Source organism: Scomber scombrus, chromosome 2, assembly GCF_963691925.1.
Source record: "Scomber scombrus chromosome 2, fScoSco1.1, whole genome shotgun sequence".
Lineage (NCBI taxonomy): Eukaryota > Metazoa > Chordata > Actinopteri > Scombriformes > Scombridae > Scomber > Scomber scombrus.
The window spans coordinates 35,605,657-35,721,765 of record NC_084971.1 but is presented as its reverse complement, the minus strand read 5'-3'; the positions used below and the strand labels follow the sequence as shown (position 1 = coordinate 35,721,765).

General features: G+C 39.8%; 8 protein-coding genes across 8 annotated transcripts; 1 reads left to right on the top strand and 7 right to left on the bottom strand.

Moving 5' to 3' along the window:
• Positions 1–16,160: 16,160 nt before the first annotated feature.
• rrp36 (ribosomal RNA processing 36) lies at positions 16,161–21,919 on the bottom strand. Its single transcript, XM_062435191.1, has 8 exons — positions 21,820–21,919; positions 19,462–19,875; positions 18,817–18,952; positions 18,391–18,457; positions 18,203–18,307; positions 18,011–18,088; positions 17,141–17,258; positions 16,161–17,051 (listed from the first exon to the last, which is right to left on the bottom strand). Exons 2-8 carry the CDS (start codon positions 19,868–19,870, stop codon positions 16,894–16,896), a joined length of 1,071 nt encoding a protein of 356 aa, XP_062291175.1. The 5' UTR covers positions 19,871–19,875; positions 21,820–21,919; the 3' UTR covers positions 16,161–16,893.
• Positions 21,920–25,245: 3,326 nt separating this feature from the next.
• Positions 25,246–51,738, top strand: LOC133999214 (apoptosis-stimulating of p53 protein 2-like). Its single transcript, XM_062438406.1, is given in 19 exon segments — positions 25,246–25,340; positions 36,173–36,320; positions 36,425–36,538; positions 37,659–37,736; positions 37,997–38,097; positions 40,334–40,517; positions 42,147–42,349; positions 43,815–43,979; positions 44,144–44,363; positions 44,470–44,609; positions 45,249–45,332; positions 45,449–45,839; positions 45,992–46,647; positions 46,649–46,756; positions 46,870–47,007; positions 47,335–47,468; positions 48,286–48,452; positions 49,137–49,336; positions 51,210–51,738. Coding segments are annotated over 19 exon segments (3,282 nt in total). The 5' UTR covers positions 25,246–25,331; the 3' UTR covers positions 51,252–51,738.
• Positions 51,739–57,390: 5,652 nt separating this feature from the next.
• gtpbp2b (GTP binding protein 2b) lies at positions 57,391–68,807 on the bottom strand. The gene is made up of 12 exons (XM_062426795.1): positions 68,601–68,807; positions 65,839–65,865; positions 65,255–65,439; positions 62,626–62,737; positions 61,853–62,050; positions 61,504–61,678; positions 60,411–60,630; positions 59,498–59,633; positions 59,240–59,298; positions 58,816–58,987; positions 58,027–58,191; positions 57,391–57,591 (listed from the first exon to the last, which is right to left on the bottom strand). Exons 1-12 carry the CDS (start codon positions 68,805–68,807, stop codon positions 57,391–57,393), a joined length of 1,857 nt encoding a protein of 618 aa, XP_062282779.1.
• Positions 68,808–70,159: 1,352 nt separating this feature from the next.
• Positions 70,160–71,395, bottom strand: LOC133987415 (E3 ubiquitin-protein ligase TRIM39-like). Its single transcript, XM_062426783.1, has one exon. The coding sequence runs from the start codon at positions 71,393–71,395 to the stop codon at positions 70,160–70,162; it is 1,236 nt and encodes a 411-aa protein (XP_062282767.1).
• Positions 71,396–77,746: 6,351 nt separating this feature from the next.
• On the bottom strand, positions 77,747–87,794 carry LOC133987407 (pyrin-like). The gene is made up of 2 exons (XM_062426772.1): positions 87,520–87,794; positions 77,747–78,926 (listed from the first exon to the last, which is right to left on the bottom strand). Exons 1-2 carry the CDS (start codon positions 87,792–87,794, stop codon positions 77,747–77,749), a joined length of 1,455 nt encoding a protein of 484 aa, XP_062282756.1.
• A 4,756-nt stretch (positions 87,795–92,550) lies between these two features.
• LOC134000187 (E3 ubiquitin-protein ligase TRIM21-like) lies at positions 92,551–93,170 on the bottom strand. Its single transcript, XM_062439525.1, has one exon. The coding sequence runs from the start codon at positions 93,168–93,170 to the stop codon at positions 92,577–92,579; it is 594 nt and encodes a 197-aa protein (XP_062295509.1). The 3' UTR covers positions 92,551–92,576.
• A 9,364-nt stretch (positions 93,171–102,534) lies between these two features.
• On the bottom strand, positions 102,535–103,551 carry LOC133987400 (E3 ubiquitin-protein ligase TRIM21-like). Its single transcript, XM_062426759.1, has 2 exons — positions 103,497–103,551; positions 102,535–103,238 (listed from the first exon to the last, which is right to left on the bottom strand). Exons 1-2 carry the CDS (start codon positions 103,549–103,551, stop codon positions 102,535–102,537), a joined length of 759 nt encoding a protein of 252 aa, XP_062282743.1.
• A 9,110-nt stretch (positions 103,552–112,661) lies between these two features.
• Positions 112,662–113,879, bottom strand: LOC133987392 (E3 ubiquitin-protein ligase TRIM39-like). The gene has a single exon (XM_062426747.1). It carries the CDS (start codon positions 113,877–113,879, stop codon positions 112,662–112,664), a length of 1,218 nt encoding a protein of 405 aa, XP_062282731.1.
• Positions 113,880–116,109: the final 2,230 nt, after the last annotated feature.

Genomic DNA, 116,109 nt, shown 5'->3' with positions numbered 1-116,109 from the left:
CTTTCCTCCCTCCCTTCCTTCCTTGACTCGAGGACAACAGGAGGGTTAAACTCACTAAAACTAAACAGAAATAAACCATCAAATCAAGTGAACTGACGCATAAACAATGACCGGGTTGGCGGCGGGTCACACAGACCTCCATGTTATAACCAATGGTACCCAGACTGCTGTTAGGATGCTATGTATTATGCATCCGACCCTGCAGAGAAACAACCACAGACTGTCCAGGAGCTCAGCAGGGTTATAAAAAGAAAGAAAACTAAATAAATACTAGAATGAACAATGCAAAACTAAATAAAACTAAACTGAACTGCAGATAAAATCAGTTTAGTGTTAGTTTTCTTTTCGTTTGACTTCAATTCAATAAAATACAATAAACTTTATAATTAGTCTTGGACTCAGCAACTGCTCCATAAATACCTCGACAGCCACAATGACAACAAACATCACCATCCTTATCATCCCAACAACAGTTACATAACAGTACTGCTCATACATCCCATAATATTACACACAACACATACTGTATATCACCAATGGGAAAAACACACATGCTAAAAGATCACCATAATAAAAGCACTATAACATTATTGCGCAATCTTCGGCCTTAACCTTTGTGTCGTCCTCCCGGGTCAAATTGACCCCGTCTGTTTTGACTGTTCCTTCCTTCCTTCCTGACTGACTTCCTTCCTTCCTCCCTCCCTCTTTCCTTCCTCCATGCCCCTTTCTTCCTTCCTTCCTTCTGTCCTTCCTTCCTCCCTCCTTCTTTCCTTTTTTCCTCCTTCCTTCTTCCCTCCCTCCTTCCTTCTCTCTTTCTGTCCTCCCCCTACCTTCCTCCTTTCCTTCTTTCTCTTTTCTTCCTTCCTCCCTTCCTCTTTTCCTTCCTCCCTCCCTCCTACCTTCCTTCCTCCTTCCCTTCCTTCTTTCCTTTCCTTCCTTCCTTCCTTTTTTCTTCTGTCCTTCTTTGCTTCCTTCCTCCCTCCCTCCTTCTTTCCTTCCGTCTGTCCTTCCTCCCTCCTTCTCTCGTTCTTTCCTTCCTTCCTTCCTTCTTTCCTTCTTTCACTCCTTTTCTTCCCTCCTTTCCTTCCTCCAGTATAAGCCAAGTATACTTCACTTTACTATTCTTAAGTATATAAAAAGCTCAGTTTTAGTATAAAATAAGTAAACTCGTAGTACATTTGAATAAACTACCTTCAGCTCTAATCTCAGAGGTTAGCAGTTCGTCTCTTATCAACATCTCTCTCTCCTCCCTTTGATCTGTCTAACAGCGTTTCACACACACTGCTCAGTGGAAACAGGGAGTGTCCTTATTACATGTAAGTAAATGTTCTATTCTGGCAGCGCCGAGTGTAAAACACATTACTGGACCTTTACAGAGTCACGGGAAGCCCCTTGTCTCCTTCCAGTCCTCATAAATTCTGTCCTTTATATGCATCTGGAAAGCCGAGGCTCTGAGTGAGACTCTGCAGCTGATGAAGTTTCCCAGACAGTCGACCTTTATTTCATCTCTCTGCTGCTGCTGAGAGGAATAACTGAGAGTTCGCTTACATGCCCCAAAATATTTCCACGTTAATGCAATTAAGGCGAAACTCCAGCTCGTAAAGATGACATGTAAGCTAACGTTGTTGGTTGAAGGAGGCTAATAGGAAGAGTTATGAGCAGCTCTGCAGCTTCTTTGACTTCTTTTCACTCCTAGTTTAACAGAAAAGCAGCAGAGACACTAAGTTAGAGAGGAAGGAAAGGAGGGAAGGAAGGAGGGAGGGAGGGAGAAAGGAAAAGAGGTAGGGAGGAAGGAAGGAAAGAAGGACAGAGGAAAGAATGGAGGAAGGGAGGGAGGAAGGATGAAGGAAGGAAGGGAGGGAGGAAGGGAGGAAAAGGGAAGGAAGGAAGGAAGGGAGGAAGGAAGGAAGGATGGAAGGAAGGAAGGGAGGGAGGAAGGAGGAAGGGGAGAAGAGAGGGAGGGAAGGAAGGAAGGGAGGAAGGAAGAAGGGAAAGGAGAAAGGGAGGAAGGAAAGGAAGGAAGGAACGAAAGAGAGAAGGAGGGAGGAAGGAAGGACAGAAGGAAGGAAAAGAGGGAGGAAGGGAGGGAGGTCTCTCTCTCTCTGTCTCTCTCTCCATAGATCAGGAGGTTCAATCCCTCAGCGATCAATCAGACTAAAACTTTGCTCTGAGACACTTTAGAGGAAACTTCCAGCTAACCGATGTTTACGCCAGTTTGCATCAGAGAGAGAGTAACTGGTCCTCTGCTGAGACTCCCCCCTCCCTTCCTCCCTTCCTCCCTTCCTCCCTCCTCCCCCCGCTGCTGCTGCCCGCTGGACCGGACACATCTGCATCTGAAGGCTTTACAGTCTGTTTTATGAACTGAAGAAAGTCCAAAAAAACTCCCCAACAACTCTCTTAAGTTTTCCATGTTTCTCTCAGCCTGAAGAGAAGAGTCTCACTGTAGAGTTATTAGACTTTAACTCTGGCTTAGAGCTCATTAATAGTCGGCCTCACACAAAGCTGCTTTATTAATGGAGTCAGAAGCCCAAATACACGTTAAAGCAATTCCTCCTGTTCATACTGACCATTAGAAGATCCCTTCATCATGTTTACAATGGAAGTGATGGAGGACTAAACCCACAGTCCTCGAGTCAAGGAAGGAAGGGAGGAAAAAGGAAGGAAAGGAGGGAGGGAAGGAAAGGAGGGAGGAAGGAAGTAAGGAGGGAGGAAGAAAGGAAGGAAAGAAAGAGAGAAGGAAGGAAGGAAGGGAGGATAGAAGGGAGGAAGGAAATGAAAGAAGGAAAGATGGAGGGAGGGAGGGAGGGAGGGAGGAAGGAAGGAAAGGAGGAAGTAAGGAAGGAAGGGAGGAAGGAAGGAATTAAGGAGGGAGGAAGAAAGGAAGGAAAGAAAGAGAGAAGGAAGGAAGGGAGGATAGAAGGGAGGAAGGAAATGAAAGAAGGAAAGACGGAGGGAGGGAGGAAGGAAAAGACGAAGGGAAGAAGGAAGGAAAGAAGGACAGAGAAAAAAAAGAAAGGGAGGAAGGTAAGATAAAAGGAAGGAGGGAGGGAGGAAGGTAGGAAGGGAGGAAGGGAGGAAGGGAGGAAAGAAGCAACAGACAAAACATTCGGGGTCAGTGTGACGACAGGAAGGTGAATCTAAATCTACAGTTAGGTTATAACGCTGCAGCCGTCCTAATGAGTCCAATCATGTTGATATTTATCTTCCAGAGTTACAGTAATTTAATTTAGAGTCTGTAAATAGTGTTTCCCTTGTTGAGCAGCAGAGAAACCGTAGTAACACAAAGAAGAACATCTCTAATCAGAAAGCTGTAACTCTGATATGAGCCTCAAATGAACTTCAGAAAAATGTAGATTTAATTAACAGAGAGATAAACCTGTTTCAGTCTTTATACAGAAACATGGTGAATGTGCCCTTTAAACACATTAAATAGTTCATAAATGTATTTCTAAAAAAGGTGTAAAAAGCATTTCAACCATTTAGATTTGAATTGTGGAGCTAGGCTTAGCATAAATCCGCCCTGCTGCTGTAGAGGTATAAATACATTCAGCACACACTACTACTACTACAGTCTACAGTTAGCCAGTTAGCTGAGTTAGCCACCGAGCTCGCAGCTGAGTTAGCCACCGAGCTAGCAGCTGAGTTAGCCACTGAGCTAGCCGCCGAACTAGCCGCCGAGTTAGCCGCTGAGTTAGCAGCAGAAAGCTCTCAGACCTAGCGTCCATGTTTCTGGTAGAGATGGTGACTTTGATTGACAGGTGACACTTGGTAGGGGGCGGGGCTTCAGCAGACTCGGCGGGCACTCCCACAGCGACTTTTACACAACTTTGAAGCCTAATTTCATATATTTGGCGATTTTTTAAATCATTCAAATTTTGCAGGGTGGTTAACAACACACTTTTCTGTGGTATGTCAAAGTCAGAACACATATTTATTCTTACTTTTAAGACTTTTTCAACACTTAAAAGGAAAGTTTAATGACGGTTTAATGACGAGGGAAACAATACTAAAACTTTAAGTATTATAAAATCTGAAAGTATTACAGACTTTTAGCAGAGCTGAGTTTTATTAATGAAGAGAAAACGACTGATGATACTTACCGATGCTGTTGTGTCTCTAATCTCTTCTTCTGTTCTTGTGAGGTCATAAGTTCACACTGAGAAGTAGAGAAACATGCAGAAACCATCCAGGTTCTCATAGTGCAATTATTATGGCAATAATATATGGCAATAATTTTGTCCATAATTGAGTCTGACAGCCAACTGTGAGGTTACAGTTTTACATTTTCTGTACATTAAAGTTCCTGAAATAAATGATAATAGTTGATTACCTTCAAACTTCTGAAAAATGATGTGATGATGCGCTCAAATAACCCAAATAACCCCGAAAAGCCACAGAGTGATTCAAACCCTGAGTGGAAACAACTTCCTCCTCCACTCACACAGAGGACTTGCTGAGTGATTTTAACCAAAATAAACTGATAAAAAACACATTAAAATGTGCATTATTTAATAAAAAACGCAATCATTTCGTCCATAATTGAGTCTTTAAAGATCAAACTGATCATTTTTACTTGTTTCTAATTCAACTTTCTAAATGTTTCTAAAGATTAATGTCCAAATAAAAACAAATACAGAATATATGAACATAAAATATGGACAATAAATATTATATTATTATATTTAACTCTTACATGCTGCTCATATTCTTTATAATTTGGTGTCTCTACCAAATTCTGAACCATAAATGTATTCTGCCTTCATGTTTTCTTTACATGTGAATATGAGGCTTTATGATCACCTTTATAAGCAGCTGCATAACAATAAATAAATAATAAATAAGTAATGACGGACTTTAAGCCACTAAAGGAAAAGTCACAACATGTGAAGCTGAGAGAATTTAGTTTATTGAGTTTTTAATTGCTTTTAAATGTTAAAATGGGTCAAATTAACAAAATGTAAAAGTTAAAGGTTTGTTTTATAGTTGTTTCCAGTCAAAGTAGCAGAAAACTGAACCTCAAAAAACTGAACATTAGAAGTGACAACAAGCCGCTGAGAAACATTTAGTAGCAGCTCTGGAGCTTTCAGTCATATCACATGAGCTTCATCAGCTGAGAAACAAGTTATGATGATAAAAAATGATAAAATAAAGTGTATTTTTATCTGTTTGTACTTGTTTTTACACCATTTCGGTCTATATTTCCCTTTAAACGTTTTTAGAGGTAACATTTAAATCATGTTTGTTAATGAAGAAGAGGACATAACTTTACTTTTGTTACATAAATTAATGTGTAAAAGCTAAAAATGCAGATTGTGCATCAAAAATAGCAGCTGCAGTTCACACTGCAAGCCAAAATCCGATTCTTAGCCAAACCAGATGGAAACCAGCTTTGGGAGGTAGGTAGGAGATGTGTGTGAGTCTGAACAGCTCCAAACACTCACATCGGTTCTGACTGCTACGTGTCTCTACATCTCTACGCTACGTCACTCTATGCGACACCAGACCCGCTTATTCCAGTTGTTGTTGCTAGCTGATATCAATGGAAGCAATCATCAGTCCTTGGACAGAGGACCAAACCTAATTCTTAATTAACCCTCCTGTTGTCCTCGAGTCAAGGAAGGAAGGGAGGAAGAAGGAACGAGGGAAGGAAAAAGGAGGGAAGGAAGGAGGGAAGGAAAGGAGGGAGGAAAGGAAAGAAGGAAGGGAGGAAGGAAGGAAGGACAGAGCAAAGAAGGAAGGAAGGAAGGTAGGATGGAGGGAGAAAGGAAAAGAGGAAGGGAAGAAGGTAGGGGGAGGAAAGAAAGAGAGAAGGAGGGAGGGAAAGAAGGAAGGAAGAAAGGGGGATGGAGGAGGGAAAGAAGGAAGGGAGGAAAGAGAGAGGAAGTAAAGAAAGAGAGAAGGAGGGAGGGAGGAAGGACAGACGGAAGGAAGGAAGGAAGGAAGGAAGGAAGGAAGGAAGGAAGGAAGGAAGGAAGGAAGGAAGGAAGGAAGGAAGGACAGAAGGAACAATCAAAACAGACGGGGTCAATTTGACCTGGGAGGACGAACCCAAATTAATCTTTGGCTCAGTTCAAGCGAAGCTCGAGGGTTTGTTGTTGTTGTTGCTGTCACAATTATATGACATCACACAATACAAGCTAGAAGACGCCTCCCCTCCGACGACGTTGCCACAGCAACCTGTCAGATTGGTCATTAATGTGGCCCAGTCTGAACAGAGCCAAATCCCATTTGGACACTTGCTAAAAACAGTGTGGATTTGAGAAGGAATCAGATTTGCTGCAGTCTGAACGCAGCCTTAGTGACTTTACTGTCAGATTGTGTTTTAATGTGACTTTAAACCTCCAGAAACATCTAAATAAATATTAATATTCATGTGTTGAGCAGGTTTAACAGTCGAGGAGGCTGTTCTTCATGTGTTGAGGATCAGTGAATCCCTAAATATTGGGCTCCAGGGACTCCCAGGGGCCCCACTGAGAATAATCAGCACTGGTTTAATTTCACACCCTGCAGGTTTGCTCACATGTTGGTCAGTAGGACATTTTTTGAGGTAAATGTGCATAAAATGATGCACATGAGTAGAATAAATAAAACCCAGAGCCAGACGTCGTTTGGGTCGTGAGAGCGTGATGTCATCTTTCCGTCTCTAATGAAAATCTTTTTATTTTGAACTGTTTACTTTAGACAAAAGGCTGAAAACACAGTCACACACACTGGGCCGAGCCCTGGGAAAGACTTTAACACGTCGTATTAAAGCTCTATAAGCGTTTTATGGATTGCTGCTTGTAGCCATAATTGTTCACGACTCCATAAACTAGAGAGGAGCGGTCCAGACGCTTCGTTAGAGAAGAAGGCTCGTTAGAAAAGTGACACCACACGGTGAGAGAGAGAGAGAAAGAAGATGCTAAAGGAGAGAGAGAGAGAAGATGCTAAAAGAGAGAGAGAGAGAAGATGCTAAAAGAGAGAGAGAGACAGATGGAGAGCAAGTTTTGATATGTTTTTTTGGTGTTTTTATCAGTTTCTTTGGGTGAGGTGGAGGAAAACTCATTCTTTCTTTTCTTTCTGTTGTTTCCACTCTTCTTGTTTTTTAATATGAAAGTTGCAAACATGCATAAAAGCAGTCTGATGGAGGCTGATAGATGATGATGGATGTTTCTCTCCTCCAGTGTATTTATCTTCCTCTGATTATCAGTGGTGGTATCTGTCGCTGCGTCTCACATTACAACCCGTTACATTCCCATCAGCTGCGGCTCACGCGGCACTAATGAGGATTAAAACCATTGTGTTCAGGGTCCTGCATGTGTCTGACTGACTGGAACAACAATGGAGTCAACACGTCGTTCACACCGGCAGCTGCAGGGTGAAGTGGTGAAGGAGTCTGAGTGACATCCATCTGCTTTGTTCCACCTTCTTCTTCTTCTTCTTCCCTTAAAGAAGGAAGGGAGGAAAGAAGGAACAGTCAAAACAGACAGGGTCAATTTAACCCGGGAGGAGTTGTACACGCTTCTTTCTTTTAGCAAACATACAGTTAACGTTCTCTATATGTGGGGTCAGAGCTTTGTCACTGCGCCTGTAATGCAGCTGTAGAAAGTTATGTGAGGGGAATCGCTCCAGGCTCTGTTTGAGGAGATTGAACAAGGAAGGAAGGATGGAAGGGAGGAAGGAAGGAAAGGAGGGAGGGAGGAAAGAAGGAAGGAGGGAGGGAGGTAGAAAGGGAAAGAGGAAGGGAGGAAAGAAGGAAAGAAGGAAGGGAGGAAGGGAGGAAAGGAAAGGAGGGGAGGGAAGGAAAGAAGGAGGGAGGGAGGAAAGAAAGACACACGGAAGGAAGGAAGGAAGGAAGGGAGGAAGGATGGAACCGATGAAGAAGGAAGTAAAGGAGCGAGGGAGGAAGGAAGGGAGGAAAGGAAAGAAGGAAGGAAGGTAGAGACAGAGAGAGAGAGAGAAAGAGAGAGAGATGGAGAGAGAGGATTAAAACCTCATTGACACTGTTTGGCATTTAGTCCGTTGCCATCAATCTGCTTTGTTCCTCCTTCTTCTTCTTTTTCTTCTTCTTCTTCTTCTCCTCTAAAGAAAACAGTCACTAAAGTCTCATTTGTTGCCACTCCTGCATGGCGGGGGGCGTGGCGTTGTGACGGAGCTCTTGTGAGGATAAAGAGGATTATGAGGGCTTAATTGAGTGTGCTAATTGGAGGCAGAGTGAATGAGGCTGAATGGAGGTAAAGGGGCAGATGTGGTGTGAAACCCCTGGCTCCTTTCTAAAGAATACAAATCAGCTATTCTCCGCTCTCTATATAACACTCAATTATCCTTTTCACCAGGCGAGCAGGGGGCCGAGCGGGGCAGATGGTGTCCACGCTGAGAGCTGTATGGAAGCCATTTTTATTTTTATTGGCTATTCATGAGGAGGAAGGAACAATGGCCGACTGAGCGGTCATGAATCGGAATGAGAGCGGTAAGAAGGAGAAGGAGTCCGTTACGCTTTGAGAAAGAAGGAAGAAACAGAGGAGGGGCGTGTTCACCTGGAGGAGGAGGAGGAGGAGGAGGAGGAGGAGGAGGAGGAGGAGGAGGAGGAGGAGAAGCACCGTCTGTCGATGGCCATTTCAAGTCAAGAACAATAACAGCGTTCATCTATTAAATCCATCCTGTGTGAACTAGAAGCTCCAAAAGTCCTGAAAATGGTCTGTTTGTCGTCTGTTTTGACTGTTCCTTCTTCCCTTCCCTCATTCCTTCCTTCCTTCCCTCATTCCTTCCTTCCTTTCCTTCCTCTCTTCCGTCTTTCCTCTGCCCTTCTTTCCTTCCTCCCGTCCTCTTTTCCTCCCTCCCTCCTTCTGTTTCTTTCCTTCTTCTCTCTTTCCTCCGTCCTTCCTTCCTTCGTCCTTTCCTTCCTCTCTTCCGTCTTTCCTCTGCCCTTCTTTCCTTCCTCCCTTCCTCTTTTCCTCCCTCCCTCCTTCTGTTTCTTTCCTTCTTCTCTCTTTCCTCCCTTCTACCTCCTTTTCTTCCTTCCTCCATCCTTCCTTCCTTCGTCCTTCCCTCCCCTCATTCCTTCCTTCCCTCATTCCTTCCTTCCTTTCCTTCCTCTCTTCCGTCTTTCCTCTGCCCTTCTTTCCTTCCTCCCTTCCTCTTTTCCTCCCTCCCTCCTTCTGTTTCTTTCCTTCTTCTCTCTTTCCTCCGTCCTTCCTTCCTTCGTCCTTTCCTTCCTTCTTCCTTCCTTACTTCTGTCCTTCCTTCCTCCCTCCCTCCTTTCCTCTTTTCCTCCCTCCCTCCTTCTCTTCTTCTTTCCTCCCCCCTACCTTCCTCACTTCCTTCTTTCCTCTGTCCTTCTTTCCTCCGTCCTCCCTTCCACTTTTCCTTTCTCCTTCCCTCCTTCTTTCCTCCTTCCTCCCTTCCCTCCTTCCTTCCTCCCTCATTTCCTTCCTTCCTTGACTCGAGGACAACAGGAGGGTTAAATGAAAGTTTCAAAGTAACAGTAAGTGTGTTTACTGTAATGATTCCTCCTGTTCATACTGACCATTAGAAGATCCCTTCATCATGTTTACAATGGAAGTGATGGAGGACTTCTAACTCTACATAATGAACCAAATTAAAGTCTTATCCCAACATTAAGTGTCTCTTAGAGGTTTTCCTGCTGTGGATGCTGGTGGATCACCTTCACTCTTGAATCCTGCACATCCAAAAAAAGGATCAGTGGAGTATTTTGGGATGTTTTAGGGAAACATTTCTGCCCTAAAGCTGCACAGATAGTGTTCAGAGGAGAGGTTCACTATTACTCAATGATGGAGGATTAAGGAAGGAAGGGAAGGAGGAAGGAAGAAGGAAGGAAAGGAGGGAGGAAGGAAGAAGGAAGGAAAGGATGGAGGAAGGAAGGAAGGAAGGGAGGAAGCAAGAAGGAAGGAAAAGAGGGAGGGAGGAAGGAGGGAAGGAAAGGAAGGAAGGAAGGTAGGAGGGAGGCAAGAAGGAAGGAAGGAGGGAGGGAGAAAGGAAAAGAGGAAGGGAGGAAGGAAGGACAGAGGAAAGAAGGAAGGTAATGGGGAGGAAAGAAAGAGAGGAAGAATGGAGGAAAGAAGGAAGGGAGGAGGGAAGGAAGGAAGGAGGGAGGAAGGACAGACGGAAGGAAGGAAGGGAGGAAAAAAGGAACAGTCAAAACAGACGGGGTCAATTTGACCCCGGGAGGACGACACGAAGGTTAAAAAAAGATAAATTCAAATTTCAACATTATTATTATTATTATTATGTAATACAACGTAATAATTGTTGTAATAGATGTTTGAATACACTGAAAATTACTGTGATTCGTTTCTGTTTGTACTTATTTTTTTTTAAATGTTCTCTCATTTTATTTTAGACTGAATTGATTTTTATCAGTTTGTTTTTAATTTAAATGATTTTATGATTAGTCTGTTTTATTTTTTCCACCCTTGAGAATCACTAGTTACCTCGGTTGTCCAAGCCTAAACATTTAAGTTTGATATATTTTATTTTATTAACATTTGAAATTTGATTTTATTTCCATATTTGCAGCCCTGAACTTCCAGATTATATGTAATAAATGTTGATAAATGGAGTAATTTCCTCTTTTATCTGTAAAATATTTAAATTAACTTTATTTACACAAACTTTATCACCAGAAACATTTATAACTTTTTATTAAAATGCTTTTTTAAAGGAAAGTTCTGCAGTTTCTGTCACTTTAAATGTGAATAACAGCATGTTTGCATCATTTATTCTCATGCATATTAGAGTCAATCTAATTATAATAAACTAAAATAATATTAAGAGAACTTTTGTCTCCACACACGAACCGTTAAAATCTGAAACACTGAAAAGAGTCTTTTATAACTTTTATAACAGCAGCGACACAAAGGAGGAGGTGGAGGGTGACGGGAGGGGTTGGGGTGAATGGGGCGTATTAGCTCATGAATATAAGACCCTATATTACCCCCCCTCTATTACCCCCCTCTCTATTGTCTGATGGGGTGAATGCCACCTGTCAGCCTGCAGAGAAAACAGGATTGATCCAGCGTGGAGGAAAGTATTTATCTCTCGTTATTCACCGTTAATTGACTTTTAGAGGCAGAAACATGAGAGAGAGACACAGAAAGAACATTAGAAAGACCTGTTCTCTCCTTAAAGCTGAAAAAACCTGTGAAATCTACCAAAGTTTCTCAGCTTTTACATTTAAAATGAACAGTTTTTACTTTAATGTGTTTTCAGCTCAATTAAATGTATCTGCATGCAGCTCTGTGTCTGAGAAATGAACATTATATTAGAATAAAAAGCTGCAGACGAGATGCTGTTGAGGTGCTTTTACTGACTTTGTTATATAATGACAAAGTTTACATTTATATATTTTAATTTATGTATTTAAGGTGCAAACATGTGTTTTCATTCATTTAATTTTTTTGTGGTTTAAAGAAAAATAAAAATAAGGATGATAAAAATGTTTGGAAAGAATTTAAAGTAAAATAAAAAATAAATAAAAATGAGAAAACATTTTTTTAAAAGTTGAAACTAAAAACTGGTTTATCTAGATTAAAAAGACAAAAAAGAATAAAATAAAGAATATGAGTGGTTACACCAGACATTTAGAAAATATTGCAAATTATGCATAGATCATGTTTTCATGTATTTATCGTCATTACTGAAACTAATTTCTCTTCATATCAGAATTCTGAAGTGTTTCTTCATGTTTCATATTTCGAGAAAAAACTGTAAAAAGAAAATGTAAAGAGAAAAAAGTTTGATATTTTCCGACATTATAAAAATGTACGAGAAAAAAAAAGGTGTTCTGCCGAGCAGTCACATCGCCTCGTAATATTACGACTTTATTCTCGCAATATTACGACTTCATTCTCGCAATATTACAACTTCTTTCTCGTAATATTACGACTTTATTCTCACAATAATTATGACTTTTTTCTCACAATATTACGAGAATAAAGTCGTAATATTACGAGAATAAAGTTGTATTATTACGAGAAAAAAGTCGTAATTTTTCTCGTATATTACGACTTTATTCTCGCAATATTACGACTTTACTCTCATAATATTACGACTTTATTTTGGCAATATTACGACTTTATTCTCGCAATATTACGACTTTATTCTGGCAATATTACCACTTTATTCTCGTAATATTACGACTTTATTTTCGCAATATTACAACTTTATTCTCGTAATATTACGACTTTATTCTCAAAATATTACGGCTTTATTCTCGCAATATTACGACTTTATTTTCGCAATATTACAACTTTATTCTCGTAATATTACGACTTTATTCTCACAATATTACGACTTTATTCTCATAATATTACAACTTTATTCTCGCAATATTACGACTTTATTCTGACAATATAACGACTTTATTGTCATAATATGATGACTTTATTCTCGCAATATTACGACTTTATTCTCGCAATATTACGACTTTTTTCTCGTAATATTTCGAGAATAAAGTCGTAATTTCCACACAAAAAAAACTAAACAGAACGTTTGGCCTATTAATGAGTTTTATTATCTAATTCTTCTGCTGGATTCTTTGCATCTTAAATATTTACGAACTATTGCGATCGTTATTGTTAATAATAAAAAGGTAAAGTCGTCATTATGAATCTCATCATGTTTAATTAACATCACACAGCTCTGTTTCTGTCCATTACAGGCCACCGTACATTTACAACAGCTTAACTACTGAATGTCTTTGAGCTGAATATTTACATCGTATAATTGCGATGGTTTAGACCCGTACACGTAACATCTGTGACATCATGGAAATATGTTTTAAATGTAACACAGCTGCATAACAAAGAGAAAAATACTGTTTTTACCTTTTTCTGTTCTGCAGGATTTATGATTGGAGCCTCAGACGCAGCTTCTGATGATACAGTCCTGTGCAGAGAGACTATAATCACTGTTAAAGATGCTGCTTTTCCTCTTTTTAAAGAGCTGTAAATCAAACCTACAGCTGACAGCAGCTCAGGTAGCGTATTTAAGGGTTACACGCCACCGTATTAAAGCATGAATCATGTTTAAGATGAAATGATGTAAAGGAAAAGAAAGGAATGAGCAGTCTGGGGTTAAAGGAAGTTAAAGGATGAGTTCACCATCTTTATAAAGTATCTGATCAGCTTCTATTGAGCTTCATCAGTCTGAGTTAGTCATGTTGTTCTTCCTTTCTTTCTTTCTTTCTTTCTTGTCTTCCTTTCTTTCTTTCTGTCTTCCTTTCTTTCTTTCTTTCTTTCTTTCTTTCTTTATCGTCTTCCTTGTTCTTTCTTTCTTTCTTTCTTTCTTTCTTTCTGTCTCTGTTTCTTTCTTTCTTTCTTTCCATCTTTCCTTATTGTCTTCCTTGTTCCTTCTTTCCTTCTTTCTTTCTTTATCGTCTTCCTTTCTTCCTTTCTGTCTGTCTTCCTTCCTTTTTTCTTTCCACTCATTCAGACGTGATGGACACACAGTGATTATAAAGTATCTGATCAGCTTCTATTGAGCTTCATCAGTGTGAGTTAGTCATATCAAGTGATATCTGACACATTTACAGTGTTTTTATCATCAGATTCCCTCTTAGTGTTTCCCTGTTGAGCTGTGGTGTAACCATAGTAACACAAAGACTTTGCTACTAAAAACACTGTAACGTTCAAACATAGAAGATGAAGATTTTACTCATTCACTCTCCTCCTTTCTTTCTTTGTCTTCCTTCCTTCCTTTATCTGTCTTTCTTCCTTTCTTTCTTTCTTTCCTTATTGTCTTCCTTGTTCTTTCTTTCTGTCTTCCTTTCTTTCTTTATCGTCTTTCTTGTTCTTCCTGTCTTTCTTTCTGTCTCTTTCTTTCTTCCTTTCTTTCTTTCCTTATTGTCTTCCTTGTTCTTTCTTTCTTTCTTTATCATCTTCCTTTTTCTTTCTTCCTTCCTTCCTTTCTGACCATCACCCGACCTCCTGACCCCAGGCCCGGGATGTGGCCGTTGTTTAATAACAGTTTTTTGGCTAATGACATGCTCTCTTCAGCCACTAGAACTCGTTTCGTTGAGGCGGGGGTTGTCAAGTTGGGACAACCGAACTAATTAAAATCAGGTCGACCAGGTTGATGAGGAAACTTGTGGATGAGGTGAGGTTGTCTCTCTCTGGTCCACTGAGGGCCTTTGTTCGGGACCCGGAGTTGGGCGATCAGTGGAATGAGGGCCATGAATATGGTTTCCCCTCCCTCATCATTAGTCTTGCTGTGGGGGAGTGGAGAGAGACGAGTGGCATGCTTCTCTCCATGAAAGCTCTGGTAGAGTTTATCTCAGTTGGGAGTAAGCCGCTGTACCAGAGCTGCGTGAAGGTCCTGAACATCGCCTCGTTAACAGGACTCAAGGAATCCAAATGGACTGAGGTTTTTGATGCAGGCTCTTCCACTAAAGGCTGCTGGCAAGTATAAGCGTCCAGTTGAGAAACGGATGGCTGACCTCCAGTGGAGGATAATACATGGAGTATTAGCCATGAACAGATACAGGGCTCACCTGGACCCCAGCACTGAGGGGGGCTGTCGTTTTTGCAGAGTCAGAAACCGTGGAACCCCTGGTGGTTTCCTGTCCTCGGTTAGCCGGTTTATTTAGGATGGTACAGGGATGGGTGGAGGCTTTGGGGGAGGTGTTTTCTTTGTCACTTTTTGTTTTGGGGCCCAGATACACCATGAAAAAAAAGCAGACACTGGTTCTTATCATTTTTTTACAGGCTACTGCAAAGCTTGCTATTTGGAAGAGCCGAAAGAACCAGATGTCGAGTGATGGCTGGACGGAGCCGGTGCTGGTGCTGAAGGCTCTGGTCTCAGTCAGGCTTAAAATAGAGCACTCCTTCTACACGCTGACCTGTATCATGGAGGGGTCAGACAGGTCCTGTGTTCTGTTGGGGAGGACTGGTCGCTGCAGCTCAGTTTTTAGTTTGTTTTTAACTTGTTAGTATGAAAGTGAGAACAGGAAAAGTTTGTTTTTTCCCCTTTTTTCTTCTATTATAAGTTGTGAAGTGGAGATTTTAGTTTTATCATAACATGGTCTAAATAAGTCTTTCTTTCCTTCCTTTCTGTAAATGTGATGGAAGCTCAACTGTGTTTCTATCGTCTGTCCTGCAGCGCCCTCTGCTGTTTGATATGCAACACTACACGCTTTATAAAGCTTTAACAGATGCAGCTGGTTGGTTCAAACTGTTAAAGTGATGAATTAAAGTCCACTAAAAACAGTATTGAGTAGAGACTGTGATGTCTGAGTGCTGCTGAAGGTGTAAATCATGAACAGCTGCAGGAGCATGTTATTATATTACCACCAGCAGCATAACATCATGGACACTACGGTGCAATATTATTTGAACTGTATTCCTCCTGTCACAACTTTATCCTCAGGCTTACTCTCAGTCCATCATCTCAGTAACAGTTTGGTCTCATCTACAGAGGTTAATATAGATTATAGTAATAGGAAGGTTTGTTTCTATCTCTGCAGAGTTTTCCTAATTTATTATCTTTGTAAGCAACCTGTGGCGCCCCCTGCTGGTGTTTGCCAGTGAGGTCTGGAGTTGGTTGGGTTGGGCCTGGTGATCTGGTTTACTCTGTAAGGAGGGTTTTCACTCATTGTCTCTTTCCTCCCAGACAGACGCAGCAGCCTTAGTTTCTTTTCTTTTCCTTCATGCACCATACTCACCATGCATGCACATCCTGCACCACTGATCCTTCTGACTCTCACACCACATGTCATTGTATTGCCTGATTTATCCTTATTATTATTCTGTTAAATAAATATGTTTTGTTTTTCCTTTGAAACGGTGTCATGGCCTACAGCCGGCTGTGATAATCCTAATCTAAGTTTTCTTCATGCAGTTGTTCAACATATATTTAACCTTCCTTTTAATAATCTTAGTTTTTCTTTTCTTTTTTTCTGTGATTAATGTAACCGTCACACTTCTCCATCACATCTTACATTGTTTATATGTTTATAATCTGTATCATTTGTATGTGTGTAAACTAATAAAAACTCTTATTTTATCTTATCAGCACCATTATGCTATTTGTTCACTTATTTTGCACCATTTTTATTAAAACTCTCACTTTAACATATTGAAACCATCACTTTTGATTTTTTAATATTGTATTTTATTAAACCCGTCTATGTATTTATCTATAACAAAAAAAAAACTTCCCAATATTTAAAAGAACATTTTTTATTATTGTCTTTAATCCTGAAATCACAGTTTGCATCACTTCCTGCTCGTATATAAAACAGTAAAACAGTATAAACTGAATTATATTAGTATGTAGCATCAATTAAATATTATTAATGATGCCTTCAATGGACATCAGGAAAACTGTAAAAATTAATATTGAATCTTTAACATCCAGCAGACTCTTAAACACGTTTGGAGGATGTTTATAAAACACGACTGAATGTTACGAAGACGTTTAACAGATAAAATGAAGTGAAGAGTAAATGAAAAATATATAAAATCAAACATTTTATATACAAAGTAAGATCTGTACATCCAAAGAGACGTTAACGTCGATGCATTAAACGTCTCCTATCAGTGATGTTTGAGGACCAAGAAGATCGTAGGAAAACACAACGTCACCTGGATGCAAACTGTCCGCTGCTGAGCTCTGAGTTTCCCGTTTTTCTGCTCTGACCCTGAAGGCATCAGCTGGCCGACTGAAGTTTACAGACACAGTGTGAATCTGAGGCTGATGGTGCGTTCACTGACACCACAAAATAAAAATAAAAAGAGTTGTCCGGCAGAGAGAAAAAGTCAACATCGCTTCTCTCACAACGTTTTCTACAAATCTGACAGAGCGTCCCTGAACGCACCACAGAGATGTTTAAAGTCCTTCATCCTTCAGTCCGTCCACTCCTTACCTGCAGCTTCTTCTTCTTCACCTGTTCTTTTCTCACACCTTCATCTTCGTGTTCTGCAGCATCTGCTTCGGCAGCTTCCTGCGGTCTTTGCCGGCGTTCCTCTTCCTCTTCTTACTCAGGAAGTTCTCCAGTTTCCCGCTTTTCTTCAACTGCTCGTATCTCTCAGCCAGCTGCAGCTTCTTTTTCTCCGCTGGAAGAGACAGAAAAAGATGATTATTATTATTATTATTATTGTTGTTATTTTTTAAACAGTGTAAATATTAAAAACGTGTTTCTTACATTTCTTGAGGAAGAATGGTCGCTCGCCCTGATTGGCTCGTTCTCTCTGCAGCCTCTTGAACTGCAGCTCTCTCTCTCTCTGCTGCTCTCGGCTCTTCCTTGCTCGCTCTTGGTTCTCCTGCAGAGTTACGAAGAAAATACGTCAAAAGGTTAGCATGAAGTGTGTTTATGTGTCTGTAATGATTCCTCCTGTTCATACTGACCATTAGAAGATCCCTTCATAATGTTTACAATGGAAGTGATGGAGGACTAAATCCACAAAAAACGCATGTAATAACAGACATGATGTAAGAAAACGTAAAAAAAAAAAACAACATAAAAACATACAACATAAAAAATTCCGTAAAAACCCAAACAACGTAAAAAAAAATAACAATGTAAAGAAAACATGATGTAAAAACGTGACATAGAAAAAACAACGTTAAAAAACATTTAAAAACCCATAGCATAAAAACCACACAACGTTAATAAAACACGACGAAAAAAAGAAAACGTAAAAAATTCCAACATAAAAAACACACGATGAAAAAAACAACGCAAAAAATCCCAAACGACATAAATAAAACACGACATAAAACAAACACACGATGAAAAAAAATGTTTAAAAAAAACAACATAAAAAAACCTAACGACGTTAAAAAAACATGACGTTAAAAAACCTAATGACGTTAAAAGACCTAATGACGTAAAAAAAACCTAATGACGTAAAAAAAAAACCTAACCACGTTAAAAAAAACCTTAACACGTAAAAAACCCACAAAGCTACACAAACATTCGCAGTGAGAAATAGAATATTCCTCCTGATAGATTCCAGCTTTACGTTTCGAAGACTTTATCGTGATCTCCGATGTTCGGACGGCTCAGACTCACCATCCTCTTCAGCAGGAACTGCAGCTTCTCCGATCTCTCGCTGCTGTTCTTCTTCTTCTTCAGCTTCTTCTGGACGATCTGCAGACAAACAGGAAGTAAACTGAAGTTAGCTTTGTGTGTTTCTGACGGATCGAACGTCTACGACAGTTTAAAGCTTCTTCATCTTTTTATCGTTGGATTTTAAAGTCTCACCTCTTTCTCTTTGTCTTTGATGTCATTGATGAATTTATACGTCTTCTCAAATATCTCAGGTTTATATTCTCCCGACAGATCGTCGAATCGAGGATCTCTCAACGTCTAAAACACGAAAAAAAGAGAAACGTGTAAAAGACGCTTCAGCAGACTTTACGATTCTTCTTAGAAACACGAACTAAACTCACCGGTTTCCGAACGGAGACGACCTGACGCAGGAAGGGAGGCGGCCTCTTAGCCGAGATCTCCATCGGTCTGAAAAACAGACGCAAACACACGATGTAACAACATGACGTGAAAGCACGATGAAAACACAACATTTTAAAACACACGTAAGAAAAACAACGTAGAAATACACGATGTAAAAACAAATAACGTAAAAACACACCACATAAAAATAAACAACGTAACAACACTCATGCCGTAAAAACAAACACGATGTAAAATCACGTACAAAACAACATGATAAACACAAACGACTTAAAAAAACCCACAAAAATAAACGGACAACGTAAAAACACACATGATGTAAAATAACGTAAAAAATCAACATGAAAAACACAAAAAACGTAAAAACAAGCGTGATATAAACGTTAGCCCTCTGTTGTTCTCACCGGTTCTTGTTGAGTCGTTTCTTTTTGCCGATCTTTTTCTGATTCTCTCGGCTGCCGAACGCAACTTCGTTATAAACTTTAGTTCCGACTTTATTCTGAAGCTTCAAAACGTCCTCGAAAGACATTTTGGACAATTCTGAGAAAGACGAGAGAAAAGAGACTCAATTAATTAACTTTTATATTAAACACTTTATTACTATTATACATTATATTACACACTTTATTACTATTATACATTATATTACACACTTTATTACTATTATACATTATATTACACACTTTATTACTATTATACATTATATTACACACTTTATTACTATTATACATTATATTACACACTTTATTACTATTATACTATAAGTATATATATATGTATAATATCCATAAACAGAACTAAATACTCAATTAGACGACAAAATGAAGCTTTAAGAAATATAAAAGGTTCATTTTCACTTTTTTCTGACATTTACAGAAAAGATTAATACAGAAAATAAAGTGCAGATTAATTGATATTGACAGTAATTAATAGTTATTTATCATAATAATCTCATCAGAATCAATAAAATCTTAATAAATGTAACTTTTATATTTGTATGTTTTCATCTTTAGTTTCTTATTAAATGTTAATAAAAGCTGTAAATTCACCTTTTTTCATGTCTTCTCTGGTCTGGATCTCACCGCTGCCACCAGCTTCCTCTTGTTCTTCATCCTCCTCCTCGTCTTCATCATCGTCATCCTCTTCATCATCGTCACCCTCCTCTTCTTCATCATCATCATCATCATCGTCGTCATCCCCTTCAACCTCCTTCTCCTCCTCCTCTTCTTCTTCTTCTTCTTCTACACCATCATCAGACCCTTCCTCATCCTCCTCTTCTTCATCATCACTGAATTCCTCCTCTCCCTCTTCTTTACAGTACTGCTCTCCTTCCTCACTCCCTCCTCCTCCTCCTCCTCCTCCTCTCTTAGTGAGCAGTGCGAAGTTTCTCTCCACGTCAGAGTCTTCATCATCGCTGCTGCTCGCCATCTTTACCTTCTGCTGCTCTCTCTTCTTCATCACGGCTGAGAAGAAGAAGAAGAAGAAGAGATGAAATGTTAGTGATGAAGAAGAGAGGAGGAAGACCTTTATCTGCTGACCCTTTGGAGGGGCCCCACCCCTAGGTTGGGAACCACTGGACTAAACTAGCTAACTGTATATAAAGTAGTGTAAACTAGCTCCACCTCCAGCAGCTACAACAGTAACATGCTGCTCTAACACTGATGCTTCACTATTAATAATCTAATGATGTCATAATAATAATATATCAGTCAGAGGACCAAACCACTACTTTACTGTAATACTGCATACTACATCACTATAATACTGCAGTACTTTTACTGTAATACTGCATACTACATCACTATAATACTGCAGTACTTTTACTGTAATACTGCATACTACATCGCTCATAATACTGCAGTACTTTTACTGTAATACTGCATACTACATCACTCATAATACTGCAGTACTTTTACTGTAATACTGCATACTACATCACTATAATACTGCAGTACTTTTACTGTAATACTGCATACTACATCACTATAATACTGCAGTACTTTTACTGTAATACTGCATACTACATCACTATAATACTGCAGTACTTTTACTGTAATACTGCATACTACATCAGTCATAATACTGTAGTACTTTACTGTAATACTGCATACTACATCACTATAATACTGCAGTACTTTACTGTAATACTGCATACTACATCACTCATAATACTGCAGTACTTTAACTGTAATACTGCATACTACATCACTCATAATACTGCAGTACTTTACTGTAATACTGCATACTACATCACTATAATACTGCAGTACTTTACTGTAATACTGCATACTACATCGCTCATAATACTGCAGTACTTTTACTGTAATACTGCATACTACATCACTATAATACTGCAGTACTTTTACTGTAATACTGCATACTACATCACTCATAATACTGCAGTACTTTTACTGTAATACTGCATACTACATCACTCATAATACTGCAGTACTTTTACTGTAATACTGCATACTACATCACTATAATACTGCAGTACTTTTACTGTAATACTGCATACTACATCACTCATAATACTGCAGTACTTTTACTGTAATACTGCATACTACATCACTCATAATACTGCAGTACTTTTACTGTAATACTGCATACTACATCACTCATAATACTGCAGTACTTTTACTGTAATACTGCATACTACATCGCTCATAATACTGCAGTACTTTTACTGTAATACTGCATACTACATCACTATAATACTGCAGTACTTTTACTGTAATACTGCATACTACATCACTCATAATACTGCAGTACTTTTACTGTAATACTGCATACTACATCACTCATAATACTGCAGTACTTTTACTGTAATACTGCATACTACATCACTATAATACTGCAGTACTTTTACTGTAATACTGCATACTACATCACTCATAATACTGCAGTACTTTTACTGTAATACTGCATACTACATCACTCATAATACTGCAGTACTTTTACTGTAATACTGCATACTACATCACTCATAATACTGCAGTACTTTTACTGTAATACTGCATACTACATCACTCATAATACTGCAGTACTTTTACTGAAATACTGCATACTACATCACTATAATACTGCAGTACTTTTACTGTAATACTGCATACTACATCACTCATAATACTGCAGTACTTTTACTGTAATACTGCATACTACATCACTCATAATACTGCAGTACTTTTACTGTAATACTGCATACTACATCACTCATAATACTGCAGTACTTTTACTGTAATACTACATACTACATCACTATAATACTGCAGTATATATATTAATCTCTCCACTAAAGTCACATACTGTTTCTCATCTGGATGTAAACAAACGTCACCGATAGCTGATCGATATATTTATAATTAATAACATTTTTATATTCAACCTTCATATAAACACAAACTCACCTTCTCTCTGCTGTCAGGATGAGATATTAATGTTTATTTCTTTATTTAAAGTCAGACTTTAGTTCAGCTCCATTATCCACGTGTTTATATGCGTGAAGGCGGCACGTGTCACTCCGAACATACAGCTTCCGGTTTGGGCAGATTTCAAATTAAAGGTATAACTGGGTTGCGGTATTAACTTTATGTCAGTTTCTTTCATTTACTACATATTTATACTACAGCAAACTGTTACATTAATCACCAACTATACTTTATATTTTCACTATAATTGTTTTTGTACTTATTATTATTTATTATTCTTTATTCTTTTTCTTATTGCTGCTCTTATTTTATATTTTATTGTCCACTTGCTGCTGTAATAATGCAGATTTCCCCATAAAGGAATATCTGATCTTATCTTAACTATTCTAATAATAGATTAATAACTTTGAGTCATTTTTAAGAGGAAAACATGTCCAAATTCTCTGATTCAGCTTCTTAAATGTGAATATTTTCTGGTTTATTTTCGTTTTTTATGAGAATAAACTGAATATATTTGAGTTGTGAACAGAAACAATACATTAAAGGATCTCATATTGGACTTTTAGAAAACATTGATCCACGTTTTTCACAATTTTCTGACATTTTATGGATCAAACAACGAATCTATTAATCGAGAAAATTCATTGTTTATATTTTTATTATATTTTACCTGCACAAGACTTAAGTCAAATGTTGTTTTTAATGTGCTTTATAACATAAAATAATTAGTAGAGAATATTTGAGGACCACTATATATATATATTTATATTTTTCAACGCTGTAATTTGGTAGAAACCGTTAAAAACGACTCACTTCCGGTTTGACTGTTGTTAACTTTACATTTTCAGCTTTTTACTTCCGGTGGGAGACATCCTGTCATGCGCAGTGCTGCCACCTGCTGGCCAAAAACAGAAACTACAACTAAATAATTTTAAAATGAAACTAAAATTCAGGATCAGTTTCAGAATCTGTGATAAAATAAATATATAAATAATAATAATAATAATAATATAAATATGTTTACGGCTTCTTTAATGTTTATTTATAGTTATATTATATTTTTATGGTTTCTGCCTCAATGTGATGAAGTATTTTAACCCTTCTGTTGTCCTCGGGTCAAGGAAAGAAGGGAGGGAAGAAGGAAGGAAGGGAGGGAGGGAAGAAGGAAGGAAAGGAGGGAGGAAAGAAGGAAGGTAGGGAAGAAGGAAGGAAAGGAGGGAGGAACGAAGGAAGGTAGGAACGAAGGAAGGGAGGGAGGAAGGAAGGAAGGGAGGGAGGAAGGTAGAAGGAAGGAAAGGAGGGAGGGAGGGAAGAAGGAAGGAAAGAAGGGAGGAAGGAAGGGAAGGATGGAGGGAGAGAGAAAGGAAAAAAGGAAGGGAGGAAGGAAAGAAAGAAGGACAGAGGAAAGAAGGAAGGTAGGAGGGAAGAAAGAAAGAGCGAACGAGGGAGGGAGGGAGGAAAGGAAGGAAGGAGGGAAGGAAGGACGGACGGACAGAAGGATGGTAGAAATTGTATTTTATTCTATTTTATTCTATTTTATTATATTATATTATATTATATTATATTATATTATATTATATTATATTATATTATATTATATTATATTATATTTTATTATATTTTATTTTATTGTATTTTATACTATTTTATTATATTTTATTATATTTTATTTATTCTATGTAACAGATAATAATTACTAATGTTTCTGTTGCTTATTCAGCAGGTTAGTAAATAACATTAAGGACACGTCACTGATTAATTCCTTAATTCCTAAATGTAAACAGTGCAGGATGAAGAGGGGGGGGGGGGGTCGACACACACACACACACACACACACACACACACACACACACACACACACACACACACACACACACACAGCAGGGTAACAGCAGAGGAGGAGGAGTTTATTCTCGTTGCTAGGAGACCAGGTGAAGAGGAAACTCGCCAAGTTGATACATTTAAACCGGAAACTGGAAAAACTGTTCAGAGAATAAAAGCAGTGGTAAAATCAGATATTCATTTATTAACAGCAGCAAGTAGACAATAAAATATAAGAAGAGCAGCAATAAGAAAGAATATAGAACAATAGATAAGTACGAAAAACAATATAATATAATAATATAATAATAATTGTGACATTATTTACATTATAACAACAGTAATATTGGTATTAAGTGGTAATATACCAATATATATATATATAGGGTAGCAATGAAGATTCACAGAATAAAAGTCTTGATTTGGAAACAATAAGATAATATACCAACATGTTTATATCTGAGTACTGTAGCTGAATCATTTATTTATCACAGTTTAAGGTTGTAAACTGTTATTTGGGGGAATTCCTTCCTCTCTCTATTCTCCGTCCTTCCTTTCCTTCCCTCCTTCCTCCCTTCCTTCCTTCTTTCCTTCCTTCCTTCCTTCCTTCCTTCCTTCCTTCCTCCCTCCCTCCCTCCCTCCTTCTCTCTTTCTTTCCTTCCTCTCTCTTTCCTCCGTCCTTCCTTTCCTTCCCTCCTTCCTTCCTTCCTACCTTCATCCCTTCCTTCTTTACCTCTGTCCTTCTTTTCTTCCTTCCTCCCTCCTTTCCTTCCTTCTTCCTCCCTTCCATCCTTCCTTCCTTGACTCGAGGATAACAGGAGGGTTAGGGGTAATTCAGTTTAAATAGTTGTCGTCTTCTTTAAAGTTTATTATCTATGATATTATATGAAGCTTTTATTATAATCTTTATTTATTTATATACATATTTAAATACTGTATATGTGGTGATATGTGCAAATTTACTGTCATATATCTGCTGTTTTAAAATAACTCACAATTTTATTTACACTAAATAAACTTTATTGTTGTATTTTTATTATTTTCCAGGTTATAAAAAACAATAAATATGAATGTTTTATGTTACGTATTAATTTATTTATATACAGTTAATATCATTAATATAAACATTATTGAATAAATCTGATCTTTAAGAGGTTTTTCAATCAGCTTCTTTAGTCCTACAAATAACCCTCTTATTTTGAAAAGCCTTACCGGAAGTGCAGTTGATGTAATGCGCTTGCACTTGCCGGTTCCCGGTGCCGGTCTGAATAATCGTGATCCACACACCGGAGCAGTCAGTCAGAGGCTGGATGCTCAGCGGGAGGAGAGCTGCTGCTGATCCGCCTGCAGCGCCTCGTTTTCGGCTTCAACACACTCACCAACACCGCTGAGGGCCTTTATTCTGAAAAGCTTTAAATGTTTCCTGTCGGGAGGATTCATCATTTAAGAACAATTCTCTGCAGAAAAGGATCCGATTGAGAGGAAGAGGAGGAGGAGGAAGGCCTGCTGGTTCAACAGGTCAGGGAGGAGATCAGATATAAGGGTTAAAATCAGATGTGAGAGGAGGAAGAGGAGGAAGAGAGGAAGAGGAGGAGAGGAAGAGGAGCAGCGGGAGGAAGATGATGGTTTGATGCTTTCAGCTGCAGCCTGGATGCGACAGATCCTCCAACATGATGCCTGTGAGTAAAAAAAAAAAACACTTCATGAATGAAAACAGATGCTGATTTATCATCCAAGTCACTATCATCATCCTCCTCTTCCTCCTCCTCCGTCTCCATGGTAACCGGCTCCATCCTCAGCAGCTCTATTTATTATTAATTTATTATTAATTTAAAGCTTGTTCAACCTTCACATGTTGAGGTTAAGGTGAAATGTGTGAAAAGTTCATTTAATGAGTAAAATATGTGAATCTGATGATAAAAAGACGAGATTCTGATTTTTAAAAGATGATTTTACAGTTTTTATGATTTTAAAAGAGAAGTTTATATTATTATAAAGTGTGATTTAAAGCAGCAGATGTAGATAGAAGCTGGTTTTACTGGTAGTGATGGTTCCTCTTCTTCATACCAACCAGTTAAAGACGGAGAACAAACAGCATAAACTGCTTTATGTGTTTAACTGTTTTAATTATTCTCATTATCAATTCATCAATTAGCAGTTTGGTGTCGTCCTCCTCGTCTGTTTTGACTGTTTCTTTCCTTCCTTCCTTCCTTTCCTTCCTTCTTCCTCCCTCCCTTCCTTCTTTCCTCCATCCTTCTTTCCTTCCTTCCCTCCTTCCTTCCTTCCTTCCTTCCTTCCTTCCTTCCCTCCTTCCTTCCTTCCTTCTTCCTCCCTCCCTTCCTTCTTTCCTCCATCCTTCTTTCCTTCCTTCCCTCCTTCCTTCCTTCCTTCCTTCCTTCCTTCCTTCCTTCCCTCCTTCCTTCCTTCCTTCCTTCTTTCCATCCTTCCTTCCTTCCTTCCTTCCTCCCTCCCTCCCCCCTCCATTCCTTGCTTCCCTCCCTCCTTCCCTCCTTTCCTTCCATCTTCCTCCCTTCCTCCCTTCCTCCCTTCCTCCTTCCTTCTTTCCTTTCTTCCTCCCTTCCTCTTTTCCTTTCTCCCTCCCTCCCTCCTTCCTTCTTTCCTCCGTCCTTCCTTCCTTCTTCTTCTTCCCTCCCTTCCTTCCTCCTTTCCTTCCTTCAACCTCCCTCCTTTCCTTTCCTTCCTTCTTCTTCCCTCCATTCCTTTCCTTCCTTCCTTCCTCCCTTGACTCGAGGACAGGATACTATTAAACAACCACATTAACCAATCATGTATCAGTAGTTTTGTCTGTTAAAGATAAAATAAGATCCTCTACAGAGTTACAGCAGCAAACATAGAAAGAATAAACAACAGTAAAATAAATAGTAAATAACAGTTTGCAGAATTGTCCCTTCACGCTTCCCGTACTGAACCTTCTTTCACTTTTAAAAGCTTCAAAGGTTCAATTAATTCATCCGTGTAATGAATGAAAAGCTCCACACACAGCGGTTACCATGGAAACAGGGAGGGAAAACCCTGATCGGACCTGAGTTCATGATGATGATGATGATGTTTGTTATGATGAAGATCTTAAAGAAGCAACGAGGTCTCACTGCAGAGAATCATGGAGATCAGGAACCATTTACATGTTTTAAATGAAGTCATTATTAGTATAAGTCCACTTAAATACACTGTAGGTGATAAAATATGTAATATTTATCATTCTACTGTGGTTACACCATTTGACATTTTCAGTTGCATTGACGCCTATCTCATCACTAACGGAGCATTTTTTACTTTATAAAAGATGTTTTTTTAGCGTCTAACTTCACGTCAAAGCGTTTCCTCTTCTTTCCCGTCACACTGCAGCCGATCACTCACTCTGACAAACGTCTGCAGTCAACTCAAAGTCTTCCTCTTTACTCTTTGTGATTGAAACTGAAACAATCAGAGCAGAACAGGTCGACTAATGTGGAGATTTTAGGGGTGAAGTTTAGACTTTAGATGAAGAAGAAATATGTCATGTGGTCATTTATCTTTTGCTTTTTTCCATCATATGTTAACTGAGCAAGAGGAAGATGATTGGATGGAGGATGAGGAGGAGGAGGAAGGTTTTTATTGTGTTGAAACTGAACGTGCAGAAAGGAGGAAGTGAGCTTGAACTTCTCTCAGCAGTTTATTACAGCTGATTGTTATTCAGGTCCGTCTGCATAATGACTCCAATTCAGTGTGTGTGTGTGTGTGTGTGTGTGTGTGTGTCAGTGTGTGTGTGTGTGTGTGTGTGTGTGTGTGTGTGTGTCCTTCAGCTGAAAACACTGATAAAACTAAACACACCCTGATCCTCATCATCATCATCATCATCATCGTCGTCGTCGTCTTGCAGGCAGGGCTCAGTGGAGCTCGGCGTGGCTGCTTGGTTACTGTTGCCACAGTGACCAGAAACACACACACACACACACACACACACACACACACACTGTTGAAGGTCATGTGGGAACCGCTTTATTTCACTGGTTCTGAGACGATGAGGAACTAGAAGCGGAGGGAAGTTGTGACCTTCCTCTTCTTCTTCTTCTTCTTCTTCTTCTTCTTCTTCTGCAGTATCGGCCCTTCTACCAACATTTATCGTTGTTTTAATGTTTTAATTGAGTCGTTTTAACATCCAGCAGCACTGAGAAGCTGTAATGTTCCTTATAAAGAAGCAGGTGATTATATATTAATATTCTGAGTCTCTACTGGAATATATTTGCATGATTTCCAGTTAAATCCATAGACTGTATATAAAATGGACGTAACATCCGTGACGTCACCCATTGGTTTGTGGACTGCTGCTCGGAGGCCAATAGTTTCGGATCTGAGCAGCGCCATCTTGAACATTTCAGGTGCATGCTGGGAAAAATAAAAACAGGGATTCTACTTATATGGGCATCAGGAGGAGCATGAGGCGCCCTCCTGAACCTGTGAACCAATCAACCTGTCAATCACCACGTAGCCACGCCCTAATGCATACCCTGCTTTATCGTCACATATAAAATCAGGGAGGCCAAAATGTCCCAAATGAACATCATACTGCATTGAAGAAGGCTTTAAACTAGCGATTGAGACCATAAACACATTTTGAAAACGTTTACTGAGGTTAGAAATCAAGTGAGAAGTTGGTGAATTCTCCATTGACTTGTATAGAGACGGAAGTCCTTTTGACACCAAAACGGTCGCCCCCTGGTGGCCTTTTGATAGAATGCAGTTTTAAGTTACTTCCTCGTTGGCCTCATTTCAGAGGACCGGAGCTCCCCGCCTTGTTAAAAGCTCCTTATTTAGGTGGAAATAATGCTGTAGGTCGATGTTTACCTCATGATATGAAAGAGGCTTTGTTTGTGTTATAACAGCTTTTCCGTAATGAATTATAAACGTGTTCTTCACTCTAAAGTGTCCTCTGGAAACACTTTCATTGTAGTTTCTGTAATGTGTTGTGTTTTATAGGCAGGCTGCGAGCTATCCAATCGCTTTCAGCTCACTTTTTCATTTTATTTTTATCAGGAGGGTTAAATTTGGGGTAAATTTGCTTGAACTTCTTTGTGTTTTATTGGACATATCTGATATCTGCATGCTGAGTACACAACAGATAAATGAGTGACAGTAGTTTGTGCAGACTGTGAGTGAATTAGCGATGAATGCATGAATCATACATCAACAAAAGCCCAATTTTATACATTTCTGCGTCTTAGTTGAACATCGAGCTGATAACCGTAACATCAGATTATAGTCAGACTGGCTTTAATATAATAATATCGTTAATTGCGATAATTTCTGAGACAATGTATCCTGTAATAAAAGTAGTTATCATGACAGGACTAGACATCAGTTCAGCCTCTGCAGTGGTTGGAAAACTTTATAGAAAACTGAATGTAGGTCGATGTTTACCTCACTACGATAAGAAAGAGGCTTTGTTTGTGTTTTAACAGCTTTTCGGTAAAGAATTATCGATGTGTTCTTCACTCTAAAATGTCCTCTGGAAACATTTTCATTGTAGTTTCTGTTATGTGTTTAGTTTTGCTGCCAATTTGATAAAGATCTTGCTTGTGTTTTGTCGCTTTCAGCTCACTTGTTTACTTTATTGTTATCAGGATATATCTGATATCTGCATGCTGAGTACAAAACAGATAAATGAGTGACGGTAGTTTGTGCAGACTGTGAGTGAATTAGCGATGAAAACGCTTCATGCATGAATCATACATCAACAAAAGCCGAAATCTGATCCAAGATGGTGAAGATACAGAAAAACACAAATGCATGTCAGAAGTAGCATATTATCAATATTTTAGAGACAAATCATGTTTTCAGTGGAGCTCATATCTTATTAAGAGGAGCCAAACTCGCCTTTCTATCCCCCGTAGTTTACTTCCTGTTTATCGGCCGTCGTATGTGTGTGTCAGTCACTCTCCGTTCTGCTTCACTAACAGTCGAACTGCTGCTGGAAGTTTGTGTGAATCATCAGATTTAAAAAGCAGCTGGCAGCCAATCAGCTTCCGGCTTTTCAGCACTTGAGTTGATGTCGTTGATGGTGGTAAACTGAACAGCAGGCAGTGTTTAGAGTGTGTGTGTGTGTGTGTGTGTGTGTGTGTGTGTGTGTGTGTGTGTGTGTGTGTGTGTGTGTGTGGTCTGTCTTAGGCTACTTTTGGGGACAAAGGCTGCGTCCCTAAATGGGAAAAAGCAGATTTCTGGGTCAGTGTTAGAGGAAGTATGAATGTTAGTCTATGTAATGTCCTCAAAAGTGAGCATGGTCTGAAATGTGTGTGTGTGTGTGTGTGTGTGTGTGTGTGTGTGTGTGTGTGTGTGTGTGTGTGTGTGTGCGTGTGAGTGTCTTGTTAATCCAATATTGTTGCATCACGTGACGCTGTCGACCATATGGCTCCAGCCGACCACGCCACTTGCAAAACATTTGGGATGTGACCCGCAGCGTGCCAGCTGCCACCACGCTGCCCCCCCCCCCCCCCCCGACCGCCAACCCCCCCGAAACAGAAACAAACACTCACATCACGTCTCTCTGACACAGGAAGTCATGTGATGGAGAGAAAATCAGATTTAAATCAGAAAAATTTGATTTTCTTTCATGGTTTTCTGTCTCAGATCTGATTGGACAGCAGCTGGTAATTAACCTTCCTTCCTTCCTTCCTTCCTTCCTTCCTTCCTTCCTTCCTTCCTTCCTTCCTTCCTTCCTTCTTCCTCCCTTCCTTCATTCCTTCCTTCCTTCCTCCCTCCTTTCCTTCCTTCTTCCTCCCTTCCTTCCTTCCTTCCTTTCCTTCCTCTCTTCCTTCTTTTCTCCCTCCTCTCTTTCTTTCCTCCCCCCTAGCTTCCATCCTTCCTTCCTCCCTCCCTCCTTCTTTCCTTCCTTCCTTCCTTCCTTTCCTTCCTCTCTTCCTTCTTTCCTCCCTCCCTCCTCCTGTCTTTCTTTCCTTCCTCTCTCTTTCCTCCCTTCCTTCTGTCCTTCCTTCCTTCCTCCCTCCCTTCCTTCCTTCCTTCCTTCCTTCCTTCCTTCCTTCCTCCCTTCCTCCCTTCCTTCCTTGACTCGAGGACAACAGGAGGTTTAAACGATTATTTGATTGTTAAAATAGTCGATTAATTTTACTGTCAGTCAATTAATGAACATGAAGATCAGATTTACATCAACAAAATCAACTTTTTATTATATTTATTTGGTTATTAATGCAGGTTTGTTGCATTTAACCTCAGTTTGAACAACAAGGAGCTAATAACGTATTTTAGGAGTTTTTGTAGATAAAGTTCAACTCGTCTCAGGTTGGTCAGACGATGTGCTGATGAGTCTTTGTTGTTGTGGAGAAGTTGCTGACGTCTCTCAGACAGTCGATGGGTCATTAGTTTCCTCCTTCACAGCATTGGGGGGGGGGGGGGGGGGGTGATGGGGGTTTGTGGGCCAAGTCGGGGGTTTAAAGCTGCGTGATGCTGCGCTAATTCCTGACTGGATTAAAGAGCTGCAGCCTCATGAGTTTAATGAAGCCTCAGAAACACAGAAACACAGAGAGAGAGAGACAGACAGACAGACAGACAGACAGACAGACAGACAGACAGACAGGCAGACTGATAGACAGACAGATAGAAAGAGAGAGAGAGAGAGAGACAGACAGACAGACAGACAGATAGACAGACAGACAGACAGACTGAGAGAGAGAGAGAGAGACAGATAGAGAGACAGACTCAGAGACAGACAGACAGACAGACAGACAGACAGACAGACAGACAGACAGACAGACAGCTTCCTGTTAGCCTCTCTCATCTCTGCTGTTTATGGCCGTATGCAAACGTCTCAGCCCTGCAGCCGCTGCACATGTTGTAGATTAGATTATCATTAAAGTCCATTTAAAGGCTCCATGAAGTGTCTCTGTGGTAATAAGGCTCATTCCTCTCTGGTTCTGAGCTAAATATATTCCACACAATCAGTATCAGAGTATCTAAACATCACAATCTCTCTTTGCTCTTCCTGTAAACAGTTTAAAATGTTTGATGACTCATCCTGAGCTTCATAAAAGTTCAATCACATAGAGAGACTTCAGGAGAGTAGAAGCAGCATCGGGTCAGAGATGAATAAGTGTTGGTAAGATGATGAATTAATAAATAAACTAGTTTTAAAGCAGCATCAGGTTTGTTTAAATGTACATTTAGTATTTTTGTTGGTTTTATATCATTTGAAATGACATTTGCACCATTTTTTACCAAAAGTAAGACTGAATGCTCCTGAAAATGTCAAATGGTGTAACCACAAAAGAATGATAGATATTACATATTTTATCCTCCAAGAGAGAAAGATAAAGGGAGGAAGAGAAGATAGAAAGAAAGAAAGAAAGGAGGAAAGAAAGAAAGATAAATGAGTAAGAAGAGAAAGAAAGAAAGAAAGAAAGAAAGAAAGAAAGATTAACGGAGGAAGAAGAGAGGGAAAGAAAGAAAACTGCTTCTCCAGATGAAAGGTAATATTTAGAACAATTGTATTCCACTACTCAGCGGCTCCGTAGCAGCAAGACATCATGGAGGTCCGTAGCAGCAAGACATCATGGATATCCGAGTTATGCCCAGTTCAATATAATCAATATATTAAAAAAAGATCAATAAGAGAAAACTGGATCAATGTATAATTAAGGTTTTATTGTTTTAATAATTGTTTTATAAATGGATGAAAATAGAAAAACACCTTAAACATCTTTAAACGGCATCTTTTATAAGTCAGTATGAACAAGAGGAACGTGGGTCAGTAACTAATAAGTGTTGGTAAGATGATGAATTCATAAATCAGTTAAACTAGTTTTAAAAGCAGCATCAGGTTTGTTAAAATGTACATTTAGTATTTTTGTTGGTTTTATATCATTTGAAATGACATTTGCACCATTTTTTTTAACAAAAGTAAGACTGAATGCTCTTGAAAATGTCAAATGGTGTAACCACAAAAGAATGATGAATATTACATATTTTATCACCTACAGTGTATTTAAGTGGACTTATACTAATACTGCATACTACATCACTCATAATACTGCAGTAGTAGTAGTAGTTTTTTTCATGCAGTATTTGTACACTGAGACATGAGGTCAGCAGGTTTGTCTGATGCTCTGATTTAAAACTCATTTATCACCTTCAGCCTGTATTCGGGACGTTTTGAGGTTCGATATTTGCCCTTCTGACGACAGGAGGTGTCACTTCCTCCTCCCCGCTGTCGTCCGGAGGGACAGACGGCATCGCCTCCCTGGGCTCTGATTGGCTCTCCATGTTTCCTGGTCGACCCACTTCATGTGTGAACCTGAACGAAGCCGGCTCTGCTCCAGTTTCCTTCTGAGCTGAATGTAGGACAGCAGGCCGGCCAGACACTAACTCCTCTCTCAGTTCATTATCACACCTGAGAGATTTATCTTGATTTTCTGTTGAACTTCGGGGTCGTTTCTTCGGCTGACAGCAGCATGAGAAATGTCCCATGAGTCGCCTCTGCAGAGGAGCTGAATGACCCTTTTCAGACGAGACACTTCATTTCCATTTGCTGCAGTCGGACAGTCCGCCGAGTGTCTGCTAACCTTTCAGTCTGAATGTGAACCAGGACACAGCTGACACACAGTGAATGGAACTTTAAAAAAAAAAAAAAGCATTTTCAGACTAATTAGGACTTAAAAAGAGAAACATTAAAGTCTGTCCTGATGTTTGACCTGCTCTTTAAAAACTGGCAGCAGGAAGCTCAAAAAGCAAAATCTCTCTTCAGATTCAGACTTTATCTGATGCCAACAAGAGAGAGAGATGTTATAATACAACAGTTTCATACAACTGTCATGAATCTCACGTCTGTAGCAGGATTTAACCCTCCTGTTGTCCTCGAGTCAAGGAAAGGAGGGAGGAAGGAAGGATGGAAGGAAGGAAGGAGGGAAGGAAGGAAAGGAGTATAAAGTACAAGTACCTCAAACTGTCCTTAAGTGCAGTACTACAGTAAATGTGCTTTGATTTCTTTATTCTGTAAACACAAACCTCGACACACGTTTGTCTTGTTCTTCATCACATAACTTTTTATCTGTAGGTTTTTTTTAAGAACGAAGCCTCAGCTTTACGCTCTAATGATTCCCCCTTCTGAATCCACAGGACCACTTGGTGAATTTTAACAGTTTACTTTGAAATAACAACAAAAAAAAAGATACAGAGCATTTGTCCTTTTTCCAAAAGTTATTAGAGACACAAACTAACTTTATTTAAAAGGAGAAGAAATGGCTTAGTGGCTCCACTTAATAATCAAACCGCCTCCTCCCCCAATCCTCCCTAAAGGTGCACAGTACTCAACATTAATAATCATCTTAACTTTATTTGTATGGCAACTTTTATACAATAAATGCAGCTCAAAGTGCTTTATGACAAAATGAGTTACATACACCAAATGTTTCACAATAAAAAGACGTAAAATAAAGAGTCGCATAGAGCAAAGTCATAAGATGGAGAAATAAAAATAGCAATACATCAAATATACTTCCTGTCAGTTTCTTTTAAATCTGCTGTTTTAAATATGAACTTTAAATTATTGCACACTAATAAATCAAGCATGAATAATTTTTCCTACACTATCTATTTTCTGGCGCAAAGAAGATGTGATTTTATTTGATTTTGAGTCAAATTGTGTTTTTTCTGGTATTTTTTGAAACATCAGAGGAACTTGCTTTGGATTCTTTGAGCTTCATCTCAGCCTCGACAGCATCTGCATGTAAATGACGCTGCAGTCAGTCTCGCCCTGAAAAACACCAGAAAGGTCGAAGAAGGCAGCTCATTTTTCACATTCAGGCAGAGACAGAGAGCTGAAAAACAGAGCAGAGAAAGCAGCTGAGGAGGGTTCAGATCAGGCGGGGAGCTCCTGTCCTCTGAAATGATGCCAACGCGGAAGTAACTTAAAACTGCATTCTATCAAAAGGCCACCAGGGGCGACCGTTTTGGTGTCAAAAGGACTTCCGTCTCTATACAAGTCAATGGAGAATTCACCAACTTCTCACTTGATTTCTAACCTCAGTAAACGTTTTCAAAATGTGTTTATGGTCTCAATCGCTAGTTTAAAGCCTTCTTCAATGCAGTATGATGTTCATTTGGGACATTTTGGCCTCCTTGATTTTATATGTGACGATAAAGCAGGGTATGCATTAGGGCGTGGCTACGTCGTGATTGACAGGTTGATTGGTTCACAGGTTCAGGAGGGCGCCTCATGCTCCCAAGTAGAATCTGTGTTTTTATTTTTCCCAGCATGCACCTGAAATTTTCAAGATGGCGCTGCTCAGATCCGAAACTATTTGCTTCCAAGCAGCAATGGGTGTCATGGATGTTACGTCCATTTTATATACAGTCTATGGTTCAGATCCTGCAGAGCTGCTGAGGAGCCGCTGAGATTCGTCACAAACCTTCCCGATATAAATATAAAGAGGCTGAGCGCTGCTGCTGCTGCCTCCTGCAGGTTGGCGGGTTGTGGGAGGCGATCTGGCTTCAGGCCTGACGGCAGCAGATACCCTGCTGGAGGAACAGATGGACCAGTGCATCATGGGAGTTATGTCCACAAATATCTGTTATATGGTCTTAAATAGCTCAGAAAGCTGCCATAAAGGTGGACGAGGAGGGTTTGTTATAAACTGCTTCATCAGCACAATCTGTTAAAAGAGGAGATCAGTGATACTCAACATTAACTGAGGATTTCTACTCTAGTTTTTAAAAATCAGAATCAATAAATAAACATAACACTGAAACATCATCAGTTTCAAGTTGATATGCTGAACTTATTTCCACATCCAGGAGTTACTGATCATGTTTCTGTCCAATATTCACTCTGTTTTAGCTCTTTTTAGTCTCTACCAACTCCTGAGGGAAATATCCACCCTGTCCTCACAAGAAAAGCGACAGTATATTTGGGTCAATGACAGATGAGGGTTAGCAAGATGAACAATTCAATTCTCCTTAAAATTGTTTTATATCATTTGAAATGACATTTGTACCTTTTTTTTAAACCAAAAGTAAGACTGAATGCTCCTGAAAATGTCAAATGGTGTAACCACAAAAGAATGATAACTATTACATATTTTATCACCTACAGTGGATTTAAGTGGACTTATACTAATAAGCCAGGAAATGCTTTAAAAAAAAATCATTTGTGAGTCTATAAATGACCCACCATGTGTTTAAAAACAAATGTAACGTGATTTAACACCCAAATTCCCAGAAAACACACTAAGGACATGACTGGATGATATGTGTATCTGCTGTGTTCCTCCAGATGTTCCTCACTGTGTATCTGCTGTGTTCCTCCAGATGTTCCTCACTGTGTATCTGTTGTGTCCCTCTAGATGTTCCTCACTGTGTATCTGTTGTGTTCCTCCAGATGTTCCTCACTGTGTTCCTCCAGATGTTCCTCACTGTGTATCTGTTGTGTTCCTCCAGATGTTCCTCACTGTGTATCTGTTGTGTTCCTCCAGATGTTCCTCACTGTGTATCTGTTGTGTTCCTCCAGATGTTCCTCACTGTGTACCTCAGCAACAATGACCAGCACTTCAGCGAGGTCCCCATCATGCCGGAGACGCTGTGCAGAGATGTTGTGGAGCTTTGCAAGGAGCCAGGAGAAGCCGACTGCTACCTGGCCGAGACGTGGAGAGGCTCCGGTCAGTCTAAAAAAAACTAACAAAACAAAATCTCAACAGTTTTCTTGTGATCGGAGTTTATTGATCTGAAAATTGATTGACAATGTGCTTTTTGGACCAATCAGAGCGCGTTGTTGGGGAAGGGGAGCGGATGCTGGAGGTGCTGCAGAGATTGGGGCAGCAGAGAGGAGAGGTCCGTTACATCCTGAGACACCAGAGAGCTCCGGGGAGAGAGACAGGTAAGAAACACTGTGTGTGTGTGTGTGTGTGTGTGTGTGTGTTGGGAAGCCAGTGAGGGGTCATGTCCTCATTGCTGCAACAGTGACTTGGACTGATGTGAATCTGCAGAGAAGCAGCCTCTGAAAAAATGATGTATGTGACAAAAGATCAGATATGGGTCAGTGACATATTAGTGTTGGCAAGATGATGAATTCATAAATCAGTTAAACTAGTTTTAAAAGCAGCATCAGGTTTGTTAAAATGCACATTTAGTATTTTTGTTGGTTTTATATCATTTGAAATGACATTTGCACCATTTTTTACCAAAAGTAAGACTAAATGCTCCTGAAAATGTCAAATGGTGTAACCACAAAAGAATGATACATATTACATATTTTATCACCCACAGTGTATTTAAGTGGACTTATACTAATAATGACTAAGAACTATTCCCCAGATTAAATTTAATATTTACAACAATTGTATTCGATTACCCATTTTTCTGTACTTTTTTGTTGTTGTATGTTTTAATGTTTTAATCCAGTTTTATTAATATAGCACCACATCACAATAAAAGTTATCTTTATGCACTTTCAACATAAAACACTGTTTTATGTGTCATTTAAAGATGCCCAGGCTGAAATGATCAATTATGTATTAATCTGCTAATTTTTTTCCTCATTTATAATTAATCTATAAAACGTCAGAAAATAGTGATTTTTTTTTTTTTTTTTTTAAATACTTGAGTGAAACGTCTGCTGTCAGTAATCCAGTTGTTTTTGCCAGACAGCTTCAGTGTTTAACTACAGTCGATGAACTGATGACAAACTGTAATCAGCTTATGTGACTGAAGGGAGTCAAGCGTGCAGCTGCCAAGCTCAGCGGGGGGGGGGCGGAGGGTTCGGGGGCGGGGGGGGTTGGGATTGTCATTTGTTTTGGTTTTTTTCTATCCTAATAAAACCAGGAAATCCCCTCTGAGGATTTCCTGAGCTGATAAACAGTCCACGTCACACAGTTTAACTCTGTCGGATCATTTCTAGATTGAATGGAAAAACACGTGAACTTTAAAGCGTGAATCATGTGGTGCTGACCCACTTTAGCATTAAAACCCTAATGAACTGTGTTTTTTATCTTGTCCAGGTGGATCCAGAGCTGCAGATCACATGATGAAGAGGAACCAGGTGAAGACGTCAGTGGAGAGGTGTCTGGAGAACGGGGGTGAGAGGCTGCTGGAGGAGTCTGTTTATAGCTTAGCTTAGCACAAAGACTGGAAGCAGGGGGAAACTGCTAGCCTAGCTTCTGTCTGATTCATCCAAGTGTAGAAACAGACATGTAGAAAGAAGATGTGGTGACTTTAGCAGCAGTTATTCCTCTGAAGCATTAGATCCTCTGTCAGAGTCTATGAGGACAAAGTCAAGGCTTGAATCGTGTTGGTCGTGTCCATGTGAAGGTGAACTCTTGACTCTGTGTGTGGCAGCTCTCGGCTCCTCACCTGGACGTGACGCTGAGCGAGCTGCAGGATCTGGCAGCTCGACAGCAGCAGCAGATCAACACCCAGCAGCAGCTGCTCGCCTCCAAGGTACAAACACACTGATACAGTCAGCACTGATGATGTCTGGAGTCACAACTTCATCTTTATTTATATGGCACCAAATCACAGTGAAAGTCATCTCAAGGCACTTTACACATAGAGCAGGTCTAGATTGTTCTCTTTAATTTAATTTAAAGAAACCCAACATTCACACATGAGCAGCACTTGGTGACGGAAGCAAGGAAAAACTCTTTTAATGGGAAGAAACCTCAAATATAACCGGCTCTATATAAAAGACTAGTAAAAGCAGACGTCCTGATTCAACTCTTTACTCCAGTAAAAGTAAGACTTAGTTTAATGACTTAGAAGTCGCCAAATGACTTTAATGAATTTCGCACATGCGTGACCAAGTGTACCGTGCTCAAGCACCTCTTCCAACCGTACCGTACCAGGGAAGTGTACCGTACTCAAGCACGGTACACTTGCACTCACACTAGCCAAATAATCCGGAGTTTAGGGGGCAAACGTGCTCGGGCACGGTACGATTGCCTAGTGTGAGTACGCCCTTAGTGGGAGACCATCTACCCTTGACCGGTTGGGGTTGAGTGAGAGAGAGAGAGAGAGAGGGGACACCTGACGTTAATGCATTTTATGTCGCATGCTGTGACGTTCAGGAAACCTAAAACTCAAATCTCTACTGTGGCCGGAGTTTACAGAAATAATCGTTTTCAGAAGACCAAGTTCCAGGATGGGTTTTAATTGAAAAGGAACTTACAGAACCCCTTCCGGTACAGTCTTTTATATCACAAACAAGAGGAGAAATACCATTTGGGAACATCATTGCTTGAGTTTGCAATATCGCACCAAATTATTTTACCAAAACATCTCCTCTTTGGCACAACAAACTGTTAAAGGTGGGCAAGAAGACGCTTTATTGGAGAACTTGGGTCGAGGCAGGTATAATTTCTATTGAATTTCGAGGATGATAATTTTATGTCATTTGGACAAATAATGATTAAATATAGAAATAATTGCTTTCAGTGACCTGTTTTCCAGATACCGGCTACATGTATTCTTGCTCTCAGTTCAGCCATGACTGCAGAGACAAAGGAGAGTTTGATGGTTTGATGTGAGCTAATCAACTCAGCTGCCCCTCCCTCCCTCCCTCTCTCTCTCTCTCTCTCTCTCTCGTTCTCTCTCTCTCTCTCCGTCTATCTCTCTCTCTCGTTCTCTCTCTCTCTCCGTCTCTCTCTCTCTCTCTCTCTCTCTCTCTCTCGTTCTCTCTCTCTCTCTCTCTCTCTCTCTCTCTCTCTCTCTCTCTCTCCTACAGCTGACTACCCAAACCAAACCCATCTCCATAATCACTCTACATGGAGAAACAACTAAGAACAAAGAACAAATATCAGCTTTTACTTTCTTCATTTTCACACAGAAGTTAAACGTCACACTGAGCTGGAATAAAATAAAAGCAGAAGGAGAAGTAAACATTTAAATGTAGTCAAAGTAGAGTCTGGATCTGATCCTCCTGCTCTCTGTTCTGTTTCTCTCTGCAGATTATTAGTCAAATATATCCTTTATATCTTTTCATGAACACTGTACCAATTCAACCTTGCACCTGAAAGTCTTTATTGATGTTTTATTTATATATATTTATATATAAGACTGTTTTTATTGGACATTTACTGGCAGAGAAGCCGACAGGAAACAAGAGAAAACAGAGAAATATGAATGACCTGCAGCAAAGCCTTCTCTCTCTGGACTCCAAACAGGAACATTGCAGATATGCGGCTACTTATAGTAATAATAATAAACTTTATTTATAGAGGCAAAATCTAAGTGCTTCACAAGGCAGCAAAATACACAAATCAGTAACTAATTGTGTTATAAAAGAGAACAAATAAAAACTATTTGATGAGTAAAAAACATCTAAATGTCGAAAAAAAGCAAGAATAAAACATATTAAACTATATTTAAAGGATATAAAAGCGTTTCAAAGGTTCAGAGCACTCCAAACCCAACACTGAAAAGTATGAATATAACTGTGCTGAGACAGTAAAGGACCTTGAAGTTTCTCTTCCTGCGGAAAATACTCAGAGATCCACTTTAAAATAAAAAGACGTCACTCTGGACCGGATTTAAATGAGGAGCAGCTGTGGTTGTTACTGGGCCGGAAAATGACTCGCATACAGAGAGAATATGGATTAAAATGAGAAGAGCAGCAGGTGACGATCACCTGGTCGGCTGTGAGCAGCTGCTGAGCGAGTTGCTGTGTGTTTTATCACAGGAGCAGCGTCTGCGGTACCTGAAGCTGCAGGACCGGCAGCAGCAGCAGCAGCAGCAGGAAGCGTCCGAACAGGAGCGACTGCGGCAGCTCCGAGAGAACGCTCACAACCAGGAGGCCAAGCTGAGGCGAGTTCGGGCCCTCAGGAGCCAGGTGGAGCAGAAACGCCTCAGCAACAGCCAACTAGGTCAGTGTGGGGCTCTCATTATTTTATGCTGTCATTTCCTTTTGTTGCCACACGATGTTTGAAACCAACTCTTTGCACCAGAGAGACGCCGAAACCTCCAATTTAAACCAGAACACACAGAACTTCTCCTTTACAAACATGTCAAGTCAACTTAATTTTACATTTATAGCCTAATATCATAAATCACACCTCTATGCTTCGACCCTCGATTACAATAAGGAAACCAACACCCCAAAAAAAAACACAATTAATGATGAAAAAAATGAAGGAAACGTCAGGAAGCAGCAGAGAAGGAATCCTGTCCCAGGATGTGTAGACAGGAAACAGATGTTATTTGTATAGAAACAGAACAAGAGAGACAAATTACATAATACAGCAAACAGGATGTAAGACTAATAACAGATTTTATAACATATCTGATCATTATATCATTATACTCACATGCAAAATTATAACATGTCTGAATAGCCTAACTTGGCTCATAAGAATAAGGGTCAATCATGTTTTAGTGTCCATGTGGTTTAGTTTAAATTTAAAGGGTTAAAATGTGAAAATAAACGTATGAATAACTTGCGCACATTATTGTTTTGTGGACCCAGCATCAAATTTCTGCTTTTAATCCATTTAGAGAGAATATATTAGAGGATTATGGCAAAAATGTCTAAGTGGTGTAACCATAAAAACTTTGTACCAAATAATTCAACTTGCTTAAAAACAGTAAATAGTCAATAAAACACCATATCAACTAGTTTGGCATGATCTTACATTATAACTTTATATTAAATAAAGGTAATGGAATACAATTGTTCTAAATATTACATTTACTCTGGTTACCATGGAGATCAGGAAACATTTACATGTTTTAAATGAAGTCATTATTAGTATAAGTCCACTTAAATACACTGTAGGTGATAAAATATGTAATATGTATCATTCTTTTGTGGTTACACCATTTGACAAAAAGGACATTTTAACAAACCTGATGCTGCTTTTAAAACTATATTAACCTTTGTAGGCTATCGGCCTCCCGGGTCAAATTGACCCCGTCTGTTTTGACTGTTACTTCCTTCCTTCCTTCCCTCTGTCCTTCTTTCCTTCCTTCTTTCCTTTCCTTATTCTCTTCCTTATGTCCTTCTTTCCTTCCTTCCTTCCTTCATTCCTTCCTACCTTCCTTTCCTCCCTCCTTCCTTCCCTCCCTCTTTCCTTCTTTCCTCCCTCCCTCCCTCCTACCTACCTTCCTCTCTCCTTTCGTTCCTTCCTTCCTTCCTCCCTCCCTCCCTCCTTTCCTTCCTTCTTTCTCCCTTCCTTCCTCCTTTCCTTCCTTCCTTCTTTCTTTCTTCCTCCCTTACTCCTTTCCTTCCTTCCTTCCTTCCTTGACTCGAGGACAACAGGAGGGTTAAAGATAGTTTTGAATTGCTCATCTTGACTATTTGTTACTGACCCAAAAACAGAATAAACAGCAAAGGCTCAAATGGTTTAAACTGAATCATCATAAACATTAATGTTCAGTAAATATTCTACAGAAATGTGATTAAATTAAATAGATTTGACCTGATTCTGGGTCAATCATTAAGGGAATGACAGGATTACTGCTGGATGTAACCGTGTGTGTGATCTTCTGTGCGTCAGTGGAGGAGATCGAGCAGATGACCGGCCTCTTCCAGCAGAAGCAGAGGGAGCTGATGGTTGCCGTGACGAGAGTGGACGAGCTGAGCGACCAGCTGGAGGCGCTGAGGAGCAACAGACTGGAGCCTCCTCTTCCTCTACCTCACCTCCACAACACCTCCTCCTCCTCCTCAGCTGATCTGGAGCGCCTCTACAAAGAGCTGCAGGTGAGATTGTAGTCGAAGATACAGTGAGGACATCTAAAAATGGCCTCCAGAGCCTCAGGTCCTCTGTGGGCGGGGTTATTTTGGGTCAGATTAATGTATCCCTGAGATGATGTTAGAGTGCTTTTATGGACATGAAACTCTCCTGGTTGAAGCATCAGTTCAAATAACGAAACACAGCCTTTTTCTCTGCTCCCAAACGCTGTGGGAGTGCTCGCCGAGTCCGCTGAGGCCCCGCCCCCTACCAAGTGTCACCTGTCAATCAAAGTCACCACCTCTACCAGAAACATGGACGCTAGGTCTGAGAGCTTTCTGCTGCTAACTCAGCTGCTAGCTCGGTGGCTAACTCGGCAGCTAGCTCGGCGGCTAACTGGCTAACTGTAGACTGCAGTAATAGTGTGTGCTGAATGTATTTATACCTCTACAGCAGCAGGGCGGGTTTATGCTAAGCCTAGCTCCACAATTCAAATCTAAATGGTTGAAATGCTTTTTAACCTTTTTTAGAAATACATTCATGACTTATTTAATGTGTTTAGAAGAAAATGTCTGAATTCACTTTACACAGTCTTTAAAACAGCAAACTTCTCCAAATTATGGCTGGATGAATTCATACACAGCATGCTCTATAGCCAGAACATGCACACCGGAGACTTCCAAATGTCTTTCCAGTTAGCTCTCTTCTAACTTGAATGGGGATAAGACAATTTAACTGGCAGCTCCTCCAGTGTTATTAGACTAAATGGATCAAATTCTGACAGAGAAACGAGTCATTTCGCAGAAGTTGTGTGATGCTAAAAACATTTTATCCACCGTTACACAGCTGCAACAGTAGCAATGGAGAAGGCTACAGCAGGGCTTATGATATGAATATGCATTGACAGTGTTTTTGTAATTCCTCTCACTACCAAAAGGGGGAGATAAAAGTCCCGCACTGCATTTGCTGTTTGGATAACTTGCGTGGGTAGCAACTGAGCTATCACTTGCTAACTGGCTTAGAGAGCTTTTGTGGCGGTTGAGAATTTGTACCATGAATTTTTTGAGCTTCTGTCTTCTAATATTTTTTTGTCTTGCCTCGCTTTTTAGTCACTTCAGCCACTAAAGGTTGACGTTTTGGCTTCAACTCATTGAAATATGTTGGAAGTTATAATCTATTCACTTTCTAAATTGACTAATCAGTGCAGCAACTATTGTGCAGTGTCCGATTCCTAATTACAGCAACAAAACATATTTATTTGCTTCTGGTTGAAAATCCTCTTCATAGCTGCTGCTGCTGTATTTTGAACCAGACTGAGGTTAAGACATGATTTATGTGCAGTTAAATTACACAGAAAACTGGACTGTCAGACTTTACAGTTTTGTGGTTGATCACCAGAAAAATAGTCAGTCTAGATCCAAAAATCGGCCAGTTATGATATTATGCTGACGATGTTGTAATGTGAACTAGCTAACTTAGGTTTTGAACTTTCAGCTGAGGAACAAGCTGAACCAGGATCAGAGCACCCGGCTGCAGCATCAGAGAGACAGCCTAAACAAGAGGAACCTGGAGGTGGCGGCGATGGACCGACGGCTGGCCGAGTTACGACAGCGGCTCTGGAAGAAGAAGGCCGCCCTGCAGCAGAAGGAGATCCTGCCGGTGAGAAGAGACGAGCAAAATAATCCATCAGTAAAAGTTTGTTATATTTTTTGTTATCAGGAATCTAGATAATATTTAATTCTGTAGCATAAAATCAGGAAGAGCCTTAAGTAGCCAATGTCTGAACCTTAAAGCTAACCGACTACTTTGACCTGTTGGTGCAGGTGGTGTCAGACAGCATTGCCCCTCAGCACGGTGTGGGCTCCAGAGTGGCGGCAGTGGGGCCGTACATGCAGTCATCCTCAACAACAAGCCCTCAGGGGCCTCCGGTGCCGGCACGCCAGGAGGCTCTGGTGAAACCGGCGTACCCAGACGGCACCGCCACCCTGCCGATGCCCGACTCGTCCCTAAAGCCGCCTCCCAGACCCGCCAAACCAGCCTCAGGTACGATAAGAAGTTACCATATACATTTAAAGCATAATTTAGATTAAACACTCTAAATCAGCACCTACAGGTTATTGGATCCATTTTTTTCCCCTGCTGTTTTCAGGTTTCAGCTCATCAAAAATATCTAAACTCTCTGATTGGAGCAGCTCATTTTCTGAATCCAGTGGAGGTTATAGCCACGCCTCCACCCTGCCGCGAATGTCCAGCCTCGGCTGCCACAACTCAGGTCAGTTAGGACCAAAAGTCTGAAGTTCTCCTTCAAATGTGCTTGTATTGGAAGTGATGGAGGACTGTATCCACACAGTCATTTAAAAGTAGATGATCAGCTTCTATTGAGCTTCATCAGTGTGAGTTAGTCATATCAAGTGATATCTGACACATTTACAGTATTTTTAGCATCAAATTCCCTCTTAGTGTTTCCCTGTTGAGCTGTGGTGGAAGTATAGTAACAAAAATACTTTGGCACTGAAAACACTGTAACGTTGAAACATAGATGAAGATTTGATTCATTTGGACGACTGAAGCTTCATTTTAGCTTCAGATCAACTTTTAAATACATTTTTACACAGAAGCAGGACTGTGGATTTAGTCCTCCATCATTGAGTAATAGTGAACCTGTCCTCTGAACACTATCTGTGCAGCTTTAGGGCAGAAATGTGACCCAAAAACATCCAAAAATACTTCACTGATCCTTTTTAGATGTGCAGGATTCAGGAGTGAAGGTGATCCAGCAGCATCCACAGCAGGAAAACCTGACAGAGACACTTAATGTTGTGATTTGACTTATTTTGGTTCATTTTTTTGGAAACCCAGAAGATGTTTGGAGATGAGTAGAGTTGTGTTGTTTTCTCTCCTACAGGTGGTGAGACCCTCACTGACCAGAAGGGGCTCTCTGGATCCGACATCCCACCCCCTGTCCCCTCACGGAACAATCACATTACTGAGAACCTGCTCAGGGACAATCAGGTACATTTACAAACATCATGTTCATTTAACTCTCATTAAATGTGGAAGTGAGATCCCCTCATCATCACTTAGCTCCATCACTACTAGATCTGAGACTTTCTCTGTGTGTCACTCAGGCTTCAGGTAAAGGTCTGGCTAAGATGGCGGGGCCGCCTCCAGTTCCCAGTAAACCCAAACCGTTCTCCTCGTCCGGCCCGCCGACCCTCTCCAAGCCCGCCTACAGCACCGGGACCTTCCCTGGTAAGGTGCGTCCGGTTGGAGGCCACGTCAGGGCTCCGGGGCCCCTCTCCAGCCACAGCCACACCCTCCCACTGCCCAACAAGCAGGAGAGCCCGCCGGCCGCCGCCGTGCGACCTTACACCTCCGACCCCTCGGACCCCCCCCATCCAGTGCTGCAGAAGCCTCAGACTGTGGCGGCTTCATCCATCTACTCCATGTACACTAAGCAGAGCACGCCGGGGAAGTGCTACCAGGGTCAGGGTACACTGACCCGCAGCCAGCCCAGAGGTGATTACCCCCCCCCCCCCCCCCCCCCCCCACACCCTAAAAACACGTTGTATTTGTAGATTTACTGCAGACTGTTTGGTTTAGTTTCATGTTGCATAGCGATGAAACAGATGTTGGTTTGTTGGCCTGATGTTGAGTTTCTGTCCCTCCAGTTTATGGGAAACCTGTCCTCCCAGCCAACGGGGGGCAGCAGTCTGTTGGCTCAGACACTGCTGTGAATTCTGGGTCTTGTGTGTGGGACGGGAGCGAGTTTGACACCAGTTGCCTTGGTAACAGCGAAAGTGTCCCAGCGGAAACGTCAGAGCGCACCACCCCTCGACCGCTCAGCCCCACCAAGCTCCTCCCCTTCCTGTCCAACCCTCACAGGAACCCGAGCGACGCCGACCTGGAGGCCCTGCGCCGGCGGCTGCACCACGCCCCCCGGCCCCTGAAGAAACGCAGCTCCATCACGGAGCCTGAGGGGCCGGCGGGCCCCAACATCCAGAAGCTGCTCTACCAGAAGACCACTCTGGCTGCCATGGAAACCATCCCCATGGAGACAGTCGGTCCAGGGGGGGCGTACATTCAACCTGTAGCTGAGGACGGGACGGGCAGGTTGGACGTCCACACCGCCGGACCTGGTTTGACCCAGCTGCTCACTGAGAGCCCACAGGACAGCCTGACTCCGCCCCCTTTGCCCCCCCGCTCAGCCATCCCTGATCCCGCCTCCTCCCGCATCCTGCCCCCCCCTCTGGACGACAAGGACGAAGAGGAGGAGGAGGTGTGTCCGGCCCCCTCGCTGCTTCAGGACCGCTTTGCAGACGAGTACCCCCCCCTACCCGCCCCCACCTTACCCCACCTGTGGGGAGACGGAGCTAGGAGACGACACCTTCAATCTGCAGCCACCAGAGTTCACCGGACAGGTCACAGTGCCGCCGGTGAGTGTCGACAGTCTAACAGGATACAGGGACGATGATATGCAGGTATCTCTAATGAAAGCTGCTGTTCAGTTGTTCTTATTTCGTCTCTGTGTGACTGTCTCGTGTTTTAGGGTAAGAGGTCGATCCTCCGTAAGGTCGGGTCCGAGCGGATCGACCACAGCATGAGGGTCAAGTTCAACCCTCTGGCCCTGCTGCTGGACTCGTCTCTGGAGGGCGAGTACGACCTCGTCCAGAGGGTCATCTATGACGTGAGTCCCGCTGCTGTACGGTCTTACTCTAAGCCTACTATAAAGACATTGCCTATAGGTTTAGGGACTTTAAAACTGAAGCATTTTTAGCTGCATGGATTAATGCATTAAATCTGGTACAATGTAAGCAAATGATCCCAATGGCGTCCTGCATACATAAGATTACAATTTAGTTTGCTTTAGTTTGGAAAATGTCAGCTAAAAGTTACTGAGGATGTAGATATTTCATATATTATAGGTAAGTTTAAGTATCATAAATCAGCTTCACTCCACAGTATATAAAAACCTGCCTCAGACTGTTAATGTGATCACATGTCCGTCCTGTAGGTGGACGATCCCAGCATGCCGAACGACGAGGGCATCACGGCGCTGCACAACGCCGTCTGTGCCGGCCACACCGAGATCGTCAAGTTTCTGGTTCAGTTTGGCGTCAACGCCAACGCTGCTGACAGCGACGGCTGGTGAGTCTGAACCAACCAACAGCTGCCACGTCTTGAATCCCTTAAAATGCCCAGATGGCTGCTAGCTGCCCCAACTGGTTCCCATTCAAAAAGCCTCAACTATTCTCAAAGAAATACTCAATTATTGTTTTCAATGAGTCATTCTGGTCTCAATCTCTACATTCAAACCCTCTAATAAGTGAGCTGGTGGTCATTTTGGAAATTATTGATCCATTAATAAGATTTGAAGACATATAGTAGCTTTAATGTCTGCTGTGTGGCTGTTGATTGACCATTGAATCACTTGCTGCTCTCACACTATTTCACAAAGTATAATGTTACTTGATTACGATACCGGTCCTCTTATAGCACTATTTAGAGAAAGTAGTTAATACTAGCCAAGTTGTGTATGAAAGGCAAAACCCTGCAATGCTTAATTGGAAGGTTATGGCTCCAAACAGGCTCCGACCATAAACTGCTACTCTTGGCTTCAATATGCCTCCAACAGGTGATGTCATCTCCCTATGTCCATCTTTATAAACAGTCTGTGGTCTGAAGCAGAACATCTGTCCAGTACTGCCGACGCCATTGACGCTGCAAACATCTCGTCTTTTCTGTCTCGTCACTGTTTTTCATGAATGTAGCTCGGTAGCTAGCTCTGTAGGAAGATGACATCACCCATTGTTTAATCCCTTCTGCAAAGCTCTGATTGGTTGTTTCTCCACCTGAGCAAACAGCTGTCAGTGACCATGAAGCCAGACCTTCTTGAATCTGGGACCAGGCTAGTGAGTCTCAGTAATCCTTACCAACCTTTTTTTCTCCCTCTCTTCGTCTCCAGGACTCCTCTCCATTGCGCCGCCTCCTGTAACAACGTTCAGGTTTGTAAGTTCCTGGTGGAGTCGGGGGCGGCCGTGTTCGCCACCACCTACAGCGACATGCAGACGGCTGCCGACAAGTGTGAGGAGATGGAGGAAGGCTACGCCCAGTGCTCCCAGTTCCTCTACGGTGAGACACAACACAACGTGGTTCATGATGGGGTTCAGGAGGAGGTCCAAGAGTCTATGGGGAGGTTGCATATTTCTAGATCATCATAAGGGTATTTTGGAGATCCTTGAGGGAGTTCAGGGGTCCATGAGGCCTAAGTGGCTTCAGAGTAGTTAAGAGAGTGAATTTTGGTAGACTTTTTATGTTAACTAGGAAGTTCTAGGGATGTGTGAGATAATTTCAGAGGTCTTTAGAGAGGGTCTCTAATACACTGAGAGGATTTTGGGATTTCATAGACTGTCAAAAACATCAAACACAGTAAGAATTTTTAGTCTGAAGGTGATTTTGATTATTGATGATCCAGTAAATGGTTATTTCTCCCCCCTCTGTGTGAGTTCTTAAGGTCTGTGGGGAGGTTTTATGTTTCATAATCATCATAAGGGTATTTTGGAGATCCTTGAGGGAGTTCATGAGGCCTGGATGGATCAAAAGTAGTTAAGAAAGTGAATTTTGGTAGACTTTTTAATGAGGAAGTTCTAGGGATGTGTTAGGTCTTTTAGAGGGTCCATGATTCATTGAGAAGAATTAGGGATTTCGTTGTCTGTCAAAAACATCAAACACAGTGACAATTTTTAGTCTGAATTTCGATTATTGATGATCTGGTTGTAAATGGTTCCTCCTCTTCCCCCCTCTGTGTGGCTGCAGGTGTTCAGGAGAAGATGGGCGTGATGAACCGCGGTGTGGTGTATGCTCTGTGGGACTACGAACCGCAGGGCAACGACGAGCTCGGCTTCATCGAGGGTGACTGCATGACGGTGCTGAGACGGGAGGACGAGGTGGAAACGGAGTGGTGGTGGGCGCGATGTGGCGACCACGAGGGTTACATCCCTCGCAACCTAGTGGGGGTGAGCTGACATTCACTCAGTGTCTATCTTAACAACTGATAGATGTTTTTAAACTGAAGCCACAGACAGTTGATGTTGATTTTGATTTAACCCCCCGGTCACACCACAATTAAAATAATTACAGGCAATTGAATCACCCCAATCGTCCTTTTTAGTCGACATCCAAGTCTAACTTTATTTTTAACGTTAACAACTGAAGCGTCCCCTACTAGATACTTCCTTTTAGAACTGCTCTGTCTGTGTTTGGCCAATCAGTGACAATCATCACTGCCACACAAAGTTCCTGGAAACACAAATAGAGGAACAAAAGGTTCTTATACCACTTTATCGAACAGGGTATAACCCTGATTGGAGAATGGTCTGAAAGGGGTTTAATTCACACCGTTGACCTTTGAGAGACCAGAGAGTCCGAAATGGAGGAAAGTATTTATGTTCCACAACAGTGACACGGTTTACACACAGTTAGGAGACACAAGCCCAAGTTATAAATACGTCTTTTCAATAAACTTTGTGAACTTATTGTCTCGTTATTGACTGAGCTAACTGACTTGATAGATCAATGTTTTTAGGCCGAAGCCGCTGACAGTTGATGTTGATGGTTGATTAGTCGACTACAAAGCCAAACTTTTAACATTAACAGACGAAGAGAAATGTCCTCCCCTCATCCTAAATCCATACTAGATACTTAGTTGTTTTATAAAGGAAAGGGTTCACAGGTTGAAGCATCAGTCTGAAGTTGACCAATCAGTGTTGGTAATCCCTGCCAGCCCAGATACCCAAAGTTCCTGTACTTTTGGAAAGTAAACAGCACTTTTTATATGGATCCCTTTATTTCCCAGTTAATTTGACAACTTTCCCCCACAAAACTTTCAAGTATTCAGCATCTCCTGCAGATTTTCTGTTACCTAGAGCTGCAACGATTAGTCCATAAGTCAATCAAAAGAAAGAATTAATCAGCAACTACTTTTAATAAAAGATAGTTTCAGTCATTTTGAAGTAAAAATAGCAAATATTCGCCAGTTCTGGCTTCTAAAATATAATAATTGCTTGTAATGTCTCAGAAGGCTTGACCCAAAAGCACCAATAGGATGAAAATCAAGTGTCCTAAACCAAACATTTATTAACTCACAAAACAAAACTAGACTTCAAACTAAAAAGCTGATTAAACTGAAAGAGGAAGGTAAAAAAAACAAACCCTCTAACAATTACAGAGGAGTCTCAGGGAGAGACTGAAGAAGGGTTGTATGAGAAAGGGAGACTGATGAGGATGATGAGGGCCAGCTGTGGAAGAAGGCAGGGAGGCTCAGGTGAGGGGAGCGAGGTGATTGCAGGACAGGAAATGGCAGTGACAGGAGAGTTAGTTAAAAAAAACCCAGATGTACAGAGAATAAATAAAAAATGTTATATTTGAGGGTTTTGGACGGCTGGTTAAGGACATTACTTAAGGCTCTGAAGTTGTCATGGGGTTTCTTCATATATTTTTGACATTTCATACATTAAAACATTCAAATTGTTTAATTGAGAGAATAATCTGCAGTTTTAAAAGTAATGAAATTAACTAGCTTCACAGGAAACTGTCCACTGAGGCCCTGAATATCATCATTAATTTTTAGTATTCATACATCCATACATCAAAATGTTCCATGTGAATAATGAAGGGAAGAGAAGACGACTATAACTATAACGTCCTGGTCTGCTCTCTGAGCTCCAGGGGAAAAAAGAAACATCAACCCGGCTTCTGAAATCTGGTTTAAATCTGGTTTAAAAGCAGCTCTGAGCTCCCGTTACTCAACAGTCTTATGTAAGAAGTCTGAGTATTTAATGTTATCTTAATGGTGTTTTAATGAGAAACTTTCCCTTTTTATTCCCACAGCTGTATCTGAGGATCAAGCCGCGGCAGAGGACCCTGGCTTAACCGCCCGGCTGACAAATCCTCCACGAAAAAAGCAAGAAGCAGCGGACGAATGAACCTCTGGACACAAAAAATATGAGAGATTGTTGTTTTAAAAAAAGAGACAAATGTAAATGTTTTGGTTTTTTAGCCTCAGCACAAAGAATGTCCAAACTGCTGAAAGACAGAAAACTGTATTTTTCAGCTACTGATTGTAGTAAAATTGATCAGTTTACCGAAATTTATCAGCAACTATACGACTTCAGCAGATGAGTCGATATCAGAAGACTGACTGAAACAAAATGTGAAATTCCTTTTGGATTCATGTAAGATTGAGTTTTTTTGGTATTTAGCCTTTTTTGTTGAATAGTTGAGATAAAGACGAGACATTCAACAAAGCTCCCAAAGACTGAAACATACCTGTGGACACTGAGCGTTTGCTGTTTCCACCAAATGTAGCATCGAAAATGTGTAAAATCTATTGGAATAATAACAAAAAAACACAAATATATTGGGGGGTGCTATACCAAAATATGGCAATTAGAAGATATCTTAATCTTAAAGTTTTAATCATCTGTATTTCATGATGTTCTTGAGTAAGTTTTGGTATTTTACTGATTTTCCCCAAAAAGTCCTAAAGAAGAATTTTTTGTTTGCATGAGAGAGAAGATACGTTGATGATAACCTTTCAAACACGATTATAACTCGTGGAAAAATGATAATTATGTATTTGAACAAGATGTTAACTTGTGCAAAGAAAAGATCATTTTTCAGGACTTAATGGGATGTTTATGGAAAGGAAAAGCACTTGTTTTTATATTAAGCATGAAGAAGGTTTTTACATTTTTTCGAGGTTTTATTTTATTTTTTTCTTTGTATTTAATTGAGTCCCTGTTCTGCTGCAGCACAACTTCTGTGTAATTTTTAAAGTCAGATTTTGTTTAATTTTTCATTCAATTCTTAAGAAAAGAAAAGAAAAAAGAGACAATCTAACATCAGCAGAAATATCATTTAGTGAATCCCATTTTTTTGATCTGCTTTTAAGTAGAAATTAAAGAGTTCAAATGTTGAAGTCCAGTCTTTCTTCAAAATAAAAGCCTGATCAGCTTAAATTCAGCTGCCTGTAAAAAAAAAGAAGAAGAAATGTTTCCTCTGATTTTGGTTTCTATCTTCTCATCTGATGCTTACTCAACCCTTCCTTTTTCATCGGGTCAAATTTCACCTGTTTTTTAAAAAAGTTTTTAGATCAGAAATATGGATTTATTTCATGAAACTGCCTGAAAATCACATTTATGGTCTCATACTGTAATAATCACTACTTTCAATGAACTGGGTGTGATGCTGCCGTTCAAATATTTAAAATGATACTAATAAGTTTCTGCCTATTGAGCATAACTTCAAAAAAGTATGTGTAAAACTTGTGGTAATAATATTTTTTCAGGGTCGACTAACCGAATATTCGCTACATGCCGACATTCACAGGGTCTAAATAGATAATGCATCAAAAATAACTTTGATTATTCATAACAAACAACAAGCTTTAACTGCACAAATGTATTAATTTAAATGATAATCAGCCTTCATTTCTTCACATTAATTAAAAGAATAAATCTTACAGGTTTACAGACCCCTAAAAATACAACAGGTGGAAGGAAAGAAGGAAGGAAGGACAGATGGAAGGAAGGAAGAGAAGGAAGAGATGACAAGAAGGAAGGAAGGAAGGAAGGAAGGAAGGAAGGAAGGAAGGATAGAAGGAAGGAAAAGAGAACATGAAAGAAATATGGAAGAAAGGGAGCAAGGACAGATGGAAGGAAGGAAGAGAAGGATGGATGGAAGGAAAGAAGGAAAAAAAGACAGGAAGGAAGGAAGGAAAGTGGGCCGCTTCTGGACAACGGGCCGCATGTTTGATCCCTCTTATTACATTAAAGACGGGCTAATTTAGGCTGCTACAGGCTAACTTACTACCGATTCAGAGTAGCCGAGGGCAGCAGTATCAGGTTCTACTTAGAGCTCCTCCTAGTGGCTGAACGTAGACTACACAGCTCAGTGACTCAATGCAGCAAGACATCATGGAGGTCACAGTTAGACCCATCCTGAGACACAGACAGGTGAGCAGCTTTTTGTCCATGTGAAACCACCATAGCTCAACTCTGCTCCACATATTTCACACCTGACAACATTATCCTTTACTTTCTGGAAGCTTTTAAACCACAATGGACTTTTATGTGTCTTCTTCTGTATCATGTTCCCTCCAGTTAGCTAGCTAGCAGGCTAACTTACTACCATCATGTTCCCTCCAGTCAGCTAGCTAGCAGGATAACTTACTACCATCATGTTCCCTCCAGTCAGCTAGCTAGCAGGATAACTTACTACCATCATGTTCCCTCCAGTCAGCTAGCTAGCAGGATAACTTACTACCATCATGTTCCCTCCAGTCAGCTAGCTAGCAGGATAACTTACTACCATCATGTTCCCTCCAGTTAGCTAGCTAGCAGGATAACTTACTACCATCATGTTCCCTCCAGTCAGCTAGCTAGCAGGATAACTCACTACCATCATGTTCCCTCCAGTCAGCTAGCTAGCAGGATAACTTACTACCATCATGTTCCCTCCAGTCAGCTAGCTAGCAGGATAACTTACTACCATCATGTTCCCTCCAGTCAGCTAGCTAGCAGGCTAACTTACTACCGAGTCAAAGTAGCCGAGGGCAGCAGTAAACATTCACTCTGTGTTTCAGGTTCTACTTCAACACAAGAAGCTTAGAGCTCCTCCTAGTGGCTGAAAGTAGCTGTTAATGAACCTGACTACTAGACTACACAGCTGAGTGACTTAATGCAACAAGACATCATGGAGGTCGATGTTCATCCCAGCAAACGATTATTCGGTTATTGCGGTTTACAAAAATGTAGAAATACCCCTAGTGGCTGAAAGTAAGAATTGCTCTGCAGTAGCTGTTAATGAACTCTGCATACATACTCTACATACACAGCTCAACTCTTGATTAAAGTTTTTCAATGGAAAAAACAAAACAACCACAGCACAAAGGTCGACTTTAGACCCCACGAACAAATATTCTATTATTAGGTTTTAATGACTCTTCCTTAGTAATAAGTTGGAATGAAGTTAGGGTTAGTGTTAGCAGGTCCTGTGATGATTTAAACAGGAGGGTCAAACATCTTTATTCAAGGGACACAAACTTGAACAAATTTGATCTTGTGTGGGCCGGATCATTAAAAAGATGGAAGGAAGGAAGGAAGGAAGGAAGTAAAGGAATGATGGAAGGAAGGAAGGAAGGAAGGAAGGAAGGAAGAGAAAGAAAGGTTGGAAAAGAAGACAGGAAGAAAAGAAAAGAAGGAAGGAAAAGATGGATGGAAGGAAAGGAAGAAACATTGGGAAAAAAGAAAGGAAGAAAAGAAAAGAAGGAAGTAAAAAAGGAAGGAAGGAAGAGAAAGAAACATTGGAAAAGAAGACAGGAAGAAAAGAAAAGAAGGAAGGAAAACATGGATGGAAGGAAGAAAGAAAGAAAGAAAGAAAGAAAGGTTGTAAAAGAAGACAGGAAGGACAGATGGAAGGAAAGTGGGCCGGATTGGTTCCCTCGGCAGGCCGGCTCTGGCCCACGGGCCTCGTGTTTGACTCCCCTGATTTAACCCTTTATGTTTAATAAACAGTCAAACCCTAACCCTAAATGAATGAATGAGCAACAACAGAGATATTTCATCATCACTGGAACCGTTTATTAAGTATCGGGACGGTCGGGAACAACAGAATCCTCTCTGGTGTTTAAATGTTCAGCGTTTGGTGTGAAGTCGCCTCACACTTCGACTTCTTCTCGGCTCGGCGTCCAGAAGAATCGAGCCTCAACACGCGCATGCAGAACCAGAACACAAAGTGCAAAGTCCATTTCAACAGGAAGCAGATTTAAAATGCTACACAGGATCAATGGAGAGTACATTCAATATTTTCAATATTTAACTTTTTGAATTGCACAGAACCTCAAAAAATAAAATAAAATCAAAACTCAGCTTCAACACTTCACTGAATACATATTTTTATATCTTTAAATGAGGATTAGAGTGTTTTTTCTGCCAGTCAGTGAGCATGCAGATTATGTGTAGCTGGGGAAAAAGCTGCCCTGGAAACATCCAACCTACAAACAAACATTTCATATCATCACTTCAACATGAACTCATAGTCAGAAAGAACCAGAAACCCAAGAGATGCAAACAGTCAGTCACAGATGAGCGGCTGAATGTACAGGCGTGAGGATGAATGTCAACAAAGTGAACGTACAATAAGTAAGGCTGTAAAACGGGGAAGAAAACCTCCGATTCTGCTCCTTTCATTCCCCTCAACACATTTCTTTTTTTTTTTAACATAATGAAACATTTATCTGAAAAGCAAAAAGAGCTTCAAATAACACATCAAACCTCCAGAATGTGGGTTTTTTTTGCAACAAACTACTGTGAAAAAACTGCAGAAATAAAGGTGAAAAAAGGTGGAAAAAGTGAACCTGCTTCTATATGAAGGCGAAGAAGTGAAGAGGAAGAGTGATTAAAACGGAATAAAGTGCAAAAAACAACAGAATAAAATACGCTGAGCTGGTTTTTATATAAAAAATTATCATTTTACCTTTTTATCTTTCCCCCAAAAATCCTAAAAACCCACTTCAGTCTAAACCCTGGTGGAATATTTGGAGCCCTGCAGGTTGTTTTTTTTTAAACTTGTACACAATTCATGAATACTTAATGCTCTCTAATTAATACATGAGTAATATGTAATTAAAGTTAACACAGTTTGTCCCAGCAGATGAATTTAATGTCATTCTGCATCAGATGATGAATTAACTGCAAAAATTTAGTCAATTAATTCATCAATTAGTCGCCATCAGCTGCTATTAAATTACGTTAAAGTTATTTTAATAATGGATTTAATTGTTTTGAGTCATTTTTAGAAGAAAAAAAAGCAAGAATGTGAATATTTCCTGGTTTCTTTTGAGTTCTTTGACAGTAAACTGATTTTTGGTTATTAGAAAGCTGATTAGAAAATGAACTATAGATTAATTGACAATGAAAATAATTAATAGTTGATGGATCATTAATATATCATTGATAAGAGCAGCTAATTATCTTCATATTACAGTTTTATAGATTCAATTATAACATATTAATCCAGGCCAAATTTCACCAAAGTTGAATTTAAAGTGAAAATAAATCCACTAAAGTTTCCATAAATTAATAATTCAAACCCTAAAATTCATAATTTGTAATGTTTTGCATCATTTATAACTAAATATATTCAGATTCTGGGCTGTTAATTGGACATAAAAGACATTAAAAGGCATCAATTTGAATTGTGTGATGGACACTAACTGATAATAATAATAATAGTTGCAGCTTTGTCTTTTAACTGTTGTATTTATGTTTTTGGAGCAGATTTAAGAGCATAAATAACTTGTTTGTGCACAAATGTAAAAAAAAAAAAGACACCTGTCAGACTGTAGGACGCTTTGGAAAAGACTCAGCGAGGATAGAAAATATTAATGATCTGAAGTTAACGAGCTGAAACATGCAAAACCCTCAGAAATGTTCTCTCATAAAAGTATCATCAAATAACTTCTCCACCGTTCAACGTATTCATAGATTCAGTCTGAGCGTGAGGAGACTTTCAGAGCTCCTCTCATCAAACACTGTGCTTCAAAATCATTCCTCAAAATCCCCCCTAACCCTGAAAGAAATAATCCGTCCATCTTCTCATGACATCCGCAGATAAAAAGCAGCCTCTTAAATCAATCTGTGGCACAACATCAGATTAAGCGTCCAGGCTTAAGTCCGCTGAGGTTCGTCCGGCTTTGACTGGAAACAGCAACGTGTGGCGGGCGAAGGAGCCGAGCGGCAGATTGAGCTGCGGGGGACGACGAAGACGACGGAGGATTCATCTCCAGAAAAGTTTAGACTCTGACATCAGAGCGGGGAGCAGATGAGGACAGGACTATAAGATCCATGAACAGGATCCAGGAGGATTAATGCCGACATGTGGCGGGAGAGATAACCCGATCATGAGATGCATCGATGACGTCCAAACGGTCAAAGTTCTCACGGAGTTTAACATCTGTCGCTCCTCATGATGGACGACGAAGAAGGAAAGGAAAGGAAGGAAGGTTTGTTCAGTGCTCCTGCAGGTTCTGGTCGTGGTTGTGGTTCTGGTTCTGGTCGTGGTTCTGGGAGGAGGGCAGGAGGCGGGTGACGTGGCCGATCCCCTTGGTGACGCCTTCTCTGAACAGCAGCTTGGCGCCGAGTCGCAGGTACTCAGGATGTTTGATGAAGCGGAAACGAACGACGGCTCGCTCACCTGTCCGCAGCTCGTCCTGCAGTGGGGGTCACATGATGAGGTCACATGATGAGGTCACATGATGAGGTCACATGATGAGGTCACATATATACTCCTACTATATGTTTTGGTGGTTTTTATACTAAAGGGGAGGATTTCATATTCTTTTCCTCTCCTGCACAGTTATTTGCCTTTGTACTATGAAATATAATCTTTGTTTTATTGTTGTACATATTCAATTCAATTCAATTCAAATCACTATATTTGTCCCTGAGGGGCAATTTAAAAGGGGCATGACAGTAGCTAAAAAAGAAATACAAGCAACACACATTGCACAATCAAGCAGCGCGCACACACACACCGCAACAGACAACATACAACCCATAAATAATCATTTATAAAGTGCATTCAGATTTTTGAATAAAAACAATACGACCACCTGGAGGGACTGACAGCTGACGCACACACTGACCTTCCCGTGAAGGCATTCCACGGTGGCCGTCTGCCGGACGTTGCCGACGTGTACGGTGACCTGTGACCCCCGGCGGAAAGTCTTGGCGTGGAAGAGAAGAACGATAGCGGCTTCAAACTCACAGCAGATGGTGGGATTCATCTTCGGACTCACCATCACCATCCCCTGCAACCATAGACTGTATATAAGAAATGGAGGTAACATCCGTGACGTCACCCATTGGATTGTGGACTGCTGCTCGGAGGCCAATAGTATCGGATCTGAGCAGCGCCATCTTGAAAATTTCAGGTGCATGCTGGGAAAAATAAAAACATGGATTCTACTTATATGGGCATCAGGAGGAGCATGAGGCGCCCTCCTGAACCTGTGAACCAATCAACCTGTCAATCACCACGTAGACACGCCCTAATGCATACCCTGCTTTATCGTCACATATAAAATCAGGGAGGCCAAAATGTCCCAAATGAACATCATACTGCATTGAAGAAGGCTTTAAACTAGCGATTGAGACCATAAACACATTTTGAAAACGTTTACTGAGGTAAGAAATCAAGTGAGAAGTTGGTGAATTCTCCATTGACTTGTATAGAGACGGAAGTCCTTTTGACACCAAAACGGTCTCCCCCTGGTGGCCTTTTGATAGAATGCAGTTTTAAGTTACTTCCGCGTTGGCCTCATTTCAGAGGACCAGAACTCCCCACCTGGTCTAAACACAAGCTCTCTGTGTTCAGTGACACCGCTGGAACCGCTTCACATCTCTACAGCTCTTTACCGTGTGTGACCTCTGACCTTTCGGAGCAGCGAGCGGTCAAAGTTCCCCAGAGCCAGCGTGGCGGCTTGACCGGCTCTCAGCACTCTGCAGGCCGAGCGGTTCCTCTGGATGCTGCCAACCTTCAGACGCAGGAAACGACCCTCGTCTGTGGGACCGACCACCAGACGCTCGCCCTCCCGACACACGCCGCTGAAACACACAGAATATAATAGAATAGAATACACAATAATATAATGGGATCTAAGAGATTATAATATATAATATAATATACACTAATACACTGTCATAGAATAGAATATAATAGAATACATTATATGTAATCTAATCTAATGCACTATAATCTAATAGATTATAATATAATATAATATATAAAACTAGATAAGCTTTTAATGCTTTTTCAGACTAGTTTGATCCGTGATGTTTTTCTACGTATGATCTCACCTGTACAGAGTTCCTCCCACCACAGTCCCAACGTCAGGGACCGAGTAGATCTCATCCACCTGCACACACACACACACACACACACACACACACACACACACACACACACACACACACACACACACACACACACACACACAGTGGAGAAAAGATTATCAGTCATAGTTTTATTGACAAGGGTGTTGGTGTGCGTGTGTGTGTGTGTGTGTGTGTGCGTGTATTGTGTGTGTGTGTGTGTGTGTGTGTGTGTGTGTGTACCTGGAACTCAGTGAGCTGCTGCATCAGCTCCTCTTGCTCCTTGCTGTTGCTCAGTGGAGGAAGGATGTTCAGGAAAACCTTCAGCAGGTCCAAACTCTCTCCAGACACACTGGACAGGGTGAAGATGGGAGTGATGCTGCACACACACACACACACACACACACACACACACACACACACACACACACACACACACACACACACACACACACACACACACATTAACAGTAGTATTTGCAGTATTTGTACTCACCATGCAGACTGTGTGTAATGCAGTATTAACAGTAGTATTTGCAGTAGTATTTGCAGTATTAACAGTAGTATTTGCAGTATTAACAGTAGTATTTGCAGTAGTATTTGCAGTATTAACAGTAGTATTTGCAGTATTAACAGTAGTATTTGCAGTATTTGTACTCACCATGCAGACTGTGTGTACTGCAGTATTAACAGTAGTATTTGCAGTATTTACAGTAGTATTTGCAGTATTTGTACTCACCATGCAGACTGTGTGTAATGCAGTATTAACAGTAGTATTTGCAGTTTTAACAGTAGTATTTGCAGTATTAACAGTAGTATTTGCAGTATTAACAGTAGTATTTGCAGTATTTACAGTAGTATTTGCAGTATTTGTTCTCACCATGCAGACTGTGTGTACTGCAGTATTAACAGTAGTATTTGCAGTATTAACAGTAGTATTTGCAGTATTAACAGTAGTATTTGCAGTATTAACAGTAGTATTTGCAGTATTTGTACTCACCATGCAGACTGTGTGTACTGCAGTATTAACAGTAGTATTTGCAGTATTTACAGTAGTATTTGCAGTATTTGTACTCACCATGCAGACTGTGTGTACTGCAGTATTAACAGTAGTATTTGCAGTATTTACAGTAGTATTTGCAGTATTTGTACTCACCATGCAGACAGTGTGAACTGCTGTGCAGCGGTCACGGCATCGTCAGGGCTCGACACCACCATGGGAACCTTGTTGCAGCCCGGCTGCTTCAGGAGTCGCTCCAGCTGGCGGACAGTTCGCTCCACGGTGCCACGAGAACACAAGTCCACTTTACTGACCACGATGAAGATGGGAACTTTCAGCGCCATGGCCAGGCCCAGGTGCTCCCGCGTCGTACCGGCTGGACGGAGGAGGAGAGAAAAATACTCAAATACCTAGAAAACAGCTGACAGATACCAGCAGAAAACAATATTTTATTTTTTATCTATTTTTGTGTCATTAAAAAAAAAAACAACATACAGATTTGTTAGATTTTTATTGCGTATCATCATTTTCCTTTAATCCAAACACTGAAGAGACAAACCGGCTCTGACTGACTCTCAGCACGGATCACTTCTGACCTCTGCTGTTGACTGTGAGGTACTGTTTATTAAGTACTAACATTAAAACCAGAAACCTTCAAACCAAAAGCTTCAGTCTCTGTTTGATACTCTGAGTCAGAGCACTTATATGATGTAGGTAGCTAATTTCATGTGTTTCCATCATCATTATTATTTTTATATTGTTTATTTTAAGGGGCTAGTGTGTCAACGCAGTGGTCTATCTATCTATCTATCTATCTATCTATCTATCTATCTATCTATCTATCTATCTATCTATCCATCCATCCATCCATCCATCCATCCATCCATCCATCCATCCATCCATCCATCCATCCATCCATCCATCTATCTATCTATCTATCTATCTATCTATCTATCTATCTATCTATCTATCTATCTATCTATCTATCTATCTATCTATCTATCTATCTATCCATCCATCCATCCAACCACCCACCCAGCTATCTATCTATCTATCTAACTATGGTAGAAAATCACCAGAATGATCCTTTAATATATTGAGCTCTGGAGATAATGTTATGGGCATTTTCCCTATTTAAATTACTGTCGAATTCATTTCAAATAAAAACATCACACCTCGATCAATAGCCAGAGCAGCTACATACATGGTATAGAAATATACAGATACGTGTTGTGTGTGTTCAGCTCACCGATGCCGGTGTTGGCGCTCACCACCAGCATAGCGAAGTCAGGGCAGTAGCTGGTGAGGCCGAAGATGGTCGTCTTCAGGTACTTGTGGTGTCCGGCCAAGTCGATGAAGGTGATCATCTTGGAGGAGCTCTCGCAGATCTCCTCGGCTGTCCGAGACTCGCTGTAGTTCACGACCTGCAGAGAGAAGAGTGGAGTCGTGTTTGTGTCAACCTGCTGAATTTAAGTCCAATATTCACTCTCTTTAGCTGTTAAATGCTCCATTGTGTTCAGCAGCTAGTCTACAGCTAACTGTGTCTGTTTGTTTGGTGTTGAGCAGGTAGTGGGTTCTTTGGGGTTCTTTTAGCTCACCTCTCCTTTGCTGTTGAAGCCCAGGATCTCAAAGCTGATGCTGGAGGTGCGTCCGGTCTGGATCTCGTGCAGGTGTCTGAAGAGGTTGAGGCGTGCTCGTCCTCGGCCGTTGTCCAGCTCGCCCTGCGTCAGGACGCCCAGCAGGGTCGACTTCCCCGAGTCCACGTTCCCCAGCACCGCCACGCGCAGGTCCAGGAACTGAACCGGCCCAAAAGAGCAGGACGGAGGAGGCAAAACATGTTGTTGTTGTTCAGTTTTCAAGTATGGAAAAAAATAAGGTGCCACACACTTGATGAAAAAATTTAATGATACAGTAAAAGCAAACAGGGAACCAAAATCAGACAAAAATACTGGTGAAAAATGAGAAATAAAGGGCTGTCCTTAATATAAGACTTTCAAATAAAGGCCTGTCTCTGATATAAGACTTTCAAATAAAGGCCTGTCTCTAATATAAGACTTTCAAATTAAGGCCTGTCTCTGATATAAGACTTTCAAATAAAGGCCTGTCTCTAATATAAGACTTTCAAATAAAGTCCTGTCTCTACTATAATAAGACTGTTTCAAATAAAGGCCTGTCTCTAATATAGGACTTTAAAATCAAGGCCTGTCTCTGATATAAGACTTTAAAATAAAGGCCTGTCCTTAATATAACAAGACTGTTTCTAATAAAGGCCACTCCCTGCAGGATTTCCCACAGTATTTTAATGCTTTGTGATTTTTTTGCATCCTTCCTTCAGACAGAAGCAGGAAGAACCAGAAGCATAAGATCTCACCTGCTGATCATCTGGAACTTTTCGAACGAGGACTTCTGCGATTTTTCTGGTGTTTCTGTCCGAGTCGTAGTCCACCTCCCTCTCTCTGAGGAGTGTGATGTCGGCACCGACCCTGCAGACACAAGAAACCTCATCAGACTAATCACAGCTGATATAAACCAACCAAACTACTACATTTATCACCAATTGATAATTTTAAGTCATTATTTTAGAAGAAAATGTCCAAATTTCTCTGATTGATCTTCTTAATTGTGAATATTTTCTGGTTTCTTTATGACATTAAACTGAATGAGACATTTGAGGACGTCAGCCTGGACTTTGGGAAACACTGATCAATATTTTTCACAATCCTTTGACATTTTACGGATCAAACAACTATCTATTAATCAAGAAAATAATAAACAGATTAGTCGATAATGAAAATAATGATTAGTTGCAGATTAAAGGACTTGTTAAATCTGTATTAGAGCTTTTACAGGTCACTTAATTTTATACTAATTTCCTGGAAACGTTGACAGTAATTTGCAGGTATGTAACAGTAATTATGAAAATCACCATTAAACATGTAAAATCAACAGTTTACTGAAGATAGCTGCTGACTTTTCATTCTGACATTTCTTTGAAAGGATGTGTAGTTAGTTATAGAGTTTTTAAGAAAGAATCTAATATCTCTCTAATAGTTTTAATACAAACTAAGCATTTCAAGTCAGTTAAACATTTGTTAAGAGTTTTTGCCAAATTACAACTAGAAACCCAAATACAAGGAGCTGGAACTCACCAACTATAATTGACATTGAATGAATGAATGAATTTCTTATTTTGTTTCATTTTCCAACAACACACAGAAGCTTGAGCCTGCAGTACTTTTCAGCAGAAGTCTTAAACATCCTATGGTCTTTGAATGCATCACAGAGACAAGTTTCATGTAGGGCTGGGCGATATGGACAAATGGCGCTTTTCCACTACACAGTTGTAGCACGACTCTCCTCGCCTCGGCTCGCCTCGCCTTGGTACAGTTCCAGGAACCTTTTCCATTACCAAAAAGGTCCTACTCAACGTGGGCGGGGTCGTCATAGCAAGGCTCCATGAAACTGCCGTGACTTTGTTTTATACGTGACACAAACACATAAACAATGGAGGACACTGAGGCAGTGGTGTACTTGCTGCTGTATGAGGCTTTCTGTCTCACACAAAGCAAGTTCCTTCCTTCCTTCCTTCCTTCCTTCCTGCTGCTGTATGAGGCTTTCTGTCTCACACAAAGCAAGAAAATTGAGCCGTGTATAGCTGTAACGCTGCTGCCGGTATTTAAAAATGCTGGGTTTGATTCTTGTGTGGGACGGCTCATGACTCTTCCAGCGACAACTACCAATCAGTAGCCAGCATTGTGTCGACGTCACATTTTAGTACCGGCTTGGCTCACTTGGAACCTCACCAGAGCAGGTACTAAAAAAGCACCAGGTACCAGGTACTTTCCCTAGTGGAAACGCAAAAAGAACCGAGGTGAGGTGAGGCGAGGCGAGTCGTGCTGGAACTGTGTAGTGGAAAAGCGCCAAAAATCAAATATCACTATATTTTAGACCAAATACCTCGAAATCGATATCCCAACAATATTGTAGAGATGGCTGTTGATGCTTTCACTAAATATTTACACTATGAAATGTTTGATAAATAATCATCAGTAATGTGGATATAATGACAAAGTGGGTAAAAAGTAAATAACAGAACAGCTAGAACAGTCTGGTAAGTTCAGAAAGTTACATATTTTACTGTAATGCAGCTTTAAAACCAGGAAAAGACAACTCTGATGACATATCGTGATATTACGATATCTAGTCTCATATCACGATATCGATATAATATCCATATATTGCCCAACGCCCAGACCTAGTTTCACGTTTATAATGTTTTAACCATAGACTGTATATAAAATGGACGTAACGTCCGTGAAGTCACCCATTGGTTTGCGGACTGCTGCTCGGAGGCCAATAGTTTCGGATCTGAGCAGCGCCATCTTGAAAATTTCCGGTGCATGCTGGGAAAAATAAAAACATGGATTCTACTTATATGGGCATCAGGAGGAGCATGAGGCGCCCTCCTGAACCTGTGAACCAATCAACCTGTCAATCACGACGTAGCCACGCCCTAATGCATACCCTGCTTTATCGTCACATATAAAATCAGGGAGGCCAAAATGTCCCAAATGAACATCATACTGCATTGAAGAAGGCTTTAAACTAGCGATTGAGACCATAAACACATTTTGAAAACGTTTACTGAGGTTAGAAATCAAGTGAGAAGTTGGTGAATTCTCCATTGACTTGTATAGAGACGGAAGTCCTTTTGACACCAAAACGTTTGCCCCCTGGTGGCCTTTTGATAGAATGCAGTTTTAAGTTACTTCCGGGCCTAATTTCAGAGGACCGGAACTCCCCGCTTGGTTTAACACATAAAATATAACTGTGATGGAGTCCCTAAAGTTTATTTTCCTGTTGCATTAAAATGATTTGAGTCCTTAAAAACACAAACAGCTTAGGGCAATTATTGTATAAATGTTCATGATGCTACAAACCTCCGACACATTTAAGACTCTAACAAACTGTTTAACCCTCATCAGACCGAGGCGACCTACTTCTCTGCCATCCTCTTTAAGGTTTTGAGCGACGCCTTCATGTCGGCCTCGGTCAGCCCCACCAGCAGGCCGTTGTCTTCCACTCCAATCTGGTAGACGGCCTCGCCGCGGCCCTCCTGCAGACGCCACTTCAGCTGCGTGGCCAGATGCTCGAAGCGATACTGAGTGGGGTTGACCAGCTTGAGCTTCACACAGCGGAAAGGGAGACATGATGGTAGAGCAGGTAAATATCCACACAGCTGAAGCTCGTTAGTAACACTTTTATAAAAGTCTCTGCTTCTTTTACAGCCATAAATAAAGGTCTTATTAATTAATCACTGCTTAACAAGACATTTTAGGTTGCATTTTGGGCTTTAGGTAACTTTAATCAACATTTTTCACCCTTTTCTGATATTTTATAGACCCAACAACTAACTGAGTAATCAAGGAATTAATCAATCATGCAGTTATAAATTATTATCAAACAGATATTTGTCATATTTGAGAGGTTGGAAGCATTAACTGTTTGGCATTTCTGCTTAAAAAATGACTAAAAATAATTAACAAATTATCAAAACTGTCTGATGGGAATGAAGAGTCGTTACCTTATATTCGATGTTTCCTTCTTCAGCCTGGAAACAGACAGAGAGACACATGAGGACACATTTAACCACAGTTTAACACTGATGGTAGGATTTCATGATGAAGCGTGATGATAATGTTTACAGTGATATTTGACTGATATCAGAATGTCTGCACGTCCTGTATTCATGGAAGTAAAAAAGTCAAATAAAAAAGTTTTGTACCTGGATGCAGAACATTTATATTTACATTTACATTTAGTCATTTAGCAGATGCTTTTATCCAAAGCGACTTACAAGGGAGAATAACATTCAAGCTACATTGCAACGGAGACATTAGTGTGACAATAAATAAATAAATACTGCTAAGTAGTTTTAAGTTAAGAGAGGAGGTGCTCTCTGAAGAGCTGGGTCTTCAAGTGCTTCTTAAAGACAGAGAGGGAGGCCCCTGCTCTGGTAGTTTTCGGCAGCTCGTTCCACAAACGTGGAACTACAAATGAGAATAACCTGGATTGCCGTGGTTGTACGGCCGGCAGAGCCAGGCCTCATTTGATGAACACAGCATCCGGGGCGTAACATGTGCTCTTACAAGAGCATTTAAGTAGGTGGGAGCATTCCCAACAATCACTCTGTAGGAAAGCATAAGAGACTTGAACTTGATGCGAGCAGCTACAGGTAACCAGTGGAGCTCTTTGGCTGGTTGAACACCAGTCACACCGCCGCATTCTGTATCATCTGCAGTGGCTTCACCGCACAGGACCGCAAGCCTGTTAAGAGAGCATTGCAGTAGTCGAGAGGTGACATCACCGAGGTTTGTATCAGCAGTTGAGTGGCATATTGGGTCAGGTCAGAAAGTTGAAACTGATCATTAAGTTTTTGAACAAACAACAAAACCTGTTCCTTTAAGCTTTCTGCACTTTTATATGCAGGTGAGAATGATGAGCACCATGCATTTCTAACATTAAATAGTATCATCATAGTTAAAGATTTCTTTGATATAAATAGGGTTGTTTACTACAGAATTATTAAGCTAAGAAATTAACTCACCTGTCAGCATTTATTTAAACAGAATATCAGTTTATACATCTGCTCTTATTAGAGATGTATTACTTTGTCAGCGGCAAAAACAAGTGTTCAGCAATTAAAAAAAGATGAAAACAAGAAAGATGAAGCAAATTTAGTTTGTTGTTGTTTTGTTAGTTGCTGTTGAAGCAAATATACAACTGAGGAATGATCATTATTGGGTATAAAATGATGTTTCTGCTTTGTTTTTGTAGTGAAAGCCTGTTAGAATTAGAGCTCGACCAATATATTGATCAACCAATCCTGGCCTATCACAGATATACTGGTATCACTGTTTATGCCGTCCAATAGGTGCCGATATTTTTTATTATTATAGATATCTATGCAGCATTGTATGTATATTTAATCCTGTTTCCTAATTTAAGTTTAATATATTAAATCCCCAGTGAAGTTTTAATGTTTGGAGCACTGATGTCGTTTTATGAAAATAAAGTTTATTCTTAAACTGTAAGATATCATGCCATTACATAGCTTTGTCACAAGTGCTTGGTAACCACACTTGGAAAAAAAGCATGTTCATGAATATCTTCTGTATGTATAAGATGATCAGCTGATATATTGATATCATAATATAAGTATTGGCATTGGCCCAAAAACTCTAGTATTGGTTCGGCTCTAATTAGAGTAACTTAATTAATTCAAAGCCTCACTGTTAATTACTTCTATGTGTAGTGTTTCTGAAAATGTGCTTATAGGGACTAATGCTACTATATTTTAATAAAGGTAATGGAATACAATTGTTCTAAATATAACATTTAATCTGGGGAATCATGTCAATCAGGAAACATTTAGTTTTTAAATGAAGTAATTATTTGTACAAGTCCACGTTTTAATTTTCTTATTTAATGTGAAATTGGGGCGGCTGCAATCTTCCTAATGTTATTGCCTAAGCAGTCGATAACGTTAAGAAATCGCACAAAGTAACAACACTTACGCTCAAGACAAATTCCCTGTCAAGGACAATAAAGTTTATCTTATCTTAAATACACTGTAGGTGAATCAAATATTTAGGGACCGAGCCGAAAGGCAACGACCCTATTGTTTTTGTATCGTTTTTTATTATTATTATTGTTCTATCGACACTTTGAGCCTCAATTTGTTAATATATATCATTCTTTTGTGGTTACACCATTTGACATTTTCAGGAGCATTCAGTCTTACTTTTGGTAAAAAATGGTGTAAATGTCATTTCAAATGATATAAAACCAACAAAAATACTAAATGTACATTTTAACAAACCGAATGCTGCTTTTAAAGCTATTTATTACTTGATTATTGTAGTTTAATATATTTATTTTATAATATTTTATATACTGAGTCTCTTTCTGTTGTGTTTGTACCTTTACTACCCAGGAGAGTTTGTTGATATGTTTGTTTATTGGCAGATCTTTTGGACGTTTTCTCCTCATTATAGAGGATATAGACACTTATTAGGGTCCAATATGGAGTCAGAGTCGCATTAACAGTGTTTATTACGCAATGTTATTGATGTTTTATTGTTTGTTGTGAAGAAAACTGCGACAGAGTAACGTTTAGCTGAGTGGGGTATGAGTTCCGGGTTGTAACGAGCTCTGTGATTGGTTTATCCGCCGAGGACTCGGCGGATAAACCAATCACAGAGCTCGTTTCATCCCGGAGCTCATAGAACTGGAGTTAAACCCAGGTTACTGATATTTAATCCCCGGATAAAGCCCGGTAGCTACCTCCGGTGGTAAATACGGTGGCGGTGTTTTATTGTTCCTGTTGTTCTTTTTACTTCTTCTCCTCCTGCCTCGTTTCCCTCTTCTCGTTCTCGACTTTTTGGCCGTTTTCCTCCCGTTGTTACCGGAGGAACCGGAGCCCTGCTGTCCGCCGTGTCTGCTGCTGTGACCGGACACTGCTGCAGCTGCACCGTCATGTAAATCCACCATCACGGTAGAATGAAGCCAGAGAGGTTACCGGCACCGACGTTAATATAATACAGAAATATAACGGGATAATAACGAGACTGGTGTTTTTCTAGCGGCCTGCAGAGGAATCCTGCAGCGGAGGATGCTCTGTCCTCAGCATCATCCTCCACCTCACAGTATAAACACATTCAGTTTCCGGCTAAGGACTTCAAAATAATCTCACCTGCAAGCTTCGTTAAACAGGAAAAAGAATACAGGTTTCAGAATAAAAGCACGGCAGGTTCCTGTTTGGAAAACGTATATAAGCTTCAATTTTGTTTGTGTGTCCATGTCGTTTAGTTTAAATTTAAAGGGTTAAAATGTGAAAATAAACGTATGAATAACTTGCACACAATCTTTTTTTGTGGTTTAAAAATGTCCCGAAAACGTTGTAAACATGACACAATGGTCAGCTTTCCCCCCCTAACTCCAGGATTTAGCCACCTCCCCTCTCTACCTGCCTCTATCTAACTCACCTTGTATCGATGTCATCTGAACTTCGGCCACTAGATGGCGGAAATGTAACTACAGGTCGTTTTATTACCAGCTGAATGTTAGACCAATTGCCCAGTGAGGTTTTTTTTATGTCCATGTGGTTTAGTTTAAATTTAAAGGGTTAAAGTGTGAAAATAAACGTATGAATAATAACTTGCACACATCCTTTTTTTGTGGACCCAGCATCAAATTTCTGCTTTTAATCCATTTTGAGAGAACATATTAGAGGATTATGGTACAAATGTCTAAGTGGTGTAACCATAAAAACTTTGTACCAAATAATTCAACTTGCTTAAAAACAGTAAATTGTCAATAAAACACCATATCAACTAGTTTGGCATGATCTTACATTATAACTTTATATTAAATAAAGGTAATGGAATACAATTGTTCTAAATATTACATTTACTCTGGTTACCATGGAGATCAGGAAACATTTACATGTTTTAAATGAAGTCATTATTAGTATAAGTCCACTTAAATACACTGTAGGTGATAAAATATGTAATATGTATCATTCTTTTGTGGTTACACCATTTGACATTTTCAGGAGCATTCAGTCTTACTTTTGGTTAAAAAAAAGTAATTTCAAATGATATAAAACCAACAAAAATGCTAAATGTACATTTTAATAAACCTGATGCTGCTTTTAAAACTATTTTAAAGATATTTTTGAATTGCTTATCTAGTCAATCCTTATTTGTCCCTGAGCCATATGGAAGACTGCCATCGAGTGCACACAGTGACTCAAGACTGAAGTGATTCTAAATGTACAGATTAATTTGATACGTATATGAATTACATTATTGGCAGTGCTTTATTGTTTAATAAATGGCTGATCAAAAAAATAGATCAGGCAGTTTGACAGGAGAGATGATCAGAGGGGCGGAGTTTGTACCATCATCATTTAAATGGGGACTGAAGTATGGGTAGAGTTTCTGAGTGAAGGAGCAGCCAGTAAAGGAATAGATAAGAGCTGCAGCATCTACGTCATAAAAAGAGACCAGACCCTCCTCATAATCCACAAACACCCCCACCTTCTGAGGAGGAGACTTCAGAGAGAGATCGACTGGAGGGTCACCCAAAGTGAAGTAATTTCCTGTCAACCATATTGTCCAGAAACCATCTTCAGGACTCAGTGTGATTTCTCCCTTCCTGTCAATCGACTCTCTGGCCACTCCTAAAGTCCAGCCAGTCTTCTCTTTAACCTGAACCTCAAAGTAAAACCTGCCTGAAGACAAACTCTGCTTTCCTAACACACAAATATATAAAGAAAATCTCTTTGGATTGTCTGGGAGATTCTTCCACACATCACCATGATGTACTTGTTTCCCATCATCAGACAGGATGAGTTTAGAATGTGCTGTATCAGGATCAAGAGTCACATCCACTGCATACTGCTGGACCCTCTTCAGCTCAGCCTCAAGCAGCTTCTTCATCTGTTTATTGAGTGTCTCCTCCAGCTGAGCCACAACTTTCACCACAGTCCCCTCATATGATGGACGGACACTGACCTCTGTCCAGTCTTTGGTGGGTGGAGCAGCTTTCAGGGACAGGAAGTTTTGGAGGAGGTGGAGGTGGTCTTCAGAGTGTGAGAGCTTCTCCACCTCAGAGTTTCTCTTTTTCAGCTCAGAGATTTCCTGTTCCAGCTCTTTGATGAAGTCTTCAGCCTGTTTCTCTGTTGTTCTTTGCTTCTCTTCAATCGTCTCAATGAGCTCATTCAGGCTTCTCTCAACAGACTCCTTCAGAGCGGTGAAGACCTGAACACCTTCTGCTTTCTCTCTGTCTGCAGCTTCCTTACTGAGGTCAACTGAGTGTTTGATCTCTTTAATCTTCAGTCGTCTCTTCTGGATCATCTCCTGAATTTCAGCCTCTGTCTTCCCCAGCTCTGCCTTCTGTCTTTCATATTCTTCTTTCAGAGGAACAATATCATGTGTCTTGTGGTCTAAAATAGAGCAGAACACACAGACAAATGTCTGGTCGGTCTTACAGAACAGCTCCAGAGGTTTATTGTGCTTCATGCACATCCTGTCTTCCAGGTTCTCCAAAGGGTCGATCAGCTGATGTCTGTCCATATGTGAAGATGTCAGATGAGGCTCCTGGTGTGTTCGAACTAACCAAAATATAAGAGAAAAAAAAGCATTACAAATATTACATGCTAACAACAAAAAACAAATTTGGCCCTAAACAGACAGTATACTGTGGCAGAATACCTGACCACATTAACTGATACAGTAATAATGGTGACAGTGTACAGACTGAGTGATTACAGTCTGGAAATAAAGGCAGACCTGAGAGGACAGGGTCTGCTGTCTTTGCCCTGGGGGAGCTGTAGAGACAGAATTACGCTTTCTATCAGGATGCCAAAACTACAGATATATTAGAGGAATTCTTTCCCTAATTTGAGAGAAAAAAGGCCCCTAATTCAGAAGTCTGACAGAAAGAGAGAAGTAACCCCTCATCCTGGAGGAAAAGAAAATGTGCTGTCTTGGCTGCTAAATATGTCACTTCCTGTCCCAACAGGTAGGACATAACCATTAAGACAGATAGACATTTATCAAATTTACTTATCATTACCATTTTTTACATAACACCACCATCTCATGTATTCTATTTTCATGTTATTTATAGACTACATGTCAAATGTCTTCAATATTGAATTGAGCCTCACAGTAGATGAAGGCCAGACACACTGGAATCACCAGAAACACCAGAAGCACCAGACAGGACTTCAGGGCCTTCAGTTTGGTTCCAGTACAGACGTCACAGGGAACTTCTCCTGGTTTGGCAGCTTGTTGCTCTGAGCTGCTGCTGCTGGCTTTCTGTTGAGCTTCCTCTCTGAACTGAGAAACCATCTCAGAGATGAAAGTGTTGATGTGAAGTTCAGGTCTTAAGTAGAAAATCTCTTTACAGAGTGGACACATGTACTGGTCATTACTGTTCCAGTGCTCATTGATGCAGTTTTTGCAGAAGTTGTGTCCACATGGTGTGCTGACTGGATCAGTGAACACATCCAGACAGATGCAGCACAGAAACTGATCTTCAGATAACAGACAGCTGGCAGCAGACATATCTACACAAGGAGAATAAAATAAAATGAAAATGTGAAAAATATATTTTCTAATTACAGAAATATTGATTTTGAGTATTACAATTATGAAATTGTTTTGTTTAACAACTTCACTGAATAACAAACGTCCCCAATTTCCGGGGACAGTCTCCGTTTTGGGTGACCTGTCCCCGGTCAAAGCTGTCCCCGAAAATGTCCCCGATTTTGACACTGAATGGGGGAAAAATGCGCGCAGACTCAAACACCAGTTATTACGGTAGCCATTTAGCGCATCGCCAGAGAAGACCTCGTATGACGTACAGACGTTATCAGGACGTACGACCAGACGCAGCAGCGTCAACAATCAACAACAACAATCTAGAGGCGGCAAAAAGGAAAGAAAAGAAGACCAGCGGTCATTAATGGTATGTCGTGTGTGAACTTATTTATTTTGTGTGAATTGGCAGTAGACTTGGCTGTGTGTGTGTGTGTGTGAGAAGTGAGTTAACGTTAAAGTAAGTTGTTTATTTGAATTGAAGACCTAACGTAACTTTATAAAAGTCAGTGGACGTTAACATTATGACAATGTTTTCATATCTGTCATTAGTGACGCTGTAACGTTAACGTTAGCATGAGAGTACCAGGTGATGACATTGTATGTGGCCCTGTTTTGGAAGAGGGGGAGGTGGAAGACTGCTTTGGTAACATATGATTTTCCTGTAGGCATAGGAACATGAGACTCTGTTAAAAATAATTAATTAATTAATAATAAATCAATGGTTGATAGTTGTGTGTGTTAGGCTAACTTCTGTATTTTTTGTCGGGCTGTGTGGGTAACTAATGACTGTAGTAGTTATAAATGCAGACCATCTGATTAGCTGATGCCCTGAGTCATGTATAATATTAATATACTCATATGTTTTGACTTGGTAATTATTATTAATTACATCTTGATGATATTTACTAGCTACTGGTCTGGCAGCTGTATTTGCACATGGCACTTAACTTTGGAAGAGAGATGTTTTTCTAAAGTATTCTACATTTGTGTTTTTGACACTGCTGTGCGCTACTGATAAATCATATTTGTGGGTGCTGATATTTTGATTTATTAACCTGGTCCTTTTGTGTAATAAAAGCTGGTTAAAATACATGAAAAGTACTTGTCCCCATTTTTTATTTCATAATGATAATATTTAATGATTTTTCACCGCCGCATTGAAAATGCCCCCGATTTTCATTTCAGAAATCTGGTCACCTTAATTTTAACTCATGTCAAGTTGCTGCTGTAACAATGTTGTTAGGCTCTGAGCCTTAGATTTTTATGATGTGCATATTTTTGATTGGAGGAACCCAAGAAAACTCCCCTGGTTTAAGGAAAGACAGCTCAATCTGTGTGTTTGTTTGTTTCCGGTTTAGTTGTGTAACAGAATGGCTGAACAAATCGTTCAATAAATATTAGGTTGTGTATAATGTTTATTGTTAAAACAATTTGCACCTTTATGCAATAGAATGGCAGATGAGAGAGATAGAAAGATCAAAGTCTGTAACAACCAGGCGGGGAGTTCCGGTCCTCTGAAGTGAGGCCAACGCGGAAGTAACTTAAAACTGCATTCTATCAAAAGGCCACCAGGGGGAGACCGTTTTGGTGTCAAAAGGACTTCCGTCTCTATACAAGTCAATGGAGAATTCACCAACTTCTCACTTGATTTCTAACCTCAGTAAACGTTTTCAAAATGTGTTTATGGTCTCAATCGCTAGTTTAAAGCCTTCTTCAATGCAGTATGATGTTCATTTGGGACATTTTGGCCTCCCTGATTTTACATGTGACGATAAAGCAGGGTATGCATTAGGGCGTGGCTACGTGGTGATTGACAGGTTGATTGGTTCACAGGTTCAGGAGGGCGCCTCATGCCCCTCCTGATGCCCATATAAGTATCTGTGTTTTTAATTTTCCCAGCATGCACCTGAAATGTTCAAGGGATGAAGAGTTCTAAAGTCGTTTAATCAGTCCAAAAGTCAAAAAACGGGAAAATCCAATACACAGGGCAGAAGTACAAAATCACGAGGCAAAAATCGGAATCAAAAAGGCAAAACTGGTCGATAACACTAGAAGATATATTGAGATATGAATGCTGGAACTCTGACAAGAAAATCTGGCACAGAAGGGAAAGAGCACACCACATATATACCCTGGATAACAACGAGGCACAGGTGTAACACATTAGGGGAAGGGAGGCAAACAGGAAGCTAGACAAGACAAGGGAAAACACACCAAAATAAAACAGGAAGTAGACAAGACAAAAACCAAACCTACAAAATACATAACAACACTACCGGACCCTGACAGTATCCTCCCTGCCTTCCTATTTGTATATAATATCTGTGTCTTTGTTGTTACAAATGAAAGAGAATAAAAGGAAATGGAAATGTAAGAACATGTCTTGGGGTCATAAGGAAACAACAGTCCCTTAACAATCCTTTACAACTCTGCAACAATCATACAGTCAGTCCAAAGTTCGGCTCATTGTTTGTCCTGTAAAGGTTTATCATTGCTCATTTAGTTTTAGAAAATAGTTTAATAAAAAATGTTATAATTATGATAATATATATATATATTTCAGCCTTAAAAGAAATGTGCCCAAAGTCAGATTACCATTCAATACATTTCCTTTGACTTACTTTTATTTTACGATTGTGAGAATATAATTACAGAATTATTAAATTATTGTTGTTTATTGTAATCATAAAGAAAAAAACTGCTTAGTTTCACTTAACCTCATTTGACAAATGTCAGAAATGAAGAGTGTAAGTTTTGTGTTAATGCTGGTTGTTGAAACACAGTAAATATAATCAGCTGTACTCACCAGTGTTTGAGTCAGTTGTTGAGAAAGAAGTTTAACTTTTCTTCAGATAGAAACAGACAGTTGTGTTGACTGCAGCTCCTCTGAGTTAACTTTCTTCTCTCCTGTAGTTGTTACTGAATCAAAAGAGGAAGTTGACAGGTGTGTGCAGCCTGCCTTTATCAACCTGTCCTCTCTCTGTGTGCTGTTATGCTGCCCTCTGCTGGACACAGGAGGGAAACACAGACAACTTGTACAAAACTCAGTTACTCAATAAGGTTTTTATGCGTCAATGTGGTTTAGTTTAAATTTAAAGGGTTAAAATGTGAAAATAAACGTATGAATAACTTGCACACATTCTTTTTTTGTGGACCCAGCATCAAATTTCTGTTTTTAATCCATTTTGAGAGAATATATTAGAGGATTATGGCAAAAATGTCTAAGTGGTGTAACCATAAAAACTTTGTAGTTGTGGTCTGTTTGCTTAACGTGTATGTGTTCATTCTTGGTAAACACATCTCAATGGTATCACTCGTATGAACAAGTGTGTATTTAACCAGCAGTCAGGTGTCCATATGCACAGGTAAAGATGTTTTCCTCTCTGTAATCATTCCTCGTGTTCATACTGACTATTAAAAGATCTCCTTCCAATGTGCTTTCATTGTAACACCTCTTTCAGACCGAGCTCCAACCAGGATTATTCCCTGGTCAGTTTTGTGTCTGAAAGGGTCAACCACCTCTCATTGATACTGATACTAATATTTAATTGTAAAACCTCATAAACCCCAATCAATATGTTTAAGTAGAACATGTACTGTCCAACTGTAAAGATAACATATTTTCATCCTTTATTACAGAGACACACACTCTACTCTGTTCATGTTCTGATCTTGAACTTAGATGACAGTGAAATACTGAAGCTGAGGACACCATGAATCTTATGGCTGCATCATTACATCTAATGCAACATATCTTGATATATTGAAAATCACTGTAGATACATTATCCTAAAGTTCAGTCTTGATTTCTTAGTCTTGGTTTCTTTTAATATGTATCAGTTTTTCATTGATTGGTTTGTTTTTATGTCTCTACACTATTCAATCAATCAATCAATCAATCAATCAATCAATCAATCCATCCATCTTTATTTATATCGCCATGTAGTGAGTGCAGTGGCAGTATTGTCTTAAATATACTTTGTGTTTATTTACACCGTGGATTCTAAATGTACAGATTAATTCGATACGTGTATGAATTACATTATTGGCAGTGCTTTATTGTTTAATAAATGGCTGATCGAAAAAATCAATCAGGCAGTTTGATTGACAGGAGAGATGATCAGAGGGGCGGAGTTTTTACCACCATCATTAGTTAAGGGACTGAAGATTGGGTAGAGTTTCTCAGTGAAGGAGCAGCCAGTAAAGGAGTAGATAAGATCTGCAGCATCTACATCATAAAAGGAGACCAGACCCTCCTCATAATCCACAAACACCCCCACCTTCTGAGGAGGAGACTTCAGAGAGAGATCGACTGGAGGGTCACCCAAAACAAAGTAAACATTTCATGTCAACCATATTGTCCAGAAACCATCTTCAGGACTCACTGTGACCTTTCCCTTCCTGTTGATCGACTGTCAATACACTTTAGACTCCAAATGTACAGATTGATTTAATAATTATGTACTATACAATACTGACAATGCTTCATTGTTCAATACATTGTTGATCATAAAAAAATAAATCAGGCAGTAGGGTTGGTCCGATGGACGATGCCATCGTCCATCGGCGATGGCTGTCAGGCAAGACATGATGTGCCCCCCTCCGCTTGCGCAGCAGTGTCCCGCATATTGATATGCCCGCAAATTAGACGTATTCTCCCGGAATCTGGAGTGAACGAGCAAGAGCGCGCACTAGAGTGACAGTGTGTGTGTGTTTGTGTGACTGTGTTTTCCTATTTTTCAAACATGTTATTGTTTCCTACTGTTTATATCATTGGGTGTTCATAGCGCGCTTTAGCAGCAGCAGTACACTTTGTATTTCTTGTTCGGTGGTTATGCTTATTGTGACTCGGTTTTTGACCGGTGAAGTTGAGCTGGTGAGTTGATATACAATGTGATTGTAACTTGTGTTAAATATCATAAATATGTCCGTGCCATTAACGTAGTTATGTTTATATGTTATGTTTTTCAGTTGATTACCTGCTGACGGCACGATCACTGTTTAAGTACTAAAAGAAAAGCATGTGTGGAGTTGCTAATGAAGAGAAATAAACACGTGAAAAAGACAGAGATTGAGTGTCGGAGCTGAGTGTGACACTGTTTCGCCGGTCAAACACACCCCGTGGGGTGGGATTTGTTAGTTTAACACAGTTGGGTTAATAAAAAACGTACAGTGACTATAAATGCAGCGCGTGCAAGAGCAAAGCTCTGTGTTGCCGCTTATTAGATCGATCGCCGCCCCCGCCGATGCCATCGGCCATCACGATGTTTTGCTTTGAAGATCGTCGATCGTCCAAATCCTGGACATCGTCCAACCCTATCAGGCAGTTTGATTGACACGACAGATGATCAGAGGGGCGGAGTTTTCACCACCATAATTATTACAGGGACTGAAGAATGGGTAGAGTTTCTCAGTGAAGGAGCAGCCAGTAAAGGAGTAGATAAGAGCTGCAGCATCTACGTCATAAAAGGAGACCAGACCCTCCTCATAATCCACAAACACCCCCACCTTCTGAGGAGGAGACTTCAGAGAGAGACGGACTGGAGGGTCACCCAAAACGAAGTAATCATTTTGTGTCAACCTTATAGTACAGAAACCATCCTGAGGTCTCAGTCTGATTTTTCCCTTCCTGTTGATCGACTCCCTGGCCACTCCTAAATCCCATTTAGTCTTCTCTTTAACCTGAACCTCAAAGTAAATTCTGCCTGAAGACAAACTCTGCTTTCCCAACACATTAACATGATCTGAAAATCTCTTTGGGTTATCTGGGAGATTCTTCCACACATCACCATGATATACTTCTTTCCCATCATCAGACAGGATGAGTTTAGGATGTGCTGTATCAGGATCAAGAGTCACATCCACTGCATACTGCTGGATCCTCTTCAGATCAGCCTCAAACAGCTTCTTCATCTGTTTACTGAGCGTCTCCTCCAGCTGAGCCACAGCTCTCACCACAGTCCCCTCATATGATGGATGGACGCTGACCTCTGTCCAGTCTTTGGTGGGTGGATCAGCTTTCAGGGACGGGAAGTTTTTGAGGAAGTGGAGGTGGTCTTCAGAGTGTGAGAGCTTCTCCACCTCAGAGCTTCTCTTCTTCAGCTCAGAGATTTCCTGTTCCAGCTCTTTGATGAAGTCTTCAGCCTGTTTCTCTGTTGTTCTTTGCTTCTCTTCAATCGTCTCAATGAGCTCATTCAGGCTTCTCTCAACAGACTCCTTCAGAGCGGTGAAGACCTGAACACCTTCTGCTTTCAGTCTGTCTGCAGCTTCCTTACTGAGGTCAACTGAGTGTTTGATCTCTTCAATCTTCAGTCGTCTTTTCTGGATCATCTCCTGAATTTCAGCCTCTGTCTTCCCCAGCTCTGCCTTCTGTCTTTCATATTCTTCTTTCAGAGGAACAACATCATGAGTCTTGTGGTCTAAAGAGCAGAGTGCACAGACAAATGTCTGGTCGGTCTTACAGAACAGCTCCAGAGGTTTATTGTGCTTCGTACACATCCTGTGTTCCAGAATGCTCCACAGGTTCCATCAGCTGAGTTCGAACTAATCAAAATGTAACCAAAGAAAACAAAAAATACATCACTTATTGGAATGGTAATACATGCTAACAACACAAATTAGAAACAGGTTTGGCCTTACACAGATAGTATACTGAGGCAGAATATCTGACCATAGTAACTGATAATAACCTGAGACAGAAGGTGACAATGTACAGACTGAGAGACCACAGTCTGACAGACACATGCTCTGCTGTCATTGTTTTGAGGTAGCTTTACAGATAGATTTACACTTTCTATAAGGATGCCATAACGACAGAAATATTAGAGAGGAATTCTTTCCAAAATATAAGAAAAAAATTGCCCCTAATTCTGATGTCTAACAGAAAAGAACAATGTCACTTCCTTTCCCAACAGGTAGGACATTGGCATATAAAGAGACATTTATAAAAAGGAAATTCTTATTACCATAATCTACTTACTGCCACCATCCCTTGAAGTGTTCTATGTTATTTATTTATATGTCAAATGTCATGAATATTGAATTGAGCCTCACCGTAGATGAAGGCCAAACACACCGGAATCACCAGAAACACCAGAAGAACCAGACAGGACTTCAGGGCCTTCAGTTTGGTTCCAGTACAGACGTCACTGGGAACTTCTCCTGGTTTGGCAGCTTGTTGCTCTGAGCTGCTGCTGCTGGCGTTCTGTTGAGCTTCCTGTCTGAACTGAGAAACCATCTCAGAGATGAAAGTGTTGACCTTCATGTCAGGTCTTGTGTTGAACATTTCTTTACACATTGGACACAGGTACTGGACATTACTGTTCCAGTGTTCATTGATGCAGTTTTTGCAGAAGTTATGTCCACATGGTGTGGTGACTGGATCAGTGAACACATCCAGACAGATGGAGCACAGAAATGGATCTTCAGATAGGAGACAGCTGGCAGCAGACATATCTACACACAGAGAGCAAATGTAAAAAAAAAAAAATGAAATAAATGGATCAATAAATATTAGGTTGTGTTCATTGTGAATAGTTTTACGAGGTGTTTGGCAGTTGTCAATCATAATTAAGTTTGATACAGCACATTTATGGCTTTAGATGGAAAATGCAGCATTTTCTGGCACAGTTTCATGATGAGTCTGATTTGCTGTTTCAGCAGTAATTCTACTGCAAGTCATCAGTACAGTGTAGTAAAATATCTGCACATGTATTTTAAAGTCTGTGTAAAGTAAAAATAAATATGTGTTCTGAGTTTGACATACCACAGAAAAGTGTGTTGTTAACCACCCTGCCAAATTTGAATGATTAAAAAAATTGCCAAATATATGAAATTAGGCTTCAAAGTTGTGTAAATGTCTGCCTATTTCTCTTCTCCAAACGCTGTGGGCGTTCCCACCGAGTCCGCTGAAGCCCCGCCCCCTACCAAGTGTCCAACCTGTCAATCAAAGTCACCACCTCTACCAGAAACATGGACGCTATGTCTGAGAGCTTTCTGCTGCTAACTCAGCTGCTAGCTCGGCGGCTAACTCAGCTGATAACTCGGCGGCTAGCTCGGCGGCTAACTCAGCTAACTGGCTAACTGTAGTAGTAGTAGTGTGCGCTGAATGTATTTATACCTCTACAGCAGCAGGGGCGGGTTTATGCTAAGCCTAGCTCCACAATTCAAATCTAAATGTTTGAAATACTTTTTACACCTTTTTTAGAAATACATTTATGACCTATTTAATGTGTTTAGAAGAAAATGTCTGAATTCACTTTACACTGTCTTTAAGAGCATTGTTCTTGTTTGCTTCATTTATGAAGTTCACCTTTATGCACTAAAAAGCAGATGAGATCAAAAGTATATCAAAACTTATGAAAACAGCACTTATCTCAGTACTCAGTCAAATAAAGACCCGACTCTGCACAAGCTATTGCCTCATATCATTGATCAACAGACATTAAAACCATTAGTTAAATATTAACATTTTGAATTGAGTGAATCATTTCCTCTCATTCACCCAGATCAAACAGGAGAAGCTGCAGACAAGTTTGACTTTGGTAAGTTATTCATTTAATGGATTAAAATCTATTTATGATAAAAATCACTACAAATGGATGAACTTCACACTCTGCGGAGGGACCAGACAAGGACGTCCACTATACTGTTCACTGTCATATATAGGATATATACTATTATTTTTATATTACTATTATGTATTTTTTTGTACTGTTTTTGTATTTGTATAGCTTCTTTATTTATCTCCTTCACCTTGGAGCTGCTACCTTCCTATTATTTGCCCTTTTTTACTTGTACTTTTATTACTCACCTCTATTTTTAAAAACATGACTGTGAGAGAACGTACAACAATTCCAATTTGCCTTTACTGTATTGTACTTGTTAAAATAGCAATAAACTCTATTCTAATCTCTCACTGAAAAACATTTAGTAATAAGTTTACTGGTAATTCTCTGAAATCCAGATTCTTTCATGATCATTGCAGACGGATCATTTGGCACGGTTTTAATTTGGTTAATTCAGCTACATTGAACAAAGCATAATCAAAATGTATTAAAAACTGCAAGAAAATAAGTCTGGACATTGCTCGCTATTTGTTGTTTTAATTCATTTGTTTTTGTTTTTCCTTACATGAATCCCCCAATTTTTATTTCTATTTTTATGTTGTATTTAACTTTGATCTGTTATTAATATCCTCTTGAGATTCTGTATTTTTTCAATGTTCAATAAAGTTCTGAAAAAAAAAAAGTCTGTCAAAAGTAACTACCTAGAGCGCCGCCAGCGCCCCCTGTAGGTTTGGGGCACTTCAGCATTTACCTGAAGTTTAACACTTATTCACTACCAGTGCAGAATGACAGGATGAGTACGAGATGAAGAGAAACATACTATAATGATCCACAAGAGGAGAGCAGAGAATGGAGGATGTAAAGAATCAGTTCAAATAAGCATCAGAATAAGTTAAACGAGGGAAGCAGATACATAAAGAAGCTTTGCATACCTGTGGTGTTCAAGGTAGTCAGGTGAGCAGGAACATGGCGTGTACCGAATGCCACAGAGAGCGTCCTGAAACCTCTTCATGTAATTCTTGTATTTTCTTCTCTCCTGTAGTTGTTAATAAACCAGATGAGGAAGTTGAGAGGTGTGTGCAGTCTGTCCCTGCCTTTATCAAACTGTCCTCTCTCTGATGTGTGATGTTATGCTGCCCTCTGCTGGACACAGGAGGGAAACACACACAACTGGTACAAAGCTCGGTGACTTTGAGAGGAAGACTCTGATAGCAAAATAAAACACTTCCACACACAGTTTCTTCTTCTGCACAGGATTTAACTGCAGTGATACTGTATAGCAGAGTAGTTTCATTCACCACAAAATGTCTTTTCATCACTTTACAGCATCTGTTTTAGTCTCTGACATACATCCACATTTTCTGTCTTTTAGGAAGAATGTTGAGGACTCAATGATGGACTAAGACACATGTTTAAAACAACCATGAACTTGTTATGAGGCTTTTTAAACTATTTTATTTGGTAATTCTTCAAACACAGATCAGCCATCCAAAGTTCTTTACATGAAACTATGAAGGTAATAAACAAATCAAAGATATAAAAAGTAAAACAGTAGAAACATTGAAATAATATAATCAATGCAGATTTAAAAACAAGTTGATCAATTCTAATTTAATACACTTATCATCTTTTTTAATAAGCAGTCAAAGGATTTTTACAAATATTCAATAAATTTAAAATATTCAGCAAATTAAAAAAGAGTAATATGAAATCAGGCTTTAACTGAATATTATTTTTCTGTTCATTTTCAAACCTTGAAGCTAAAAGACACAAGATAAAATATTCAAGCTCACAATATTGAATTCTATGGCTGCATCAATACATCTAATAAAAAAATATAGATATAGATATATTGAACATCACTGTAGATATATTTAATGCTCGGTTGATTTGAACAAAGTTTATTTTCACACGTGTCTCATGATGGATCCATCATGAGAAAATAATAAATCAATAGTGGGACGACACTGAAGTTAAAAGTAAAATCCAACTTTTCATTTGAAAATATATCATCATTGTATGGTCTCTAATCCACTGACTGCTAGTATGGACTACTGTGGCAGTATTATAGTAGCATTGATACAGAAACTAGATCAGGCAGGTTGACTGACAGGAGAGATGACCAGACGGAGGGACTTTCTACCACCATTATTAGGACAGGGACTGAAGACTGGGTAGAGTTTCTCAGTGAAGGAGTAGCCAGTAAAGGCGCTGATAATAGCTGCACATTTTAAGTTATAAAAGGAGACCAGACCCTTCTCATAATCCACAAACACCCCCACCTCGTGAGGTGGAGTCTCTGAAGTCATATTAAGTATAGAGTTATGAACAGCACTGTACCTCTCTGTATTTCTCCACGTTATAGTCCAGTAACCATTCTCAGGGCTCAGTGTGATGTTTCGCTTCCTGTTGATCGACTCTCTGGCCACTCCTAAATCCCAGCAACTCTGTCCTCTAACCTGAACCTCAAAGTAAAATTTGCCTGAAGAGAAACTCTGCTTTCCTAAAACATTAACAGAAGACAAAAATCTCTCTGGGTTGTCTGGGAGATTCTTCTTCACATCACCATGATATACTTGTTTCCCATCATCTGACAGAGTGAGGTTAGGATGTGCTGTATCAGGATCAAGAGTCACATCCACTTCATACTGCTGGACCTTCTTCAGCTCCAGCAGAGCCACACCGATCCCCACAGTCTCGTCTTCGGATGCCAACACTACAGAAATATTAGAGAAGAATTATTTCCAAAACTTGAGATGAAACTGCCCTAAAATTCTGATGTCTGACAGAAAGAAAAAAAATAACCCCTTATTCTGAGGCAAAAGAAGAATATTCATTGTTGGACGCTAAATATGTTACTTCCTGTCACAACAGGTAGTGTTCCTTCTTCCTGATATTGCTGTTGCTCGGGATCACTACATCCATCATTACTTCCTTTTTCTGTTGTTTGTCCATCACCATGATGTCCGGTTGGTTAGCCATTACCAGTTTGTCAGTCTGGATCTGGAAGTCCCACAGGATCTTAGCTTGGTCATTCTCAATCACCTTAGGAGGTGCCTTCAATTCTGACTGTCATAGTGTACAGGAACATCTGCACTGAGTATGGGCTGGAAGTCCCACGGTCAGAATTGAAGGCACCTCCTAAGGTGATTGAGAATGACCAAGCTAAGATCCTGTGGGACTTCCAGATCCAGACTGACAAACTGGTAATGGCTAACCAACCGGACATCATGGTGATGGACAAACAACAGAAAAAGGAAGTAATGATGGACGTAGTGATCCCGAGCAACAGCAATATCAGGAAGAAGGAACACAAGAAGCTTCTAAAATACCAAAGGCTGAAAGGGGAGCTAGAGAAGATATGGGGAGTAAAGGCAACAGTGGTAAAGGGAGCACTGGGAGCTGTGAGCCACACACTGGGAGAGTAGCTTCAGCAGATTCCAGGTACAACATCTGTGTGTGTGTGCGTGTGAATGTGAAGTGTCGTGATTATTGAATTGAACTGAATTAAGTCTCACAGACGATGAAGGCCAGAAACACCAGAACCACCAGAATCATCAGAACCGCCAGAACCACCAGACAGAACTTCAGGGCCTTCCGTTTGATGGCAGCACACATATCTACACAAAGAACAAAAGTGGAAATGTCAAAATAAATTTAATTGCAGAAATATTAATTGTATGTTAGGTATTACAATTATGAGGAACTGCATTTTAACTTCACTTAAATTAAATCAGACCCGTCAGTATTTTTGGGATTAAGGGACAAAGCTTCTTCAGTCTATATGCTGTGTGTGCCTAAGTGTGATTTTTCCATAGATTAAATCAAAAACCTCACCTAGTTCAAAAACTGACAGCTCAGTCTGTGAATTTATGTCCATACAGTAGCTAGTTTAGTTATGTAATTGCTTTTGACACCACTGATCATCACATGTTGTTACACAGACTGGGACATTTCATTGCAATTAAAGGAACTGCATTAAACTGGTTTAAGTCTTATTTATTACATAGATTTCAGTTCATTAATGATAGATCCTCCATGCAGGCAAAATTAGACATGGTGTTCCTCAGGGTTCAGTGCTTGGACCAAGACTATTCACCTCATATATGCTTCCTTTAGGTCATATTATTCGGAAACACTCCATAAATGTTCATTGTTATGCGGACAACACTCAATTGTATCTAGCAATAAAGCCATATGAATACAACCAATTAAATAAACTACAAACATGCCTTAAGGGCATAAAGACCTGGATGAGCTGCAACTTACTGCTACTGAACTCAGAAAAAAGTTAATGTTATTGTGCTTGGCCCTAAACACCTTAGAATCACATTATCTAATGATATAACTACTCTGGATGGCATTACTTTGCCCTCCAGGCAAAGGATTTATATTTGATCAGGATTTGTCCTTTAACTCCCACATAAAGCAAATTTCAAGGACTTCCTTTTTTCATCTACGTAATATTGCAAAAATCAGGCACGTCCTGTTTTAAAATGACACTGAAAAACTAGTCCATCCATTTGTTACTTCAAGCATTGGCTTCCTCTAAAATCCAGAATAGAATTCAAAATCCTTCTTCTCACTTTCAAAGCTTTTAATGGTCAGGCTCCACTATATCTCCTCTCCCCTTTTCCTCATCTTCTCATTATTCTTCCTCTCCTCTATTTTTCTTTCAACCCTAACCGGTCCAGGCAGTTGGCCGTCCACCTAGAGCCCGGTTCTGCCTGAGGTTTCTTCTTGCTAAAGAGTTTATTCTTCCCTTCACGCTAAGTGCTGCTCATATGGGAATGTTGGGTCTCTTTAAATATAATAAAGAGTAACTTGAAGAGACCTCTGTGTTAAGTGCCTTGAGATTACTTTTTTGTGATTAGGGGCTATATAAATAAAGATTGATTGATTGATTGATTGATTGATTGATTGATATTAGTTTGTGTATAATGTAATGACAATTGTCAGAGGTGCTTGTTAGTCATAATTAAGTTAGGTGCAGCACAATTCAGGCTTTGCCTTGTTGTCTGTGCTTTCTCGTCTCACAGGTAATCTGGGCCTGTAGACGTCCGGATGACAGATTCCAGTCCCGGACCTTCTAGCTTCAATGTTGATTTTCATTGTGCTTCTCTCTCTCTCCTCTCCTTCCTCTCTCTCCTCTCTACCCCAACCGGTCGAGGCAGATGTTCTCCCACTTTGAGTCTGGTTCTGAGGTTTCTTCCTGTTAAAAGGGAGTTTTTTCTTGCCATTGTCGCTAAGTGCTGCTCATGTGGGAATGTTGAGTCTCTTTAAAATTAAAACCTGAAAAGTACGATTTAGAACCTGCTCTATGTGTAAAGTGCCTTGAGATAACTTTGTTGTTATTTGGCGCTATACAAATAAAAATTGATTGAGATTGATTGATACATTTCTGTATTTTTCACATCATCAACAAATCTCATCTTTGGATCCAAACCAACAATGAACTGATCTACTAACAAGTATTGTTTGTGTATCAAAGTCTGATATATCTTGTTCCTCTGCTGTTGTCCAAAAACTATTAAAAACATGTCAGTGAGTCACATCGCTGCACTGGCTGACGTGTTCATTATGAAGAGTTTCGTCACATTCATTTGATTAGAAATGGCTCCAAAGCCTAATAACAGTGATCATGTTTTCAGAGAGCAGTTCTGTGTAAGGCAGACACTACTGAGCATGTGCAGCTTTAAGCAGCTTTACCTTCACTGGGACTGTTGTCAGTCAGAGGCTGAAAGGAGGAAGGTCCTCTGTTCTCTGAAGAGTCCTCATCATTAATATTATCTGGCACATAGAGATAAGACACAGACATAAATTCAAAAGTAAGCTTATATTAAATTAACATGAGGGGCACACAACTTCACATCATCACAAAAAGATCTGAGATGTAAATGAGCCACATTTTAAAGTCACTAAATCTGCTGCAGTGTTCTTAAGTTATGAAACGATTCCTTCCTGAAATTTAGTAGAGCTCCTGAGGAGTTCTCATCTGTTAATAATGTGAAAACTACACAAACAAATACAAACCAGAGATTACAGCAGCTTTACCGTCACTCTGACTGCTGTTAGTGGAAACTTCAAGAAGAGGATGAGTCTGACAGGATGAAGGTCCTCTGTTATCTGAAGCCCCCAGATCAGCACTGACATCCACTGAAAGAGATAATTAATCATCAATAAAATATAATAATATGGAATTTATCTATGAAAATAATGTTACAGTGTTCTTGTGAATTAAGTTTAAAACTGAGTATGACTGTATCAGAGAGGAAGTGAAGACTTTTCCACTGACAGTGAAAGCAGAGATGTTTGTGTTAATCATGGTGGACAGATGGAGGTCTGTGTGAATGTGGAAGTTCTTCAGTATTAAAACAAATAAACAACATGAACGTAACATTTCTGTGTGACCTCCACAGTCTGGATGTGAGAGATGCATCTTGTGTGAACAGGTTAATATCTTGTTTCAGTATCTAAATGCAGCTCTCACCCTGCAGTGACATCATGTTTCTGTCTTCCTGTGACTGACCTTCTGGTCCTGAGATGTCTGATAAACTCTGCAGCAGATCATTCCTGTTGATCATCTTTAAAAGCTTCTTGGTCACCTCCACAGCTCCAGGAAGTTGGTAGGTCTTCACCATCAGATCCACAGTGTTTTGTCTCTCTGCATTCTCCAGCTGGGATTCTTTGATGGTTTGGTAGCCTTCCAGACTTCCATTCTTTAGGTGCCACTTGAATTCCACAAATTCCTCATCTTTTAAATCCTTCAAAGTGTTCAAAAGCTCCACCTTCTTCACCATCTTTCCCTGTTAAAATTACAGAATATTTTCAACATGAATGACTTGTAATTTCCAGAAACACTATTCTACAGCCATACTATCTTCCCTGCTCTGATGCTGAGTATTGCTTTTGATTCCAAACATCACCCACTAGAAACATAAAACATTTGTATCACATGTATTGCATGCTACTTGTGCTGTAAGATGTGAGACAGTACAGTGAGAATTCAAAGGCAGTAATAATGTTTACGACTGATTTAGCGGTAAAGGCTTGGTTCAGATTTGTAAATTGGTACTAGAGCCTGCGGCTAGAAATGTTAGTTGTTTGTTAATTAACTGTCAGAATTCTGTATTTTCTTACTTTAAAAAAAAGAAGAAAGTATTTCACATGTAATGTACAAACAGTGCAGAAAATAATCACATGTGAAATCAAGATGGGAAGAAGCCACAGAGAGCTGATATGTATGAAGTCAGCAAGACTAAAACAATGCTTAAGACTGCAGTAACATCAGTTATGTAAGTTTATTGCATGTCACACTAGGTCAGACTGCATGAACAATGCCTCAGTCACAATCTGTGTTAGACTGTATGATATCAGTTTGAGGAAGATTGTCAGACTGTGTGACGAACATGAATCGTAAATGGAAGATAGCTCACAGTCTGACAATTCAGTTTTCTTAATGAAAAAGTTCATGAACATTAAAAAAAAAAAGACATTTGGAGAATTCATACTATAGTCAACATCAGGTCTTCTAGATTACAGCAAAAGTACAATAAAAGAGAGAGACAGTGACTAGCAGACGCTGCTGTCTTAATGACATTAATGCTACAGGACTCAACACTCCACCACAACATGTCAGATAGGTTGGTTAACTTGAATGAAGTCGACCATTCCTTAAAACAGTGAAGAGACAGAAATGTATTTTAACACTCACAGAGACACAAGCTGTCTTTTTCCTGACTGAAGTCTTGTTGGTTGTAGATTCTTCTGCAGACTGAGAGAACTGAATCAGTGGAGTCTTTATGAGCCGGTCAGCAGAGCTGAGAGACATGAAGAGAGATTAACATCTCAAACAAGAACTGAAACTTCACATTTCCTCATATGAGAGAAAAAGAGCATGAAAGGTTAAAATTGGTCCAGTAAGTTGCGTCTCTCAGTTCTTTTAAATGTGATACAGTACGCATATTTTTAATTTATCACATGGACTGTGACCCATGACTAACTCTAACCCTAGCTTTCAACAGGTAATGCAAAATGATGGCATATACAGGAGGCCAGTACTTCAATATACCCAATTAAAGATAAAACCAACACATCCAATAATTACCTTCAACCATCAACTATTGTCCTATTGGACAATATTAATAAAATTGCTAACTCAATGAAACATCTGTCAACATCATACAAACATGTATCTTCCACTGACTCCACCATACCTCTTCCAATAAATAAATTGTAAAAAAAAAAATTTCATATCAGCACCAATAATGACTTGTACTGGTAGCCATAACTATCATAAATAAATGTATTTTACTAAACTGGAAACACAGAAAAACAACACACCATCTTACAGTGGTTGAATCTTTAAACAAAACAGGTAACTGGAACAAAACTCAACCCTACAAACAAAAAACGTCTGAACATTTCAATGAAAAGTCTTCAAAACGTTTTAAATCTTGTGAGTTGGTGCCACAGCAAACTCAAACTTTTATTACTTTATAGGTTTCAAAACATCTCTCCAATGAATTGCATTTGAAAATGAGCCAGCTGGCTCATTTTCAGCTGGCTAACACTGGCACATTTATGGAGCTGTTTATTGATGCATTGTCCTTATAAATTAATATAAATGAAATGAAACACATAACATCCATGTACATTCATTATTAAGACCACACACACACACACACACACACACACACACACACACACACACACACACACACACACACACACACACACACACACACACACACACACACACACACACACACACACACACACACACACACACACACACACACACACACACACACACACACACACACACACACACACACACACACACACACACACACACACACACACACACACACACACACACACACACACACACACACACACACACACACACACACACACACGTATACAATCTTTACAGGCAGATTTATACAAGTGGAAACACACTCACACAAAGACACACAACATTGAAGCTGCTGAAGAAATAAAGAAACTTTTGCCCTTTTTTGAATCATCATCATTATTATTATCATTAGTATAATAATCACATAATGATTTGTTCCTTTTCCTTCTCATTTGTTTCTATTGACATATTTATTTGATCATTCATCCACTATTTTTCCCCTGCTGACTGTCTCTTTCTTTGTTTCTACTATTACTGCTGTTACATATCAATAAAAAATAATTCATTAATATCAATAATGATTCAGATACCTTTATACCCAAACTGTCTCCACACAGCTGCTTCCTTACAACAATCATCCACCTCACATCTTTTCCATGCACATCTACGGTTTATCTCTCTATTTCAATATTCTACCTGCTGTTAACCTGTATCCTCCCTGCCTTCCTATTTAATATATAACAATAATATCATAATAATATAATACATTAAATCATAATTAAGTAAAATGGCTCTAACAGAAATGAATATAGAAATAAAAGAACATGTCTTTGGGTCATAAGGACACAAAAGTCCCTTTACAATCCTTTACAACTCTGCAACAATCATAAAATTTGTCCAAAGTTCAGCTCATTGTGTGTAAATGTTTAACTTTGCTCATTTAGTTTAACATAAATATAATTTTATAGAAATCTTAAATCTTGCATGAAGATAATGATCCGACAGGTGCAGCAGTGTCTCACAACAAGAACTCATTTATACATTTATTCTTCAATTTTCTTCAGTAGTGGAATATTATTGGACTATTGTTCTTAATGAATGATAGACATGTTTCAGTCTTTAAAGAATGTGTCCAAACTCAGATGACCATACAAAAAATGATTTACATTTATTTTAGAAACTTTAATTACAGGATTATTACATTTTTGTGGTGTATTGTAATCATAAAGACAAAAACTGTTTACTTTCACTTAACCTAATTTGACAAATGTCAGAAATGAAAAGGATGTACTTGTCTGTGTTGAACTGTAAGTTTTGTATTAATGCTGTTTGTTGAAACACAGTAAATATGATCAGCTCTACTCACCAATGTTTGAGTCAGTTGTTGAGAAAGAAGTGAAGAACTCAGTTTAATTTTCCTTCAGACAGAAACAGACAGTTGTGTTGACTGCAGCTCCTCTGTGTTTACTTTCTTTTCTCCTGTAGTTGTTAATGAATCAGATGAGGAAGTTGAGAGGTGTGTGCAGTCCCCTGCCTTTATCAACCTGTCCTCTCTCTGATGTGTGCTGTTATGCTGCCCTCTGCTGGACACAGGAGGGAAACAAGGACAACTTGTACAAACCTCAGTGACTTTGAGAGGAAGACTCTGATAGCAAAATAAAACACTTCCACACAGTTTCTTCTTCTGCACAGGATTTAACTGCAGTGATACTGTATAGCAGAGTAGTTTCATTCACAACAAAATGTCTTTTCATCACTTTACAGCATCTGTTTTAGTCTCTGACATACATCCCAGGCGGGTATAGAGGAGGGCGATATTTACAAAAACCCAATTAAAGCTTAAATCAAGGAGAAAACCAGGCAGGGAGTTCCGGTCCTCTGAAATGATGCCAAATCGGTAGTAACTTAAAACTGCATTCTATCAAAAGGCCACCAGGGGGCGACCGTTTTGGTGTCAAAAGGACTTCCGTCTCTACACAAGTCAATGGAGAATTCACCAACTTCTCACTTGATTTCTAACCTCAGTAAACGTTTTCAAAATGTGTTTATGGTCTCAATCGCTAGTTTAAAGCCTTCTTCAATGCAGTATGATGATTGTAAAACCTCAAACCCCAATCAATATGTTGAAGTAGAACATTATTGATCATCACTATAGATACATTTGCATAAAGTTCAGTCTTGATTTCTTTTAATATGTATCAGTTTATCATTGATTGGTTTGTTTTTAAGTCTCTACTCTATTTGTAAAATATTGGACTAGTGAGGATGGAGTGTTGGTTTTACAGGATAGTAGATGCAATGGGTTGTTTGTTAGAAAAATAATCACACAACAAGGAGGATCCAGTTCCAGTCCATTTTATTATTCAAGCTGGTTTGTATCTGGCAATAAGAACAAAGCAGGAAATCATAGGTCAGAAGTATGCATAATAATAACCAACAATCAACCAAAGATATCTAACAGAAAAAACATTACTCAAACTAAAGAGGTAGGAATAATCTTCCATTACATTTATCATAATTACTAAACAGAATAATCATATGGAAACAAAGGGACTTACATCAAATACGCAGCTTAAACTATTGTGTAGGTAGGTCAGCCAGCTCCTTTGTTCTCCAGAGAGGGAAAAAGGCTGACACAGGTGAGCCGGCTGCCTAAATAGACTGTGGGGGCGGAGCTGGAGTGAGATGTGGTGGAAGGAGGTATGGATTTTCTACACTATTCAATTAATCAATCAATCAATCAATCAATCAATCAATCAATCCATCCATCCATCTTCATTTATATCGCCATGTAGTGAGTGCAGTGGCAGTATTGTCTTAAATATACTTTGTGTTTATTTACACCGTGGATTCAAAATGTACAGATTAATTCTATACGTATATGAATTACATTATTGGCAGTGCTTTATTGTTTAATAAATGGCTGATCAAAAAAAATAGATCAGGCAGATTGATTGACAGGAGAGATGATCAGAGGAGCGGCGTTTTTACCACCATCATTTAAATGGGGACTGAAGATTGGGTAGAGTTTCTCAGTGAAGGAGCAGCTAGTAAAGGAGTAGATAAGAGCTGCAGCATCTACGTCATAAAAGGAGACCAGACCCTCCTCATAATCCACAAACACCCCCACCTTCTGAGGAGGAGACTTCAGAGAGAGATCGACTGGAGGGTCACCCAAAACAAAGTAATAATTTCTTGTCAACCATATTGTCCAGAAACCATCTTCAGGACTCGGTGTGATTTCTCCCTTTCTGTCAATCGACTCTCTGGCCACTCCTAAAGTCCAGCCAGTCTTCTCTTTAACCTGAACCTCAAAGTAAAATCTGCCTGAAGACAAACTCTGCTTTCCTAACACACAAAGATAAAAAGAAAATCTTTCTGGGTTGTCTGGGAGATTCTTCTCCACATCACTATCATATACTTGTTTCCCATCATCAGACAGGATGAGTTTAGGATGTGCTGTATCAGGATCAAGAGTCACATCCACTGCATACTGCTGGACCCTCTTCAGCTCAGCCTCAAACAGCTTCTTCATCTGTTTACTGAGCGTCTCCTCCAGCTGAGCCACAGCTTTCACCACAGTCCCCTCATATAATGGACGGACACTGACATCTGTCCAGTCTTTGGTGGGTGGAGCAGCTTTCAGGGACAGGAAGTTTTGGAGGAATTGGAGGTGGTCTTCAGAGTATGAGAGCTTCTCCACCTCAGAGCTTCTCTTCTTCAGCTCAGAGATTTCCTGTTCCAGCTCTTTGATGAAGGTTTGGCCTTTCACAGATAGTATACTGAGGCAGAATATCTGACCATAGTAACTGATAATAACCTGAGACAGAAGGTGACAATGAACAGACTGAGAGACCACAGTCTGACAGACACATGCTCTGCTGTCATGGTTTTGAGGGAGCTTAACAGAAAGATTTACACTTTCTATAAGGATAATACAGAAATATTAGAGAGGAATTCTTCCCATAATGTAAGAAAACAATTGCCCCTAATTCTGAAGTCTAACAGAAAGAAAGAAATAACACCTCACCCTGGGAGAAAAGGACAATGTCACTTCCTTTCCCAACAGGTAGGACATTGGCATAAAGACAGACATTTATAAAAAGAAACATTCTTATTACCATAATCTACTTACTGCCTCCATCCCCTCAAGTTTTCTATGTTATTTATTTATATGTCAAATGTCATGAATATTGAATTGAGCCTCACTGTAGATGAAGGCCAAACACACCGGAATCACCAGAAACACCAGAAGCACCAGACAGGACTTCAGGGCCTTCAGTTTGGTTCCAGTACAGACGTCACAGGGAAATTCTGGTTTGGCAGCTTGTTGCTCTGAGCTGCTGCTTCTGGCTTTCTGTTGAGCTTCCTGTCTGAACTGAGAAACCATCTCAGAGATGAAAGTGTTGACCTTCATGTCAGGTCTTGAGTTGAACACCTTTTTACACAGTGGACACAGGGACTGGACATTACTGTTCCAGTGTTCATTGATGCAGTTTTTACAGAAGTTGTGTCCACATGGTGTGCTGACTGGATCAGTGAACACATCCAGACAGATGGAGCACAGAAACGGATCTTCAGATCTCAGACAGCTGGCAGCAGACATATCTACACAAGGAGAATAAAGTAAAATGAAAATGTGAAAAATATATTTTAATTAGAGAAATATTCATTTTAAGTATTACAATTATGAAATTGCTTTGTTTAAAATAACTTCACTTCACTGAATAAAAAACTCGTTGTTTTTGTATTTTAACTCATGTCAAGTTGCTGCTGTAACAATGTTGTTAGGCTCTGACACTTAGATTTTTATGATGTGCATATTTTTGATTGGAGGAACTCAAGAAAACTCACCTGGTTGTGTGTTTGTTTGTTCCCGGTTTAATTGTGTAACAGAATGGCTGAACAAATCGTTCAATAAATATTAGGTTGTGTATAATGTTTATTGTTAAAACAATTTACGAGGTTTTTGGCAGCTGTCAATCATGATTTAGTTTGATACCACACATCACAGCTTTATGCAATAGAATGGCAGATGAGAGAGATAGAAAGATCAAAGACTGTAACAACCAGGCGGGGAGTTCCGGTCCTCTGAAATGAGGCCAACGCGGAAGTAACTTAAAACTGCATTCTATCAAAAGGCCACCAGGGGGCGACCGTTTTGGTGTCAAAAGGACTTCCGTCTCTACACAAGTCAATGGAGAATTCACCAACTTCTCACTTGATTTCTAACCTCAGTAAACGTTTTCAAAATGTGTTTATGGTCTCAATCGCTAGTTTAAAGCCTTCTTCAATGCAGTATGATGTTCATTTGGGACATTTTGGCCTCCCTGATTTTATATGTGACGATAAAGCAGGGTATGCATTAGGGCGTGGCTACATCGTGATTGACAGGTTGATTGGTTCACAGGTTCAGGAGGGCGCCTCATGCTCGTCCTGATGCCCATATAAGTAGAATCCCTGTTTTTATTTTTCCCAGCATGCACCTGAAATGTTCAAGATGGCGCTGCTCAGATCCGATACTGTTGACTTCCGAGCAGCAGTCCACAAACCAATGGGTGAAGTCACGGATGTTACGTCCATTTCTTATATACAGTCTATGGTAACAACATATCCCTCCATCCTCGTCAGTGCATTATTATACACAAAACAAATCATAATCCCTCTACTGGTAGCTATAACCATCTACAAATTCTGCTTTATTACAAACAATCCCACCATATCAACCTGAGTCTGTATGTAACAGCTGATCTGTGTAAATGTGCAAAAGAACATTAATTGCCATTATATCCGGATTGATCTTGTCAGGATCCCTGTGTTTTCCTTTTTGTTCCCTCTTTTTCCTCCAGCTGCTTCGAACAATCATCCACCTCACATCTTTTCCATGCACATCTACAGTTTATCTCTCTATTTCAATAATCTACCTGCTGTTAACCTGTATCTATCAGGCACAGACCAGGTGGACTCAAATGCAGAGACAAGGACACAGGGATGAGGAGTTCTCAAATCGTTTAATCAGTCCAAAAGTCAAAAACCGGGAAATCCAATACACAGGGCAGAAGTAAAAAATCACGAGGCAAAACTCAGGATCCAAAAGGCAAAACTGGTCGATAACACTAAAAGATATATTGAGATATGAACGCTGGAACTCTGACAAGAAGATCTGGCACAGAAGGGAAAGCGCACACCTCATATATACCCTGGATAACAACGAGGCACAGGTGTAACACATTAGGGGAAGGGAGGCAAACAGGAGGGGAGGAAACTAGACAAAACAAGGGAAAACACACCAAAATAAAACAGGAAGTAGACAAGACAAAAACTAAACCTACAAAAATACATAACAACACTACCGGACCCTGACAGTATCCTCCCTGCCTTCCTATTTGTATATAATATCTGTGTCTTTGTTGTTACAAATGAAAGAGAATAAAAGAAAAAATTGAAATGTAAGAACATGTCTGGGGGTCATAAGGAAACAAAAGTCCTTTAACAATCCTTTATAACTCTGTAACAATCATACAGTCAGTCCAAAGTTCGGCTCATTCTTTGTCCTGTAAAGGTTTATCATTGCTCATTTAGTTTTAGAAAATAGTTTAATAAAAAATGTTATAATTATGATAATATATATATATATTTCAGCCTTAAAAGAAAGTCAGATTACCATTCAATACATTTCCTTTGACTTAATTTTATTTTACAATTGTGAGAATATAATTACAGAATTATTAAATTATTGTTGTTTATTGTAATCATAATGAAAAAACTGCTTAGTTTCACTTAACCTCATTTGACAAATGTCAGAAATGAAGAGTGTAAGTTTTGTGTCATCTCCTGAATTTCAGCCTCTGTCTTCCCCAGCTCTGCCTTCTGTCTTTCATATTCTTCTTTCAGAGGAACAACATCATGAGTCTTGTGGTCTAAAGAGCAGAATGCACAGACAAATGTCTGGTCGGTCTTACAGAACAGCTCCAGAGGTTTATTGTGCTTCGTACACATCCTGTGTTCCAGGTTCTCCACAGGGTCCATCAGCTGTGTTCGAACTAATCAAAATGTAACCAAAGAAAACAAAAAATACATCACTTATTGGAATGGTAATACATGCTAACAACACAAATTAGAAACAGGTTTGGCCTTACACAGATAGTATACTGAGGCAGAATATCTGACCACAGTAACTGATAATAACCTGAGACAGAAGGTGACAATGTACAGACTGAGAGACCACAGTCTGACAGACACATGCTCTGCTGTCATTGTTTTGAGGTAGCTTTACAGATAGATTTACACTTTCTATAAGGATGCCATAACGACAGAAATATTAGAGAAGAATTCTTTCCAAAATGTAAGAAAAAAATTGCCCCTAATTCTGATGTCTAACAGAAAAGAACAATGTCACTTCCTTTCCCAACAGGTAGGACATTGGCATATAAAGAGACATTTATAAAAAGGAAATTCTTATTACCATAATCTACTTACTGCCACCATCCCTTGAAGTGTTCTATGTTATTTATTTATATGTCAAATGTCATGAATACTGAATTGAGCCTCACCGTAGATGAAGGCCAGACACACCGGAATCACCAGAAACACCAGAAGAACCAGACAGGACTTCAGGGCCTTCAGTTTGGTTCCAGTACAGACATCACAGGGAACTTCTCCTGGTTTGGCAGCTTGTTGCTCTGAGCTGCTGCTGCTGGCTTTCTGTTGAGCTTCCTGTCTGAACTGAGAAACCATCTCAGAGATGAAAGTGTTGACTTCCAGCTCAGGTCTTATGTTGAAAACCTTTTTACACAGTGGACACAGGTACTGATCATCACTGTTCCAGTGTTCATTGATGCAGTTTTTGCAGAAGTTGTGTCCACATGGTGTGGTGACTGGATCAGTGAACACATCCAGACAGATGGAGCACAGAAACTGATCTTCAGATAGCAGACAGCTGGCAGCAGACATATCTACACTCTGAGAAAAAAAGTGAAAAAATAAATGTAATTGCAGAAATATTCATTATTAATAGCGGTACTTGGCAGCTGTCAATCATAATTAAATTTGATACAGCACATTTATGGCTTTAGATGGGAAATATCTGCACATGTATTTTAAATGCAGTGTTATTGTTTGCTTCATTTATGAAGTTAGCCTGACAGCACTAAAAAAGCAGATGAGATAAAAAGATCAAAGTCTATCGCAACTTATGAAAACAGCACTTATCTCAGTACTCAGTCAAATAATGACCCGACTCTGCACAAGCTATTGCCTCATATCATTAATCAACAGATATTAAAACCATTAGTAAAGTGTTAACATTTTGAATCAAATCAATCATTTCATCTGTCATTCACCCAGAACAGGAGAAACTACATCAAAGTTTGACTTTGGAAAGTTATTCATTTAATGGATTGAAATTTACACAAGGCAAAAACACTACAAATGGATCAATGCCTACTCTAACCTCTCTTACTTTTTAATCAATTGGAACAAATCAATTATTTTACCATTGTATTAGTGTGGCATGTGATTGGGGTTACAGGGAATTCATCAAAAGAATCCAACTACCACATACTGGGGGTTTTACTCAAAGAAAATGATTACATCTGATCAGTACCACTAACCCAAAAGACAAACAGGTTCATTACACCAACAGGAGAGAGATGTGGTCCCATTCATAAACTATATTTATTAACAGTAGCAAAAAACATAGTATTGAAAGAGCAGTGAATTTATCATGTGAGCAGATACAAAAAGAAGCCTGGCATACCTGTCGTGTTCACGGAAGTCAGGTGAGCAGGAACAGGGCGTGTACCGAATGCCACAACCAGTTTTTCTGCTTTGGTGGAAAATGGTTAAGAGAGTGTCCTGTAACGCCTCTCTGGTTTTATATTTCACCTGTCTGAAAATGATTGGCTGGTGATGGACGGATCATTCAAGACGTGCAACAACACATATTAATAAACCAGAAAGGAATATACTATATACACTCTGCTACATCAGCATAGTGGGAATACTTCACCTCAGTAGTCCTCCTTCTCCCTCACCACAGGTACTATCCAACCCACATCAACATGTATAATTGTGAGATACCTACGTTTCTTTTGACTTATTGTTTTCTATTGATCTGTGTCAATTCTGATATCACCAGAATCTGGTCTTCCTCTCATCATCCAGATCTCAGCTCTGCTTTTATTCATCACCACCAGTATCTAGACTCTAACAGAGGATATACCATTATAAATATGATGACATCATGATGGGGTTTAATTACCACAGAATTTACCACATTTCTTCATTATATGCATGTTCAATCAAATAAATGTCACTTAAAAAAATGAATTCCCTCCTGATTGAACTTCTGTTATCTTCTTTTTCTGCAGTGTTGGTTTATTTCAGCTCTGAAAGAATCAGTCAGTCTAAAGTTCAGCTCACTGTTTTTTCTGTAATGTTTTAACCTTTTCATGTAATTCTAGTATTTTATTTTCTCCTGTAATTATTAATAAATCAGATGAGGAAGTTGAGAGGTGTGTGCAGTCTGTCCCTGCCTTTATCAACCTGTCCTCTCTCTGATGTGTGTGTTAGCGGCACCAGACCTAGGGGAAATCTGGACCAGCAGCAAGGGTTACACAGGCTAGGGAGCACTGTGTAGCCAATATATACATTAAATAGCTCTGTGGATTAATAGAGAAAGGACCAAAGTTAGCGTCTTGTTCATGCCTGAACTTGTTTATTTCTGACACACAATTGTATACAATTCACATTACATCTTAATTCTCTGATTAGTGGACGTAAACTCAATACCAACATATTTAACCCAATAAAATAAAAGACAGTGTAACCAAACTAATAGTAAATAATAAAAACATTTTGCCAAAAGAAATATAGCTGCACGTGAATTCAAAATAATTCAACATATTTCATATATACAGAAATTGGCTTCACTCAATTTATAACATATACAATCCTGCTTACACTCATTTTACTGTTACAGGTCTCAGCTGAGAGCCTGATTACAGATAATATACCTGAATAAACAGCAGAAAAGATGAGACAGTTGGTGTTACTTCTGTCCAGTTCAGCCTCGCTCAGCAGAATTATTTATTTACAAATATGCAAAAATGAATCTCATCATAACTCTTTCTGTATGTTTCCCAGTTTTCACTGTTATTCCACACAAAGACCCACAATATCAAAAACATTAAAATAATGTAATAATACAAATAAATGATATGAATGAATGAATGAATATATTTATAACCTCTTTTTCCAGATAAAACACATTTTTCATTCACTATTTAAGAGTACAGTAATCCTCAGTTCAATCAGTATACTGCTGCTTTAACTAATTATCATTCAGTCCTTTCACTGAGCTTACATTTACATTTTAGTTCACATCCAACAAAAGAAAACACTCAAATACAGTTTCTCTCTAACCTGTCAGTGTGAAAATAAAAAATAGCTAAATACTGCTAATGTACCAGTTAGCTAAAATGCACGAGCTGCTGGCTGGCAAAGCTAACTTCTCTCAACACCGCTTATATTATGTCATATACATGAAGATATTAACATTATACCTTAAACAGTAAAACAGATAATATTCACATAACGGTATGAAATGTACTGGCGCCAAAACTACACCAAAACTTACGTTGGTAACAGAGAAATTTAACGGCTGGCGGCATCTTGAAAAAAAACAACATTTCTCTACTTGTTCAGAAAAGCACATAAATACATATTCCACTTTTCCAAAACCATTTTAACCTGTACATTAAGCATTCAGTAACATGTTCATGTTCTTATCTAAGTTGTTAATACTTCTCAAACCTGAATAAACAGGAGAAAAGATGACAGTTGGCGTTACTTCCGGTCAGTTCAGCCTCGCTCAGCAGAATGAACGAGGAAACGAAAGTCCGCTCAGAAGAGGGTCCAACAAGGAAGTAACACGCCACACTGCCCCCTGGTGGCCACACTGACATCTGCAGGGTATATTGTAAGGAAGCCTTATAGGTTTAACAAGGGACAATATTTGACCATTATGACTCATATTAAATACTCTTCTCGGCTGAATGATGGTCAGTGTTTATTTTCACGAACCTTGTACACACTTGAACACACCGTAAGAGCTACGAAAGAGGACAAAATAAAATAATTATCTTTCTTTATAACAATGAACGTATCATATCATAGCCTTACAAGATTCACCCAAATGAAATTATGTATTTTGAACTGTTACAATAACTTACAATCATAGAAAAATCACTTTTTAACCCATTTTAACCTAAAGACAACCTCTAGTAGAGCGCTGTATGTACAATCATATTTAACTTGAAATCAAAGTTTTTATTCCGTCATTTTGTGTCAAATACGCAGTTTTAACCATATATTTTAAAGCTAATATAAAAAACACAAATACATCTCTTGCATTAATAAACAAATCAATGAAATAACTGGCTTTATCTCCTTTAATCTAAACGGATAAGATGCTAATTGGCATTCCCGCTAGCCAAAACACATAATCATAAAACTGCATGAAACTATAAAAGACACCACAATTTGAGCTAGGCATTAAACATGACATGAAAAGAAATGACCACAAATCTTGTGCCCTTATCAGCCAGGTGCTAATTAAACAATATCTGCTTTCCTGCCGTCAGGTATGAATGTATCTGAATGTTTTTGTAAAATGTTAGTTATTACAATAAATGTTAGAATAGTTCAATTATTAATCAAAGATAGGAGAGGTATACATAAAAAACTATATCTGTAGCATTTTCAACCTACTACATGTGCTGTTATGCTTCCCTCTGCTGGACACAGGAGGGAAACACACACAACTTGTACAAACCTCAGTGACTGAGAGGAAGACTCTGATAGCAAAATAAAACAACTCTACACACAGTTTCTTCTTCTGCACAGGATTTAACTGCAGTGATACTGTATAGCAGAGTAGTTTCATTCACCACAAAATGTCTTTTCATCACTTTACAGCATCTGTTTTAGTCTCTGACATACATCCACATTGTCTGTCTTTTAGGAAGAAAGTTGAGGACTCAATGATGGACTAAGTCACATGTTTAAAACAATTTGTCATGAACTTCTTGGAAAAGCTTTTTAAGATATGTTATCTACTAATTATGGTATTCAAACACAGATCAGCCATCCAAAGTGCTTTATATGAAACATCAACAATAAAAAACAAACAGTAAAACAGTAGAAACAGTGAAAGAATATAATCAATGTAGATTTGAAAACAAGTTGATCAATTCTAATTCAATACACTGTAATCATATTTTGTATAAGCAGTCAAAGGATTTTACAAATATTCAATACATTTCAAATATTTTGTTATTTTAAAAGAGTACTATGAAAACAGGCTGCAGCTGAATATTATTTTTCTGTTCATGTTCAATCATTGAAGCTAAACAGTGAAATATTCAAACTCAGGACATCATGAATTTTAATGGCTGCATCAATACATCATGTTTCTCTTGACGGCTCCATCAACACTGAAATACAAACAGATGAATAGTGAAAGGATACTGAAGCAGTAAAAATATGAGTAAAAGGTAAAAATCCAAGATACAAAAAACTAAAAAACAAATCCTGATTAAGCCAAGTTTATACTTTACACTACCATTGAACATATACATTTGTACATTTATTTACCTTGAATGACTAAATCTTAAAAGTTTTGATTATAATAATCAGATCATCATTGTTTGGTGTTTTTTTATGTCACTAAACTATTGCCATGTATTGACTGCTGTGTCGTTTTCGTAGTATAAATACTGTGCCTTCATATACCTTACACAGTAGACTCAAAATGTACTAATTGATTTACTTATTAAACACTGTTCATTATTGGCAGTGCTTCGTTGTTTAATAAATTACTGATCATAAAAAATAAATCAGACAGTTTGATTGACAGGAAAGATGATCAGAGGGGCAGAGTTTTTACCACCATAATTAGGACCAGGGCTGAAGTATGGGTAGAGTTTCTCAGTGAAGGAGCAGCCAGTAAAGGAGTAGATAAGAGCTGCAGCATCTACATCATAAAAGGAGACCAGACCCTCCTCATAATCCACAAACACCCCCACCTTCTGAGGAGGAGACTTCAGAGAGAGATCATTTAAAAAACCAGTGAGAGCTTTGTAGTTATTTCCATTTCTCAACCATATAGCCCAGAACCCATTCTGAGGAATCAGTATGATTTTTCCCTTCCTGTTGATCGACTCTCTGGCCACTCCTAAATCCCAGTGAGTCTTCTCTTTAACCTGAACCTCAAAGTAAAATCTGCCTGAAGAGAAACTCTGTTTTCCTAAAACATTACCACAATCTGAAAATCTCTCTGGGTTGTCTGGGACATTCTTCTTTACATCACCATGTTGTACTTGTTTCCCATCATCAGACAGGATGAGTTTAGGATTTGCTGTATCATGATCAAGAGTCACATTCACTGCATACTGCTGGACCTTCTTCAGCTCAGCTTCAGCGAGCAGCTTCTTCATCTGTTTACTGAGCGTGTCCTCCAGCTGAGCCACAGCTTTCACCACAGTCCCCTCATATGATGGACGGACGCTGACATCAGTCCAGTCTTTGGTGGGTGGAGCAGCTTTCAGGGACAGGAAGTTTTGGAGGAGGTGGAGGTGGTCTTCAGAGTGTGAGAGCTTCTCCACCTCAGAGCTTCTCTTCTTCAGCTCAGAGATTTCCTGTTCCAGCTCTTTGATGAAGTCTTCAGCCTGTTTCTCTGTTGTTCTTTGCTTCTCTTCAATCGTCTTAATGAACTCATTCAGGCTTCTCTCAACAGAGTTCTTCAGAGCGGTGAAGACCTGAACACCTTCTGCTTTCTCTCTGTCTGCAGCTTCCTTACTGAGGTCAACTGAGTGTTTGATCTCTTCAATCTTTAGTCCTGTCTTCTGGATCATCTCCTGAATTTCAGCCTCTGTCTTCCCCAGCTCTGCCTTCTGTCTTTCATATTCTTCTTTCAGAGGAACACAATCGTGTGTCTTGTGGTCTGAAGAGGTGCAGAGAGTGCAGACACATGTCTGGTCGGTCTTACAGAACAGCTCCAGAGGTTTATTGTGCTTCATACACATCCTGTTTTCCAAGTTCTCCACAGGATCAATCAGCTGATGTCTTTTCTCATGTGAAGATGTCAGATGAGGCTCCCGCTGTGTTCGAACTAACCAAAGTGTAACCAAAGAAAAAGAAAAACACATCTGTATTGGAATGATATTTCATGCTAACAACACACATTATAAACAAATTTTGCCCTAAACAGATAGTATACAGTGGCAAAGTACCTGACCACAGTAACTGATAATAACCTGAGAAAGAAGGTGACAATGTACAGATTGAGAGACCACAGTCTGACAGACACATGCAGACCTGTTCAGAAGACAGGCTCTGCTGTAATTGTAATGAGGGAGTTTTAAACAGAATTACACTTTCTATCAGCATGCCGAAACTACAGAAATATTAGAGAGGGATTCCTTCCAAAATAAAAAAGAGAGAGAAGAAATAATCCTCATTCTGGAGGAAAAGAAGAAGCAGTTTTGGCTGATAAATAAGTCATTTTCTGTCACAACAGGTAGGACATAGACATATAGACATACATTTATAAAAGTTACCTCTCATTACCATATTCTATTTATCACCATCGCCTCTAGTTTTCTATGTTATTTATAGACTACATGTCAAAGGTCATGAATACTGAATTGAGACTCACAGTAGATGAAGCCCAGACACACCGGAATCACCAGAAACACCAGAAGCACCAGACAGGACTTCAGGGCCTTCAGTTTGGTTCCAGTACAGACGTCACTGGGAACTTCTCCTGGTTTGACAGCTTGTTGCTCTGAGCTGCTGCTGCTGGTTTTCTGTTGAGCTTCCTGTCTGAACTGAGAAACCATCTCAGAGATGGAAGTGTTGATGTGAAGCTCAGGTCTTGTGATGAAAATCTCTTTACACATTGGACAGAGGCACTGATTATTACTGTTCCAGTGTCCATTGATGCAGTTTTTGCAGAAGTTGTGTCTACATGGTGTGCTGACTGGATCAGTGAACACATCCAGACAGATGGAGCACAGAAAGCGATCATCAGATTGCAGATAGCTGGCAGCAGACATATCTACACACTGAGAGCAAACGTGAAACTGAAAACAAAATTGCAGAAATATTCATTAAGTAAGTCAGTATTTAATAAATGTTGCAGTTATGATGAAAAAAAGACCTTTTTTGTTGTTCAATGTAACTATAATTGACTTAACAATACCATCCTCATTATTTTTGTATTTTAATTTAAAGTCTATTTGCTGCTGAAACACTAATGTTTTAGGCCCTGAGTCTTAGATTTTGATAATGTTTGTTGATCAGAAGAAGTAAAGAAAATCCCCCTGGTTTAAGGAAATACAGCTCTATCTGTGTCTTTATGTTTGTGTATGGTTTAGCTGTGTAACAGAATGGCTCAAAAAATGGATCCGATGGTTGCATGGTAATTTAGGTTCTCTGAGTTCTACATATTCCATATGTATGGGGACTGACCCCACTAGGGCAGCTGTTGTGTATTACTCTTTAAGACACATCACCTGTGGTGGCAATACACTGATTGGCAATATATAAGCACTACACCTGTGTGGCCACTCCAGTGACCATTGTTTGGAAAGCATTTCGGAGCAGCTAGTAGCTGGAGAGATAGTCTCTGCACTCAGAGAACCTACGTTACCATGTAACCATCAGTTCTGTGTCATGTCAAGACTATCTGTCCATTCTACATATTCCATGTATATATATATATATATATATGGTACTCCTCAAATTCGAGGGACACTTGCTTGGCTCCGACATCTCCTGGAGGAACTGAAGGATATTAGGGGCAATGCAAGAGAAAGGATCCACTCCCTGTGGTCTCCTTGGAGGTGAAGAGATTGGCCACAGCTGTGCCAAAGTAATGCCATATTTCGCTCACAACCTCTGGATGCAGCCGCCACTCTCTGGCTAGGGGTGCCCCCTGGAGAGCTGATCCACAGCAAAAATCTTCTGACCATAGTCCTCAGGGACTTGAGCTGGGTATGAGCCCACTCCCATAGTGTCTGAGCCAATCTGAACAGGTGAGGGGAACCTAGACCCCCATGCCTGTTGAGACTGCCTGTTGATACACGGAGCACATGGTGGTTCTGCAGCCCTGGCAGGAAATGTAGAAATGCCCGATGGATAGCCTGCAACTCCAAAATATTTATGTGCTGTTCTAACCAGAGTCCATGCCAAAGTCAAAGGTCCAGGAGGAAGCACTGCACTGGGTGCATGTTCAGAATAGCCAGGGGTACAACATGCACTGTGGCTGCCATCAACCCCAAGAGTCAGAGACACAGTCTCCAGGTCACCCTGGCCCAAAACCAGAACTGTGACAAGCAAGCCCTGGGGGCAGCCTGTCTCACAGGAGTCAAGGAAAGAGTCCCTGCTCTGGCATCCAAACACATGCCCAAGAACTCTGTTGACTCTGAGGGCTGGATACTGCTTTTCTTCCTGTTGAGATGCAGGCTTAGGTACTCTTAAGTGCTGCAGGAACCAAGTTACATTGCTGCGGCACTGCTGCTCCGAGCGAGGACCATGCCCGACAATTCTTTAGCTCTTTAGCCCAAGATCGTCTTAGTGGGGGACACCAAAGCCCCCAAACCCTGATCCATTGGAGATCAGGAGGTACGCAGCTAATCCTCTCCCAACCGTTCACACCTACCAGCCTTCTACACAGACCTGTTCAACGATGGGCTTCAGATGACTTAGCAAAATGCTTCAATACCAGGTCTTCAACATCAGGAAGCAGCAGTATGGAAAAATCTGCGACTGAGTCACGTCCACATCGTCAAACCAGGAGGCCTGGGAGGAGGGCTTCATCCTTTGAGTTAATGCCCAGGATGCCCCCTGCATCAGACACACCTGACATGGGGTGATACCAGATGCAGTTCCTCCTGCCCTAACCAGGTGGGGGCAGGGTGCTGGATAGTAGATGGGGCCACAACCATAGCTGCAGAAGGGGGCATTGCCACTCTTGCCCTGACTGCCACTCCAGGGGTATGAGGTGATTGTGCAACTGGGTCATTCCAAACCAACACTCTTGGCCACTTTGTATTATACAGCCACTCAGTGAGAGTGGCTAGATGTTTCATAGAAAACACCCGAGCCCTAGCCTCCTTACAACTGGCAGGACAAAACAATGCATGCGTCCTGGCTGAACCATCCATGCATGGCAGCAATGTACAAACCGGTATGGCCTGCTGGGCTAGCCATTTGCTCCTCTATACAGTACTCACTGAAAATAATGCATGCACTAGTGGCACTAATCACTCACCTTACAATCACACGCTAACACGAAAGCAAAGTTTTAGCCTGTGGAGGCATGCTTGTTGCACTTTCGTACAGCTTCCCGTATGTATTACCTTTGGCCAAAATCCACCCGTCGCCCTCCAACAAGGTCGGATTCTATGAGGAACTTTAATGGCAGTGCTGGATTTCACGGGAGACAATCGCTATGCAAGCGGACTGGTACAACCACCGTCACAAGGCACCACTCTTTCACCAGCCTGTGTTATAAAAAGATTGCAGCTACACAGAGAGGGGCATGTAGACCAGCTCTCCCAAACACAAAGTAAGTGGATTATATTGCACATAATATGTCAAACACATGCTACTCTCTTTAGGCTCTCAAGAGAATTACACATACAACTGCTTGCTGTGGAAATTAAGGAATCGGAGTGGCCACACAGGTGTAGTGCTTATATAGCCACAGGTTGCCAATCAGTGTGTGGCCACCACAGGTGATGTGTCTTAAAGAGTAATCCACAACAGCTGCCCCAGTGTGGTCGGTCCCCATACATATGTAGAATGGAGAGATAGTCTTGACATGATAGAGAACACTAAATATCAGGTTGTGTATAACATTAAAACTATTTTAGGAGGTTTTTGGCAGCTATTAATCATAATTGACTTTGATACAGCACAGGACATTAATGGCTTTAGATGGAAAATGCAGCATTTGTTGACACTGTTTCATGTTGAGTCTGATTTGCTCTCTCAGTAGTAATTTTCCTGCCATTCCTGTCGTCAGTACATCATAGTAAAATATTTGCAAGTCTAGTTTTGCAAAACTGCAAGTGTGTAATTAAGCTGCAGGTAATTAGTTAGGGGGATTTACATTTTGTATTTTAAATGCATTGCTCTTGTTTGATTCATTTATGTTCATGTTATGTATAATTTAAGTTAGCCTAACAGTCATATCAGAAGTTATGGAACGTGAAAATGGACATTTCACCTTTATGCACTAGAATGGCAGATGAGATAAAAACATCTAAGACTATCACAACATATGAATACAGCACTTAATCTCATTATAGCCTAATAAAGACCCAACTATCTGCATAAACGAATGCCACATATCATTAATCAGCACAGATATTAAAATCATTAACAAAGTTTTAACATTTTTTATCAAATCAGTAATTTCATTGCTCATTCACCCACATCAGGTTTCACTAAAGGTAGACATTCGTCAAAAAATTGATGCTGCCTCTTCAATCTGAACGTTTCCCATCAAAATCAAACCAATACAAAAAGTTATCCTGTCATTAGATACAGAATGTGCACTCCTGGTTGATTCCTGATGTTAATGAGAATACATTTGAAGTTGAACATTCATTATGACTCCCAGTCAATGCAAAACACCTTCCAGAAGGAAATGCAAAAAATATGGTATAGAGGAGGGCAATATTTACAAAAGCCCAATTAAAGCTTAAATCAAGGCAAAAACCAATATCCAATAATAAGCTTCAACCACCATCTGTACTGCACAGCATCAATAAAACTGCTAACTCAAACAAATGTCTGTCAAAATTATACAAATATTTATCTTCCACTGACTCCACCAAATCTCTTCCAATAAATAAATGGGGAAAAGATCTAACATCAGGACCAATAATGACTTCTGGACTCAAAAATGCAAAAATATCTTTAACATACCCCTGAACACTAACACAAGACTTATTCAATACAAAGTCTTTGATGTTACAAATGAAAGAAACAGAATAAAACGAAATGGACATTGTAGTGCCTTTTTAGCATATTTTCAAGAAATATAGACCCTTGCCTCTGTAAGTGGTTTCTGACTAACCACTCTTTGTTTCAAACAATCATGGACTTTATTGATATAGCACTATTCATACAGCAAAACATATCACAAAGTACTAAACTTGAACTTAAACTTTCTCCTTACGTGTGTGGTTAAAAGACATTACTGATCTCTCCTTCTTATCATGAGTTCAACCCACCTGTCTCCAATTACTCATTCATATATAGGATTTGTCACTCCCACCGCCCTCCCTAAGATGCAATACATATTAAAGGACAGCAGGGGGAGACCTTCAACCATACATACCCATAGATAATACCAATATAATTAGGTGAGCACTCTTGCATCCATAAAAGTAATTAACCCTCCTGTTGTCCTCGAGTCAAGGAAGGAAGGGAGGAAGTAGGAAAGAAGAAAGGGAGGAAGGAAGGAAGGAAGGGAGAGAGGAAGGAAGGAAAGGAAGGAAAGGAGGGAAGGAAGGAAAGGAAGGAAAGGAGGGAGGGAAGGAGAGAGGAAGGAAGGAAAGGAAGGAAAGGAGGGAAGGAAGGAAGGAAAGGAGGGAGGATGGAAGGTAGGAGGGAGGGAGGGAGAAAGGAAAAGAAGAAGGGAGGAAGGAAGGAAAGGAGGGAGGAAGGAAGGATGGAAGGGAGGAAGGTAGGGGAGGAAAGAAAGAGAGAAGGAGGGAGGGAGGAAGGAAAGGAAGGAAGGAAGGAAGGAAGGAAAGAAGGAGGGAGAAAAGAAGGAAGGACAGAAGGAAGGAAGAAGGGGGATGGAGGAAGGAAGGGAGGAAAGAGAGAGGAAGGAAAGAAAGAGAGAAGGAGGAAGGAAGGGAGGAAAGAAGGAACAGTCCAAACAGATGGGGTCAATTTGACCCGGGAAGACGACACAAACGTTAATCAAACAATAATATCATAATAATATAATACATTAAATCATAATAAAGTAAAATGGCTCTAACAGAAATGAATATAGAAATAAAAGAACATGTCTTTGGGTCATAAGGACACAACAGTCCCTTTATAATCCTTTACAACTCTGCAACAATCATACAATCAGTCCAAAGTTCAGCTCATTGTGTGTAAATGTTTAACTTTGCTCATTTAGTTTAACGTAAAATATAATAAAATAGAAATCTTAAATCTTGCATGAAGATAATGATCCGACAGGTGCAGCAGTGTCTCACAACAAGAACTAATTTATACATTTATTCTTCAATTCTTTTCATTAGTGTTGTTGGAATATTATTGGAGATATTGTTCTTAATGAATGATACACATGTTTCAGTCTTTAAAGAAATGTGTCCAAACTCAGATGACCATAAAAAAAAATCTCCTCTCACTAACATTTATTTTACAGTTGTGAGACTTTCATTACAGGAGTATTCATTATTTGTTGTGTATTGTAATCATAAAGAGAACAATGTTTAATTTCATTCAACCTCACATGACAAATGTCAGACAAGTGTACTTGTCTACGTTGAACTGTAAGTTTTGTGTTAATGCTGGTTGTTGAAACACAGTAAATATAATCAGCTGTACTCACCAGTGTTTGAGTCAGTTGTTGAGAAAGAAGTAAAGAACTCAGTTTAAGTTTCCTTCATACAGAAACAGACAGTTGTGTTGACTGCAGCTCCTCTGAGTTAACTTTCTTCTCTCATGTAGTTGTTACTGAATCAGATAAGGAAGTTGACAGGTGTGTGCAGCCTGCCTTTATCAACCTGTCCTCTCTCTGTGTGCTGTTATGCTGCCCTCTGCTGGACACAGGAGGGAAACACACACAACTTGTACAAAACTCAGTTACTCAATAAGGTTTTTATGTGTCCATGTGGTTTAGTTCAAATTTAAATGGGTTAAATTGTGAAAATAAACGTATGAATAACTTGCACACATTCTTTTTTTGTGGACTCAGCATTACATTTCTGCTTTTAATCCATTTAGAGAGAATATATTAGAGGATTATGGCAAACATGTCTAAGTGGTGTAACCATAAAAACTTTGTACCAAATAATTCAACTTGCTTAAAAAACAGTAAATTGTCAATAAAACACCATATCAACTAGTTTGGCATGATCTTACATTATAACTTTTATATTAAATAAAGGTAATGGAATACAATTGTTCTAAATATTACATTTACTCTGGTAACCATGGAGATCAGGACACATTTACATGTTTTAAATGAAGTCATTATTAGTATAAGTCCACTTAAATACACTGTAGGTGATAAAATATGTAATATGTATCATTCTTTTGTGGTTACACCATTTGACATTTTCAGGAGCATTCAGTCTTACTTTTGGTAAAAAATGGTGCAAATGTCATTTCAAATGATATAAAACCAACAAAAATACTAAATGTACACTTTAACAAACCTGATGCTGCTTTTAAAACTAGTTTAACTGATTTATGAATTGCTCATCTAGTCAATCCTTATTTGTCCCTGAGCCATATGGAAGACTGCCATCGAGTGCACACAGTGACTCAAGACTGTGAAGCCCAGCAAGCCTCTGTTCCCATATCATGTGATCATATCACACACAGTTAATCGGCCCTGATGTTCATAAAGAGGCCTTGGAAAACTGAGAATCTCATGATTCAGACAACAACAAAAAGAAAAAAGCTTGCTATCATCAACAATGTTCCAGAGGGTTACACAGGACATTTTGTTGGACCTCTTGGAAAACTAACTAGATATTTTTGACTGCCACAGGGGGCATTTTTTACTACATTTTACTATTTTAACCAAACCACTACTTTCTCTAACCATAACCAGGTAGTTTTTGTGCCTACACATAAACATGTTATTCCAAACCATAAGGATTGGCGTTACCTGCAAGCAAAATTAATATTGTTCCATTTAGAAATTAAGAATTATTTTACCCAGGTCTCTCTTGGTAAACACATCTGGATCTCATTGGCACCACTCGTATGAACAAGTGTGTATTAAACCAGCAGTCAGGTGTCCATATGCACAGGTAAAGAGGTTTTCCTCTCTGTAATCATTCCTCCTGTTCATACTGACTAAAAGATCTCCTTCTAATGTGTTTTCATTGTAACACCTCTTTCAGACCGAGCTCCAACCAGGATTATTCCCTGGTCGATTTTGTGTCTGAAAGGGTCAACCACCTCTCATTGATACTTACAGACAGCAGTTACATTATATTTGATTGTAAAACCTCATAAACCCCAATCAATATGTTGAAGAAGAACATTATTGATCATCAATATAGATACATTTGCATAAAGTTCAGTCTTGCTTTCTTTTAATATGTATCAGTTTATCATTGATTGGTTTGTTTTTATGTCTATTCTCTATTTGTAAAATATTGGACTAGTGAGGATGGAGTGTTGGTTTTACAGGATAGTAGATGCAATGGGTTGTTTGTTAGAACAACAATCACACAACAAGGAGGATCCAGTTCCAGTCCATTTTATTATTCAAGCTGGTTTGTATCTGGCAATAAGAACAAGGCAGGAAATCATAGGTCAGACGTATGCATAATAATAACCAACAATCAACCAAAGATATCTAAGAGAAAAACCATTACTCAAACTAAAGAGGTAGGAATAATCTTCCATTACATTTATCATAATTACTAAACAGAATAATCATATGGAAACAAAGGGACTTACATCAAATACGCAGCTTAAACTATTGTGCAGGTAGGTCAGCCAGCTCCTTTGTTCTCCAGAGAGGGAAAAAGGCTGACACAGGTGAGCTGGCTGCCTAAATAGTCTCTGGGGGCGGAGCTAGAGTGAGATGTGGTGGAAGGAGGTAGGGATTTTCTACACTATTCAATCAATCAATCAATCAATCAATCAATCAATCCATCTATCATTTATATCGCCATGTAGTGAGTGCAGTGGCAGTTTTGTCTTAAATATACTTTGTGTTTATTTTTATTAATTAAATCAATCAGGCAGTTTGATTGACAGGAGAGATGATCAGAGGGGCGGAGTTTTTACCACCATCATTTAAATGGGGACTGAAGATTGGGTAGAGTTTCTCAGTGAAGGAGCAGCCAGTAAAGGAGTAGATAAGAGCTGCAGCATCTACGTCATAAAAGGAGATCAGACCCTCCTCATAATCCACAAACACCCCCACCTTCTGAGGACGAGACTTCAGAGAGAGACGGACTGGAGAAAAAACGTAATTTCCTGTCAACCCTGTTGTCCAGAAACCATCTTCAGGACTCAGTGTGATTTCTCCCTTCCTGTTGAACGACTCTCTGGCCACTCCTAAAGTCCAGCCAGTCTTCTCTTTAACCTGAACCTCAAAGTAAAATCTACCTGAAGAGAAACTCTGCTTTCCTAAAACAAAAATATATGAAGAAAATCTTTCTGGGTTGTTTGGGAGATTCTTCCACACATCACTATCATATACTTGTTTCCCATCATCAGACAGGATGAGTACAGGATGTGCTGTATCAGGATCAAGAGTCACATCCACTGCATACTGCTGGACCCTCTTCAGCTCAGCCTCAAACAGCTTCTTCATCTGTTTACTGAGCTTCTCCTCCAGCTGAGCCACAACTTTCACCACAGTCCCCTCATATGATGGATGGACGCTGACCTCTGTCCAGTCTTTGGTGGGTGGAGCAGCTTTCAGGGACAGGAAGTTTTGGAGGAAGTGGAGGTGGTCTTCAGAGTGTGAGAGCTTCTCCACCTCAGAGCTTCTCTTCTTCAGCTCAGAGATTTCCTGTTCCAGCTCTTTGATGAAGTCTTCAGCCTGTTTCTCTGTTGTTCTTTGCTTCTCTTCAATCGTCTCAATGACCTCATTCAGGCTTCTCTCAACAGACTCCTTCAGAGCGGTGAAGACCTGAACACCTTTTGCTTTCTCTCTGTCTGCAGCTTCCTTACTGAGGTCAACTGAGTGTTTGATCTCTTTAATCTTCAGTCGTCTCTTCTGGATCATCTCCTGAATTTCAACCTCTGTCTTCCCCAGCTCTGCCTTCTGTCTTTCATATTTTTCTGTCAGAGGAACAACATCATGTGTCTTGTGATCTAAAATAGAGCAGAACACACAAACAAATGTCTGGTCGGTCTTACAGAACAGCTCCAGAGGTTTATTGTGCTTCATGCACATCCTGTCTTCCAGGTTCTCCAAAGGGTCGATCAGCTGATGTCTGTCCATATGTGAAGATGTCAGATGAGGCTCCTGGTGTGTTCGAACTAACCACAATATAACCAAAGACGGAAAAAAAGCATTACAAATATCACATGCTAACAACAAAAAACAAATTTGGCCCCTAAACAGACAGTATACTGTGGCAGAATACCTGACCACAGTAACTGATAATAATGACAGACTGAGTGATTACAGTCTGGAAATAGCTCTAGGCATCCATGGTCATTATAACTCACCTGATGACACTTATTATTTATATTTATTTTTCTATGTATTGTACTGTTTTTTGTTTTTGTGGTTTTTTTATGGTGTGAATTTAGTTGTCGACTGCTGTTGCAAATCAAATTGCCCCTCGGGGACAATAAAGACTTTCTAATGTATTCTAATCTAATCCAATAAAGGCAGACCTGAGAGGACAGGGGCTGCTGTCTTTGCCGTGGGGGAGCTGTAGCGACAGAATTACGCTTTCTATCAGGATTTTCTACATAACACCACCATCTCATGTATTTTATTTTTATGTTATTTACAGTATAGACTACATGTCAAATGTCATGAATATTGAATTGAGCCTCACAGTAAATGAAGGCCAGACACACCGGAATCACCAGAAACACCAGAGGCACCAGACAGGACTTCAGGGCCTTCAGTTTGGTTCCAGTACAGACGTCACAGGGAACTTCTCCTGGTTTGGCAGCTTGTTGCTCTGAGCTGCTGCTGCTGGCTTTCTGTTGAGCTTCCTGTCTGAACTGAGAAACCATCTCAGAGATGAATGTGTTGACCTTCATGTCAGGTCTTGTGTTGAACATTTCTTTATACAGTGGACACAGGTACTGGTCATTACTGTTCCAGTGTTCATTGATGCAGTTTTTGCAGAAGTTATGTCCACATGGTGTGGTGACTGGATCAGTGAATACATCCAGACAGATGGAGCACAGAAACTGATCTTCAGATAGCAGACAGCTGGCAGCAGACATATCTACACAAGGAGAATAAAATAAAATGAAAATGTGAAAAATATATTTTAAGTATTACAATTATGAAATTGCTTTGTTTAACATGACTTCACTTCACTGAATAATAATTGTTTTTGTATTTTAACTCAGGCGGGGAGTTCCAGTCCTCTGCAATGAGGCTAACGCGGAAGTAACTTAAAACTGCATTCTATCAAAAGGCCACCAGGGGGCGACCGTTTTGGTGTCAAAAGGACTTCCGTCTCTATACAAGTCAATGGAGAATTCACCAACTTCTCACTTGATTTCTAACTTCAGTAAACGTTTTCAAAATGTGTTTATGGTCTCAATCGCTAGTTTAAAGCCTTCTTCAATGCAGTATGATGTTCATTTGGGACATTTTGGCCTCCCTGATTTTATATGTGACGATAAAGCAGAGTATGCATTAGGGCGTGGCTACGTGGTGATTGACAGGTTGATTGGTTCACAGGTTCAGGAGGGCGCCTCATGCTCCTCCTGATGCCCATATAAGTAGAATCCATGTTTTTATTTTTCCCAGCATGCACCTGAAATGTTCAAGATGGCGCTGCTCAGATCCGATACTATTGGCTTCCGAGCAGCAGTCCACAAACCAATGGGTGACGTCACGGATGTTACGTCCATTTCTTATATACAGTCTATGGTAACAACATATCCCTCCATCCTCGTCAGTGCATTATTATACACAAAAGAAATCATAATCCCTCTACTGGTAGCTATAACCATCTACAAATTCTGCTTTATTACAAACAATCCCACCATATCAACCTGAGTCTGTATATAACAGCTGATCTGTGTAAATGTGCAACAGAACATTAATCGCCATCATATCCGGATTGATCTTGTCATGATCCCTGTGTTTTCCTTTTTGTTCCCTCTTTTTCCTCCAGCTGCTTCCTTACAACAATCATCCACCTCACATCTTTTCCATGCACATCTACAGTTTATCTCTCTATTTCAATAATCTACCTGCTGTTAACCTGTATCTATCAGGCACAGACCAGGTGGACTCAAATGCAGAGACAGGGACACAGGGATGAGGAGTTCTCAAATCGTTTAATCAGTCTAAAAGTAAAAAACCGGGAAATCCAAAACACAGGGCAGAAGTAAAAAATCACTAGGCAAAACTCAGGATCCAAAAGGCAAAACTGGTCGATAACACTAAAAGATATATTGAGATATGAACGCTGGAACTCTGACAAGAAGATCTGGCACAGAAGGGAAAGAGCACACCTCATATATACCCT

Coding starts and splice junctions, on each gene's coding strand:
- rrp36 (XM_062435191.1), bottom strand. CDS start 19,870: ATGAAGAAGAGAGAGCAGCAGAAGGTAAAGATGGCGAGCAGCAGCGAT. Junction 18,089..18,202: donor TCAAAGACAAAGAGAAAGAG/GTGAGACTTTAA, acceptor GTTTGTCTGCAG/ATCGTCCAGAAGAAGCTGAA. Junction 17,259..18,010: donor AGTTCCTGCTGAAGAGGATG/GTGAGTCTGAGC, acceptor GTAACTCTGCAG/GAGAACCAAGAGCGAGCAAG.
- gtpbp2b (XM_062426795.1), bottom strand. CDS start 68,807: ATGGTGGATTTACATGACGGTGCAGCTGCAGCAGTGTCCGGTCACAGC. Junction 62,738..65,254: donor TTAAAGAGGATGGCAGAGAA/GTAGGTCGCCTC, acceptor TTGTGTCTGCAG/GGTCGGTGCCGACATCACAC. Junction 57,592..58,026: donor TGGAATGCCTTCACGGGAAG/GTCAGTGTGTGC, acceptor CCCCCACTGCAG/GACGAGCTGCGGACAGGTGA.
- LOC133987415 (XM_062426783.1), bottom strand. CDS start 71,395: ATGGACAGACATCAGCTGATCGACCCTTTGGAGAACCTGGAAGACAGG.
- LOC133987407 (XM_062426772.1), bottom strand. CDS start 87,794: ATGGTGAAGAAGGTGGAGCTTTTGAACACTTTGAAGGATTTAAAAGAT. Junction 78,927..87,519: donor ATCTCAGGACCAGAAGGTCA/GTCACAGGAAGA, acceptor TCTGGAACACAG/GATGTGTACGAAGCACAATA.
- LOC134000187 (XM_062439525.1), bottom strand. CDS start 93,170: ATGAAGAAGCTGTTTGAGGCTGAGCTGAAGAGGGTCCAGCAGTATGCA.
- LOC133987400 (XM_062426759.1), bottom strand. CDS start 103,551: ATGATCCAGAAGACAGGACTAAAGATTGAAGAGATCAAACACTCAGTT. Junction 103,239..103,496: donor CAAACACTCAGTTGACCTCA/GTAAGGAAGCTG, acceptor TGTCCCTGAAAG/CTGCTCCACCCACCAAAGAC.
- LOC133987392 (XM_062426747.1), bottom strand. CDS start 113,879: ATGGACAGACATCAGCTGATCGACCCTTTGGAGAACCTGGAAGACAGG.